Here is a 144,179-nt window from a genome sequence, read left to right as displayed (position 1 = left end):
GTAAAGGGGAGACAGAAAACGCAGAAATGGACCTATGGGAGTGCACATGCAGGGGGTGTTCAAATTCTTGGGGGAGGTATGGTGGTTAGTATGGATGGACAGTGTCCCCTGTTCTTGAATTACACCAATGGCCACCCTACCTTACTTGAATTGAGAACGTACAGGACATAGAATACATCTAACACTTCCCTGGGAGCCTCAGGATATTGGTAGTGGTGGTTAGTATGTTTCAGAGAGAACATAAGAACGGCCCTGCTGAATCACACAAGAGGTCCATCTAGGCCAGCATCCTGTTTCACTCAGTGACCAACCAGTAGCCCTGGAGGGCCAACAAACAGGTTGGGTCACCAATCTCCTGGTAGGGACTGGAGATCTCCTGGAATTACAACTGATCTGCAGACAACATTGATCACTTGTTTATTATTTGTTTATTTAAAACATTCATTCCACTTCTCTTGGAGAAAATGGCTGCTTTGAAAGATGGACTGCATGGCATATACCCTACCAAGGTCACTCGCCTCCCTAAACTCCACTTTCCCAGTCTCCACCCTCAAATCTCCAGGTATTTCCAAACCCAGGACACGGAGACCAAGGTCTTCTTCTCATGCCTCCTCCTAGGACTGGGATTTGCAGGTTGAGTGCCTCTGAATATGGAGGTTCCCTTTAGTCACCATGGCTGGTAGCTATTGGTGAAATTTTCCTCCATGAATCTGTCTAATCCCCCTTTAAAGCTATCTATGCTTATGGCCAGGAGCGAAGGCAGCATGGTACAGCCCGATCTTGTGAGATCTCAGAAGCTAAGCAGGGTCAGTCCTGGGCCATGTCCGCACTGCACGTTTGCAGCTCCGAATTCTGCGGGCTTTCCCTGCATGTTCCCACTTCAACTCACCCGAAGGATTCCGAGGATGTCTCCAGAGTGCAATTTCGCCGCGTTAAGCGCATCCGCTTATACGGCGAATTAAAAAAATAAAGCGTCCTCCACACCCGGCGCCTTTAAGTGGGAACATGCAATGCGTGTTCCATCCACTTCCTGCTGCCAGCCAACCCCCGCACTCCCCCCGCCTCCCTTACTAACGCAGGACCAATCGCCGTCCTTGCTTGGAGCGCCAACTGGGCATGCGTGGAGAGAGTGCCGGTCTGGGCTTATCAAATGCAGCGGAGAAAGGCGGCGCGGTGGGAACAGAAATTTAAACTCGTCTTGGATGCTTTCGTATTGGACGCTTGTAAATTGGGAGGTAAGTTGCTGGTGCGTTCACGGGCTTGGTTAGTTCTTGGGTGGGAGACCACCAAGGAATACCAGGGTTGCTATGCAGAGGAAGGCACTGGCAAACCACCTCTGTTAGTCTCTTGCCATGAAAACCCTTAAGGGGGGTCACCATATGTCAGCTGCGACTTGATGGCACTTTACACACACACACACATGCTCATGGCCATTGCTACATCACTGGCAGTGAATTCTACAATCTAATTACTCATTTAGTAAAGAAGTACTTCCCCTTGTCCATCTTGAATCCATTGTTTATCAATGTCATTTGGGGGCCCCTGAATTATAATATAACTGATGAGGGACAAAACATATCAGTGTGGTCTTTTATGCATGGGAGTTTTACCTGGGGTTCGAAGCTCTCTTGACCCACGCTTTTCTGTTCCAAATCCTAAAAATGCTATGCATGTTGTTGTTTGTCCTGGAGAAAGTCCTGGGGTTTCTGGAGAACTGCAGAATCATCAGCAGAAATCCAGACGCGTCTGAGTCCCCACCCCTTGAAAACGCTGCTTTGTAATTGGCTTTAGTACTTACTGTGAGAAAAGCATCATACACACCCCAGCTCCCCTCTCCTGCACTTTGGCTTATGCATGCAATTTGACCAGGGCTGATCTCAGGGGAGAGCGAAGTATCGCATTACAACAGGATCGGGAAGACCTGGACATTGCACAGACTGGGTGCGAGGTCATCTCTAAGGGACGGAAAACTCATGCATAACCCCAACAAAAAAACGAGTCAGGCCAGCGGAGAAAGTAAGTCAAAATGCCCATGCATAAAAGACCTGTGTCTACTTTCTCCATTACTCATGTTCTCATCAAAAACACCCTGAAAAATGAATTGCTGGGTTCTCCAGAACACAGTTCAAAACCCATGGCTGCAGAGGGTCATTTCCAGACCCTGGATCTTTTCCAGAGATGATCTCTCACCTCACTTCTTTTGAAATTTGGGGCTCGCCGTTCCTGCATGAAGCCTCTCAAACATGATGACTTGGTAAGCTTCTGGGGGCTGTGCTTGATTGTCTGTCTGTGGAAAAGGGTTGAAACACATGAACGTTTTGTTTCTAGGCTATTCCTCAGGGTACACGATGCCCTGAAAAGCTAAGGGGCAGACCCCAGATGAGCTGACACAGCCAAACGGATAACTCCCCACCAGGAGAAGACCTCATGAGAGATCTGTCCATTAACTACGAGGGGCATGATAAATATGGCCAGAAGGCACTCCAGCTTTTCAAAGGTTGAGTAATTGGGGGGTAGGGTGTGTGGCAGTTTTCGACAAGGTGTAGGCTGAAGGCTGAGGGAAGCTTTATAAAATGAAAGCAGATACTCTTCACTATGAGGGACACCAGAGACACCAGGAGGGAGCTTGGGGAGTCCTGGAGGTGAAGTGTAGGGTTTGCTCACTCGATTGCACTGTTGCAGCAGCGGCTGTGGAACGAAGGCTTTTGCTTTAGCACAGGATGACCAAGCCGTTCAAACTTCCATTCCGTCCTCGTATTCCCCCATAAGGACGAAGGAAGCGTCTCATAGTCTGACAGCTCTGGTATCTTCTGTGGGACTTCCCTCCAAGCCAGATCGTGGGTGTCTTCAAGTTTGCTACTGGAAAAACAAGCCTAGTTTCAGTCCTTAGTGTAGACTTGCCAGCTCTAGGTTGGAAAATACCTGGAGATTTTTGGGGCAGAGCCTGAGGAGGGCAGGGTTTGGGGAAGGGAGGGACTTCAATGCCATAGAGTCCAATTGCCAAAGCGGGGCATTTTCTCCAGGTGAACTGATCTCTATCGGCTGGAGATCAGTTGTAATAGCAGAAGATCTCCAGTTAGTACCTGGAGGTTATCAACCTTACCTTAGTGGCAAGTTAGGGTTGCCAGCTCCAGATTAGGAAATATCTGGAGATTTTGGGGGTGGAGTCTGATGAGGGTGGGGTTTGGGGAATTGAGGGACTTCAGTGGGGAAGAGTGCCGTAGAGTCCACCCTCCAAAGCAGCCATTTTCTCCAGGCGAACTAATCTATGTCGCCTGGAGATCCGTTGGCAACCAGCTGGGCCACAGTGTTACACTATAATCACCAAGGTTTGATATTTTGGCAGGGTAGCAATTTAGAAATAAAACAAAACGGAGGCATGTGATGGTTAGGGTAGGGGACAATTTGGAAGCCCTGTACCACCCCCCAACTCCCAAAATCTTCCCCTCCAAGACTTTCTAAACTCTCAGGGGGTTGAGCAGGCTGGTGTCTCCTCCCCTTTCCTCCTTTAACTGACATTCTACTTAGGGTTGCCAACTTCCAGGTGGAGCCTGGAGATCTTTCAAAGATCTGTAAGGCCATTTATGCAGAGTCGATCCTGTTCCTCGCTCAACGCTGATTTTTTAAATCTGACCTTTAAAATGACTATTCACCATCCCGATGCAAGAGGAGACAGACAAACAAATTCACGCCCCACTCGCCTGCTGCTTTGTTTCTTTGTTTGCATAGCCATTAGCAATAGTCATTTGCATCGCTAAGCCGCAGCTGGAATTCTGCATGCTTCCTTCAGTGAATGCTTCAATGTGGGGGTGGAGCAAATACAAAAGGTCGTGTTAAAGGGACTCTTAGGAAATGCGAAGCAGGTATGTGCCAGCTTTGCAGTGACGTCTGGAATGACGGTTCAGAGTGAAGAAATAAAAAAAAATATGCGGGGCACTTCAGCCTGGAACATGCTACTAATTATCAAGCATAAACGGCCTAAGTGATCTCCCAACTACAGAGGTCACTTCCCCTGGAGAAAATGGCAGCTTGAGATGGTGGACTCTATGGCATCCCCTCCTATAGTAGTCTCTCCCCTCCCCAAACCTTCCCCTCCCCAAACTCTGCCCCCAAATCTCCTGAAATTTCCCAGCAAGGATATTATAATCCTAACCACTGACCTTGACATCCCATCTCTTCTGATGTGTATTTAATCCTCATCAAAATATTTTTTGAGGGGTTTCTTCCTTTTCTATTCTGGTCAGTTTACAAAGTAGTACATTCTTCTGCATACCTGGGTGTCCCCTAAATAGGTAGAGACCCAACCTTGTCTCTGGGTGGCCAACACTTCTGTTACCCATACAAGAGCAGCCACTTTACCTTTGCATATAGTGATTAATTTTAAGGGGGAAATTCCCCAGAACCATTTGATACAAATACTAGATGGGATAGGAATCCCCTCTAGGTCAGCAAGCAACTGTGGGGTTAAAGGTCTGGGATTGTGAAAAGACAAGGCGGGAAAACAGAATGAATTTATAAGTGAGCATTTGGCAAGTATTCCAACATGTAGGTAGGGTTGCCAAACTCCAGGTGGTGGCTGGAGGTCTCCCGCTATTACAACTGATCTCCAGGCGACAGTGATCAGTTCCCCTGGAAAAAAAGGCAGCTTTGGGAATTGGACTCTATGGCCATTTATGCTTGGTAATTAGCAGCGCGTTCCAGGCTGAAGTGCCCCGCATATTTTTTTTAGTTTTTCACACTGAACTGTCATTCAGGAAGTGACTGAGAAGCTGCTGCATACCTGCTTCGCATTTCTCAATAGCCCCTTCAACACAATCTTTTGTGTTTGCTCTGCCCCCGCTTCAAAGAATCCCCTCAAGGAAGCATGCAAAATCACAGCCACATGTTAGCTATGCAAACAGCGGTTGCTAATGGAAGGAACAAAGGAGCAGGCGAGTGGGGATGATGGAATTTCTCCTTTTGCGTCGGGACCGTGAATAGGCATTTTAAAGGTCACATTTAAAAAAAGAGCTTTGAGCGAGCATCAAAACTGAGCCTGCATAAATGGCCTATGACATTGAAGTCCCTCCCCTTCCCAATCCCCACCCTCCTCAGGCTCCACCCCCCAAATCTCCAGGTATTTCCCAAACCAGAGCTGGCAACCCTAGTGATGAGTCGTGCCTGCCATAGGGGAATGGATGCCCGGACAGGTCACCCTCTACTGTAAAACTGTTTTCTCTTACGTGTCTGAGCTGAGGAAGCCGAGGTGGGAGGACGTGCTCGGTTCAGGGACAAACAAGCTGGATGCCTCATCCACCGAGTCAGTGCTGGTCTTTTCGCAAGGACCTGAAACAGGAGTCATGGAGTTCTCCCTCTCTTCCCGCGACTGCTGCTCTGATGGCTCCAGGTGTAACTGGATTCCACCCTCGCTCTGATCATCTGGGTCTCGGGATCTGCTGTCTTCATTCTGCTCGGATAGGTCTGTCAGTTTGCTGTCCTCGTCCAGCTCATCACTTAGATCTTGGGGTTTGCTGTCCTCATCCGGCTCATCACTTAGGTCTTGGGGTTTGCTGTCCTCATCCGGCTCATCACTTAGGTCTTGGGGTTTGCTGTCCTCATCCGGCTCATCGAGGCGTGGACGTTGGCTGTGAGAAAATTAAAAATAAGCATATATCATATTGTATACCCTTGACCGAAGAACGGTACACTCCTTCCATCTGGGATGGTTGTCCTCTTGCACCGAGCACGCAGCTTCAGGAGGGACGCACATGGAGCGGTGAGGGAGGTAGGGGACACCCGCCTTAGCCATAGGTTTGCCAACCTCCCGGTGCTAGCTGGAGATCTCTTGCTATTACAACTGATCTCCAGCTGATAGAGATCAGTTCCCTGGGAGAAAATGGTCACTTTGGCAATTGAATTCTATGGCCTTGAAGTCCCTCCCCTCTTCAAACCCCACCCTTCTCAGGAGGTGAAGAGCTGGTGAAGAGGGACCTGGCAACCCTACTTAGCCAGTCAGATCAACCCTGGCGATGAACGGAGTGACAGATGTTGCAGCCAGATTGTCCTCACATCCATAAGTGTACATGACAAGACCAGGGTGAATGCAGGGGTGTTTCTTGGCTATTAGAAGTTTGAGGAAGACTGCCTTCAATGCATAATGGTGTGTGTGGGAGGGAGCTTATGCCCATCAAAGTCACATTTTGAATGGAAATCTGGACTCTTAAAAAAATAAAAGATTCCTATAAAATGCTGCACTTCATTTCTATGCTAGACAGCATATTGCCCCAAGAACTTTTTCTGTTTTTCACGGGCTATGAGGGAATTAGGGCCAGTAAGAATAGAGTTGCCAACCTCCAGGTTTGGCCTGGAGATCTCCTGGAATTACAACGGATCTCCAGACTGCAGAGCTCAGTTACTCTGCAGAAAATGGCTTGCTTTGTAGGGTGGACTCTAGGGTTGCCAGGTTCCCCCTGGCCACCGGCGGCAGATGGGGAGGGGGTAGGGTTGCCAGATCCAAGTTGGGAAACTCCTGGAGATTTGGGGATGGACCCAGGGGAGGACAGGGACCTCAGTGGGGTACAAAGACATAGATTCCACACTCCAAAGCATCTATTTTCTCCAGAGGAACTGTTCTCTGTAGACTGGAGAAAGCTGCAATTCCAGGAGATCCCAAGTCCCACCTGGAAGCTGGCATCCCTCATGGACTCTGTGGCATTCTATCCTGTTGAAGTCCCTCTTTTCCTCTGTAGCCCTGAATCTCAGGCAATGTCCCAACCTATAGCTGAGAAGCCTGTAGCACAATGTCCCAACCTATAGCTGAGAAGCCTGTAGCCTGCTTTCCAGCACCAGAGATCAGCTTAGAATATGCCAAAGCTAACAATAAAAACCAGTAGTAGAAAAGGGCAAGAGTCCAGTAGCACCTTAAAGACTAACAAAAATATTTTCTGGTAGGGTATGAGCTTTCGGGAGCCACAGCTCACTTCTTCAGATACTGGACTCTTGCCCTTTTCTACTACTGCAGACAGACTAACACGGCTACCCACTGTGAATAAAAACCAGAATAGTAATATTAAAGAACAGAGTGTGTCTGACTATGGGCATAGTGCTTTCTCCTATTGAATAAATTTGCTACGCATTCAGAAACTGCTGTAGTAAGAAGAGATACAGTTGGGAGTGGGAATGTGAGAATGAGTATGTTAAATCCACAAGAAGCTAATCCAATTTTTTTTAGTTCTTAAAAAATAGTTCTCGAAATATTTTTAAAAGTGGGAAAATACATTGATGGTTTAAAAGCCACAACGGATGGTATCAGTTCGACACTCAGTAATCAAAATAAGTCCGTACAAACGTGGCTGAGCTTCTGGGGGGCAGGGTCAGAAAAAAAAAACCAATTACCTGTCATCACTGCTGAGCAGACTCTCCATTCTTCTGGGATGGAAAGGGTTTCTCCTTCCACATTAGCCGGGATGTCCAATGTACCCTAAAATAACTCAAGCCACAAGAAAAAGACGAGAAAAGCCTCCAAAGTGTAGCTGCAGGCTGAAAAGGAGTCATTTATTCACTTCGGGGTGAGGTGGAGTACAGTTTGTTAACATAATATTTAAGATTTAATTTACAGTTGTTTAGGGCTTGTCCACATTACAAAACTCCTCCCATCTCATTTTACAAAATCATTCTATAGAATTAGAACTAAAGTCTCATCTCATAGGTTCATTCCCCACCACTACAGATCTAATTATCATTATGAAATCAGATTGGATGCATTTAAATTCAATTATATCTTTTAGGTTAATTTTGCGTTGTTACTTATTCATTTTCAGCTAGCACATTTACCTAGATTTCACACCAACTAATCTTCTGTTATTACTGCCACAACAACCTCACCCTTAACAACAACAACAACAACAGTGTACTATCAAGTTGCAACCGAGTCATGGCAGCTCCAGGACCAGGGCATTTTCAAGTAGGGTTGCCAGCTCCAGGTTGGGTAATTCCTCGAGATTTGGGGGGCGGAGCCTGGGGAGGGCAGGATTTAGGGAGAGGAGGGACTTCAATCGGGTATTGTGCCATAGAGTCCACCTTCCAAAGCGGCCGTTTTCCCCAGGTGAACTGACCTCTATTGCCTGGAGATCGGTTATATCCCAGAAGATCTCTAGCCACCACGTGGAGGTTGGCAATAGGGATGCCAGCCCCGCCCGGTCTCCAGTGAGGGATGGGGGTAGAGTTGCCAGATGCTGATTGGGAAATGCCTGGAGATTTGTGGGTGGAGCCTGGGAAGGACAGGGAACTCAATGGGGTGAAATGTCACACTCTCCAAAGCATCTATTTTCTCCAGCAGAACTGATCTCTGTAGTCTGAAAATGAGCTATAATTCCGAGGGATCTCCAGGTCCCACCTGGAGGCTGGCATCCCTAGTTGGCAACCCTGTTTTCAAGGCAAGTGATTAGCAGAGGTAGTTTGCCATTACTTGCCTCTTCCTTGGTTGTCTAACCGTAATGTTGCCAGCCTCCAGGTGGTAATAAAAAAACGGCTTGCAAGTGCTAAGTAGGGAGCGTGGAAATCAAGAAAGTAGCACAAGACAATTCTTTCTATACTAAGAAGACCAAACTATAGCACATAGGAGTGTACCCTTTCTTTGTATCTTACTTTGCCGTCCAGATACAAGGAAAGGGTACACTCCTATGTGCATTGACTGAATAGTGCACAAAAAGATTGAAGGCTTGAAAAAGACTGCACGAAATGGAATTATACTGGATTTCCATTGCCCTTCATCTTGCTTTTGCGACCTACTGATGCACTTTATGAAATTTCATGCGGACTCTATAAGGACTGAGTATTGTTCCCGTGGTTCACTCATGCACTTTATGAAATTATTTATGTAGACTGAATAAGGATTGAGAATTTGGGCTCATATTTGTATTGTAAAGCCCTTATTGAAAGTTGGGGTCTTAATTACCTATGTGATACTTTTTTGCTCCAGAATTTTGTTCTTTGTATGTTTCCAATACATATTCTTAATAGCACTAATTGCTATAGTTTGGTCTTCTTATTATAGAAAGAATTGTCTTGTGCTACTTTCTTGATTTACAGCCTCCAGGTGGTGGCTGGAGATCTCCCATTATTACAACTGATCTCCAGATGATAGAGATCCATTCGCCTGGAGAAAATGGTTGCTTTGGCAATTAGACTCTAAGGCCTTAAGAACATAAGAAAGGCCATGCTGGATCAGACCAAGGCCCATCAAGTCCCGCAGTCTGCTCACACAGCGACCAATCAGGTGCCTTGAAGTCCCTCCCCAAACCCCGCCCTTCTCAGGCTCTGCCACAAAAATCTCCAGGTATTTCCCAACCCGGAGCTGGCAACCCTAAAGATCAGGCTAGTCAGGGCTATTGAAGCTGCTAGGCCCACAGCCTACTTGATTAAAATAATTTCAGGAAAACACCTCTGTTTCCAACCCTCATCCTCTCCCAACTCACTTGCTAAAGAGCTGAAGGGGTTAGCAACCCAGTTGGTGATGCTGAAGGGCCCAGAATGGAACCAGGGGCGGTGGCCCAGGTAGGACCATAAGCATGAGCAAGGGGAAGTTCTTGAATTACTGATCTTCCAGTAGCACCATCAAAGAGGTCTCCGGTTTGGTGCCAAGAAGGTGATGGGAGGGGCCAAGAGAGGTTGGTGGACAGCCCTCTGGAGATGGTTGTGGAGACCCTCCCCATAACAAGTTCTTCCCGGCCACGTAGATGTCAGGTGACGCATGGGGAGTTCTAGGGTAATGATGTCATAGAGTGGAAGGTGACCCACGCACTATAAAAACACACCCTCGGTGGGCAGGCACGAGAAGACTTTCAGTGTTACCCTGGGGACTGCAACCATCAATGACCTGCCTTCTGAGATTAGGCTGATGGCAACCCCAGAGTGGGCCTTCTCTAAAGTTGCCAGCTCCAGGTTGGGAAATACCTGAAGATTTTTTTTGGGCAGAGCCTGAAGTGGATGGGGTTTGGGGAAGGGAGGGATTTCAATGCCATAGAGTCCTATTTCCAACGCGGCCATTTTCTCCAGGTGAACTGACCTCTATCAGCTGGAGATGAGATGTAATAGCAGGAGATCTCCAGCTAGTACCTGGAGGCTGGCAACCCTAGCCTTCTTGGTCATGGCACCAAAGCTCTGGAACTGTCTTCCCAGGAAGATTTCTCTGTCCCTTTCTTTTGTCATCTTCAGCCAGTGAGTAGAGACTTTGTCATTCTCTCAGTGATCCCTCCTTCCTTCCCAATGTTTTAAATGTTGTTTTTACGTCTTTGTATGCATTTTAGCTCTGTTTTAAATTTGTTTTAATGATGTGTTTGGGAGGGGTGATTTTAAGGGTTCTAAAATTTGATTTTACCATGTATGTTTTCATGTGTTAGCCCCCTTGTAAGGGCAAGAAAGTCAGATGTAGATTTCGCAAATAACTAAATAAATGCCCAGTGGGATTTGTTTCTTTCCTTTCTTTGCTCTGAACAGCAGAATATCACAAGCTATATTTTGGATTCCAGCCAGTGTTTTTTTTTCTAATACACTTCAGCATTGCATGTAAATATGTGATGTACTTTTGTTAGGGTTGCCCACCTCCAGGTACCAGCTGATAGAGTTCAGTTCACCTGGAGAAAATGGCCGCTTTGCCAATTGGAGTCTATGGCATTGGAGTCTAAGTCCCTCCCCTCTCCAAACCCTTAGGCTCCACCCCAAAACCTCCCGCCAGTGGCAACCCTAGAGGACCCTAACTTTTGTGTGTGTGTGTGTGTGTGTGGCATTAAGCCCATGAAAAATGCAATACTGCCACTCCTTTCCTTTTTGCTATGATGTTTTCCCCTTAGCACACATAAGCAAGTGACTGAGTTGATCCATCCTTTGCACACATTTCAAGGCTACTGTGAGGAGGCAGTGGTGGAGCCTGCTTGGGCCGGGGCTGATACACTTGCAGAACTGAAAGAACTTGGGCTTGCATTGATTGACTGGTGTGAGAGACAGATGAATCAGCACGTGTTGGTTAGGGTTGCCAGGTCTCAGGCTTTGGCTCTGGAGGCTCACATTTTGGAGCTTGGTTTCAGGGCTTCAGCGTGATAGGTTGAAATCAGGGCCATCAGCTAGCCTGCATATTTGATGGTATCTTGTAAGAAGGATGCTGGGCTCATCGCTTTCTGTTAAGATTCCTAGAGGTTATATTGAACCAAGCATAACTACTGGAGAAGATAGCCAATGTGTCTGGGAAAAAAAAGGGGGGTTCTACCAGCTTAGCTTGGCAGTTGGCCCCCTACCTTGACTTGATGGATCTGGCCATGTCAATCCATGCCATTGTTACCTCACGGATAGACCACTGTAATGCAGTCTAAATGGGTCTTCCCTTGAAGTCAGCTTAGAAACCCCAATTGGTACAGAACACGACAACCTGATCACTAGCAGGTGCCTGGCAGAACATGCATGTCACATCCATCCTGCAGTTGCTCCATTGATTACTGATCAGTTCCTGTGCTCACTTTAAGGTACTGGTTATCACCTACAAAGCCCTTCATGCCCTAGGGCTCCTAAAACTACGAGACCACCTCCCCTCCCATGCTCTGCCATGCAGCTTTGGTCGACTGAGCTGAACTTTCTGATGATTTCTACCTGATTTCTCCCTGCAAATGAGAAATATTGGCAACTGCCCTCTCATGTGGATTTTTTGTGATGGCTCCCGCTTAGGGTTGCCAACCTCCAGGTACTAGCTGGAGATCTCCTGCTATTACAACTGATCTCCAGCTGATAGAGATCAGGTCACCTAGAGAAAATGTTGGCCTTGGCAATTGGGCTCGATGACACTGAAGTCCCTCCCCAAACCCTGCCCTCCTCAGGCTCTACCCCAAAAACCTCCTGCTGGTGGCGAAGAGGGACCTGGCAACCCTACTCAAGCCTTGTGGAATGGCCTGCCAGATGAGGTCAGGAAGACTCCCACAGTACTATCATTGCAAAATGTGCAAAACAGAAATGTTTCGGAGGACATCCTTATGATAGAATTGGGACTGCATTGGGATAGAAAGGTCCAGAGGGATGGGAGGCTGGTAACTGATAAGTCATGCAGCTTGGTGGTACAAGTGCGGGGACCCAGGGGGGATGCAAAGGAGCTGCTGCCATGAGCACAGCATGGAGGAGCTGTCCATTTCATCCCTGCCAAAATCGTGGCTTTCCAGGGCCGCCCACCTACTGGGCCATCCTGTCCTGTCCCCCCTTTTGCTATTTGCAGGGGGTGAAATGTTCACTCCGAGGCTTTTCCCTGCCTCTAGCCTCTCCCCATGTGGGGATCGAACCAGGATCCCTGGCCGTGTGACCCCTCTGCCTTTCCACTGAGCCATGCCAGTCTGTGCCATGGTCTCTGCCTGGCCCCATGTGGCTGGGGGGGATGTCAGGGCTGCAGAGGAGTGCCTGATGCCCGCTGGCTGGCATGCCTCCGTTGAACATACCCTCTTGGGCCAGTGGTTAGGATGGTTTGTCAGATGTGGAGGCTGTGGGTTCATGTGCGAACAATTTCATATCAACATCCTACTCTTCTTTCAGTTATGGATAAACAAAAAGCACCGCTGTAAGACTCAAGGAAATCTTATTCCAGAAGCCTTGATAGAGGTATTGGATAAATGCAAGACTCCATTGAAAATGTACCAAGCAGTATGTATGCTAATCTTACCAATCATCAATATGGCCATTTTTAATTCAGTTAAGATGTATTAAGTGTAATTATGCAATTTTACACATGAGCGTTCTATCTTATTAATCCTTTCAGAAATCATAGATAAAATAGGACTAATACCATTTATAATACCGTATTTCCTTTCCTTTACCCCTTGGAAGCTCCTTGATCCATTGATCTTGAGCAGCATAATTTTAAATCTAATGTTTGAGGGATATTAGGACTGAAATAAATCTTGCCACTGCCAATGTAGCCTCGGGATCCCTGTCACTTAATAAAAAAGGTGTTATATCAGACACAGAGGCATTCGATTTATATATTAAATGGGGAAAGATATAATGTGATCTAAGCTCCTCATAAAAGCGGCGTTCCAAAAGGGCATGAGCTAGTGAATCAATAGAGCCAGAAGGGCAAGGACAGGTCCTTTCTGGGTATGGTATATACAAAATTCTGCCTTGCATAACCATAGAGGGGTTAGCATTCAGTCTAGCTATTTATAACATTTCAATATATACCAAAGTACCCTTTTGTCCCTACATCATCAGATAACTATATTAAGTCCCTTAAATAACTGGGAATGTATTATATCCAGACTGTCTGGTTGGAAAGGCCTAGGCTTTTTATGCATGGCCGTTTCCCTCGTGGTCACCCTTCCAACAACTTTGGGTCTTTGTTGTGATTATGCATGCCATTTCCAACCAATAGTGGTATACTCGCTGTCCCCCTACATTTCCCTGCGTTTTGCCCATGTTTTCAAATTCGAGATAAAACTGTTCCTGAAAAAGCGGGCAAAGCACGGGGAAATGCAGTGGGAAAGCGAGGCAACCTCTGAGGTGACCGGAAACGGCATGTCTAGTCAAAACAAAGACCTGAAGTCATTGGAGGGGTGACCGCGAGGGAAACAGCCATGCATAAAAGACCCTAATCACCAAAACATCTATGCTTTTAGCAGATACAGATAAAGGAAAATAAGAATGATTACACTGGCTTAAAGATGACAATGATGAGAAATATTTGGGTGCAGACATACATAGATATTAAAAAATCTTCATTAAATATTGGAATAAGAGAAAATACTATTCAGATGATGTATGGGTGCTATTGCACCACACAAAGACTGCCAGAAGTGGTACTGACATTTTTTTTTATTTTTATTTTTTGCTTGCTGGAGATGTAAAAATCATGTTGGTATTTTTATCCCTATTTGGTGTTTTTGGACAAATACTTTGGCATGCAATATGTCAGATTATGACAGAATTTATTCATAGTGAGATCTCATATAATCCATTTAAATTTCTGTTAGGATATCTTAGTAACATTACAAAAAATAAGGAGCTTATCAGGAATAGCAGCTACGATTTTGGTAGCTCAATATTGGAAGCAGGAGAAGCTACCAAGGATGGAGGAATGGCTCTGTAAAACATGGCATTTAATGTACATGAAGAAAACAGTTTTATAGACAAACTTGGGAATTTAAACAATTTGTATGAGACAATTTGTTAAGAAATGATACCATTTTTATTGTACTGGAACAGAATTAAATTGCATAAATGTGTAAGGAAGGAAGAGATTTTGTCTAATATTAAGATACACATGGATATGCTGTACGTTGTATGATTACTCCACCTACAACAATATTGTATTATATTATTGTGATAATAAATTTTAAAAATTCAAAAAAATGCCCCCTAGCTGAGACCCAGCCACTTCCAGTGTCTCCAGCCTATCAGCCCTTTCCTCTGAATCAGGTCCTTCATTGTTGCCGTAGTGACCACCATGCTATAATGCTGGATGTCCTGCTATATGATGTCACAACCAACCAGACACACATATTGCATGCGCACAGTGCTTGCTCTGCAATCTATCAAGGTCTGCTCTGTGGTATGAACCTTGCTGCCACGACTTATGCCCATCTCTTCCTTGGGAGCCTACTGGTGCCCCTTATGGGGCTGGATGGAGCTCGAGGGCCTTGCCTGACCCTTTGCTGCTGCACCTTAGAAATCCTCAATTGCAGCAGCATCACCAACCCTCCCAGATTCCACCAAGTTCCCCTTCCCAAACCAGCTGTTCATCCTCATCCTTTCACGTACTTGGACTTTACTGGGAATGCAATTTCGTCTATTGGAAAAGAAGTGTGGAGTGCCTATCCTTGGGCTGAATACTTAGTCCTCAAGGGCAACCACTTGAGCAGACTTCAGAACTCTTCTCTGGAAGGCTTACTCTCCCTTACCTACCTGGACTTGTCATGCAATAAAATCCAAATTATCGAAAGCAATGCGTTTGAGGCTGTCCCCTTCCTGCAGATTTTAAATCTCAGTGGCAACGTCATTGAGCAGATCACTGAAGGAACGTTCCGGGCCTGGCATGGCATGCAGTTTTTGCTCAAGGTAGATCTCAGCCACAATCCACTGGCAGTCATTCAGGATTCCTCTTTTTACAGTCTGCCATCACTGAAGCTCTTAGACCTCGGTGCCACCAAAGTGACGCCAAAGACACTGGAGGACCTGCTGCAGACCTCCCTGCAGCTGAGAACACTCATCTTGCCTGAAAAGATGTCCTGCTGTCTTTGTCATATTAAGGTTGACGTTGAAGTTTTATGCGAGACTGTCAAGTTGGAGTGCAAAGAGTCCTGTGATATAAATGCAACTCAGTGCGAAAAAGAAGAGCATTTGAACAGGATGCAAGAAGAAGTAAGGAAAGTCTTAGAAATCAGGAAGTGGAATGGCAGCAGCCTGCTTAACATCTTGCCTGAGAGAGCCATGCCCTACAATGACGCACCTGAGAGAGCTGAACCCAACAATGACACGCTGGCACAGGGACTTGGGAAACAGGTCTTGACTACAGAAGAGCTTCTGAACCTGCTGCAACACAGAACTAACCGCTCTGCAGAAGATGGCCAATCAGAAATCACAGATTTGCATCAGGGTGACCTGTTTGAAACTGAGCTGAATAAGAAGTTGACTTCCCTCATCCCAATTGCACCAGTGAGGAAACTCATCTCTTACATAATCTACATCCTGAAAATGGATTGCTTGGCACCCACAATCCACAGAGCGTGCTCTAAACTAGTCTTCAGATCAGGCCTCCTCATGAAACTCTTTAGCGGAAATGTGAACGAGTCCTCCTCCCTATGGAAGTCATATTTCTGGCCCCCTGAGAATGTAACCAATATGACTGAAGCAAACTCAAGGAAACTGGAGATGCCTTCAGACAAGATAGCAAATCATGGGATTCCAGATTACAGGTATGGAAATAAGCTGCTGTTGGTTATTTCGGTGACTGCCATCATAATGATTATCATTGCTTTTATCTGCCTGAGTGAGATGTGGTCTTGCCCTTCTGCAGTTAAAGATAGGACCTTCCTGGGCAGAAAGAAGAAACCCCTACCCGATGAAAAGCTTTCTAGACCACCTTCTCAGTTAATGGGTAATGTGCCTCTTTGGCTCAAAGACATGTATCACATTCAGGATGAAACAGAGATCAACGACATGGTGGACCAATTGTATGACTCTTTGCCCTCAGAGGAAGTGGATAGAGGCCGCTGGGGCATTGCAAGGCTACCCGAACAGGAACCTGCTGTGAAAGAAATTAGTTCAGACCCATCATCTGTACCAACACTGGAACTACTGACTGCCCCCACTGCCACACCATCTCCTCCTCCTCCCCCACCAACTTCTTCTCCAAAGCCCAGCGAGAAAAAGGGTTCAGACCCAGTAGGGGGAACTTCTGAGGCCACCAGTTCAAAAGCAGCGTCTTCTGCAGCAGAGGAAGGAGGAGACGATGAAGATGAAGAGGGCTCTGCTGAGAAATCTGACAGCCCCACTACAGAGGCTACAAGTGAAGCTCTAGCAAGTGGGGAGATGGACGAGGAAGAGACTGAATTATCACTCTAGTATTTATGAATATTTATGTATATAATCTATAGGAAGGTTTTGGTGTTGTTTATGTTAAATATAATGTTATTTAAAACACACCTTTGAAATATAAAAACCAGAACAGAATAGATGCTTTGCTTAAGTTTGACCAAAAATCTGCAATGATGTTTCTATCTGTAGAAGGAGCAGTCATAGTCTTATAAGAATGTTCCTCAGTACTGGGCCTTTCATTGTGAAATGAATGAATATATGGAGTAAGAATATCTTGTTGCCTATTCTTAGGGTTGCCAACCTCCAAGTACTGTTTGGAAAGCAAAACCAGCACACAATTTCAATGCAATACAACTATAATAAAGAGCAAGGTGACAAGTGAATACCTAGCTTACAAAAGAGACAAATATATACAATATTTAAAATGCAAAATGCAAAGTACAAAGGTACAAAAATCAATCCAATTGGTTCTTCTGTTCAGGTAAGCATCCTTAATATTGTATAGTATTGTATATAGGTGTAGCAATGCCACAGGTAAGTGATTGTAGTCCATGCTTAAACAGCTGAAAAGGGGATACAAGGATGTGTCGTCTAGATCGGTATCCACGTTTCGCCGGAGGCTTCATCAGCTGATCAGTTTCATTCAGAGAAATTTCATTCAGTATCAGCTCATACTTGGTGATTTTTGAACTTACCTGGAGCCGCCTTGGCCATTGGAACGTGGTACATATGAGGATGTTATTCCTGTGCAATTATCATTTCTCTAAATGAAATTGATCAGCTGATAAATCAATAGTCTTTGGAGGTAGCTGCAAAATATGACTTAGATGGTTTATCACTGCTCTCTTAAAGCTCCAGTCCAGTCTGCGTCCTCTGAATGGTAATACTATTAAGGCAATTTGACTTAGCTGAAGCACATATTTAGCCACATTGTTAGAGTGGAGTACTGGGCATTCTTGTTCATTTCTAGTTCGAGTCATCTCTTTTTTAACAGTGCTTTCTTTTTTGGAATCCTCTTGGACATGTGAGATAAGCTCGTCTAAATTTTTCCCAATTATTTTAAATTGGTTGAAGAATTGTTGTATTGCATCTGCAATTAAAACACACTGCTCGGCCAGTAATTGGTAGTCTGTTTTGTCGATGTTGTTGAACATTTTTCCATTATCGGTAACTTTCTCCAAAACAATGTCCATCTCCGGCAAAAAACTATTTTCAGTTGAAGAGGGAGCAGGAATATTTGAAACCAGGCTGGCAAATCTGTTGCTTTGTAGCGATTCATCTCTCAGAGGTTGCTCCTTTAACCAGAGATTGAGAGATGTAAGTTCTCTGATATTTGCTTGCTTGTGGGGTGGAGAAATATTTGATTTCTGAGAAGTGCAGCCATGCTTTTTACCCATTGTAAGATGTTAAGTCTACAATATGCAGCTTCTCAAAATCTTGGCAGCAAGGCTCACAATAATTCACAATAGTTTTGGAGTTGCAAACCACCTGCGGCAGCACTATTTAACAGCTCTCCGCTGCTAGTTTCTATTGAGCTCACAGCTCACAGCTCAGAACCTCAAGGTCGCTCAGTTTTCTGAAGACCACTAAATTACGTAGAGTTTTCAAGAGCAGCAGCTACTAGATAACTTCAAATAACTTCAAATGGAGCTCACCAAAAAAAAAAAAAAAAAAAACCCATGTAAGTGCTTGAAGAGAAGCAATTATAGCTGAAAACTTACAGAACGCCGTACTAACAAGCTGGGTTAGCCGCCATGTTTTTTTCCATCTATGGCATTGAAGTCCCTCCCTTCCCCGCCATCCTCAAGCTCCACCACAAAAACCTCCCTCCGATGGCAAAGAGGGACCTGGCAACCCTACCCGTATGTGACATTGTACCCAGTTGTTACAGTCAAGCTAGTACTCAGAAGTAGCATCCAAGTAGGGAATTTCTCATGTGGGAGGCTATAAATGCCTCTGCTTTCTGTTAAGCCTTTATAATACACGATTCATACTTGAAAAATAAAATAAAATAAAATGACAAACAAACGAATGACTAGGCAAAGCTGCAAATACAAACACCTTGGACTGTTGGAATTTATTCAGGTCAGCAGTAGAGTTGGTTACAAAGGGCCCAAATCCACATGAAGATCACCCTATGCCGTGACTTCCTGCAACACGATGTGAGGTACAGGAGGAATCAGCCCCATTCCTTGCATCTTCCATTTTGGAACACTGTTCTGTCTGTAAACGTGGTGGGAGGTGAAAGTAACAAGTAATACAGAGATATCAGCCGTATCAAACAGGTTTGACATCACTTCTATTAAAAAAAACAAAAAACAGACAGGAAACCCAAGTAATTCTATCAGTTAATTCACTAGGATGGAACTGGATTCTCAGTGTTTTGTCTTGGTGGATCCACCTGGGACTTTTCCAGCTCCATGGCACTGTCATCTTTATTTTCCCCCTTTGCATTATTTACAAGGGATTCATGGCTGGAACTTTTCAAGTCAAAGTTGAGGCCCATCTGGGATGTTGTCCCCTCCGTGGTGTCACCATCTTTTGCTTCCTCCTTGGTCATATTTATCGGGAATGCAGAATTGGACTTTCTGAGGTCCACGTTGGATGCCCTGCTCCTCTGCTTGCCCAGATCAACGTCTTCATCTGACTCTGGCACCGTAAAGAGGGAAAGGGGGGATGTGGAAGTGGGTACCTCCTCGTCAAAGCAATCACAGTACTTCCTCCTGCGTCTGCCTTCTGCATCAACGAGATCAGCCACTTCCTGAAAAGGCCTCCTTTTAAAAATGGTGCGTTCGTTCAGGAATGCTGCAGGAAGAAGCAGAATTATTCTGATGCAGGGTTGTCAACTTCCTGGAAATTTGGGGATGGAGGTTGGGAAGACAGAGTTTGGGGAAGGAAAGGAGCTCAGCAGGGATGTAACCACATAAAGCCCACCATCCAGTTAGGGTTGCCAATAGGGTTGCCAGCATTTGGGGGATTTGAATGCTAAAGCGTCCCATCGTGTTGCGGCGTTTCTGGGGTAAACCCGGAAGTGACATAATCACGTCGCACGTGGCTGTGCATGTGGGATCCCCGCCCCAGCCCCGCCCTAAAAACCTCCTGACAATGAAGGGGAGACCTGGCAACACAAGTTGCCATTCTCCAGGTGACACCTGGAAATCACCCCTATTATAGTAGATCTCCAGATGACCAAGATCAGTTCCCCTGGAGAAAATGGCTTCTTTGGAGGGTGAATTCTATAGCATTATACCCTGCTGAGGTTCCTCCCCTCCCCAAACCCTACTCTCCCCAGAGTCCACCTCCAAAATCTCCAGCTAGTGTCCTTCAGGGGCAACCCTACCTCCAGGAGAACTGATCTCTATTGTAGGGTTGCCAACCTCCAGGTGGTGGCTGGAGATCTCCCACTATTACAATTGATCTCCAGGCAACAGAGATCAGTCCCCCTGGAGAAAATGGCCGCTTTGACAATTGGACTCTTTGGCATTGAAGTCCATCCCCTCTCCAAACCCTGCCTTCCCTAGGCTCCACCCCCAAAATCTCCAGGTATTTTCCAACCCAGACCTGGCAACCCTACTCTATTGGTATAGGGTTGTCAGCTCTGGGTTGGGAAATACCTGGAGATTTTGGGGGTGGAGCCTGAGGAGGGTGGGGTTTGGGGAGGGGAGAGACTTCAATGGGGTATAGTGTCATAGAGTCCACATTCCAAAGTGGCCATTTTCTCCAGGTGAACTGCCATCTGGAGATCAGTTGTAGTAGTGGGAGATCTCCAGTCACTACCTGGAGGTTGGCACCCCTACTATTGTCTGGATGTCAGCTGTAATTCCCAGAGAACACCAGCCCCCACCTGGAGGCTGGCAACCATCCTCTGATGCGACCTTCCCCTGTTCAATCCAAGGAAGACCTAATTAATTGAATAGGATGCTATCTCTTGGGGAGGACAGACTTCATGTTTCTGGGAGTTACTTAATTTTTTTCAGGAGACTTCGGAGCTGCCATTGTATCTTTGGGTCTCCAAGGAGAAGAAAAACAGGATAAAAATATGCTGAAGGATAAAATAGTGGGACCCAAGCCAAAGGACCACATCTCTTTGGCAAACCTCACGGTGGAAATGTATGTCCTATTTTTAGGGTTGCCAGTTTCCAGGTGGAGGCTCGAGATCTCCCGCTATAACAGCTGATTTCCAGGTGACAGAGATCACTTCCCCTGTAGTACATGGCTGCTATGGAAGTTGGACCCTGTGGCATTATACTCCATTGAAGTCCCTCCCCTCCCCTAAACGATGCCTTCTTCAGGCTCCATCCCCAAAATCTCCAAGTATTTCCCCACCCGGAGGAACCCATCTGGTGAGTAAAAAGACGCCAACTGTTGTGTCTTCTAGGGACTGTGAAGTTGACTTTGAGATTCTAGAACTCTTTTTCAAGTTGGGAAATTGCCGTAATGAAGTCTCATCCAGCACACAGGAGACGGGGGGGGAGGATTATAATTATGGTTTGTTATAATTGGGGCAGAATTTAGAGAGGCATGTTGGATCTGATGAAGACTGAATTGGGGGCCAATATTGAGCTGAGATTAATACACTCACCTTCTTCTTTTTCTTCGTAGATTCTCAGCAAACCTTTTGCAGCCAAGAGAAAGTCTGAAATGTCAAACTTCCCATTCTCTGAAGGACAAGGAAAGGGAGATAGATTTATAACTTACACGTGAGGTTAAGCAACTTCACTGGCTCCCGGCACAATAACATGAGTAGGTTCTGACCACTTTGATCCTCCTGGTGTTACTGGAAGTCCAAGAACCCCCACAGGCATGATTCAAGGGTCAAAATAGATTGCAGGAAGAAGAGGGGAGGCGGGGAGGTTTGTATCTTTAGGATCCATGGGTAAACATTTTAAGTTTTTTAAAATTTGTTTTTAATTTGAAATTTTGTGGTTTTCGCTGTTCATAGACATAATTATATGTTTTGCCTTGTATTTGGTGTTAGCAACTTTGGTCTCAAAAAAAGCAAGGGAAAAGACTTGGGGAGAGATCCCAAGGGCTGACCCTGAAATGCTAAGGCTGGCAACCAGCCCCTACACTGGTGTAACTCCAAGATAAGCCAGCGTAAAACAAAGATATGCCGGTGCCAAAGCACATTGGTACCTGTGCCAGTGTAGAAACCGACAATAGCTGGATATGACAGTGAAAAGGAGCTGGACAAAGGGCCAACATACATGATACCCCTGACATGCGTCAGGTCATGGGCGCATGACCGGACTCACAGTCAGTACATTGGGGAAACTCACCTTAGAAAGCACTTAAAAGCCCCTTTGTGAGGCCTCTGTCCCTGCCTCTTGCCCAGACCATCAACAAGAACATAAACACATAAGAAAGGCCCTGCTGGATCAGACCAAGGTCCATCAAGTCCAGCAGTCTGTTCACACAGTGGCCAACCAGGTGCCTCCAGGAAGCCCACAAACAAGACCACTGCAGCAGCATTATTGTTGAGGATTCAATGCGAGTTCCATTTCTATCAGGGCAGTTAAAGGGTTAACTTGTTTATATCAACAGTTTAGATAGTCTCAAGATAATGCTGAAATAACAGATGTCAGTATTCTATTGGCTAAGAAATCGCCATTGCAAAGGTGCAGAACGGCACGGAGTCAGAATTGTTTTATTACCCTGTTCCTTTGTTAAAGGTGTGAAAGTTTAGGGCAGGATAGTCAGTTACCTTTTGAATCTCACAGATGCAAGATGCCTGTTTTCAGCTCTCTTGAGCTGGGACACAGACAAAGGGATTTAAGCCATAGTACCTGCTAGAATCTCTCGCAAGTTTTATAGGGAACTAGATAGAAAGATTGTTATTTGTTTTAATCCCATGTAACCTTCCCTGTTTAGGAAAGTAAAGGATTTTTGTTGATTAAGAAAAAGTCTTCGACTCTGTTTTATTGTGTGCTTGACCTGACTCTTTCTAACCACAATCACGATCCATGGGCCATCAATAATCTAACAATTATCCTGCCTGTGTTCCACAGCACCTAATATAATAGGCATGCTCCTCTGATCCTGGAGAGAATAGGTATGCATCATGACTACTATTCATTCTGACTAGTAGCCATGGTCTGGATAGCCCTTTCCCCCATGAACATGTCCACTCCCCTCTCCCTTGATCCCCATTCTGCTCTTAGTTGTTTTGAAGGGCACCCCCCTTAAAAGCGTAAATGTGGTGGGGGAATCCCTAAAACAAGTCTGAAAAACATGCCTGGTCTCCTTGACCATCGTAAATTCTATTGCGGAGGCAGGGTGTCACTGGAATGCATAAAACCTTAACATTCCCCCAGCTCCAATGCATGCCTAATACAGTCATAGCCGGATACTTCATGAAGGCAACAAGAACCATTTCCAGCTATCACTATCCCATATATGGATAGGAGATGAGAAAGGAAAGTCATGGGGAGGAAGATGACTGCTAGACATGGGGTACTAAATAACAGAATCTGGTCTGACTGAGGTGGATTTCCAGCCACCCACAAATCTGATGAAGTAGTACTAGGAACTTTCTCACAGGCTCGGGGGGTGGCTAAATTTCCCCATCGAATGCCCAGACCACTGGGCCATTGGGCAACTTGATCTTTTGGCACGTACTGGAAGAGGTCAACACTCACTGTTCGCTTTTGTGCGTCCCAGGGCTTTATGCACAGTCTCCGGGCTCAGAGTGATCCCCAGGTACTGCAAGATTGGCTCCAGTTCTTTGACAGACACGCTCCCCTTCTTCATCTTCCTGAAAGCATGGAGTGTATTCTGGAAACCTACGGAACGTACAGGGGAGAAGGAGGGCCACTGTTAGTTAAGTCCCAGATGACTATTGTTCTGGAAATGAACACCTGAAGCTGCCCTCTACTGAGTCAGACCTTTGGCCTATCCTTTCAGGAGAAGGGAAGGACTTCATTGCCATAGAGTCCAATTGCCAAAGTGGCCATTTTCTCCAGGGGAACTGATTTCTATTGGCTGGAGATCAGTTGTAATAGTGGGAGATCTTCAGCTACCACCTGGAGGTAAACCTGGAAGTGACATTAATCACCCCCTTCAGCCCCTTCAGCTTCCGCCCGCCAGCCAGCTGAGGGGCAGCAGTCCCCTTAATTGGTGGGCTATTGCCTGCCATTACCTGGTATCTGGCAAGCCTAGCTGTTTGGCCTTTAGCCCAGTGACACAAACTGCAGGGCCCCGGCCCTGGGGCCATTCAACGTTGGGAAAATGGCCTGAGGAGGACTTAACTTTCCCCCTCGCAATCCACAGTCTCATTTGGAATTAACGTGCATCAGACAACTACGTCTAAAAACTGGTGGGTGCTCCAAACATGGAACTCCCAGAGCACATTGGGCCAAAAAGACACAAGCTGTGGAAAGACACGGGTGCCGCCATCTGCCTTCCTCTTACACTCTGTTTCTGCAAAAGGAGAGGTTGTATTCACAGCTTCCAGGAATTCAGAGAAGTTCAGACTTCTGTGTTCTGTAACAGAGGAAGACACAAAAAATGAGTGGGGAGCACAGCATATTGTGCCGGCATCACATTTTATGCCCTTGACATCTGCCATAGGATTTGAATTCAGACTGTCTACCTTCAGATTTCCATGTTTTTTCAAAAAAACTGACATTTTAAAATATGAATTTCAGAACAAAAATCTTAACGCTGCCTATTGGAGCAGTGCTGGAGGCAGGCTATGGTTTGCTGATTCCGGTGTGGTGGGAGCACCTGCATTGAGTATAATGCTCTCGAGTCCACCCTCCAAAGCAGCCATTTTCTCCAGGGGAACTGGCCTCTGTAGTCTGGGGATCAATTGTAATACCAGGATATCTCCAGGTGCCACCCTAGATAGGCAAGCTCTCCCTCCCTCCTTTGGGGGAGTGGGGCCAAGGTGGGCTGGGGTGGAGCCCTTATCCAGGGGTGCTCCCTCTAGGGTTGACCACTGCCCCTCAGCTGGCCAGCGGGGGAAGCAGGCCAGCTGAAGAGGGGCAATTAATGGCACTTCCAGGGTAAACCCAGAAGTGACAGCAGTTCTCTAGCACATTCCTCCAAAAAACCCATGGTTCCAATAGAGGTTTTGGAGGAATGTGCTAGAGCATCTCTGTCACTTCCTGGTTTTCCCTGAAAGTGACGTTATTGCGCCAGTCACCCTCCCCCCAGCCTCACCACAAGGAAGCTCCTGCTGGTGGCGAGGGGGGACCTGGCAATCCTAGTTCTCCCTTCAGTCCACCCCTGGTCAGTCCTGTCTGGTCTGACTGGCAGTGCTGCCTGTGGTCTTCACATCAGCTTCTACCCGACTCTTTTAATCGGACTTCCTGGAGATTGACCCTGGGACCTTCTGCATGCCAAGTTGCGTGTTAAAGGGGGCAGGGAGAGACGTGGCAGGAGCCAAAGTCCCAAAAGTGAGGGTTAAACACTAGGGCTGATAGGCTCTTTGTTGCCACCGATGGGAGATTTTTGGGGTGGAGCCTGAAGAAAAGCTATACGGTACCTTTGATAATAGCTTCCATCTTATTTCTGGTGAGACCTGTTCAGGATTGTATTCCTGGTCTCTAAGAACCTTGTTCAACTTGGACTTTACCTTTGGACTTCCACTGCACTGTCCACAGTATACGTATTTATGCACTTGATATATATTGTGTTATTTCACTTGTGTTATCTATATAATTCTGATTGAATCACATTCTTTGCATACTTACGCTGTATCTTGTTGTTACTGCTGTTTTGCTTAGCTCAACTACATTGGCAACAGGCTAACTTTTTGTTTTACAAGTACCTGGAGGTTGGCAACCCTATTAAACACGCACCATCCACGCTGATGCAATGCAGAATATTATGCATCTCCTCACTGGTCACCAGGACGCCCAGCAAGTGCAGGGCCAGGAGGAGGTCGCTCACGTGAATCCTGCCATGTCTGATGATGCCGAAAACAGAGCTGGCCCTGTAGAGGCCGGAACAGGAGGACAGAGACTCTGCAAAGCAAGGACAACGACGCAGTGAGTGCCGGAAGGTCCACAGAGTAAAGCCACCCAGAAAAAGAATGGCAACAAAAAAGGTGGCTTCATCAGCCCCCTCCCCCCTGAAAAAAACCCTTGCTTTTGGACAGGACAATCCTATACCCACAGAAGGGCATGCCTTTTGCTGGAAGTTGGAGGAGAATTCTCCAGCCCAAATCTGTGCCATGGAATGATTGAATTCTCCAGCCCAAATCTTTGCCATGGAATGATTGACGTGGCTGCACAGACTCCTCCGTGCCCACACTCAAAGTGAACAATTTTTTAAGTGCCCCCATGTATTAAATAAAATCCTAACATGTGAAAAAGAAAGGTTCTAACACAAATGCCTCCAAACAGTCTTGAACACATGAACACATGAAGCTGCCTTATACTGAATCAGACCCTCGGTCCATCAAAGTCAGTATTGTCTACTCAGTCCAGCAGCGGCTCTCCAGGGTCTCAAGCTGAGGTCTTTCACATCACCTACTTGCCTGATCCCTTTAACTGGAGATGCTGGGGACTGAACCTGGGACCTTCTGCATGCCAAGCAGATGCTCTACCACTGAGCCATGGCCCCTCTTTCCTCTCTGCCTGCAAAAGGAACATTCAAACATGTGGCCCATGCCTATGTGGTAGGGTTGGCAGCTTCGGGTTGGGAAATACCTGGCGATTTTGGGGGGCGGAGGCTGAGAGAGGCGAGGTTTGGAGAGGGGAGGGGCTTCAATGTTATAGAGTCCAATGGTCAAAGTGGCCATTTTCTCCAGGGGAACTGGCTTCTGTCACCTGGAGATCAGTTGTAATAGTGGGAGAGCTCCAGCCACCACTTGGAGGTTGGCAGCCCTACTGTGTGGTCTGGAGTCCAATCTATTCCATCCGGACTGTCATCTCATCCCTTCTTTGTTCTGCTGTGAGGGAAGATTCAGCTAACAGCTTGAGTGGCAGAAGCATCATATTTCTACACAGCCCAATCTCTCACCGACAGAGGCAATGTATTGGCTAGACCTTGGGGCACATGCCTAGGGCTCCGAACCAGGGCCGTAACTGGGGGGCAGGGAGAGGGCAGCCGCCTCCCTGGCATGCAGAGTGGGTGGCAGAAACCCCAGGGGGTTGAGCGGTAAAGCATCCCGTCGCATTGAGGCGCTTCCGGGAGTAAACCCTGCAGTGACATAAGCACATCTCGCGTGGATACCCCACCCCAAAAAACCTCCCACTGGTGGAGAGACCTGTCAACCCTATCCCCCCCTCCCCAGCTATGGCCCTGCCCCGAACCAGAGTTGCCAGGACCCCCCTAGCTACTGGCACGGGATGGAAAGGTAGGGTTTCCAGATCCAGGCTGGGAAACTGGTGGTTTGGGGGTGGAGCCTGGGGAGGACAGGGACCTCAGTGAGTAGTTAAGCAGTTAAGGCAGAAAGCCTGCATGTTCCTGCAGTCACACAAGAGCTCTTACATCAGGGCAAAACTCAGCGAGTTACCTTCCCATTGAGTCTGCTGAACACGGCGCAGCCTGGGTCCTTCCCAATTGTCACAGAAGGTTATGCAAAGATTACAAATAATTTTACGCTTCCTGCCAAGACAGACAGAGAAAGCTGGTTATGATTTCCCCCTCCTTTTGACCCAGTCATTGGATATTGATCACAAGACAAAAAAAACTCAAATCCTCCAGAGCTTGGGGCAGAAACCTTAAAATATTCAGGAAACAGAGGGGTTCCTTCAGGACCAGTCTTTGTATTGGAAGTCCAGGGCCTCAGCAGGGTAGTCCCCCCTCCCCACATGCACAAAAGTAGGCTGTAGAGATACATTTGAGCAAGATTGCATTGGGGCTCAGGTAGGGTTACCAACCTCCAGGTACTAGCTGGAGATCTCCTGCTATTACAACTGATCTCCAGCTGATAGATATCAGTTCCCCTGGAGAAAACAGCTGCTTTGGCAATTGGCCTCTATGATATTGGTCCCTCCCCAGGCTCCACCCCAAAAATCTCCAGGTATTTCCCAACCCAGAGATGACAACAGCAGACTCGGGGTCTATTTTAATACCGGCGCCCTTTCTGGGCCATTTCAAGTTGCAAAATGGCCCGGCTATGGGGGGGTAGGAATAGGATTGCCAGGTGAGTGGTTTCGGCAGGCAATTGCCCGCCAATCTACCAGGTTGCTCCGGAGTGGGGAATCACAGGTGCATGCAGCCATACGCGACGCGATTACATCACTTCCGGGTTTACCCCCAGAAGTGCCGCTTCACCACGGCCACTTTAGCACTCAAACCCCTTTTGGGCGACTGCCTTTTGCAAGCCCCGGTGAATCTTGCCCTTTCCTCCTTTTGAAATCACTTACTTTTTGGGGCAATAACTCAGATTCAACCAGTGTTTATTGGACGAACTTGAGGATAATTTCACACGCAGTGGCACACTTTTGCTGCTTTTCACACGCAGTGGCAGGCTTTTGGTGCTTTTCACACGCCGTGGCAGGTTTTTCGAGCTTTTCACACGCCGTGGCAGGCTTTTCAAGCTTTTCACACGCGGCGGCACGCTTTTCGAGCTTTTCACGCGCAGTGGTGGAATATCTGAGGCTGTACGAGGCGGTCTGTGGATCGGTTAGGGATATTCATTCTTAGTCGGAAGACCAGCACAGGGCCCAGTTAGGACTGGAAATAATTTTTATATTACATTTTTGTCCCAGACTTCCTCCAAGGGGCACAAGTCCATGTATGTTACAGGGAAAGTATTCCTATCCGGACATCCCATATCTGATCTGAAAACCAGACCCTTCAAGCCAGCATGCAGGCAGATCCGTACTGCCTGCTTTCAATGTTTCGTCTCACCTAAAAAAATAAAATACAGTGTACATGGCATTGTAGGTGGAGATTGAAAGCCTGCCATTGTTAGTTTCTTTGTTTGTTGTTGCTCTTGTTTAACAGCTGATACAGGTATTCTGGTGAGAGTGTTACGCCTTTGCTTTCTGATGGTTCAATGTACACAAAATTATTAAAAATAATTTAATAATTTAATTATATGTCCTTCAGTGTTACTCCTCTAAAGATGCCTGCCACAGCTGCTGGCGAAACGTCAGGAAAGAAAATACCAAGACCATGGTTACACAGCCCGGATAACCTACAAGAACCTATTAAAAATATTGTTTAAAATTATATTCAGGCTATGTGTATAAAGTGTATGTAAACCCGGAAGTGGTTGATACCTGCACACATAGTATATGAGAGACATATACTAACCAGTATTACAACTAAAACCAATCTGACCAGATGTTTGAGTAATTGGTAATAGATTTTACAACCTATACACATGCCTGGTTGGGTTTGAACAGTTTGTATATGTATTTATTTATTTCTGTAAATGTGTGCAGGCTTAACACGTAAAGCATAAATGAATTTGGGTCCCATCCCCAAGATATCTCATTATGTATATGCGAAATATCCCAAATATTCTAATATGTGGAAAGATCCGAAATATGGACCACTTCTGGTCCCAAGCAGTCCGGATAAGGGATGCTAAACCTGTACTGTCGTCCCCTTCCCATTTTAATCCTCACAGGATCCCTGTGAATTGGGTCAGTATGAGGGACAGTGTGAGGCCCCAGGTCAGCCAGTGAGTTTCATGGCAGAGAGGGGATTCTCTCTTCCTCGTATCCTTACGACAACCTGTTAGGTAGGCCATGCTAAGAGAGCGTGCCCGGCCACCCCAGTTCCAATTCCAGTTCCAGTGCAAAAAGAGCACCTGTATGCAAATGAGCATTTAGGCGTAACTTGATTATAACTTTCGGTGTATCTTCAAGGGGCTGGTAAGTAGTAAGCTACATATAGAGTAACAGCCTTATCATTACCAGACAGCAGATCGATTAAGTGGTAGTCATGAGAACATACAGGAAAGTGTGAAATCAATGGAGTAATCAAAGAAGATCTTACAGAAGAATATAAATCACAACTGAATAAAAAGTGGATAAGTGTTTCTGTCTTTGCCTTTCCACATGAGCAGACTCTCTGTTTGACTGGGGTTTTCAAAAAATATGCCAGTTAATTCACTGAGGGGTAAAACATTACGTCTGGCCAAGAGGAAAAGTCTTTGAAAAGTTGGAATGGTTAAGAATTCACGATAATCTGGGAGCACTGGAAAAGATGGGGTGCTTTGTCCCCAGAAGGAGGGTGCGCATTTCCTTCTGGCATCACCACATAGTTCAAGACAGTCCCTTTGTCTAAGTCCATGAGTGCCTTATTCATTACTAAAGGAAGGTCTGAGGGAAAACTTGTAAACTTGGAAGTCTTTCATCGACTGTCCAAGAGGACACAAAAGGGTCAAGCTCAGTCCATTTTAAAAGATCAGGAAGAAAATCCTGTTCTAATAGCGGGGGGAAAAATCTAAATTTCACCACAGCTTTCCATGCTAAGAGGAGGATGGAACGAAGGCCAGCCTCTAAGTTAGAGTTTGAAATACAGTTAGGCACTTGAAAGATGGCATGTAAAAACCCTGCCAAGGCTACCCAAAGTTCCTTTTTTTAATTTTTTAAATTATTTTCCTTCATTTAATACATATGAATAAAATCAACAGTTAACACTAAAAGTTAAGAAAAGTACTAAAAAATCTATAATAAACATATAATGACTTCCCCTTCACTCTCTTCCATCTACAAATAAAGTGTATATACTTTTGCTGATTAAGCTAATCCCTATATTATTTAATGAATATATATTTACCTTATCTAATTTTATCTAATATTATCCATTCAATACCTTAATATCATCATAATACAAAGTGTATACGAGAGATTAACAAAGAATATCCTTTAAACGGTCCCATTAAAAATGGATTTTCACAATAAATTCTCCACTCCTCCCATTCCCCCCAAAATTGTACATTGTCATTCTGATTTATCAAAGCCGTACGTTTCGCCATCTCCGTCATTTCCAGCATCTTACTTATCCAGTCTTTTCTGGTCGGTATCTCGTCCGTCTTCCACTTAGCTGCATATATCACACGTGCAGCCGTGGTGGCGTATATCAAGGCTACCCAAAGTTTCATGGGTCTTTGAACATGATTCTTTGCCTGACTCTCTCAGCCAGGGGTCTCCAGCCTTTTTGAGACTGTGGGCACCTTTGGGATTCTGACACAGTGTGACGGGCGCGACGGGCGCAGCAACAAACTGCCTGCCACAAGGTGGCTGCCAGCTACAAAATGGGTGCTGCAGCTTCCTTTCAATCATACAGTGAGGATCCTTATGCTGTGGCAGTAGCTGCTGCCAAAACAATGAAATTTCCAGTGGCCAGCCAGAAAGCTTGCTGGGCAAAAGCCCCACTTGGCCCTGCCTGTTTTCTAATAACATTTGGAGGGCATGGGGTTGCCAACCTCCAGGTACTCAAACCCAACGACAGCACACAGGCTCAACTTAATCCAACAGTTTTATTAGCCTATTCTAAAGTATTGAAACTAACGCACACAATATTGCTAATAATAAATTCACCTATACCGTTCTACACCTATCCACTAAATCCTAAACAAATTCCCACTGTTTAGGATTTAGTAGATAGGTGTAGATAGGTATAGGTGAATCTATTATTAACAATATTGTATGCGTTAGTTGCAATACTTTAGACTAGGCTAATAAAATTGTTGGATTAAGCTGAGCCTGTGTGCTGTTTGGAAACATTGTTATTTCAGCATAAGTTACTTTGTTGTTATCAAACCTCCAGGTACTAGCCGGAGATCTCCTGCTATTACAACTGATCTCCAGCCGATAGAGATCAGTTCCCCTGGAGAAAATGGCCGCTTTGGCAATTGGACTCTATGGTATTGAAGTCCCTCCCCTCCTCAAACCCCACCCTCCTCAGGCTCCGCCCCCAAAACCTCCCGCCGGTCGTGAAGAGGGACCTGGCAACCCTAGGTGGGCACCAAGACAGCTATCGGCGGGCACCCTGTTGGGGTCCCTTGCTCTAAGAACTACGGCACTGTGGCTGTCAACGTAGAAGTTGGGATTCCTGAGAAAAACTGACCAGACCACAGGACCAAAATTTAGAGATCAATGTGCAAGGAAGATACTTCTAAATGTGGGAGTCTCCAAGCACTCGAGGCTGGTGTATACATAGATGAATTAAGAGAGTATTAAATAGACTGGCCAACTGAGGGAGTGTCAGGGGCCAAGAGTGTGCAATTGACGGTGTGAAATTAGCGTCACCAGCACCTGTCAAGAGCCTGGGTGTGATCCTTGATGCCTCCTTATCCATGGATTGGGTTGCCAACCTCCAGGTACTAGCTGGAGATCTGCTATTACAATTGATCTCCAGCCGACAGAGATCAGTTCCCCTGGAGAAAATGGCTGCTTTGGCAATTGGACTCTATGGCATTGAAGTCTCTCCCCTCCCCAAACCCCACCCTCCTCAGACTCTGCCCCAAAAACCTCCCACCGGTGGCAAAGAGGGACCTGGCAACCCTATCCATGGAGGCTCAGGTCACAGCCGTGGCCAAGGTGGCCTTTTTCCATCTCCGCTGGGCTGGGCAGCTGGTGCCATACCTCTCCCGCCCCTACCTAGCCACAGTGATCCATGCAATGGTCAACTCCAGGCTAGATTACTGTAACTCACTCTACACAGGGCTGCCCCCGAGACTCATTCAGAAACTCCAGCTGGTACAGAATGCCATGGCGAGGCTCCTCACAGGGACCCTGCTGGGGGAACATATATAGCCAGTCCTCCGCCAACTGCACTGGCTCCAGCTGGAATACCTGATAAGGTTCAAGGTGCTGGTTTTGACCTTTAAGGCCTTACACGGTCTGGGACCCTTGTATCTGCGGGACCGCCTCTCTTTGTATGCCCCTCAGAGAGCTTTGCGTTCCTCAAACAGTAATCTCCTGGTTAACCCTTGCTTGAAGAGGGTCTGGCTGTCCTTTACCAGGGCCAGGGTTTTCTCAGCCCTGGCTCCAGCCTGGTGGAAGTCCCCTTTCCATTGAAACTAGGACCCTGTAGGATCCAAAACAGTTCCACAGGGCCTGCAAGGCAGAGTTATTCCTACGGTTGAAGACACCTATGGTTTTGTCTTCTATGCTGGCCTCCCTACTAGGGTTGCCAGCTCTGGGTTGGGAAACACCTGGAGATATTTGGGGTGGAGCCTGAGGAGGGCAGGGTTTGGGGAGAGGAAAGACTTCAATGTCATAGAGTCCAATTGCCACAGCAGCCATTTTCTCCAAGTGAACTGATCTCTGTCGGCTGGAGATCGGTTGTAATAGCAGAGGATCTCCAGCTAGTACCTGGAGGTTGATGCAAACAAAACTGTTTTATTTGCATCATTACTATTTACAGTAGAGTCAGTTATTGGCATAAGTACCTGGAGGTTGGCAACCCTACTCCCTATCCTTCCTCCCATCCTTCTTCTATGCTGCTGAAATTATGGGGGCCCTGGTTGCTGCAGGCTCTGCTCCTATGCTCATATTTTTCTTTGAGCGCCATCTTGCTTTTAACTGCTTTTTCATAGTTAAATAATTTATTACTGTTATTGTAAGTATCTTGTTGAGATTTTATGGTATTTTTCTTATTTCATTGTATTTTTATATGATGGGAGCTGCCCGGAGCCCAGCCTTTCGGCTGGTGAAGTAAGGGCAGGATATAAAATGCACTAAACAAACAAACAAACAAACAAACAAACACATACATACATACACACATACATACATACATGCATAAAATCATCAGGAATTCTCACCTGTGGTGATGGCTGCTAACAGATTGGCGCACACTGGGCAAGCTCTTTGTCTGTGGCCAGACCTTGCTCATTGCCACAGGACTAGTCCCTTCCTTCTTCTGCTTCTTCTTCGCCAAAAGAGGTGGTCTCTTCAGCAGCTTCTCAAATGAGGGGGAAATCTGGGTGGGTGGAAGAAACAACCACAGTGTTTGCCTCACCAACAGATCCTGACAAGGACAAGGACATTCTGAAAGAGCTGTGCCAGGGGTCGGGCAATGCCTAGTGCACCAGGTGGCATAGGGAGGGCTCAGATGCACTGCAGGGGCGCGGCTCAGTCCTGGCATCAGCAGCCCTGGAGGTAGGGTTGCCAGGTCTCTCTTCGCCACCGGCAGGAGGTTTTTGGGGTGGAGCCTGAGGAGGGCGGGGTTTGGAGAGGAGAGCGACTTCAATGCCATAGAGTCCAATGGCCAAAGCAACCATTTCCTCCCACCTTAACGTGGGCCTGGGCTCTGGTTCAACAAGCAGACTTTTGAAATCACAGCTGCAGCTTGCCAAGGCAGGGGCACATGCAGAGCCAAAGCAGAATGCAAAAGGTGAAGCGGAGCTTTCCAATGGCCAGGACTGCCGGATATTCAACAGGGACGGAGCATTGTAAGAATAAGCTACACCCACGTCAACTTGCTGACGGCACTGCTGGAAACGATTAGTTAACTGAACTTGACCAATGAAGTGATGTATAGACTGTGCGGCTGGCTCATTATGTCTCAGGTGCAAATGCATATATCCCAAAATGTGTAATGGAGAATTGCAGGGGAGGATTTAGGGAGGCAAGGGCCTTTTATGAAGGGACATTTTCCTGTGGTCACCCCCGCCGACTGCTTCGGGGCTTCCTTTGGATTATGCATGCCTTTTCTGCCTGTCAGAGGTCGCCTCCAACTTCCCGCACATTTTTCCTGCACTTTCCAGATGCTGTTTTAGCCAGAATTTGGAAAATGCAGGCAAAATACACAGGGAGAGTGAGGTGACCTCTGACAGGCAGAAAAGGCATGCATAATCCAAAAGGAAGCTCTGAAGCAGTTGGAGGGAGAGACCCTGGGGAAATGTTCCTGCATAAAAGGCCAAGGTGGAGGCAGCTCCTCTGGCAATGGAACAGCAGTTTTAGCATTGGAAGGAATTGGGATGCAGAAACGAAGGCAGAAAGTGCGGGAAGGGAGAGGTCCATGTTCTGGGTTTTTTTGTTTGTGTGTGCAAATAAAAGTGTGTGCTTTGTGTAAATGTGTTTCTGAAGGCCCAATGTGTAAACTGGATATTGGTGCCTCTGTGCCTTGGGAGGTGGTGGACTCTCCTTTAAGCAGAGGCTGGGTGGCCATCTGTTGGGGAAGGCAGTAGTTTAGAGTACTCCTGTAATGGCAGGTGAGGCGAGGTGGCCTCCCATGTACCCCCCAACTAAGGTTCAGCCTCCAGGTGGGCCTGGAGTTAGGGTTGCCAGGCACCAGATGGTGGCTGGAGATCTCCCAGTATTACAACTGGTCTCCGGGTTACAGAGATCAGTTCCGCTGGAGGTCGACTTAGGGCTGCCAGACCTCCACCAGGGGGATCCCCCCATTTGGCCCCCTCCCTCCATCACTGTCCAGCTGGTTGGCGGGGTCTTACCAAGTTTATAATGAGCCCCTGGCCCCAGTAGTGCAATGACATCACCATGTCATTGCTTCTTGAAGTGATGTCATCATGTTGGTGATGTCAAGGGAGATGCTCTGGTATCTGGGCAAAACTCTATGGTAAAAACAGCTTCAAGTCTTTGCCCAAATACCAGAGCGTCTCCCTCAACATTACTGGTGTGATGATATCACTTCCGGAAATGACGTCAGCACACCAGCGCTGGCCTCCCTCCCTCCTACCTCCCATTCCCCACTCTGTGGATCTCCCAACCACAGAGACAACTTCCCCTGGAGAAAATGGCAACTTCAGAGGTAGGGATGCCAGGTCCCTCTTTGGCATTGGTGGGGGATTTTGGAGGCGGAGCCTGAGGAGGGCAGGGTTTGGAGAGGGGAGGGACTTAAATGCCATAGAGTCCAATTGCCAAAGTGGCCCATTTTCTCCAGGTGAAATGATCTCTATCGGCTGAAGATCAGTTATAACAGCAGGAGATATCCACCTAGTACCTGGAGGTTGGCAACCCTATTCAGAGGGCAGACTCTGCCATCACACTGCTGCTGAGCTCCCTCCCCTCTCCAATCTTTGGCCTTCCCAGGCGCCATCCCCAAATCTTCAGGAGTTCCGCAGCCTGGAGTTGGCCAACTGTTTCATAAGACTTGGTGGCCTTCTGCAAGGATGCATAAACTACAGAGCATCTAAATGGGCTCTCATGTTTGAGGTTTTTCTTTTCCCTTCCTCCTAAAACCAACACACATTTTCAGCTAACCTCGAGTGCCTTTGGAAGTATCTATTGGTTATCATTTGAACTGCTTGAATTCTGTAGTCCTTCAGTGATCTCTCTGCATGTGTTCTGGAGAATTGTTGTCTGCCCTCACATGTAATATGCCTTCATACAGTATGAGGACATGTAGGGTGATGTCATGAATCACTATTGTGATGGATTGACCAGTAGGGCCACCAGAAGGCCAGTGGTTTGTGAGGGGCTGCTCCCCTTCCTGGGCTACCCTGGCCCTAAGCAATGGGTGACTCTCACCTTGTGTAAGCCATATGCAAGCCACCATTACAGCAGTCTTGCATTCTGACCGCCACACAGGGCAATGGCCCATGGCTTGAGGATAGGGCTGAGAGCTATGGCTTTGGAAATTCCTGGAGATTTGGAAATAGAGTCAGGGGGTGGTGGGGTTTGGGGAGGGAAGGGACCTTAGGGAGGTACAATGCCACCCTCCAAAGCAGCCATTTTCTCATGGGAAACTGATGTCTGTGATCTGGAGATCAGTTGTAATTCTGTGGGATCGCCTGGCTCTGCATGGAGGCTGACAATCCTACTCAAGTTCTATGGGGGCAGAAGTGTAAAAGTCAATGAAAGCTGGTGTGCCCAATCCCACATGAGGCAGGTGGGAATGTGCTCCTCCTCCCTCCCCACCAGGGATGCCAGCCTCCAGACAGGATCTAGGGATCCCCTGGAATTACAGCTCATCTCCAGACTACAGAGATCAGTTCCCCTGGAGAAAATGAAAGCTTTTGAGGGTGGACTCTATGGCGTTGCACTACACTGAGGTCCCTGTCCTCCCCAGGCTCCATCCCCAAATCTCCAGGAGTTTCCCATCCTGGAACTTGCAACTTTAACCCCCCACCCCCTGCCACTGACTGGGGGGACCTGGCAACCCTACTCCCCACTTCTCTGGGAGGAGCTGGGGCCATGGTGCTTTTCGAAGGCCATTTTTGCCTTCTAGTCTGCCACTGATCACTAGGGATCACCACCCTTCTATGGCACTGGAATGGCAGTACAGACCCATGTGTAGAGGGAATGCTGACTCCTGGAGATGGGGAGCCTCCAGGTTCCCTCCGGTGTTCATGCCTGGATGGAGTGAATGGCATTATGACCAGATTCACACACACAGAGAAAGAGAGAGATCAAGAATTGAACACTTAACAACTATATATTGTACCATGAAGCAAACTAAAAGGAAACAGGCATAACAAATACAACCTAAGAAATACATTAATGCAAATACATAATAATTAAGAACATACGGAAAGCCATGCTGAATCAGACCAAGGTCCATCAAGACCAGCAGTCTGTTCACACAGTGGCCAGCCAGGTGCCTCTAGGAAGCCCCCAAACAAGACGTCTGCAGCAGCAGCATCCTGCCTGTTTTCCGAGCACCTAATATAATAGGCATGCTCCTCTGATCCTGAAGAGAATAAGTAAACATAATGACCAGCATCCATTTTTACTAGTAGCCATGAATAGCCCTCTCCTCCATGAACATGAAAGCCTTCCAAATTGGCAGGCATCACCACATCCTGGGGCAGGGAGTTCCACAATTTAACTATGTGTTGTGTAAATAATAATAAGGTATACATTCTGTTTGCATATCAAGCACAAGCAACCTTTTGCAATTCATAGAAGAGTTAATACATGTCAATCAAGAATATACAGTATCCAGGCATTCCAAGAGGATGTAGCTGGGGGGAGTACACACGTAGGGTTGCCAAGTCCCCCCCTCCATCGGCGGGAGGTTTTGTGGGGCAGGGCTGGAGCGATCATATGGCCACGTGCGACGAGATCACGTTACTTCCAGGTTGACCCTTGGAAGCACCGCATCACCACAGCTGCTTTAGCACTCAACCCCCTCAAATGCTGGTGTTTTGGGGGTTTGAGTGCTAAACTGGCTGCGGTGATGTGGCACTTCCGAGGGTAAACCCGGAAGTGACACGATCACATTGCGCCAGCTGCACAAACGTGCAATCCTTGGTCTTGAGCAGTTGGGTGGATGAGCAGGCAATTGCCTGCTGAAACCATCTGGCAACCCTATACACATGTCACATGAGCATAATGTCTGAGCCCCTTGCCCTATCTCAAAGAACGGCAGGCCCCTGTCAGGTCACCATCAAGGATAATCTCTGCTGTCAGTGTCTCTTGGATGTTTAGGCTTTAAGGATAATACAACTAGGCTCAGGAAGGTCTGGAATAACTTAACCGAAGGGCAACTGCAAAGCATAGCATTCTTGTATCTCGCAGCAGTATATTATGGGAAGGAGAGCCAAAGATGAGAATCCCAAAGAGGATCCATTGAGAGAAAAAGGCCTGGTCTCAAATCTCGCAACACCATGGAACCTCTGTTACAAAAACCGTGCTTCTCACCATAGTTGCTTTATCAGCGGATGGGGGTTTGGGGGGCAGGACTCTCTTCGGTTGTAGTTTTGGAAGCTTCTGCACCCTCCCTGGTAATATCTAAAATAAAAAGAAAATTGGTTTTCCACAAAATATGAGAAGAAAAATGTTGGTGCCTGGACATTGGGGGGCACTGCATCACTCTAAGCGTGTATAAGTGTTATCTCCTTGACTGGGATGTCTCTCTTTGTCTTAACCTGGGAGCTGCCCTGTGACCCCCTCCTCTCTCTCTCTCTGTTCTTTGTTCTTCACATTCTTCACATGGCTTTTCATGGAGTCACACATCTTTTCAAGTCTCTCCTGTAGAAACAATGCCTCATACTTCCATACTCATGATGCTGGATCAGCTGGCCACTTGTGATAGGGAAAGTACTCTTTAGATTAGGCTTCTCTCTTTCCTTTTGACTGAATGTGAACAGAGTCTAACTGAATAAACATATGTGTTACCTTTCGCAATATACTTCTTGAGAGATTTGTTTACTGCACTCAATATCATGCTTCTGTGACTGGGCACAGTCTGCGACAGTATCCAAATATCCCAATAGAAAAAATATATATGAGAAGGCAGTGACCAAGGGACAGATATATAGATGGTTCCTACTAGGGCTGTTGATTCGGTTCGGCCCGAACTGAAAATCAGCCGAATTTCCCCTGATTCGGTGGTTTTTAGTTCGGGAGGAACCGAACTCAAAACTGGCGGGCAACCGGGGGGGGGGCGAATTCAGCGAGTTCGGGAGTTCGCGAATAAATTCGGCAAATTCGGGGCCGTCAGTAAGCAGCATAACCGTCAGTAAGCAGCATTCTCCTCCCCCGGCCAATCGGTGGCCAAGCTGGGTCTTCTTCTGGCCAATCAGTCAGGATTGAGTACTGGAGGAATCAGCTGATGTGCGGCCCGGCCAGGGAGAGAGAGAGAGAGCGCGAAATCCTCGTGTGTGTGTGTGGGGGTGCTTGTGCACATTCGCTCCTTTCTGTGGCTGCAGGGGGCATATTTTTTGGGATACAGACACAAAACTTTCAGTGGTGCTTCAGATGAAGCTTCTTAAGATACCCCCCAAGTTTTGTAAACATTGAGTCAGGGGGTCCCGAGATATGGGCTCCCCCCCTTTTTCTTTCCATGGCTGCAGGGGGTGCATTTTTGGGGGTACAGACCCCAAACTTTGAGCGGAGTTTCAGACCAGTGTTCTTAAGATACCCCCCAAGTTTTGTAAACATTGGGTCAGGGGGTCTCGAGATATGGGCTCTCCCCCTTTTCCCTCCCCCTTTTTCCATTTATGTGGCTGCAGGGGGCGCTTTTTTGGGGATATAGTCCCCAAACTTTTAGCATAGCTTCAGTCAATTATTCTTAAGATACTACCCAAGTTTTGTAAAGATGGGTTCAATGGGGGCAGAAATATCGTCTCCCCCCCTTTTCTCTTTCCATGGCTGCAGGGGGTGCATTTTTGGGGGTGCAGATCCCAAACTTTGAGCGGAGTTTCAGACCAGTGTTCTTAAGATACCCCCCAAGTTTTGTGAACATTGGGTCAGGGGGTCCCGAGATATGGGCTTTCCCCTTTCCCCTTTTCCCTATTGGGATGAATGGATCAGCCGATCCTGTGCATCTTCTCCAGAGCAAAACGTCCCGTGCCTAATTGGAATCATCTTGGATTACAAGTCCTCTTCAGCCCCTCTTGATGGAACAGAAGACAGCCACAGTAAGACCCCTTTGGGGGCTTTAATCTATAATTTTTCTCCTGTGTATGTGTGTGTGTGTGGGGGAAAGCAGAGTCTGTGTGTGTGTGGGGAGGGAGCAGTTTCTGTGGGTGGGGGGGAAGCCAAAGGGGGCTTTCGTCGGTTCTGCCTGGGGTATGTGTTCCCCCTCGAGTCTCTCGCTCCCTGGTTTGAGCGGGGAGGTTTCAGTTGTGTGTTGCAAAGGTGTTGTTTAACAAGGTTGTGTTTGCAGTTGTTTTGCTAATTTCTCCGCTGTTGTCGGGGCTGGGAGCTTTGTGCGTGGGCGGCAAGCTCTGCTGAGAGATGCACATTAAGGGTGGGGGGGACCCCTTTCAGGGCCCATATCTCAGCCCCCCCTGACCCAATCTTTACAAAACTTGGGGAGTCTTTCAATAAACGTCCTTTGAAGCTCTGCAGAAAGTTTGGGACCTCTAACCCCAAAAATGCCCCCCCAGAGCCGCGGAAAGGAGCGATTGTGTTTTTAATGGCTTTATTCGGCCAAATTTTTTTCCAAACTTTGAATTCCCGCCGAATTGAACGGATCCGAAGTGGGGGAGTTCGGACTTCGGCATATCCCGAATCTAAACGGGCTGAATTCGGCCGAATCCGAACTATACTGAATTTTTTTTAATTCAACAGCCCTAGTTCCTACCCAGTGTTTTTAGAAAGTGGGTGGGGCCAGGGAGGGCTTTTGCCCTATAAGCCTTCTGAAAATATTTTTAAACAATATTTTCATTTAAAAAGCCATCCTACTAAACAGAGCATCTGCCCGAAATATTGAAGCATTACTACTAGAGTTATGACCTTTCTCCCTGACATATTGTGATAGGCTCCACGTCCTGCAGCAGCCTTTTTGTATTGCACCTACCACTCTGTCAGAATTCCCAAGTTACCGGCAGGCTCTTTGGGACCCCTGATCCATGTCATCCATTACTATGCAACATCATGCATCTGTGGCTGTGGATTGGCTGTGCAGACCCATGTGACCTTCTTCACAAAAGTCATGAATAAAAGACCCAGTGAAGAGTTTCAAAATAATTGGAAGCTTTATTATTCATAAGTTTCATAAAATGTTGTACAAACAAAATTGAGTATGCTTGGATATAATTTTACTTTAGAGAAAAAGCATTAGGTGTCAATTCAAAAATAAATCTCTCAAGAAGTATATTGCAAAAGGTAACACTTATGTTTATTCAGTTAGACTCTGTTCACATTCAGGTTGCAGTCAAAAGGAAAGAGAGAAGCCTAATCTAAAGAGTTAATGTTAAAATTAGCAGAATATTCAGTGATGTCAAGATTAATAGGGTTGCCAGGTCCCTTTCTGCCCCCGGTGGGAGGTTTTGGGGGTGAAGCCTGAGGAGGGCAGGGTTTGGGGAAGGGACTTCAATGCCATAGAGTCCAATTGCCAAAGCGGCCATTTTCTCCAGGTGAACTGATCTCTATTGGGTGGAGATCAGTTGTAATAGCAGGAGATCTCCACCTAGTACCTGGAGGTTGGCAATCCTAAAGATTAATCTTATTTTAGCGAAGAATGCACTAGATATTAATTCAATTTTTTTAGTGTTAGTGTTAAAAATATTAGCAACATAGAGAAAGCTAGCAAGTAAGAAACTAAGAGGACTATATATTAAGAGGGTAGAAACTTGGCATAATATAGCCTTTAAGTAGGCTAGAAAAATAATTGTCCTCTTGATCAAGCCAACAGGCGAATTTATATAAAAATAATAATTGTATGTATGCGGTAATATTATCAGAAAAAATTATGTCCACCCAGAACTCCCTTTGCATTGTTGTGTATTGGTCCCCCCCACACTTTTCTGTATTTTTCTGTTTTCTATTTCTGTTTTTATTTTATTTTTAAACAAATCAAAATTCTTATATAAAAAGTCATGGTTCTCACCTGAGTTGCTTTATCAGCAGTTTTGGGCTTGGGCTTCGGGCGAAGAACTGCGTTTGCAAGCTGTTCTGGAGTCCATGAAAACATTGGCCTGCAGGAGAAGGGATGAGATAATGGTCTGTAGCTCACTCATCAGCAAATGACTCACTCTGAAAATTGAACTCAGAACAGAGTGGCAATGCTTAACTCCTTACAAAAAGCAATCATCTTTCTTCAGGTCATGCTATAGAGCTCTTTGCAATATCCATTTGTGACCAGTGGCTTCTAGCCAGAAGGAGGTCACTCTCTGCGTCACCCAGACACTAAAAGCAGACAGATCCCAGAGACGTTGCCATGTTAATCTGTTGTAGCAAACACAAGTCTTATGGACCACTTTTTCTGATTAGGGTTGCCAACTTCCAGGTACTATTAAGCAAGGGCGTGTTGCATATAATAGCTGGCTAAATCTCCTGTTATCACACAGTATTTCAACACGCAGCCACAAAAATTCCTTTTGTTATTTTTATAAATATTTTTCTTATGCTCACATAGACAAGTACTTCCAGTTCACAGAATCATCATTATAAACAAAGAAACCTTGTAATATTACAACTAACACAAGCTTATCAAATAACTATAAAGAGACAGGATCAAATTACTGTTCATCAGAGTCACACAAGTCTCTACAGCAACACATTCACTTGCTGCGATCCTCTGTGTTGTATAAGCACTGGGCTCCTCCGTAGTCAGCTGATGGTGGCTGACCAATAATGTCTCTTTCTCTCTTTCTCAAGGCTGTATTGTTGTCCGTGTGCAGCAAGCACCGTGGTAAAAATCACAGCCAGAAATTATGTCAACAATATGACAAGCCACCGGTTTAAGCTTTGTTTCGCTGGTGATTGCTTCATCAGATTAATAATTTCTACATCTAAAACACAACATTACAATTATACAACATCACAGTTATGAAAATATTTCTAAACATTAAAATTTAATTTCATATTATAATTCCTTATTAATCTTACCCGACCACCATTTTGTGGTTCACACATCCAAATCTGTCTGCCATGTAGGCACCTATAACTGCTAACAAACATATACCTTATTATAAGGATTACAGAGTAAGTACCAGGTGCTTACATTTAGTTTTTTCAATATCAGGTAAGTATTCTGAAAAACTTATCACTCTTACTATGTAAGGCTCCTAAACATTTATACAATCCTAGTGTTTTTATGCAATACAGTTAATGTTTGAAAAGTTTTTTTCTCAGATACAGCAATTACTTATAATCTATACCAAATTATAAAACAGGTAAGGTCTAGAGAAGACCTATGACTACTAACAAGCTTATACCTTATTATAAGGATCACAGAGTAAGCATCAAGTGCCTACATTCAGTTTTTCAATATCAGGTAAGTATTCTGAAAAACTTATCTCTCTTACTATAAAGGGCTCCTAATAATTTATACAATCCTAGTGTTCTTGTGCAATACAGCCAATGTTTGGTATCTTTTATTTCAGATACAGCAATAACTCATGATCTATTCCAAATTATAAAAAACAGGTAAGGTCCAGGGAAGAATTTAATCCAAAAGGGTGAACTGAGTTGAACATATGGATAAATCGCGCCTCCTGTTGGCAAAGCACCCTCTCTACATCTGTATAGACATCATTGTGAAATTGCCATATGGCAAAAAACTGCAAATCTGTGTCTTTATGTCCCTTTTCAATGAAATGTGAGACCATGGGCGCCTCTAAATTCTGGTTCCGTATGCGGGAACGATGCTCCCCGATCCTATATTTAAGGGACCTTGATGTCTTTCCTATATAGATTAAATTACATGCACATTTGATAATGTAAACGACCCTTTTTGAAGAACAATTAGTAAAAGACTTCAAGGTGAAATGGAAGCCTGTCTGTTTACAAGTAAACTCCTTCACAGGTAAGGATAGGGAGCAATTAACACAGTGTCCACATGCAAAATGACCAGTAGTAATTGGTTTAGATCTTTGTATGTTCCTAAAATCAGAATGTATAAGTTGGTCTTTCAAAGCTTTGGTTTTTCTTAAGCCAATTTTAGGTAACATTTCACATCCTGGAATAGTGTTAACTAACTGCCAATTTTTGTAAATGATGCTCTTTATGGCTGGGGCCAAATGTGTATATTCCAAAGAGAAACTCAATGCTTTTTGTGATGTTTTAGGTTTATTAATTATAAGTTCCTTCCTTTCAGTATCATTGACCCTTTTTAAAGCCTTGCTGATGACCTTGTGGGGATAGCCTCTATCCTTCAATGATCTTGATAGTTCCTCTGCTGCCTTTTTAAAGTTCTTATCCTCAGTAGAATTTCTTTTTAACCTAACAAATTGGCTGTAAGGCAAACTATTCTTGAGATGTGAGGGGTGGAATGAACCATAGTTTAATAATGAATTTCTGTCAGTACTTTTCTTAAAGGGACGGATTCTTAATTTCTGATCATTGCCAATATACACCTCTGTGTCCAGAAATGGTACTGAAGTGGTAGAGATCTGCCCAGTAAATTTAATGCTGTCATGACAATTATTTAAATGTTCCATAAATTTCATATATGTATCCTGATTTTTGATAATAATAAAAATATCATCGATGAACCTAATGAATTTATGAACACCCTGCTTGTAAATCTCGTTATCAAAAATGAATTGCTTCTCAAAATAAATCATAAATATGTTTGCAATTGACGGGGCACATGAAGAGCCCATAGAGACACCTCGTGTCTGTAAATAAAACTGGGAATCAAAACGAAAATAATTTTTCTCAAAAATCAAATCCAATACATCTAATAGGAAAGTAGTAGGTGGTTGTTGCGTAGTCCGTCCATTTAATAATTCAGCTATAACAAGTCTGGCCTCATCCAATGGAATACAGGTATATAAGGAATTAATATCAATAGAGGCCACCAAAAAACCTTCTGGAACCACCAATCCTTCCACCTTCTGAATAAAATGTTTAGTGTCAAGAACATAAGATTCTGTTAATATTGAAAATTTGTGCAGTATACTCTCCATATATTTAGCTAAGGGTTCTAAAATGGACCCAGACCCAGACACTATGGGTCTACCCTGGGGAGGGAAAATTTTCTTGTGTATTTTTGGCAAGCAATAAAATACTGGTACCCTAGGATGCAGGTTGATAAGAAAATCAGCAAGTTTTTTAGTAATAAAGTCTTGAGCCAATGCACCATGAATAACGGTGCGTATAACCTGCATAATCTCTCCTGTTGGATCTCCTGACAGTCTTTTATAGGAGGCATTGTCCCCTAACAATCGTTCCACCTCACTCACATACATTTCCTGGTCCATTATAACCGTTGCCCCGCCCTTATCAGCCTGTTTGATAATAATACTATCATCATTACTAAGGCTACTAACACTATCCCAATCTATCTTGGAGAAATTTGAAGTGCCACTTGGCCAATTGCTCTTTTTCTTTTCCAATCGTTCTATTTCCCGCAAGGTGACCGTTTGAAAAGTTGAGATCAGATGACTTTGATTAACAGGTGTAAATGTAGATTTAATTCTTAAACTAGGTTCTTCCAAGGTCCCCCTATCATTTCCAAAATATTCCTTTAATTTTAAGAGTCTTACTAATTTAAATATATCGATCCTAGTTTGGAATGATGAGTACCTTGGTTTGGGGATAAAACCCAATCCCAAATTAAGTACTCGTAATTCATTACTACTTAATGCCCTTTTGGAAAGATTTACAACTAGTTGTTCTGATGTTGCCGGGTGCGGCGCGGGGGAAAATATTGAACATTACCCCTACCTCTTTGGTTGCGCGGCCTCAAATCAAAACTGCGGGTCGAGTTCCTTTTCTTCAAAAAGGGTCGTTTACATTATCAAATGTGCATGTAATTTAATCTATATAGGAAAGACATCAAGGTCCCTTAAATATAGGATCGGGGAGCATCGTTCCCGCATACGGAACCAGAATTTAGAGGCGCCCATGGTCTCACATTTCATTGAAAAGGGACATAAAGACACAGATTTATGTGTCCTTACCTGTGAAGGAGTTTACTTGTAAACAGACAGGCTTCCATTTCACCTTGAAGTCTTTTACTAATTGTTCTTCAAAAAGGGTCGTTTACATTATCAAATGTACATGTAATTTAATCTATATAGGAAAGACATCAAGGTCCCTTAAATATAGGATCGGGGAGCATCGTTCCCGCATACGGAACCAGAATTTAGAGGCGCCCATGGTCTCACATTTCATTGAAAAGGGACATAAAGACACAGATTTGCAGTTTTTTGCCATATGGCAATTTCACAATGATGTCTATACAGATGTAGAGAGGGTGCTTTGCCAACAGGAGGCGCGATTTATCCATATGTTCAACTCAGTTCACCCTTTTGGATTAAATTCTTCCCTGGACCTTACCTGTTTTTTATAATTTGGAATAGATCATGAGTTATTGCTGTATCTGAAATAAAAGATACCAAACATTGGCTGTATTGCACAAGAACACTAGGATTGTATAAATTATTAGGAGCCCTTTATAGTAAGAGAGATAAGTTTTTCAGAATACTTACCTGATATTGAAAAACTGAATGTAGGCACTTGATGCTTACTCTGTGATCCTTATAATAAGGTATAAGCTTGTTAGTAGTCATAGGTCTTCTCTAGACCTTACCTGTTTTATAATTTGGTATAGATTATAAGTAATTGCTGTATCTGAGAAAAAAACTTTTCAAACATTAACTGTATTGCATAAAAACACTAGGATTGTATAAATGTTTAGGAGCCTTACATAGTAAGAGTGATAAGTTTTTCAGAATACTTACCTGATATTGAAAAAACTAAATGTAAGCACCTGGTACTTACTCTGTAATCCTTATAATAAGGTATATGTTTGTTAGCAGTTATAGGTGCCTACATGGCAGACAGATTTGGATGTGTGAACCACAAAATGGTGGTCGGGTAAGATTAATAAGGAATTATAATATGAAATTAAATTTTAATGTTTAGAAATATTTTCATAACTGTGATGTTGTATAATTGTAATGTTGTGTTTTAGATGTAGAAATTATTAATCTGATGAAGCAATCACCAGCGAAACAAAGCTTAAACCGGTGGCTTGTCATATTGTTGACATAATTTCTGGCTGTGATTTTTACCACGGTGCTTGCTGCACACGGACAACAATACAGCCTTGAGAAAGAGAGAAAGAGACATTATTGGTCAGCCACCATCAGCTGACTACGGAGGAGCCCAGTGCTTATACAACACAGAGGATCGCAGCAAGTGAATGTGTTGCTGTAGAGACTTGTGTGACTCTGATGAACAGTAATTTGATCCTGTCTCTTTATAGTTATTTGATAAGCTTGTGTTAGTTGTAATATTACAAGGTTTCTTTGTTTATAATGATGATTCTGTGAACTGGAAGTACTTGTCTATGTGAGCATAAGAAAAATATTTATAAAAATAACAAAAGGAATTTTTGTGGCTGCGTGTTGAAATACTGTGTGATAACAGGAGATTTAGCCAACTTCCAGGTACTAGCTGGAGATCTCCTGCTATTACAACTGATCTCCAGCCGATAGAGATTAGTTCACCCGGAGGAAATGGCCACTTTGCCAATTGGTCTCTATGGCATTGAAGTTCTTCCCCTCCCCAAACCCCTCCCTCCTCAGGCTCTGCCCAAAAAACCTCCCACTGGTGGCAAAGAGGGACCTGGCAACCCTATTTTCTGATGTATGCAAGCAGTGGTCTGTTTGTAGAGTTATTTCTCCTCCTTTTTTGTTTGGCTTAGTAACTTTAACATCACATTATTTTTAACTTTTTGAGGGTGGTGGTAAATACAAGTAGCAAGGCTCTCTATATGATACTTTGTAACTTTTCCATGATTGGGGAATTGGGCTTTGTTGGTTGGATATTATTTTAAAGTGTTATGTTCAATATGACATGGAATGTTAAGGGCTTGAGGAGTTCCAGTAAGTATAAAATATTTATTTCTAAGTTGAAAGATCTTAACGGTGATGTGACTTTTTTTTTACAAGAAATTCATATAATAATTATATAAGGATGAGAATTACTTGCATAGGGATTGGATTGGTGCGGTATACTTTATGGATATATCTAATCAATCTAAAAGTGTCTCCAAAGAGTCCAGTCACCAAAGCGGCCATTTTCTCCAGGTGATCTGATCTCTATAGGCTGGAGATCAGTTGTAATAGCAGGAGATCTTCTCCAGCTAGTACTTTGAGGTTGGCAACCCTAGGAGGGAGGGATATCCTGCCATGTTCCAACATGAAGCATGAGCAACCACAAAGGTTTGACAGGTTCCCAACCTCAAGTTGGGACTTGCAGCTCTCTCAGAATCACAACTGATCTCCAAACGACATAGATCAGTTGCCCTGGAGGAAATGGCAGCTTCAGAGGGTGGACTCCATGACATCACATCCCCATGGAGCGACCTTGCTTTTCCAAACTCCACACTCTTCAGGCTCTGCCCCCAAATATCCAGGGGATTCCCAAGCCAGAGTTGGCAACCCTAGCGGGCTGCTCCCACTTACTTGAAAGCGAGTGAGTTGTGGCCACAGAAATGTGAGCACTTCCGGTGTTGACACAAGTTGGGCGCTTCCACCTTCCCTGTTTTTGGAGTTTTCTCCTGTATAGCAGTAAAGAAGATCCGAGGGATGGCCCCCTTCTTTTCCTGAGGGTGTTGCTCTGGTTCCTCCTTCACCACAGTCTCCATCTGAACCTTGATGACTTGGGGTTCGTTGTCTGTTGCCTGCTCTGGTAGGCCTTGATCACTGCTATGCAGGAGGGAGGGAAGAAAGAAGTCATGATGAAAAATTCTGTGGTAAAATTCTCTAACTCTGGATCGAGGGTTGCCAACCTCCAGGTACCACCTGGAGATCTCCAGCTATTACAACTGATCTCCAGCCGATAGAGATCAATTCACCTGGAGAAAATGGCCGCTTTGGCAATTGGACTCTATGGCATTGAAGTCCCTCCCCTTCCCAAACCCTGCCCTCCTCAGGTTCCACCCCAAAAACCTCCCACCAGTAGTGAAGAGGTACCTGGCAACCCTACCTGGATACCGTAGTCTCTCAAGCCAATCCTCAACCTGTTCTTTTTGAAGCTTGCTGCAAGGAAGGGAAATGCTAAAACCACCATAGGTAGGTTTGCCAACTCCAGGTTGGGCAATACCTAGAGATTTTGGAGGTGGAGACTGAAGAGGGAAGGCTTTGGGGAAGGAAGGGACTTCAATGGGATATAATGCCATAGAGTCCACCTTCCAAAGTGGCCATTTTCTCCAGGTGAACTTATCTTTGTTGCCTGGAGATCAGTTGTAATAGTGAGAAATCTCCAGCCACCACCTGGAGGATGGCAACCCCTAACCACAGGCCTTGCTGAGCTGTTTGGGGAATGGGCTAAAATAGGCAATATTCTAGATCAATCTTCCCGTCTCATTCTTACCCCACTTCTACTAGAAGAACTAGTAGATAGATACCATTACATATTATAATGATACATCAACTGCGAATTTTTTAAAAAGCCCTCCAGTTAGGGTTGCCAGCTCCAGCTGGAAAATGCCTGGAGATTTTTGGTGAGTAGCCTGAGGAGGGTGGTGTTTGGGGAGGGGAGGGACTTCAAGTCCTGAGGAGAACTGGGTGATTCAGATGTGCATTGGCAAACTGCAGACGGGCCTGTACATGTGCTGTCTTGAGCAAGGGGACCTTGCGGGCTCTGCAAGATCTCAGTCCTTCACGGCGTAGTGTGTTACCAACTGTTTTCATGGTGACTATGGTCCCAGCTGCCCTGAGATCATTGACAAGTTCCCCCCGTGTAGTTCTGGGCTGCTTCATCACCGTTCTCATGATCATTGCAACTCCATGAGATGAGATCTTGCATGGAGCCCCAGACCAAGGGAGGTTGAGGGTTAGGGTTAGGATCTGGCTGGTTGATGGGGGATCAAATACTTATTTCACTCATTATAATGCACATCAATCTCTGACTTCTGAATCCTGGGTTTCTGGGGGTTATTCTGTCTCTCACAGCTACAAGGAGGTTGAGGGTTAGGGTTAGGGTTAGGGTTAGGATCTGGCTGGTTGATAGGGGATCAAATACTTATTTCCCTCATTATAATGCACATCAATCTCTGACTTTTGTCTTCTGGGTTTCTGGGGGTTTTCCTGTTGTTATTCTGTCTCTCACAGCTACAACAAACCTACCATTAAAATTAAGGACTGGTCATTTCTTCGTCAGAGGGCAAACGGGCAAATTTAGCAGGGGATCAAATACTTTTTTCCCTCACTGTAATTATGGCATTGAAGTGCCTCCCCTCTAGGGTTGCCAGGTCCCGCTTCGCCTCCGGCGAAGAGATTTTTGGGGCAGAGCCTGATGAGGGTGGGGTTTGGGGAGGGGAGGGATTTCAATGCCGTAGAGTCCAGTTGGCAACCCTACTCCCCTCCCCAAACCCCGCCCTCCTCAGGCTTCGCCCCCAGAATCTCCCACCAGTGGCAAAGAGGGACCTGGCAACCCTACCTATGGAGCAGCCATTTTCTCTAAGGGAACTGATCTCTATCGTCTAAAGATCTGTGTAATGTTGGGAGATCTCCAGGCCCCACCTGGATAGGGTTGCCAAGTCCCTCTTCGCCACTGGTGGGAGGTTTTGGGGGCAGAGCCTGAGGAGGGCGGGGTTTGGGGAGGGGAGGGAATTCAATGCCATAGAGTCCAATTGCCACAGTGGCCATTTTCTCCAGGGGAACTGTCATCTATCGGCTGGAGATCAGTTGTAATAGTAGGAGATCTCCAGCTACTATCTGGAGGTTGGCAACCTTACACCTGGATGCTGGCAAGCCTAAAGATCTATTTATGCCCCTACCCATAGGAAAGGGAAGGATGCCCTGATGATTTCAGCTGTGAAGCTCAATTTTCATGTCCCTTTGCCAGTAGGGATGCCAGCCTCCAGGTGGGACCTGGGGATCCCCTGAAATTACAGTTCATCTCCAGACTACAGAGGCTCCTTCCCCTGGAGAAAATGGATGCTTGGGAGGGTGGACTCTATGTCAATATACCCTTGTTGAGGTCTCTCTCCTCCCCAGACTCCACCCCCAAATCTCCAGGAGTTTCTCAACTTGGATCTGGAAACACTACCCCCCATTCCCTGCCGGTTGCCAGGGAACCCTGGCCAGGGAACCCTGGCAACCCTATGTGCCAGACAAGCCACTTACTCATCCAAGCTGGCCTTAGGGGCAGGAATATCATCTTCGGTGGTAGCTTCCTGTCCTTCAGAGCTGGAAGGCAGCGGGGATTCTTCCGTGTCCAGCGACATCTCCTGTGGTGTATCCACCTCTGCCTTGGCTTCATTTTTTAGGTTTGGAGTTGTGCCATCCTGAGCTAACTGATTTAGGTCCAGACTTTTGTTGTCCTCTTCTGTCTCGTTTATGTCTTGGGGTATGTGGTCCTGGGTTGGCTGATCTTGGGGTTCATTGTCCTGGGGCTGTTTGTTTAGGTTTTGTGGTCCGCTTTCTTCAGGTGGCTCGACTATGATTTGTGGTTTGCTGAACTTGACTGGTTCTCCTAGGTCTTCGGGTACGCTGTCCTTGGTCTGTTCCTTTAGTTTTTTGGGTTTGCTTTCTTCAGCTGCCTCAGTTGTGATTTGGGGCTCGTTGAATGTGACTGTCTTGTTTAAGCCTGGGGATGTGCTGTCTGTAGCTGGCTCATTTTGGCCTTGAGGTTGGCTGTGCGGGAAAAAAGCAATACATGCAATCCAAATACACAAGTGAAAAATGGAGGACGATGTAGAGACTGAGTAACCAGATAGCTTCGACTGTTACATTTTAAAAGTACGTTCCAAGTCATCCTCCAGTTCTGGCAGGTTAGAGAAATATATTTATTGAGTTTTAATCTGTTATTAAAATGTAACTTTTATCAATGACTGTTATATGGGTTTTTATCAGTGGCCAGATGCAATAAACTTGAACCTGGGTCACGTACCATCATACCACAAGCAGCCTTTCAGGTGGGCAAGGGACAGGGATCAAACAAACATCAGCAGCAGCTCTTGGCCTGGGTATTATCTGGGGGAAAATAATTTAGAGGGGGAAATCATTCCTGGGCCATTTTTCTTAACACAAATCCACTTTTCAAAAAATTACTGGAATGGTAGCTGTAATGTGTTTATTACATACATTCCAATGGAATAGTCTGTTTCACCTCTGATATTTGTGTTTGTTGGTTTAGTCTAGGGTTGCCAACTTCTGAGTGGTGGCTGGAGATCTCCTGGGATTAAAACTGAGCTCCAGGTGACAGAGATCAGTTCATCTGGAGAAAATGGCCATGTTGGAAGGTTGACTCTAGGGCATTATACCCCATTGAAGTCCCTCCCCTCTCTAAACCCCGCCCTCCCAGCATGGAGCTGACAACCCTCATTTAGTCTCATGGGATGGAGTTCCTGATGTGTTCTGTTTGTTATAGGGTTGCCAACCTCCAGAGGGGACCTGATTAGGGCTGTCGATTCGGTTCGTCCCGATTCGGCTGTTTTTCAGTTCGGGACAAACCGAACTCAAAAAAGGCGGGAAATGGGGGAGCCATTGAAGGTTCAGCGAATAAATTCGGCAGATTAGGGGTTCCCCCCACGCCTTCACGGAGCTTCCATGCAGGCGCGGGGGCGGGGGGCTTTAAACAGTTCTGCGCCTCCCAGGCCTTGCTGAGCTGTTTGGGGAATGGGCTAAAATAGGCAATATTCTAGATCAATCTTCCTGTCTCATTCTTGCCCCACTTCTACTAGAAGAACTAGTAGATAGATACCATTACATATTATAATGACACATCAACTGCGAATTTTTTAAAAAGCCCTCCAGTTAGGGTTGCCAGCTCCAGTTGAAAAATGCCTGGAGATTTTTGGTGAGTAGCCTGAGGGGGGTGGTGTTTGGGGAGGGGAGGGACTTCAAGGCCATAGAATCCAATTGCCAAAGCAGCCATTTTCTCCAGGGGAACTGATCTCTGTCGCCTGGAGATCCGTTGTAGTAGCAGGAGAGCTCCAGCCACCACCTGGAGGTTGGCAACCCTACATGTAGGTCATTAACATACCTACTTCAGAAGCTGGGACAGCCTACCACAGAGTAAATCAATACTTCATGCAGTGGGTAGACAAAAGTCTTTATTTCAGTGGGGAAATGGGGCACTACCAATGTAATGAGTGTTAGTATTTCCAGTTGTCAAATGCTGGATGGTATGATAATACCAAAAACAAAAAAAACCCAGGGGGAATAAGAAGGTACTGAATTTGTTAGCTAGACACACTGTAATCAAATAGTACCTCCTAAAATGAAATTTTGCAACACCATTATGAAATACTGACTCACCATAAAATATACATCAAAATTATTATGCCAATAAAGGTGTCTGAACCTGATCTACATCAAAATTATTTCAACACAACTACCTTTACCTTTAACGTACAGACTTATAAATTGTGGCTATAACATACAATATCTGCTTACATACAGTATATGAAATAGTCTTACAGGTAAATATTCAACAGGTGATTCAATTCAATGTCAATTCAAATTGTTGATTCAGCTGATAGTGTTCACCAGGTACTGTTCCAACAAGTCGTATTAACAGGTCTAAAGGTGTAAATTATGGTGAGTCATAACCTACTTTTGTTGAAATTTAAAAAGATTATATGTTTATATTCTATTAATGTTGCAATAGTTCATTTTAGGAGGTACTATTTGACTACAGTGTGGTATGATAATACAGCAGGTCAACCAAAGTCATGAACGGGGGAATGTTGGGGTTTAATAAATCTCTGAGCTGTCAATTACCCTGTAGGCCCCTATATGGTGGATGGGCATTTGACTTGGCCTGGTACAAGCTGGGTAAGCTTCTTTGTATAGCTAAACGTGAATCTCTTGATCGAAGGCTGGCTATCCATGCTGAGGGGGTGGGGGAGGTAGGTTGCTCTCCAAGAAGCGATTCTGGTGGTGCTCTGGACAGACAATGCCTTACCTGTCAGTTCTGCTGAGAGGATCCTCCATCTTCCAGGATATCTGGTTTTGCTCTTTCCACGTGAGCAGAGATGTCAATCAAATCTGGAGTGGGGGAGGGAAATCAAAAGTCACTAGATAAGTTTAAAGTCTAAGATTCAAGATCTCAGCTGGAGGTGGGAAAATTATTCACTTCTGTTGCAGCCCTTCATCCAGATCTAGCTCAGACATACCCCTGGGGGGCAAAGATAAAATGAACAGGTGCTTAGAACACAAAATGACTCTTATATAATGTATACAGTACAATAGGGTTGCCAACTCCAGGTTGGGAAACACATGGGGATTTGGGGGTGGGGTTTGGTGAGGGGAGGGACTTCAATGGGGGATAATGCCATAGAGTCCACCCTGCAAAGCAGCCATTTTCTCCTGGGGAACTGATCCCTGGAGATAAGTTGTGAGTATAGATTTCCAGCCCCCACCTGGAGGTTTGCAACCACATAGGGTTGCCAGCTCTGGTTGGGAAATACCTGGAGATTTTGGAGGTGGAGACTGAAGAGCGCAGGGTTTGGAGAGGGGAGGGACTTCAATGCCATAGAGTTAGTGTTGCCAAGTCTGTCTTCACCACCGGCAGGAGGTTTTTGGGGCGCAGCCTGAGGAGGGTGGGGTTTGGGGAGGGGAAGGTCTTCAATGCCATAGAGTCCAATTGCCAAAGTGGCCTTTTTCTCCAGCTGAACTGATCTCTATCAGCTGGAGATCAGTTGTAATAGTGGGAGATCTCCAGCTAGTATCTGGAGGCTGGCAACCCTACATAGAGTCCAGTTGCCAAAGCAGCCCTTTTCTCCAGGGGAACTGATTTCTGTCACCTGGAGATCAGTTGTAATAGCGAGAGATCTCCAGCTACCACCTGGAGGGTGGCCACCCTACAACCTTACGACCAAAATTTAACACTTTGTGCAGTTTAAAAAATACAGAGGAGCAGCAGTGAACGTCAGTTTGTAGGTAATTTCTAAATACCACCATCCTACCGTGACTCACTTGCTAAGGCGATCTGTAACCCCCCTGGTGTCATCTGAAGATCCAGAATGAAAAGGACAGGCGAAAGAGGCAGGACAGCTAGGAACCCAGACACGAACCAAGGGCTTTGGCCAGGACCTCCATTGCCCCAAGGACCACAAAGACTGGTTCCCGCAGGGGGAGAGCGCCAAGGATTTGGGCTCAGCTCTTCTTCACGCCAGGCTCTCTTTACTACCACTACCTTGACATTAACAGTTTCTTGAGAGGTTCCGGCCTGATGAGGTCATAGAGCGACCGGTGATCCGGACGGAGATCATATGATATAAAATATCCATCCAAACAAGCGTCGTGTGTGTGGGAGGCGTCTCTCTCAACTTGTTGAGCTTCACCATGGAGAAGTAGCTGTACGGCCAAAATGTATTTATTTACTTTATTTCCTCACTGAGACTCTAATTTGGAGAACTGGGCTGGTTTCCCCACTCCTCCACATGATGAAGCCTGCTGGGTGACCTTGGGCTAGTCACAGTTCTCTCCAAACTCTGTCAGCCCTACCTACCTCGCAAGGTGTCTGTTGTGGGGAGAGGAAGGGAAGGAGATTGTACGCTGGTTTGCTTCTCCTTAAAAAAAAGGTAAAGTCGGCATATAAAAACCAACTCTTCTTCTCCTCCTCCGCCTCCTCCACATGAAGCCTGCTGGGTGACCTTAGGATAGTCACAGTTCTCTCCGAACTCTTTCAGCCCCACCTACCTCACAAGGAGTCTGTTGTGGAGAGAGGAAAAGAAGACGAATGTAAGTTGGTTTGAGTCTCCTTAAAGATAGAGAAAATCAGGTATAAAAACCAACTCTTCTTCTTGTGAGAATAACAGTATTGTACATCCGTACAAGGCTGTTATAGGGATTAAACTACTTGGTGGTTGTGAGAAATGTTTTCTACGCTCAAACATACGTGCCCTACCAAGGTGAATCACTATTAGGGGTTTTAAATAGGGTAGGCTTTTGAAGAAATCTCATAGATGGCCAGTGGATGTCACTGTTGCCCCAAATGCCATGTTAAAAACTTTACCTTGCTGAAGAAACCCAGTCACAAATTAAGGGTACTCCCAAGTAAGAGAAATGTAGGAATGTCAGTCATGCCACAGCTATGCAAGCGATTGTGCAAAATCCTGTTTTGGTCACTACTAGACTACTACCAAACAGAGTGGGTGACAATTGTAAGGAGTGACCCTTGCATGCAACACCAACTCTCTGGATATGCTACTATTCTCCTGTGCTCTCCCCCTGACTATCCCCTCCAAATGATAATTTTAGATCTCCTCATCTGTACCCATCACATTTTTATCCTTCCCTTCCTCCTAGAAGCTAAGGGCAGAGAGCATACTTCTCCTCTCTTCCACATTATCCCCCCAATAACCTTGTGATGTCAGGAAGGGTGAGGGCAAATAAGCCAACTTGTAGGCTTCATGGCTGCACAGAGATTTGAACCAGGGTCTCCCAGTCACATGAACACATGAAGCTGCCTTATACTGAATCAGACCTTTGGTCCATCAAAGTCAGTATTGTCTACTCAAACCGGCAGCGGCTCTCCAGGATCTCAGGCAGAGGTCTTTCACATCACCTACTTGCCTAGTCCCTTTAACTGGAGATACCTGGGACCTTCTGCATGCCAAGCAGATGCTCTACCACTTGAGCCACAGCCCCTCCCCATGAGTCCTAGACTGGCACCCTTATTATTTCTTTATTATTTTCCATTTGTATCCCGCCCTCCTCAGCTGGAGCCAGGCTCAGGGCAGGTAAAAACATTAAAACCATCCTACAGACACAATATATGAGCCCTGTGGCACAGAGAGGTAAGCTGCAGTACTGCAGTCAAAAGCTCTGTTCACAACCTGAGTTCGATCCCGACAGAAGTCGGTTTCAGGTAGCCGGCTCAAGGTTGACTCAGCCTTCCATCCTTCCAAGGTCGGTGAAATGAGTACCCAGCTTGCTGGGGTAAAGTGTAGATGACTGAGGAAGGGAATGGCAAACTACCCATAAACATAGTCTGCCTAGTAAACGTCGGGATGTGACATCACCCTGCGGGTCAATAATGACCTGGTGCTTGCACAGAGGACTACCTTTACCTTTTTTTTACAGGCACAATAATAATACATATTCATTAAACACTAAAATCAATAATAATCATATTAAAACATAGATGTTGCACAAAAAAAACAAAAAAGGTTACCGCTAAAAAGCATTGCAGCCAGACATTCCCTCTATAGGTCATAAGCTTAACTAAAATAAAATGGGGTTGGGGGAGGTAGGGAGGTCAGCACAGATTACATCCATGGCTGTCCTCAGTTGTAGGCCTGGTGGAACAACTCCGTTTTACAAGCCTTGCGGAACTCCTTAAGATCCCGCAGGGCTCTGATGTTGCTCGGGATGGAGTTCCACCATTGCCAGAGCTAGGGCCAAAAACCATTTACAGCTATAGAATATACAGATTTATCTCAGCATATGGATTTTTTCTAGGGTTGCCAACCTCCAGGTAGTAGCTGGAGACCTCCTGCTATTACATCTGATGTCCAGCCGATAGAGATCAGTTCCCCTGGAGAAAATGGCTGCTTTGGCCATTGGACTCTATGGCATTGAAGTCCCTCCCCTCCCCAAACCCCACCCTCCTCAGGCTCTGCCCCAATAACCTCCCGCCAGTGGTGGAGAGGGACCTTGGAACCCTAAATTGTTTCCCTCCCTGAAATATAATGTACATGGACTGGTGCTAAACCTGTCATTGAGCCACAAGAAAGTAAAAAAAGAAAGAAAAACGAATGAATGAAAAGGACAGGATGTTGGTGGGTTGAGACAATTTCATTTTATTTGCTTCTGCTGCAGACTCAACTTCACATGATGGCTACATTGAACTTCCTTGTTGACCAAATTCAGGCAAGATGGCCCTGTTCCCACCCTGCTCCCAGAGGGAGCCACCCTGGCATCTTTCCTTCTAGAAATCGACACCCCTTGGTGACACCTTCAGGAAAGAGAGTGGCACGGCTGGGGCTGAGGCACGTAAGAAATAAAGGAGGAATTCCAAACATAAGCGGATCCTGTATCAACTCTAAGGGGACTCAACCTTTTCTGAACAGGAAACCCACGTTCTGCTTTTCCAAATATACTGTGCTAACTGAAGTAACAGCCTCACCTTCTCAACTCCAGCAGCAGATGTTTGTGACGGACATGTGCAAACTCTTTGTTTGGATTTGGCGTGGAGGATGTTTGGGTGGGTGTTTGGATTTGGCGTGGAGGATGGCATTAGAGCAGTGGAAGCATAACACGGATGTTTGGAAGGACATCACAGGGGAAGGGATTCATGGGCTGTGGCCCCCTTGTCCAGAGATTGCCTCTGGTCTCCAGAGGCTGATCTCTTGTGGAGGTCTTCAAATGATGAGGGTATCCCTCATAAAAAACTGCCAAATGTGAACATTTCTGATTTTGCTGAAGATGCAGGAATCTTTATACCCGTACTATACAGACTGGGCCTCAGAGAAGAGGGGCCAGTTGGCTAGACAGCGTTAATATCTGGGTCCCTCTTCAACTGTAGTCCCAAACCTGAGAATTTTGGAGGGTGCTTTCATCTCACCGAAAGCATGTTAGCATCTTTCTCCTTCTCTAGGCAAATCTCTGGTTCCCTGAATGAACAGCATGAACAGAGCAGAATATTGGGGAGGGGGGGACAACACGGCTGAGGGACACTGTACACTCAGAGAGATCACACATTAACAAGGGGATTTCAGCTTTATTAGGTGCCCAGGAACCTTTGAAGCTGCCTTCTTCAGACTCAGTAAGACCAGTTCACCATCAAAACAACCACTTGGGGTGCCATGGTTGGAAGCTTGGTGGTATGAGAAAAGGGGATATACATGGCTTGTGTTTGTAGCTACCGCCCCAGATCTGCCCTGTCTGCCCGCTGATGCAGTGCAAGCTTCCAAGGTACTGGGGCTCATCCTTTCCCAGCTGGAGGTGGCAGAGAAATAGGCAATGGACCTGCTTGTGCTACTTGATCCAGACCATTCTTCCAGCAAACCCCGACTGGCAGTGGTTCTGAGGTCTCAGAAAGCCAGAAAAATCCTCCCACTCATAAGAAAAGCCCTGCTGGATCAGACCAAGGCCCATCAAGTCCAGCAGTCTATTCACACAGTGGCCAACCAGGTGCCTCTAGGAAGCCCACAAACAAGACGACTGCGGCAGCACCATCCTGCCTGTGTTCCACCACACCCAATATAATAGGCGTGCTCCTCTGATACTAGAGAGAATAGGTATGCAGCATGACTAGCATCCATTCTAATAGCCATGAATACCCCTTTCCTCCATGAATGTGTCCACTCCCCTCTTAAAGCCTTCCAAGTTGGCAGCCATCATCATATCCTGGGGCAGGGAATTCCGCAATTTAACTTTGCGTTGTATTTAGACATACTTCCTTTTATCTGTTTTGAATCTCTCACCCTCCAGCTTCAGCAGATGACCCCACGTTTTAGTATTATGAGAGGAAGAAAAGCTTCTTCCTGTTCTGATTCCCGAGGTCCTTTTACCTGGAGATACAACCTGAAGACTTCAGCAGGCAAACTGTCACTACCATTAATGTATGGTCAGACGCTCAAGGTGAGGGACACTGTGTGAAGAATTATACAAGACTTTGTTTGATCTAGTACTTGGTCTGGAGCATTTATTGTCACAGTGCAAAAAGAAGTGCCTTTGGTTTGGATCCAGCCAAGCTTGCCCTTGTGTGTGTGCCGTCAAGTCACAGCTGACTCTCATGGCGACCCGGCAGGGTTTTCAAGGCAAGAGACGTTCAGAGGTGATGTGTCATTGCCTGCTTGTCCAATACCCCTCCTTATTACAACTACCACAACTACCTAGTTTCTGTCCATCCAGGTCTCGTGATCCCCTGTACAGCCTTTAGGTAGTTTAAGGGGATCACCTTCATTTTTCACCAGTGGAAAAGCTGGTTGGATCCGTGACCATGTGCAGAGTGCTTTTCCTTCCTTCACCAAACTAAGGTAATCAAATGTACACATGAAGCTGCCTTATACTGAATCAGACCCTTGGTCCATTGAAGTCAGTAGTGGCTGTCCAAGGTCTCAGGCTGAGGTCTTTCACATCACCTGCCTGGTCCCTTTAACTGGAGATTCTGCATGCCAAGCAGATGGTCTACCACTGAGCCAGGGCCCCTCCTAAGTACACACCTAGGAATGACAAGCAGGACTAGAGGTTGTAACTGCAAGGCAAGCTTGAACACACAAACCCATGCACAGCAGCACCTCTTTCTTTTCAGAGATTCAACATTGGATACCTGTAATTTCTCACACAGGATGAAGGTATGAGGCTTAAGCTAAAAACAATATAGCAAAAAGTAGACATGGGCTTGCCTCCCCAACTCAGTTTGAAATGGGTTCTGATGAAACAAATTGTTTTCTAACCGGGGAAAAAATTATTTCTCAGCCAATTCTAAAGCTTCACACTGCCGCACTCCCAAAGATGCTGCAAGGAACAAGATGGGACCTCCCAGTCCCACTGAGAGCTCCCCTCTTTCTTTTCCCAGAATTTAACTGTTTTGCCAGTAATGCTGCAGAAAAGGGAAGTCTTGCTGTAGGGCCTGCATTTGACTTTGTATATAACTATGCCAAGAAGCAAGGATCTGTGGGAGATGTAGTTCTTATGAATTCTGTTTCAGAGTGTAGCTATGTTGGTCTGCAGTAGAACAGCTAGATCCGAGTCCAGTAGCATCTTAGACATCAACAAGATTTTTGGGGTACATCATGAGACGACAAGAGTCACTGGAAAAGACCACCATGCTAGGAAAAGTGGAGGGCAGCAGGAAAAGAGGAAGACCCAACAAGAGATGGATGGACTCAATAAAGGAAGCCACAGCCCTCAATTTGCAAGATCTGAGCAAGGCTATTAAAGATAGGACATTTTGGAGGACTTTCATTCATAGGGTCGCCATGAGTCAGAAGCGACTTGATGGCACTTAACACACACACAAGGGACTCTCGAAAGCTTATACCCTGAAAATCTAGTTGGGTCTCCAAGGTGCTACTGGACTTGAATCTTGCTGTTATGGATTCTGATATTCACAGTAGGACATCAGAATCCGTGAGACCTACATCGCCACTGGAGTTTGGCAATCGGATCACTGGTGAGGTTTTCCCAGTCACTTTTTGGCAAGCTGAATAGGGAACAGATAAGGGTCATGTGGTGGTAGAATGGGGATGGTTGGCACCATTACGAACTGGGCCCAATCTGCAGAGAGAGTTCGGGCTGAGCTCATAATGGGCTTAGGCATTCCCAACGGGAGAAGGTTGTTTTTGAATCCAGTGTTTCCAAACTTCATCAGTAAAAACTCTTCTGAGTTAAATAGTGTCCCCGGGTCCCCCCTCTCAACATCCTGCTCCCGAACTTTATTCAGCTAGAGCATCTTGTGGCTAATGGGGGGTTCATACAGCTCTATCCCCATTGAAGAGTAAGTCCTGTTTTCTCCTTCTTCAGTGTATGGGCGCATCGCGCGTGCGAGCTGAGGTAAACAGAGGCTCTTGGAAGGATCATAATGCAGATATCCTCACACGACGGCAGAGCACGCAGAGCAAAGGCCCTTGAGCAAACTGCTGTTAAAATATCACACACACACACACACACACAACATACAAAATGCACAAGCCAACGACACATGTTCTGTAAACATGAGCAAGAAAGGCCCTTCACGGCCTGAGCTCCCCTCACGAATTCCCACGGTATGTGATGTTGGTGAATGTGGAGGTGGCTCCCCTGTATAAAGGGTTGTTGGCCTGGAACAGAAAAAAAAGACAAGACGAATGAGTAGTGATGAACTAGGGGTGTATACTCCTAGTTGAGGAATTCTTGGAGATTTGGGGGTGCAGCCTGGGGAGGGCAGAGTATGTAGGGTTGCCAGTTCCTCCCTGACCACCGGTGGGGGGTAGGGCTGCCAGTTCCAGGTTGGTAGGGTTGCCAGCCTCCAGGTACTAGCTGGAGATCTCCTGCTATTACAACTGATCTCCAAGCGCTAGAGATCAATTTGCCTGGAGAAAATGGCTGCTTTGGCAATTTGACTCCAAGGCACTGAAGTCCCTCCGCTCCCCAAACCCTGCCCTCCTAAGGCTCTGCCCCAAAAGCCTCCCGCCGGTGGTGAAGACAGACTTGGCAACCCTACAGGTTGGGGAACTCCTGGAGATTTGGGGATGGAGCCTGGGGAGGACAGGGACCTCAGTGGGGTGCAATGCCACAGAGCCTGCCCTCCAAAGCAGCCCTTTTCTCCAGAGGAACTGGTCTCTGTAGTCTGGAGATGAGCCATAATTCTGGGGGACTCCCAGGTCCCACCTGGAGGCTGGCACCCCTACCCACCCCAACCCTCTACCATCCACCATCCATAGCCTCCAATGAATTTGTGGCTGCTGTTTCAAGAACTGTTGCTATGGCAGGCAAGTGGGCAGCAGCCTTCTGGTCAGCCAGCTAGCCAACTGGTGAACGACTGCACACATTGGCTGCCTCTTCTTGGCATCCCTCTCCAGAAGGCTGACAAGTCTGGCTTGGGAAATTCCTGGAGATTTTAGGAGCAGAGCCTGAGAAAGGCAGGGTTTGGAGCAGGAAAGGGAGCTCAGTGGGTGCAATGCCACAGAGTCCACCCTCCAAAGTATCCATTTTCTCTAGGGGAACTAGGGTTGCCCAGTTCCCACTGGCCGGAGATTGGGGGTAAGGCGGTAGGGCTGCCAGATCCAGGTTGGGAAGCTCCTGGAGATTTAGGGATGGAGCCTGGGGAGGACAGGGACCTCAGTGGGGTACAACCCCGCAGAGACCACCCTCCAAAGTATCCCTTTTCTTCAGGGGAACTGATCTCTGTAGTCTGGAGATGAGCTGTAATTCCAGGGGATCCCCAAGCCCCACCTGGAGGCTGGTAACTCAAGGAGTTTGGGAAGATAGGAGAATATTTGTGAACCTCCCCTCCCTTGTCTGCCCCATCCCATCACCCTGAGATTTCTCACCGTGTCCCACTTCGCTCGAGCTCTCTCTTCTTCAAACTTGGCAAATTCCCTCCGGTCGTGAATTGTAACGAGCAGTTTCCAGATGAGCAGGGCAGCCAAGCCAATAAGTAAGATGGCTCCCGTCACGGAAAGGAGGACTACCAGGACGTCGGGCCCTTTGGGACAGTCTGGAAGAGAGGCAAGCTGTTACACACAGCTGTGCATTTTCCCCCCATCTGGGGGCGGTTCCAGGTTTCAGAGTGCCCAGGGGAATTTTCCTCTCCACTGCTTGCCACCGGGGGGGGGGGGCTCCTGCACCCCCCTCCCCCACCTGCCTGCCAGACTTCCCACTGTCTGCACCCCTTTCTCAGCAAAGCTGGGTGGAACATGTGGCAAAGGAACGTGGACAGTGGTGCAGTCACCAGCCAGCAGCAAGGGACATGGGCAGTTAACAGAGAGGATGTGCAGGCAGGGAGTTGTCGGCAGTGGGCCCTGCTAGAAACCCCGGGAGGTAGTTGTGAATTTCCTGCATTGTGCAGGGGGCTGGACTAGATGACCCTGGTGGTTCCTTCCAACTCTATGATTCTATTCTATGAATTCAGCCGTTATGCCGAAGGGGCTCCATAAACAGGAGAAGCAACCACTCCTGTGTGTGAAGTGAATGACCTGAAGCATATCCGGAGTAGTAACCCTCTGCAAACCACTTCTCAAGATCAGGACCCACCCTCTACATTGGACAAACACGTCAGTCCCTGCGACAAAGATTAAAGGGACATTAAGTCTGACATCAGAAACCACAACATTCAGAAACCAGTAGGGGAACATTTTAACCTTCCAGGACATTCAGTTACTGCTTTAAGAATGGCAGTTCTCCTATAAAGGGAATTCAAAGGGAGTTTAGAAAGAGAGACTGCTAAATTACAACGAATAATGAAACTCAAGACTATGCATTCTCCTGAACTGAATAGAGATCTGGGATTCCTGTCTCATTACCAATGCTAATTTTCCCACGCCTTCTACCCCTCTGCATATCACACCTAACCCAATCACACCTGCTAATGTTATTTACTTGCTTTTGACATTTACATTGCCATTGTGTGTCTAATTCACTCTTCTCTAAAGGATAGATGGACTCACATTCTAGCTGTATCTGAAGAAGTGAGCCATGGCTCACAAAAGCTCATACCCTTTAAGGTGCTACTGGACTTGTTCTCCCCCCCCCCCACTTCTCAAGACACAGGCTCTCTGCTTCTGGCATGGTGAAATCTGGATTGTGTGGGGGTTGATTGGGGGGGGGTATTGGTCCTGTTTACAGCATGGATGTACAGCAAGGACAGATAGATGGCCTTTGGGTTCAAGCATTGATTCAGGTTCATACATGCAAGTTCAACACCCTTTCATAACTGCAAGTGGTCCTTCTGTGCGATGGCACAGAATGATAAAGGGTTTTTCCACATTCTCATTTTCCTCACTTGTAAGTTCCTCTTTCTCCGGGCGAGGTGTATGTGCATGGTTCTGCTCCATGTGTTTTGCTTCCTCTAGTGGTTGATTCAACACTTCCCCAGTTTATGAATAGCATATCTCACTGCAGATTTAGGGCACTTTCACACATACTGAATAATGCTCTTACAATCCACTTTAACGATCATTTGCAGGTGGATTTCGCTGTTTCACGCAGTAAAATCCAGCTGCAAGGTGCATTGAAAGTGGATTGAAAAAGCATTATTCGGCATGCGTGAAAGCACCCTTAAACTGCAGGTTTAACGTTTATGCTGAACATTAAAAAAAAGGTAAAGGTAGTCCCATGTGCAAGTACCGGATCATTACTGACCCATGGGGTGACGTCACATCCCAACGTTTACTACATGACCTGAATTCGATCCCAATGAAGGTCGGTTTCAGGTAGCCAGCTCAAGGTTAACTCAGCTCAAGGTTAACTCAGCTTTCCATCCTTCTGAGGTCGGTAACATGAGTACCCAGATTGCTGGGGTAAAGTGGGGTAAAGTGTAGGGTAAAGTGTAGATGCTGGACATAAACCAGTGTAATATCGAATTGACCACTAGAGGGAGCACAACACATGTGGAACAGACCCCCCTAACAGGAACTTACAAATGAGAATGCAGAAAAGCCCAAATAAGAGGTTGGATACGATCATCTGGATTGTTCAAGTGTCTGTAACTTCATGTTCATATTTTGCCACGTGTCATTTTGTAATATTTTGTACTTTTTACATGTTTGTAATAAAAACCAACGGATCGAAAATATAACCAGTCAGGCCTACAACGGCTCAGACAGTGCTGAGTCAAAGGTTTGAATTACTTTTTGGTTGCCACCCACAAACGTTTCGATGAGTTGTTTGGTTGCGGTCACAAAATCCTTCCCCATGGTTTATCAAAGAGTGAAATATCCTCTCCCAGCCTCTTCCTTGTCTTTGTTTTTTCCATTCCTATATTGGGTACTCAACAGTCCCTGGCTATGTTGAAGGCAGGACCTGCGGCTTCCCATGGAGCATTAGCTGGTCTGAAATCGCTACCTGCAGAGGTCTGCCCAGGTGCCATTGAAATCCACCCAAGCCTCACCCCTGTGGTGTGTTTCACTGGCCATTTATTCATGGAAGGTTTTGCATTGGATTTGCCACTCTTTAGATGCACTTTTTCCCCATCCATATTCTCAAAACTCAACAAAAAGCCGCCATGCAGAGTTTTGAGAATTCAGATGGGGAAAATGTGCATCTATAGAGTGACAAATCCAATGTAAAACCTTCCATGAATAAATGGCCACTGTGTCACCCCAGAACTGAGATGTAAACTCGGTTTTTTGATGGGAAGTGAGATTTACTAATTATAACTGTGAACACGATTTGGGCAGCCATTCAAAGTTTGGGCTTGAGACCTAATAATTAGGGTTTATTCTATTTCATAGTAAGTCTGGAGCGGTATTGCTGTTTACTTAATGTTAGGGTATTCCCAGATAACTTCAAATGTTACCTTTTAAAGAAACTTCTGTCATTCTCCAGTATTTTGATAAGTTCTGGTGGGCTAGAGAGATTTATTTATTTAGTTTTAATCTGTTACCAAAATGTAACTTTGATGAGTGATTGTTATATGTATTTTTATTAGTTCTTGTAACGACCTTTGGCCAAATGCAATAAACTTGAACCCGAGCCACTGTGTCACCCTCCTACACTCACCGAGGTTGTGTCTGAGACGCCAGCCGCATTATAAAGGTCTATAAAATTATGCATATGGAGAGAGTGGACAGGGAGAAGTTTTTCTCCCTCTCTCATAATACTAGAACACGGGGTCATCTGCTGAAGCTGGAGGGTGAGAGATTCAAAACAGAAAAAAGGAAGTATTTCTTCACGCAACACATAGTTAAATTGTGGAACTCCCTGCCCCAGGATGTGGTGATGGCTGCCACCTTGGAAGGCTTTAAGAGGGGAGTGGGCATGTTCACGGAGGAGAGGGGTATTCATGGCTACTAGTCAAAATGCAAACTAGTCATGCTGCATACCTATTCTCTCTAGTATCAGAGGAGCATGCCTATTGTATTCGGTGCTGTGGAACACAGGCAGGATGCTGCTGCTGCAGTCATCTTGTTTGTGGGCTTCCTAAAGGCACCTGGTTGGCCACGGTGTGAACAGACTGCTGGGCTTGATGGGCCTTGGTCTGATCCAGCAGGGCTTTTCTTATGTTCTTATTTCTACTTCCTGTGGCTAGAGGTGTGTCTGTTAGTTTGCTCTCCTTGAACAATCAAACATGACTTTTTCATCCTGTTTGGGGCACTGGGAAGGCCACAAGGCCATTTTCTGACAGGTCCCATCAAGTGCCTAATGAGCAGGCATTTCTGCAGTGCTGGAGGCTATGCTAAAGACATCCTCCTACTCTCCCCTTTGCTGATCTGTCTATCACCAACCACAGATGGAGCGGATAGAAATGTTGAAATAGACTTAATCAGAAGCCCAGAGAAAGAATGCCGTATGAATCAGAGCTGACCATATTTTGCAACCAATGGAAGTTGGTTAATGTTTCATTAAGAGGTTAAAATCAAGAAAGGCCAGCAAGTAAAAAGCACTTGCATTTCAATTTTTTAAAATCCCATGCAAATTCTGAATTTTTCTTCTGAATTTCTCATTCAAAAATCGGGGTGGCGAATGTGGAAAATTCAGTGCATTTCGGATATTACCAAATATTTGCGCCTGCTTTACTATGCATGTGGAGTTAGAGGGCAGCATATCGTTTCAAAGACAAAGGTGGATGACTTTTTGCCGTTTCTGAGAAGGGATACAAAAACACCACTGATCCAAATGGCATCTGAGGTTTTGGGAGTGGAAGAATAATCTCGGAGGCTTTTGCTGAGAGGCAGCTCCCATCTACCCCCAGTCACCTGTAGCAACACAATACAATACAATACCTTTATTGGCATCTTGAAATAATAAAACACGCCGAGTCACCTGTAGCTACAGGGTGTGTGTAGGGTCAGGCCCTCCTTAGAAATATGCCACACCCTCTCCCTCAATGCCCAGTTTTCATTATTTTAAAAACATCTCCAGCCCTTTTTGCTGTGAAAATTTAACTGGGAAATATGCAAGCAGATTTTGTCCAATTGCCTGGAAGGAATGGGAGAAGGGCAGCTGAAAGAGGGCTGGAGCTGATTTAACCCCTTCCTGACCAACATTGTCTGTCTGTCTGTCTGTCTGTCTATCTAGGCACCAGGAAAAGAGGAAGACCCAACAAGAGATGGATTGACTCTATAAAGGAAGCCATGACCCTCAATTTGCAAGATCTGAGCAAGGCTGTTAAAAGATAGGACATTTTGGAGAATATTGATTCATAGGATCATCATGAGTCAGAAGCGACTTGATGGCACTTAACACACAGCTATCTATATATCATCTATCGGGTTGCCAACTTCCAGGTACTAGCTGGAGATCTCCTGCTATTACAACTGATTTCCAGCCAATAGAGATCATTCTTGTAGGTTCTTGTAGGTTATCCGGGCTGTGTAACCGTGGTCTTGGAATTTTCTTTCCTGACGTTTCGCCAGCAACTGTGGCAGGCATCTTCAGAGTAGTAACACTGAAGGACAGTGTCTCTCAGTGTCAAGGGTGTAGGAAGAGTAATATATAGTCAGAAAGGGGTTGGGTTTGAGCTGAGTATTGTCCTGCAAAAGTAATGTGCTAATCATTGTCCTGTAAGTATCAAGATAATGTGCTAATGAGGGTATGGTATGTTAATATGGAACCATTGTATCCTGAAGTGATCTGTTAATGTGTGTAATCCAAAGCTAATCTGCATGGCTATTGTTGAATGTTGTCTTTGTTAGTCTGGAGGTTTTCAGAACAGGAAGCCAAGCCTTATTCATTCTTAAACTCTCCTCTTTTCTGTTAAAGTTGTGCTGATGTTTATGAATTTCAATGGCTTCTCTGTGCAATCTGACAAAATAGTTGGTAGAATTGTCCAGTCTTTCAGTGTCACTGACACTTCAATAACACAGCGTAGATCCTTGTGTTGTGGTGGAAGCTTGCTGCCAAAGCAACACTTTAAAAAATCTGCATAGCCAGTCAAATCTCCAATACTCAGTCAGAAGGCTTGCTGGGCAAAAGCCCCACCTGGCCCCACCCACTTCCCAAAAACATTTGGCAGGCAGCACAAAAGGTGTCATTGGGCACCATGGCACTCACGGGCAACACGTTGGGGACCCCTGATTTAGCGCTGAGCATGGCTCGTGATTTAACAGCGAATGCATCTGCGACTGAAGAAACTCTGATGTGAAATGGGTTTTACACTGGATGCCCTTCTCGCCATTCGCTATATTTCTGTATAAGCGCTGTTCTGAGAAGTTATTTCGCTATTCACTATATCTCTGTATAAGCGGGGCTCTGTAAAAATAATTATTTTTGTATTGCCAAGCGCAAGTTATTTGTTATTATTGTCTTGTTAAGCACTTGAAATCTCATTGAACATTACTGGGGTTTATTTGCATAAAGAAACTGACATATGCTAAATGTTATAGCTCGTGGATTCTTTCATTTGTAATAATCATTGGATATTGGATCATGCTTTAAGTACTTCATTTAGTCACAGTGCTACAGTTTTGTCAGTACCTGGAGGTTGGCAACCCTAATTAGGGGATTAGTTCCAAGTTCGAGGGAGAGATCTGCAGACAGATGTAACTTAGGGTGAAAATGCATGGGAAGTTTTGCCTTGGATTTGCCACTGTCTAGATGCACATTTTCCCCATCTGAATTCTCAAAAGTCTGCATAGGGGCTTATTTTTGAGTTTTGAGAATTTGGCTGGGGAAAACGTGCAATTAGAGAGCTGCAAATCAAAGGCAAAACCTCCCATGCATTTTCGCCCTTAGACATCTTCCATTTTAGTAATTAATAAAGCACTGATTAAGTGCCATACCCCACCCCCACTTTCCCAACAGAGTTTTGAGTCCTACCCCAGGGCGTTGAGAGAAGGGTGAAAGTACAAATGAGACCAACAAAGGTATTTTACTGCACTCACAAACAAATGCCTTTCCCTAGGAGGATTGATAGCAATGCCATACCATATTGCATATATATCCCTTGGTATTTGCTGTGACATCACAGCATGATTAAATAAATGCTAACGTTTCTTTAGAATATTAAGAAATCACTAGCAAAATGAGCGCCTTGACCTGGATGGCCCAGGCTAGCCTGATCTCGTCAGATCTCAGAAGCTAAGCAGGGTCAGCCCTGGTTAGTATTTGGATGGGGGGCCACCAAGGAATGCCAGGGTTGCTGGGCAGAGGAAGGCACTGGCAAACCACCTCTGTTAGTCTCTTGCCTTGCAAACCCCAAAATGGGGTCGCCATAAGTCGGCTGCGACTTGACGGCACTTTAGACAGAGAGAGCAAAACGAGCAGAAGTGCTGATAAGGCTGTGGTTTTGTGTTTGCATTTCTTTTGTCAAGTAAAGCTGTATCAGGCAACATTGTGAAATATTAGTCAGAAGTCATCCTAAAATTTAGGGCCTAAACGCTTGGGATTAATAAATTAACAGTGCGATCCTAAAGAGAACGACATCCTTCTAAAGCCACTGACTTCAATGGACTCAGATAAAATTCTGTTTAGGACTAATAACCTTAAATAAAAGTAATGGGTTTTCTTATGTTTTTGCTGCTCCAAATTTACTTACGATAACCCCCCTCCCCCACAAGTCCAGATTGCCAAACCTTAGGCCTAAACCCTGAGACTCCAGTTTTGGGGGTCATTCCTTAGGGTGTGAAGTCAGAATCTTAGCTTTTGGGTGACATATTAAAATCTCAGGTTTGGGGCTTATTCTCAAGGGAAGCAAGTTGAATTCTAAGGAGCACATCAGGGGACGGATTAACCTCCACTCCCCTACCCCAAAGTCCTAATTTGAATCTAACAGCAAAGCTAAATTTGCAGTTTTATTTTTTAGCAGATGTCTATTTTGGGGTTCCTGGATCTCCTAGCATTATATTTGGTTTGCCACCCAGCCCAGCCATCCGGCCCTCACCTGGTTCATCGATGACATACAAGATGGACTTGCCGCTGGAGTCCTCATAGTACTGGAAGCGGACCACGCAGTCGTTCTCGTCCTTGTACGTACAGTTCACAGCGTCTTTTCCATGGTCTCCTGCAAGGAGGGCGGGAGAGAACATAAGAACAGCTTGTCACACTAAGGGCCCATTCCGGACGAGCGCTCTGTCCCCAGCAGTGGTCACTTGGATGTCCATGGCAAACTGAGATACGGTATGTGAAGGATGAAACAGTTCTCTCTCATTTGTCTCCTGGTCATAAGGGATGTATAATTTTTGTGCCATCAACTTATAGCAACCCCGTGGGGTTTTCAAGTAGGGTTGCCAAGGTCCCTCTTTGTCACCAGCAGGAGGCTTTTGGGGCAGAGCCCGAGGAGGGTGGGGTTTGGGGAGGGGAGGGACTTCAGTGCCATAGAGTCCAATTGCCAAAGCTCCCATTTTCTCCAGGTGAACTGATCTCTATTGGCTGGAGATCTGTTGAAAAAGCAGGAGATCTCCTGCTACTGCCTGGAGGTTGGCAACCCTATTTTCAAGGCAAGTGATGTTCAGAGGTGGTTTGCCATAGCCTGCCTCTGCATCACGCCCCTAGTATTCCTTGGAAGTCTCCCATCCAAATCTTTGCCAGGGTCGAGGCTGAGAGTGTGTGACTGGCCCAAGGTCCCCCAGCAAGTTTCCATGGCAGAGTGGGGATTCGAACCTGGGTTTCCCAGATCCTAGTCTGACTCTTTAACCACGACACCATGCTGGCTCTCAGAACCTCGAATCAGAACCTAGAGATACTGTTTAGGCATGAAAATCCTCTCCCCTCAGAGAGGAAGACTGGATTGTATATTCTCAAAATGGAAGAGTTGTGTTTTTTTGCTCTGTTCTGTCTCATCTGTCATGGTGGATTGGGATTGGGAACCTTGTTCATGAGAATCTTTGTCTCCATCCAGGGAATCATAGAATCATAGAGTTGGAAGGGACCACCAGGGCCATCAAGTCCAACCCCCTGCACAATGCAGGAAATTCACAACTACCTCCCCCCTCCACACCACTAGTGACCAGAAGAAGAGCCATAGCTCAGTAGCAGAGCATCTGCTTGGCAGGTTCAGTCCCTGGCATCTAGAGGATGGTGCTGAGTTGTTTTCTGTTGCCCCAGAAGGTCGGACCAGAACCAACAGGCTAAAATTAAATCAGAAGAGTTTCCATCTAGACATTAGGAAGAACTTTGTAACAGTTAGAGTGGTTCCTCAGTGGAACAGGCTTCCTCGGGAGGTGGTAATCTCTCCTTCCCTGGAGGTTTTTAAGCAGAGGCTAGATGGCCGTCTGTCAGCAATGCTGATTCTATGAATTTAGGCAGTTCATGAGAGAGAGGGCATCTTGGCCATCTTCTGGGGATTGGGTGTGTGTGTGGAAGGTAGTTGTGAATTTCCTGCATTGTGCAGGGGGTTGGACTAGATGACCCTGGTGGTCCCTTCCAACTCTATGATTCTATGATCTCTAGTTAAAGGGACTTGGCAAGTAGGTGCTGTGAAAGACCTCTGCCTGAGACCCTGGAGAGCTGCTGCCGGTCTGAGTAGACAATACTGACTTTGATGGACCAAGGGTGTGACTCAGTATAAGGCAGCTTCATGTGGATATGCAAACTCTAAATATGGAGGCTGCATTCAGCTAGCATAGCTAACAGCCTGTGATAAGATTTGTCCCCTGTGCATTTCCCTAAATCTGTTATTGTGTTGAGTTTGTTGCAGTGAAGCCTCTGACACTGATTAGCTAAGCTGCTGTGGTGGCACGCAATGCTCAGAGCGTATGGAACAAATCCGTCAGCATGTTTACAGTCAACTTTCTGCGGGAGAAGGAGCAGTCATCAGTTTGGCTGAGACTAAAGTCTCACACAGACCTTAAGGACAGTAGCTTTGGGGAGCAGGGTGAGAACAGGAAAACGCAGAAAGTCTTTTGTGCATGGCTGTTTCACTTGCCGTCACCCCTCCGAAGACTTCAAGTTTTCGTTCGGATTATGAATGCCGTTTCCGACCGTCAGAGTTCGCCTCGCTCTCCCCCTGTGTTTGCCCACATTTTGCCTGCGTTTTCAGAGACCCATTTTATCTCGAATTTGAAAACACTGGCAAAACGCAGGGGGGGAGCGAGGCGACCTCTGACGATCGGAAGCGGCATGCATAATCCAAATAAAGACCCGAAGTCATCGGAGGGGTGACGGCGAGTGAAACAGCCATGCATAAAAGACATGCATTAAAGACTGTAGACTGGGGCCATTTGAAATGGCCCAGGGGCAAGCTGAGTTTCACTTGGCCAGCAGCAAAGACAAGGGGTGCAGGGTCGCCTGTCTCTTCCTCCCATGTCACCACCAGCTGAAGCCAAGCCAGCTGTGCTCAGATCAAGCCAGGGCACAGCAGGAGGCACCCGTGGACACCTGCATTTGCAGCACCATCAGGCAGGTCCAGGCCAACGGGACCCGCAGAGAGCGGGCAAGAGAAGCATCCACTGCCTCCAACACTGGGTGAGGCTTGCTTGACTTCAATCCGAAGCCACACCTCTGGTAGCTGAGTCCAGAAAAAGACTTGCGTCATTGATCTTAGAGACCAGGGAGAGTCAGAAGACAGGAGGAAGGGAGGAAGGCATTGCTAACTCTGTGGTTTTACTCAAGTTTCCTGTTACAAAATAAGATCAAAATCACTGATATAGCTGATAAATTCAGGATCAGTGACCTTGTTTTTCCACCAACCAGCAATGATCCATGATAGTACCTTAATGACTGGCCAATTATGGCTTTTTAAATGTCAGTCAACCTCTATTAGTTGACCAAGAGCGTTGTGTGTATCATAGAAGACGCTGCCATTCCTCCTATTCCAACAGAAAAGCTCAGGTTCCAATTTTTTTTCTCTTATTCTGTAAGGGTTCTTCAGGCCTTTCCTGATTCTCTCCTGTGAAGGATATTGATTCACCTAAAGTTAGAATTGGCTGCGGGCCCAACTCATTTGTTATTTCATCCAATGGACTCTTAGCATCAGCTGTGAGGTCAATTATGTTATCACCCACACTTGCCCCCTTCTCAGGCAGCTGTGGTTTTACCATAGAGTTTCCCCAAATCTCCAGGTATTTCCCAACCTGGAGCTGGCAAACCTACCTGCAACTCTAGCTACTGGCGGCGCAGGCTCCGGAAGGAACGAGTCACCTTGCTTGGGGTGACCAATACCTTGAACTGACCCTGCCCTTTTCTACATCCTTCTGCCAAGATGGGATGGGACAGAAGAGGGGGAGGGGGGTCACCTAGGGTTCCCAGCTCCGGGTTGGGAAATACCTGGAGATTTTTGGGGGCAGAGCTTGAGGAGGGCAGGGTTTGGGGAGGGGAGGGACTTCAATGTCATAGAGTCCTTAGACCAGAGGAAGGATTCAAACTTGAGCCAAAAGGAAAGATAGGGCGTACATATTTTAATAAATGAATGGCAACCCCATTGCAGAGAGGCCTGTGCTTCTTGCCAGGGTGATACAGCAGGTAGAGAGTTGAGCTGGGACTACGGAGACCCAGGTTCAAATCCCTGCCCAGTCAGGAAGTGCACTGGGTGACCTCGGGCCGTTTACTGCCTCTCTGACTAGCCTACCTTGCCAGTTTGAAGAAGAAAAAGAAAGAAGAGTTGGTTTTTACATGCTGACTTTTCTACCACTTAAGGGAGACTCAAACCAGCTTACAATCACCTTCTCTTCCCCTCCCCACAACAGACACCCTGTGAGGTGGGTGGGGCTGAGAGTGTGTGACTAGCCCAAGGTCACCCAGCTGGCTTCGTGTGTAGGAGCGGGGACACAAATCTAGTTCACCAGATTAGCCTCCGCCGCTCATGTGGAGGAGTGGGGAATCCAACCCGGTTCTCCAGATCAGAGTCCATCGCTCCAAACCATCGCTCTTAACCACTACACCACGCCGGACAACACGGAGGAGAGAAGAACCAAGCATGCTGCCCCTCTGAGCTTCTGGGAGGAAGGGTGGGATATAAACAAAAAGTGGCAGATGGCTCACCAAGCTCTTGCACCGACTCGATTTCATCCCGGCAGTTTCGACTGCAGGTATCTTGCTCCATCAGGGTCCCCCGCTCAAACTTCCTGCACTCCACACACTCCCTGCATAAGAGGAAGAAGCAGGTGGTGTGAGAGCCGGGAAGCAGTGGCTGTACCCATCCCGGGCCAGCAGCGGTCGTTTATGCATGGGAGTTTTACCTGGGGCTCGAAGGTCGCTTGTCCCACACTTTTCTGTAGCGAATGCTAAAAAAGCTATGCACCAGCACAATCACCCCATCCTTCAGAGCTCTCCCTTGAGTCTCCGAATGGAGCCAGGCTCTTCCCCAGCCATGCCAGGCTCCTGTGCCTACCAGACACCACTAGGGTCTGCCCCAATACTGCAAAACTCTGCCCCAGATTGGTCATGTGCCCCATTTTAGCTGCTGGGCTCCTACTCCATGAGTAGGGTTGCCAGTTCTGGGTTGGGAAATATCTGGAGATTTTTGGGGCAGGGCCTGAGGAGGGCAGGGTTTGGAGAGGGGAGGGACTTCAATGCCATAGAGTCCAATTGCTAAGGCGGCCATTTTCTCCAGGTGAACTGGTATCTATCGGCTGGAGATCAGTTGTAATAGCAGGAGGTTGGCAACGCTACCCGTGAGTCAAGAAAGCAATCTGGAGGCAGCATAAACTGTGGTCTTAGAGATCAGGCAAAGTCAGAAGATGGGAGGAAGGGAGGGAGGCATTACTAACTCTGCGGTTTTACCGAACCTAGCAACCCTACCTGAAACCCTGGCTACAAGACAGCTTACCCAAGGCGGGAAGAACTGTGATATTAGGGACCGCGCAGGAAACCCCTTGCCAGAGGGCATGACAGTTGCCTGCCACCAGTGGAGGAACAAGCAAAGTGCTCAGCACTTATCCAGCAGGGCCGATGGTGAGAGAAGCCCCCTGTGGGCACCTTGGGGACTCAGGGTGCCCAGCGCACAGCAGTCGTGGCCTGGGGCCGCATCCTCTGAGCCCCACCCTAAAAAGAGGGAGAGGGACACAGATGCTCAAACCCTCAAGACCTGGCAGTAGGGTTGCCAACTCCAGGTTGGGAAATTCCTGGAGATTTGGGAGTGGAGCCTGGGGAGGGCAGGGTTTGGTGAGCTGAGGGACCTCAGTGGAGTCCACCCTCCAAAGCATCCGTTTTCTCCAGGGGAACTGATGTTTGAGGTCTGGAGAGCTGCTGTAATTCCGGGAGATCTCTAGCCCTCCTGTAAGATGGTAACCCTACCTGGCAGTCCTACTCACTGTCAAGGCAAGCGATGGGTTTGGAAGTGGCCCAACCCTTACTTACTTCTTGATGGTGCAGGCGTCAGGGCAGGTCGGACACTTCTCACAGGTGTCTCCGTACGAACCGGGCTGGGTGCAGATGCATTTTCCGCAGGCGCAGTAGCCCCGCCCTTGCCCGCTGCACACCAGCCCATTGCTGGACATGCAGGTGTCGGTCCGGGTGGTGCAATTGCAGTAGGTTCCGGTCCAGTCCGGGTCGCATGCGCAGTCCCCGCAAACGCATTTCCCGTGACCTGCAAGCAAACCGCAGGATGAACGGGAGTTAAGAGCTCAAATTTAACTAGAGGCTTAATTAAAAAGAAACACTCTCAAAAGGCTTTTTAAAAGGGCCTTTTATGCATGCCTGTTTCTCTTGTGGTCACCCTTCTGATGACTTTGGGTCTGTTTCTGACCGTCAGAGGTCGCTTCACTTCCCCCCTGCATTTCCCCGTGTTTTGCCCGCATTTTGAGGGACCTGTTTTATCTCGTATTTGAAAATGCGGGCAAAGAGTGGGGAAACGCAGGGGGAGAACGAGGCGACCTCTGACAGAAGTTGACAGAGGGGTGACTGCAAGGGAAACAGCCATGCATAAAAGGCCAAAGTTAACAATTTTAGCAGTAAAATTAATAACAGATAAAACCCACAGAAACCGAATACTACATGTGGACCAATCGGCCTCAGGAAAGCCTTTTTTAAAAAAAAAAAAAAATCTTCAGACCTTCATTTGCAATACAGGGATCATAATCAGTCTGAGTGTACGTTGCAATTTTGCAAAGCTGCAGGAAAAAAAAGTGCAGCATTTATCTACAAAGCAAGCCCTAAAGACTATTTATAAGGCATCCTGAAACACAATTTACCCATTTTACATGTGGGAAACACTGAGAGCTTCTAGTCGGAAGGAAAGTCAGTGAGCACATGGCAGAGACCTCCAAACCCATGCAAAGCAGACCACATAAGAGCTAATGTGGCCACAAACCACAACTTGTCACAATATGCATCCCTTTATTTTGTTACTTATTCCATTCACTTATAGTCCACCTTTCTTGCTGAAGACTCAAGGAGCATTATGAAAGTAGAAAAACAATGCAATAAAGAAAAAAGTGTAAGACGTACCATAGAGTTATGGAGTTAAACTAGGCTTGCCAACCTCAGTAGGAGATCTCCTGCTATTATAACTGACCTCCAGCTGATAACGATCAGTTCACCTAGAGAAAACGGCCACTTTGGCAATTAGACTCTATGGCATTGAAGTCCCTCCCCTCCCCAAACCCCGCCCTCCTTAGGCTCCACCCCAAAAACCTCCTGCTGGTGGTGAAGAGGGACCTGGCATCCCTAATCAGCTACCACCTGGGTTTGGGGAGGGACTTCAATGCCATAGTGTCCAATTGCCAAAGCTCCCATTTTCTCCAGGGGAAATGATGTCTGTCACCTGGAGATCAGTTGTAATAGCAGGAGATCTCCAGCCACCACCTGGAGGTTAAGCAAAAATCAAGCACAGATACCTTTAGACAAGCTGGATAAAGATAATGGTATCAAGCTCAAAATGGTATGCAAAAGTGATATATTATTTACAAGTGCAGATGTTATACAGAAATACAAAGAATATGTAGCATCAAGCTACTCAAAGAAGGCAAATAATTTTCAAAGGTAAGTACAATGACTTGTAAAATACTTTCAAAGGTAAGTACAATGACTTAATTTTTTCTCTTTACAGAACGAAATAATGCTCTGCTCCATTATTTCGTTCTGCAAAGAGAAAAAAATTAAGTCATTGTACTTACCTTTGAAAGTATTTTACAAGTCATTGTACTTACCTTTGAAAATTATTTGCCTTCTTTGAGTAGCCTTATGCTACATATTCTTTGTATTTCTGTATAACATCTGCACTTGTAAATAATACATCACTTTTGCATACCATTTTGAGCTTGATACCATTATCTTTATCCACCATCTGGAGGTTGGCTAGCCAATTGGCAACCCTAATGCTGTGCGAATAAAACAGGACAGCCAGTGTGCAGACCTTGTCTTTAAACTGGGAAGGGCAAGATACAGAAGGGTGCCCTCTAAACGTTTCCCCTCTGTGCCGCCATATGCCAGGGTCCGTCTCTGCATTTAAATCCCTCATCAGCTAGTTCAGCTAGTAAACGATTGAAGCAGTTGAGCCATTACTATGGGAACATACGTGGTGCAGTCGGAGGGAAAGGTCAGAGGCCCCAAGCACGGCACATGCCCATTGCGTCCGAGGTGCCTGCCTCCGCTTCTGCCCACGCAAGTCCTGGGCAGAGGGCAGCGACAGTCCCCTCTGCAGGGGAAGACTAAATTGCAAGGCTGGTTAATGAGAAACTCCAGCAAATTGCAGAGAGAGGAGGCGGAGGCGAAGGAGCAGCTGCTGGAGAGCGAAATCGCTGCTGATGCCGGGGAGAAAGTACATGCTGGAGAACAGGCCGTGGTTTGTCAAACCCATCAGAAATAATTACTGCAATGGAATGAACCAGGAGACAACAAATTAGTTGATGGGGGCTGGCGGGGGGGAGGAGGAGAAAGAAGAACAGGCAACACAGAAATAGATCTGGAACAGCCACCCCCCTGCAGTTCAGATTTGCACACCAAAATCCACGTATGAGATCAGGTTTGCAAAACTCTCCCCTGGCCCTACTTTTTTTGCACATGGGGTTGCCAGCTCCGGGTTGGGAAATACCGGGAGATTTTTGGGACGGAGCCTGAGGAGGATGGTGTTTAGGGAAAGACTTCAATGCCATAGAGTCCAATTGCCAAAGTGTCCATTTTCTCCAGATGAACTGATCTCTATAGGCTGGAGATCAGCTGTAATAGCAGGACATTTCCAGCTAATACCTGGAGGTTGAGTAAACCTCAGCTCAACAACAGCACATGCCTTACTATTAATACCTGGAGGTTGGAAACCCTACGAGTCCCCCTGGGGTTGCTCTGCTCTGCCCCTCTTCGCCATTGATGGGAGGTTTTGGGAGCAGAACTTGAGGAGGTTTTGGGAGCAGAGCCTGAGGAGGGTACTATCCACCACTGATAGTATACCTGGAGGTTGGCAACTCTGCTTGCAGAGCAACCTGCCACCCCCCCCCCTGGAAATTTAGTGGGTGTCGACTTTTCTATTTTTTTTTTCTACTCCAGGAAAATCATTTTGACTACAGGGTTGAGAGGTCCCCCTGGCCACTGGTAGGGTTGCCAGGTTGCTGGGATTGCCCACCAATCCACTGCGCTCCTTGGAGTGGCGATCGCACACATGCACGGCCATGCATGACTCAATAACATCACTTTCGGGTTTACCCCCAGAAGCGTACGTCACAATGGGACATTTTAGCGCTCAACCCCCAAAACACCAGCAATGGGACTAGGGTTGCCAACCACCAGGTAGTAGCTGGCGATCTCCTGCTATTACAACTGATCTCCAACTAGGCTTACCAGGTCCCTCTTCTTCTTCGGCTGGAGGTTTTTGGAGTGGAGGTGGTGGTGGTGGTGGGGTGTCGCGCGCTTCCAGAGGTGCTTCAGCACTTTCCACTCAAATAGCCCCTTGTGATGCGTTTTACACCCGGAAGTGCCGCATCGCAACAGGCCTTTATCACTCAAACTGGGAGTTTGAGTGGAAACCTGCCCTTTGCAATGCAGCACTTCTGGTGTGAACTGGAAGTGACCTGTCCCTGCCTGAACAGATTGCCCGCCGACCCTCAGCCGGGGTTTGCCCACCACCACCTGGCACTTAGCAACCCTAACTCCAACCAATAGAAATCAGTTCACCTGGAAAAAATGATCGCTTTGGCAATTGGACTCTATGGCATTGAAGTCCCTCCCCTCCCCAAGCCCCGCCCTCCTCAGGTTCTGCCCCCCAAAACCGCTGGTGGCGAAGAAGGACCTGGCAACCCTAAACGGGATGCTTTAGCAACGCTAGCATTTGGGGGAGTGGTTGAGTGCTAAAACCTCCTATTGCGACAAGGCGCTTCCGTGGTAAACCCAAACGTGATGTAATCTTGTTGTGTGTGGCCACGCACAAGTGCAATTGCCACCCCACCCCCAAATCCTCCCGCTGGTGGAGAGAGGGGACCTGGCAACCCTAGGGATAGGGGGTAAGGCTGCCAGCTCTTGGTTGGTAAACTCCTGGAGATTTGGGACTGGAGCCTGGGGAGGACAGGAACCTCAGCGGGGTGTAATGTCATAGGGTCCACTCTCCAAAGCAGCCATTTTCTCCAGAGGAAAGGAGCTCTGTAGTCCGGAGATGAGCTCTGATTCCAAGGGATCCGCAAGTCCCGCTTGGAGGCTGGCCTCCGATTTTTGAACACATGAACACATAAAACTGCCTTATACTGAACCAGATCCTTGGTCCATCAAAGTCACTATTGTCTACTCAGACTGGCAGCAGCTGTCCAGGGTCTCAGGCTGAGGTCATTCACATCACCTACTTGCCTAGACCCTTTAACTGGAGATGCCAGGGACCAAACCTGGGACCTTCTGCATGCCAAGCAGATGCTCTACCACTGAGCCACGGCCCCTCTCCAAACAAAATTCCTAGGTATGCAGGTTGCCACCTGGCTCAGATTGCTCCCAGCTGCCAGGGGCCTTCTAAAGCAGCAACGGCCCCCCTCCCCAGGAACTTTTCTGGAAGCTGAAAGGGCCAGTCTGCCTCTGCTTTAGCCTTCTTGAGATGGACTCATGGGTATTTTCCATAGATTTCCATTTCAGTCCCATGAACTCATGAAACTGCCTTGCACTGAATCAGACCATCTGTCCATCAATTTTGTTATCATCTACTCCAACTAGCAGTGGTTCTCCAGGGTCTCTGACAGATCTTTCACTGTCTACTCAGACTGGCAGTTGCTCTCCAGGGCCTCAGGCATAGGTATTTTACATCACCTACTGCCTGAGGCTTTTTCAGCATGCTGAGCAGATGCTGCCACTGAGCCACGGCCCCTTCTCCTTTGAGGTGCCAGGCTGTGGTAAAAGCCCAGGAGTAGGGACAATTACAAACAAGGGACAATCTTCTTCGGAATTTGAATTTCCAGTTCCGGATTTTGCAATGTTTGATTGGATCCTGCCAGGGATTTTAGGGTTCAGCTAGATGGCAACGTGCCGGGCTGTATAAGAAGGGAAAGGGGGATCCTTCTTTTATCAATGATGGACTTGTAAAAACAGCCAACAATTCTGGAGGTCCATACATAAAACAATTCAAGACATTCTGCAAGTGCACTGCGAACTAAATCCTAAATTCATGTTATTGGGGATTATTCCCCCACAAGTGAGCCTAATCCAAAGAGAACTCTTTCAATATGCAACCGCTGCGGCCAGAATTTTGTACACTTCATATTGGAAAAACTCCAAGATCCCATCAATGAACGAGTGGATTTACAAACTATTTGATTTCGCCTCAATGTCAAAACTAACCTGTTTGATAAAAAGACAACTATTAGATGAGTTCAGGTGCAAATGGCAACCAGTATATGACAAATAGGCCTCTTCAACGAATCTAGCTAATTGAATTTAGTATATTAACCTGATATATAAAATATGCAGTTGATATATTTAGCATTAGCCTTTAATAGAGGATATTCATATTATTGTCAGAGAAGTTATTAATATGTGTTCATGAAATGTTTATAATAATGAAATATACGTTTTACTGTATAGAAACCATAGGGTGTACTTTAAGCTAAAGTGATTTTTGAAATATGTCTTTAGTGTATTGCAAAACTTGGACACAGAAACTTAATCCTCCCCTTGTCCCCTGCTTCCCTTTTTTTATTTCTGTACCCTATAACATTTAATAAAAAATATATTTACAAGAAGGGAAAGGGGGAGGGGGGCTATTGCTCCACCATAGCACAGCAGCCTGGTCACAGTATTCAGAAGAAGAAGAGTTAATATTTATGTGCTGACTTTTTCTGCCACTTAAGGGAGAATCAAACTGGCTTACAATCACCTTCCCTTCCCCTCCCCAAAACAGACACCCTGGGAGGTACGTGGGGCTGAGAGACAGTGACTTGCCCAAGGTCACCCAGCTGGCTTCGTGTGGAGGAGTGGGGAAACAAATCCAGCTCACCAGATTAGCCTCCGCCGCTCATGCGGAGGAGTGGGGAATCAAACCCGTTTCTCCAGATCAGACTCCACCGCTCCAAACCACCGTTCTTAACCACTACACCACGCTGGCTCTCAGTGGTTCATTAAGGGACATTTGGCAGAGATTGGCAGTGCTGTCTTAAGCAGAGTTACAACCTTGACTTAAGTGGACTGAGAAAGGTGTAACTCTGCCTAGGACCTCTCCGTCTTTCATTCGTCCACTGAACGGAATGGAAAAAGTAATCAAGTTCAATGCTTTTCTAAAGAGATCACAATCCCTGAGTGACGCAACCAATGGTCTGCTTGTTTTACAGCTGTGCGGTAAACATTCTGAACACTGCACAATAGTTGTTGTGGATCACAGCACACAAAGGCCAGAATGCTCCAGTTCCGTACGAGGGACAAGGCCAACCCCCACAGCCAACAACACAACAGAGATTGTTCTCTTTATCAATCCCTGAGTCATTCTCCCTCCCATTTGGGATTCTGGAACCTCAAAAGAAACCAAACACAAGCCATTCTTTTCCTCTTGTGCTTTGGCTAAATCAATCTCCGGTTGAGATTAAAATATCAGAACGTCCAATCCGATGGCTGGAAGCTCTACTCAACTGGTGGCCACCCTTTCATGTCAATAGCAAGCTTTCAACATGCACAAACTCTTCTTCACAGAGTTTAAATCCATGTCTCTAATCATGAACCCCTTTTCTGACACTCATAGGGTTGCCAACCTCCAGGGGGTGGCTGGAGAAAGTTCTGGAGATCTGGGGAGCAGAGTCAGGGGAAAGTGCAGTTTGAGAAGGGGAGGGACCACAGTAGAGTATAAGCAGCCATTTATCTAGGGGAATTTTAATTCTAGGAGATCTCCAGACCCCACCTGGAGGCTGGCAGGTGCCACGTTTGGGAACAGTATGAAGAAGGAGAAGAAAAGAAAAAGAAGAAGAGGAGGAGGAGTTGGTTTTTATATGCCGACTTTCTCTCCCACTTAAAGGAGAATCAAACCCACTTACAATCACCTTCCCCTCCTTACAACAGACACCCTGTGAAGTAGGTGGGGCTGAAAGAGTGTGACTAGCCCAAGGTCACCCAGCTGGCTTCATGTGGAGGAGTGGGGAAACCAACCCGGTTCACCAGATTAGAGTCTGCTGCTTTTAACCACTACACCATGCTGGTCAATAGATGGCTTTAAAAGTCCATCAGTTGCTATTAGCCTTGGTGACCACATGGAATCTCCATGATCAGAGCCGGTAAACCTCTGAATTCAGGTTTGGCCTTCATGCTAGGCTTCCTTGGGCAATTGGCTGGCCATTGTACTAAACAGGATGCAGGACTAGACGGACCATTTGTCTGCTTCGGCAAGGCTGCCCTTATGTTCTCAGGAGCATTTATATTTTTGGCCAATGAACCGAGTAACTCGAACTGTAAACAGTTCCATGGGCCCAGTGCCAAAGGCCCCAGACTTTTGCTTAAAAAAAATAGGGTGACTGGCCCGTGCTGATAACATTGCTGTACTAATTATGACTCTTAATAATGTGCTGTATTTCTGCAGTTTTGTGTTAAATATATTCAAGAGGTGGCCCTTAGACTATCAATTCCTGTTTCCCTTCTGTTACTATAAAATGTGACTGGATATACACTGTAGGTTTTGAGCAGGTTGAGAGAGGGAGAGAGGGAGAGGGAGAGAGAGAGAAGAATTGCTTCTCCTAGGGTTGCCTACCTCAGGGAAGGGGGACACATTATACCCCATTGAAGTCTGTCCCCTTCCCAAATCCTGCCCTCCTCAGACTCCACCCCCAAAATCTCCAGGTATTTCCCAACCCAGCACTGGCAACCCTAGCCAGCACTGGGTTGGGAAATACCTGGAGATTTTGGGGGTGGAGCCTGAGGAGGGCAGGATTTTGGAAGGGGACGGACTTCAGTGGGGTATAATGCCATACAGTCTGCCTTCCAAAGTGGCCATTTTCTCCAGGTGAACTGATCTCTGTTGCCTGGAGATCAGTTGTAATCTCAGGAAATCTATGGTCACCATCTGTAGGTTGGCAACTTTGTTTCCCAGAACTGCAGTGGATCTCCAGGCTACAGAGATCAGTCCCCTTGGAGAAAACGGCGGCTTTGTAGGGGGACTCTATGGCATTATAACCCACTCGGGTCCCTGCCCTCCCCCAATCCTGCCCTCCACAGGCTCAACTCCAAAATCTCCAGGAATTTCCCACCCCAAAGTTGGCAACCTTACTTCTCATAGTGTGCACACGTGCTTCTTTTGCACACTTACCTCTCTGATCAAATAGGGGTTTTTCCCTCCTGAAACACGACCAAACAAATGGGAGTGGGAAGCTATATGCTTCATAAGCAATGATTCTTCTTTCCCGCTGCCTCCCCCCTCTTGGAATCCCCTTCCATGCCCGTGGACAGATGCCACTCATCGGAGCACACATATATACAAAAAGTACCACTGATGCACTGGATATACACGTTTATGTGGTTTCAAAAACGTTATTTCCAACAAAAGATTCCAGTTATGCAACAAAACAAATTATACAAGTTGCAACAATCTATGCAGGCTTACAAGGTTTCGCGAATCTTATCCTTGTTTCGCTAATTGCATCAGCTTCATCAGACGTCTGATGCTGCTGTACAGGAAAATCTTGACTTTTTGATTTTGCTCCTGTTGCCAAGCAGAGTAGTTTTATTTATAAAGGCAGGCCGTGCTGTTTTGTGCACGAGCCTCTTTTTCGCTGGTCTGGTGCATCAGTGGTACTTTTTGTGTATACGTGTGTGTTCCAGGTACCACTCCCCTTTCAGTATTGTATACTCACCAGAGCACAGCTCCCCCTTGAAGCGGACGCAGGAGAAGTCGTCACATTCGCAGTACTTGCCAGAGACTTTGCCGAAGTCACTGCTGTAACACACGCACTGGCCACAGATGCATTCGCCCCGCTGGTTGCAGAGCGGCTGCCCCTCCTGGGGGCTGCAGTTGTCCTTCTGGCTGGGGCTGTACTCTTCCTCCGAGCACTCGCAGTGAGAGCCGAGCCGGCCAGGGTTACACCGGCACATGCCGCACTCAAAGGTGCCGTTGCCAAAGGAGCAGAAGGGGCTGTCGGGCTGGGCGTTGCGCTGGCACCCGCAGTCACAGTCGAAGTTTACGACCACTGTCAGGCTGTCCCTGAAGCCCACCGGCTTGATGGTGAAAGACTTCTGCCGCTCCTGGGGGCAACCGCGCACCTTGGCCTCGATGCTGAAGCTTACCTGGGAAGGGGGACACATTCTTATCCCCATGACAAGGAAGCACCCCAAACATTTTCTAATACAGTACTTACAAACCATCTATAGACGCACAACAAACATCCTGCCAACTCCTCTTCCTATGGGTGGAACCCAAAAATTACAAGGTGGACACAGGGGCAGTTTATGCAGGGATGTTTCCCTGCGGTCACCCCTGCCAACTGCTTCGGGACTTCCTTTTGATTATGCATGTCTTTTCTGCCCGTCAGAGGTCGCCTTGCTCTCCCCGAGTGTTTTGCCCGCATTTTCCAGATTCTGGCTAAAACAGCAACAGGAAAACACGGACAAAACATGCAGGGAGCGCGAGGCAACCTCTGACGGTCAGAAAAGGCATACAAAATCAGCACCACTATGGGGCTTACCGCACCAAGTATTCCCAGCAATGTATTAAAAGTTTGAAAATGTTATAAAAAATACTGTTCGCACTTTGTTAGGCCCCTTTAGCTGTGAAGACATTTTCCAACCATTTCTTAGCCATCGCATCCAAAAACCCTTTAAAAGCGATGTATAGGTATTCTCCGTTGTAGTGATGTCCATGAATACCGTGCTGGAGGAGAAGAGTGCGGTAGGGAACCATGAGAAATGATTTATTGTATAACGTTTTCCGACTTTAAAAAATGCCCTAGAAGGCTGAGTGCGGTAATCCCGTGTTAGAAGGAGAATACAATGTAAAACAACACAGGCAGGCCGCCATCCAGCAAACAAAAACAGGAAGAGGAATGTTGTTCCAAAATGAAAGTGATGTTGCTGAAAGCACCCAGTGGAGTTTTTTCATGTTTTTGTGATATATTGGTTGTGATTGGATTGTATGTATTATTGTTATGGTATTGGTGATGCTATGTTTAGTAATTGTTTTCTACTGTGTTTTAACCTTAAGTATATGTTGGGTGTTGTAAATTGATTATTTGGTGCTGTATTATGTATTATTGTTATGGTTAAGCTCAAGACCTTTGGTCAAAGGAGCTAGTAAATAAATGGAATGGAATGGATTGTATGTATTTACGTGTGTTTTGAAACACAATGTTTTGATCTTGTGAATCTTTATTTGGCCTTTTCAGTGTTCACTGTAGTATTCATTATTATTTCAACAATTAGATCGTTCATTCCGATATTGTTAATTATTGGATGGCGGTCTGCCTGTGTTGTTTTACGCTGTGGTCAGAAAGGCATGCATAATCAAAAGGAAGCCCCAAAGCAATCAATGGGGGGTGACCCTGGGGGAACGTCCCTGCATAAAAGGGTAGGGTTTCCAACTGTATGCTTGCCTCATGGTCTCAATGTATGGGAACAGTTTTAGGGGAGAAATGACTGGGGGGGCGGGTTACAATCCTTGCTTGCCTGTTGCATTTTTCCTTCCCTCAAGATGACGTGACTTGTTTATTTCCCCCCAGCTGGGCTCCAAGACTGGAAACAAGTTTGGCTAGGGGAAAAAATAAACTGCAGGGCTGGGAAGTATTTGGCAGGCTGGAAAACTGTGGGGTATATGTAAAGTATGTCCCTGCAGAAACAGGGTTACCATAGATCAGCAACTGGAATTACTATAATCCATCCTGTGATGCGCAGTTGTCAGAACGTATTAGAGGATCTTTCAATTGATTGTTTATGTGAGTGCCCTCCTTGGCCGGGTTCTTCTACCTTTGTGTCCCATCAGCCGACACTGGGGAGAACCCAGAACTCATGCTTGACCGTTACACGGGCTGGGGATCCCTAACCCTACCTGTGTGCTCCGTAATGCATGAATTATTCATGATCTAAATGTAAACATTTTGGGTAGGACAGGTCCCCCCTCAAGTTCCCTGCATTTTGCCCGCATTTTCAAAGACCTGTTTAACCTTAAATTTGAAAATGCGGGTAAGACGCAGGGAAATGCCGGAGGAGAGCGAGGTGACCTCTGAGGGTCGGAAACAGAATGCATAATCGACACAAAGACCCGAAGTTGTAGGAGGCCTGACTGCGAATGAAACAGCCATGCATAAAAGACCTCATATTCCCTTGGAAAGAGACAGGGGGGAAATGGCTACCTTACCCCAAATCCTCTACAACTACTACAGCCTTAGAGCTGCCACTTCTCACATAACTCACCGTGTCTCCGATCTTAAGACCAACGCAAGACTTCACTCCGGGGATCACTTCACCATCTAGGCAGGTGGCGTTAAAGGAGAGGGACAATTCCTCCGGCAAGTTGCGCACCTCAAGCTCCACCTTGGAACGGATTTTCTAGAAAAGAAGGGGAGAAGGTGAGGAAAATATCGAGAGAGATGGCATGAAACGTCACCCCTTCGACAACCTTTCCACACACCACTGCCCCACATACCTCATAAGAATCCAAAATAAGCTGTAAAACGTTGCTAGAATCACCTGACAACGTCCCTACAGTCGTGCCAGGAATCAGCTCACTGTAGTTCTGAAAAAGGAAACAGTGGAGGGTTCTGGTTAGGTAGGCAAAACAGAATCCAAGGAATTTGGGGGGAGATTTTGCCCCTTATGCTCATGGGCATGGCTGCCAACCTCCTGGCAGGACCTGGAATTCTCCTGGAATTACAGCTCATCTCCAGACTACAGAGATCAGTTCCCCTGGAGAAAATGGCAATCTTCAGAGGGTGGACTCTACGGCATCACTGCATTGCTGAACTCCTTCCTATCTCCAAACTCAGTCCTTCCCAGGCTGTGCCCCGAAGTCTCCAGGAATTTTCTAACCGGGAGTTGGCAGCCGACTCACTGAAATTTATTTCAGCTTCGAAAACGTGTTTATTTAACTAATTTATTTGTTAATTTATAATCCGCCCTCCCCAGCCAAGACCGGGCTCAGGGCGACTCACATAGATAAAATTATCATAAAACACAATAAAACAGTTAAAACAATTATTAACACCAGGCCGTATATCAATAAGCAATAATATATTATCCAGCAAGGAGCAACTTAGGGTTGCCAACCTCCAGGTACTAACGGGAGATCTCCTTTTATTACAACTGATCTCCAGCCGATAGAGATCGGTTCACCTGGAGAAAATAGCCGCTTTGGCAATTGGACTCTATGGCATTTAAGTCCCTCCCCTCCCCAAACCCACCCTCCTCAGGATCCACCCAAAAAACCTCCTGCTTACGGCGAAGAGGGGCCTGGCAACCCTAAACTGGTGTGATATATAGGCTACAGCAAAGGCTGCTATCTTCCACATCCCCAAAGATAGAATGATGTGTGTGTGTGTGTGTGCAGGATAGGGAGGCCAGCATTGATGGGTGGAAAAAACGTAACTAGCCTCAACCTGAAGGTGGCAGCCAATGCCACACAGGCTGGCATTGGGTTGGTATTGGGCAGGGTTGTCACCAGTATGCGGATGACGCTCAGTTCAATCTCATGCTTCCAGCTGATCCCAGGGAGGCTACAGAAACCCTGAACCGGTGCCTGAAGGCAGTTTTAGAGTGGATGCAGGCTAATAAATTGAAGCTTAATCCCAACAAGATGGAAGCATTACTGTGGGCCGGCATTTAAGGTGTCACCATAGGTCCATAGTCTGGGGTTGCCCTTGTATTGAGGCCGACTGCTGGATAAGCAGGTGGCAGCTGTGGCCAAGAGGGCCTTTTACCAGCTTCGACTAGTTCACCAGCTGCGGACTTTGCTGGACAGAAAAGATCTGGCCACTGTGGTGTATGCCCTGGCTACATCTAGATTAGAATACTGCAAAGCACTATTCATGGGGCTGTCTTGAAAAGTGTTTGGAAACGTCAGATGATACAGAATGCTGCAGCCAGGATGTTGACTGGGGTGGGTTGTAGGGACCATATCACTCCAGTCTTGGTCCGTCTACACTGGCTCTCAATTTGTTTCCAGGCACAATTCAAGGTGCGGGTCTTGACCTTCAAAACCATAGGTGGTTTGGGACTAACATACCTGAAGGACTACCTAATGCTTTATGAACCTGTCCGGCCATTAAGGACATTTTTGGAGGCCCTGCTTCAGGTGCCCCCACCTACTGAGATTAGGTGAGTGGCAACCCGGAAGAGGACCTTCTTGGTTATGGCCCCAAAGCTCTGGAACTCTCTCCCCAGGGAGATGCATCTGTTACCTTCCGTTGTCATCTTCCACCAGTGGGCGAAGACTTTTGTTTTATTTGGTGTTCCTTCAGTGATCCCTCCTTCCTGACCAATGTTTTAATTGTTGTTGTGATGTCCTTGTATATATTTTAGGTCTGTTTTTAATTGTTTTTAATGATGTGTGTTTTTTGTGGGAGGGTTGGTTTTAAATGGTGTAATAACGTGATTTTATTATGTATAATGTATTAGCCACCTTTCCCTGACCTGGATGGCCCAGGCTAGCCTGATCTCGTCAGATCTCAGAAGCTAATCAGGGTCAGCCCTGGTTAGTGTTTGGATGGGTGACCACCAAGAAATACCAGGGTTGCTGTGCAGAGGAAGGCACTGGCAAACCACCTCTGTTAGTCTCTTGCCATGAAAACCCCAAAAAGGGGTTGCCATAAGTCAACTGCGACTTGACAGCACTTTATACACACACACATTAGCCACCTTAGTGTCCCTTGTAAGGCCAGGAAGGTGGAATAATTTTTTTATAAATAAAATAAACATAATTAATACAGTTGTGACATTTTTATTTTATTGTAAGCTCTGGTATTCAAAATTTTCTGCCTGGAACTTGAAGGCACTTAACACACACAAACTAAATAACCATAATAAAACAGCAGAAGGAGTTCAGGGACTCACCTCCAGAATCTCTTACCTGATACAGCCCCACAATGGCTTTTGTCACAGCAAAAACCAAGTTAATGTTTTTCTGGGAGAGTTTATCAGTCATCAGGCCAAGGGATGGATAATCCTAGGGAGATAGAGTAAGAGGGAGAACCGCGTAAACCACCTCACTCTCTTTGATTGGGGGAAAAGAACAATAGCTAGGTTGCATGTTGGGAAACAGAAACATTTATCACGTTTACTTGACTATCAGTACCTGATTGACTTATAGCCTCACCAGTTTTATCTATGTACCCAAACATAGACATAGAAGCTGTATTCCAACCTTCCACCCCATTCTCGCAGAGCTCTGTTACACTCCATGCAGTGAGCTTCAGCCTTTCCAGATCTGGCACCTACTCAGCATGGGATCCTCTTGTTGTAGGGTTGCCAACCTCCAGGTGGTGGCTGGAGATCTCCCGCTACGGCAACTAATCTCCAGGCAACAGAGATCAGTTCACCTGGAGATAAGGTTGTCAACCTCCAGGTAGAAGAAGAAGAGTTGGTTTTTATATGCCGCCTTTCTCTACCACTTAAGGGAGACTCAAACCGGCTTACAATCACCTTCCCTTCCCCTCCCCACAACAGACATAGGTGAAGCTGAGAGAATGTGACTTGCTCAAGGTCACCCAGCTGGCTTCATGTGTAGGAGTGGGGAAACAAATCCAGTTCACCAGATTAGCCTCCGCCACTTACAGTATGTGGAGGAGTGGGGAATCAAACCCGGTTCTCCAGATCAGACTCCACCACTCCGAACCACTGCTCTTAGCCACTACACCACACTGGCTCTCTACCTGGAGATATCCCGCTGATAGAGATCAGTTCACCCAGAGAAAATGACCACTTTGACAACTGGACTCTGTGGCATTGAAGCCCCTCCCATCCCCAAACCCTGTCCTCTGCAGGCTCCGCCCCAAAACTTTCCAGGTATTTCCCAAGTTGGAGCTGGCAACCCTAAATTGTTGGCATAATGTCTACGCAGCAATCAGTACACTGAACTGATTAAAAGTAACAAAAGCTTTATTTATGGAACTAACAAACTGGACTGGAAACAGAAGAGAGAAACCTCACTGCCTTACTGGCTGAGAGACAGAGGGCGAAAACGCATGGTCGCTTTATCCTTCTTTAATCCTCATTTTAGCCAGGATCGAATGCACATTAGGCGAAACGCACACGTTCGATCCTGGCTGAATCCTGGCTGAAACAGGGATTAAAGGAGGATAAAGTGATTTCTTAAAAGCTAGTGATTTTCCAGCTGTGGGTGGACAAATGGTAAGCCTAGATGCTTACATCCCATCCCAACAGTATCCTTAAGAGAAACTTTGTAGTTTCTTCTATATCAATGAATGGGCACCATTCACTCGTATGGGAAAAAGTGATGCACTTATTTCCCTTCCTGTCTATCCATGACATGTTATGGGCCTTTTCACATCATACAAAAATATGCCGGCATTTTGAGGTCAAAGCAACAGTGGCCATATTGGTCCTACAGGAACAGAGAGACATATTTCTATCCTACGTCCCCTTCCTGCATTAAGACCAACCTAGTGCATTAGGATATGCTTATTAGAATTCAGAATTGTTAGTCAAGCTGTATACCAGGCCTACCAAGCTCAAATACCAAAACTATATTTTGCAAATATAACACAAACTACTGCAGAATGGTCTTTGTAGTGGTTGCTCTCTGGGCCCCGTAGCTAGGAGACTCTGCCCTTACTAGTGTGGTAGAAGCCGCATAGAAGTTGTTGCTGTCGATGTGGCATCGCCCGTCGTTGGGCGTGACGATTCCCGCTAGTCTCCCATCTAAAGCAATGTGTGTCTTTGCATCCGTCGTGAAAACCAACAAGTGAGAGGCTTCCGGTCTCCAGCCAATTTTTTCCTGCAGGAAAATAAAAACACCTGCATGGTTTCCACAGTGGCAAGGCTCAGAACGAGGCCTCCGAGGGCACAGACTCAAAATCAATAGGTATGTATTGGTTATCCTCTGCAGTCTCAAAATCAATAGGTGCAGATTGGTTATCCTCTGCAGTCTCAAAATCGATAGGTGCAAATTGGTTATCCTTTGCAGTCTCAAAATCGATAGGTGCAAATTGGTTATCCTTTGCAGTCTCAAAATCGATAGGTGCAGATTGGTTATCCTCTGCACTCAGGGTGGGGAAGGAGTCTTTTTTTACAATGCTCGAGATATTCAGGAGGCTGTGGGTCAAAAGCAAACTGAGGCCTTTCATACGGACTCATGAACATGGGGTACAATCCATTGGAAAGCTGACTGAGACGGCTGGGAGTTTACGGCTTCCATTGATTTTGACATGAATCCATGTGTTTTGTCATACCTCCCACAATGTTACACTCAGCCTCTGAGTTTAACAAGATAAAAATGGGCACTATGTTATGCTGTGAGGCCAAAATGTTTTTCTGCAACTCTTCTCTTGCTCTTTTTTGCGACTGCTTTCTAGGAAGAGTCAGACGATCCTAGAAATACACTAGTAAACATGTTGATTGTACCTGGACTGTACTTTCTTACCCTATAAAATAGTTAATTTCTTTATTTACTTTGCTATCAAAATCCTGCTTGAGCGCGCGCGCTCAACTGGACCAAAGTCATCCAGCTAACTTCCATGGCAGAGTGGAGATCTGAACCTGGGGCTTCTAGATTTAACTGCTACACCATGTTGGTTATTTTTTCACAGGGCTTTTCCACATTCTCATTTTCCTCCCTCGTACATTCCTTTTTCTTCATGGGGTGGTGGTGGTTTCTGTTCCACACATGTTTTACCGCCTCTAGTGGTTGATTTTATATTGCTTTGCTTTATGCCCAGCATAAAAACCTGCAGTTTAAATCTGCAGGGAGATATGCTGGACAAAAAAAACAATGTAATATCTAATTGACCACTGACGGAAGCAAAATACATGTGGAACAGACCCCCCATCCCTGAAGAAACAGGAACTTACAATAAGCTTGCCATTCGCCCGGTTATGGCAACTGACCGCCAATTAACCTGGCTGCCTGCCGACCCTAAGCTGGTCAGCGGGTGAAAGCAGGCCCCGAGAAGAAAGGGGGCAGCGATCAGTGTCATCTACACAATTGCATCACTTCTGCTTTATGCGGAAGTACCGGCATTGTGTGGGGGTGGGGACGTTCTGGCACTTGCAGAACCATAAGTGCTGTCATTGCGTACATGACACCAATCACTGCCCCCCAACCTCGCCTCCCTAAACCTCCCACCGGTTCCGTGGGGGGACCTGGCAACCCTAACTTACAAGTATGGAAAATGAGAATGCAGAAAAGCCCATGATCTACTTGGGTCTAATTTTGCAATACAGATCCACAGTTGACCCAGCCACCCAAGGTTCTTGGAGATACTGACCAGCAGCACTGACTGCGAATGGGGGAGGAAAGGGGCTCAACACTAGAACATCTGGTCTGCACAGAGAAGGACCCGGTTCAATCCCCAGCATCTCCAGTAAACAGGCTGATGTGAAGGCGTTGTGAAAAGCCAGAATCGGAGACCCTGGAAAGCTGCTCCCATCAAGAGTAGACCACAGTAACACTGACAGGCCAAAGGTCTTATCCAGTAGCTTCACATGGACCAGCACCCTGCTCCTCAACCCACATCACCCCATTGATCCATGACAAAAGGCAGGCTCTTACATCACAGACAATCGCTTGGATGATTGCATCGAACCCTCCTTCAGGTGCGTCACGGTTCCTTGAAACCTGCTGTTTCTTCACCTCCTCATTGAAACGCTTCACCTTATCTGTGAGTGCCAGGACATGCTTATAGCCAAACATCGGTAGGCAGCGGTTATCTGGCGGGGCCAAGCTAGGAAGCAGGGGAAACAACTTAGGATAGGAACAGGGAACTGCTGCTCAGGGACCTCATCTGCCCCCTCAGCATCATCCCAAATCCCTCCCACAACCATTCCTCATGGGCAGATGTCTCCTTCACAACCACCACTCTGTGAACAGAAACAAGGGGTTTGCCAGAGCTGCCTCCTGTCCTGCTGTGTGCAAACCAGACTTTGACAAGCAGAAGTGGGGTTGCCAATCTCTAGACCTCTAAGAATTACAACTGATCTCCAGACTACAGAGATCAGTTGCCCTGGAGAAAATGGCAGCTTTGGAGGGTGGTGTTATACCTCACTGTTGTCCCTCCCCTCCCCAAACCACACCCTTCCCAGGCTCCACTCACAAATCATGGTTTTTACATGCTGATTTTCTCTACCTTTTAAGGAGAACCAAACCGGCTTACGATCTCCTTCCCTTCCTCTCCCCATAACAGACATATTGTGAAGTAGGTGGGTCTGAGAGAGTTCAGAGATAACCGTGACTAGCCCAAGGTCACCCATCTGGCTTCATGTGTAGGAGTGGGGAAACCAACCCAGTTCATCATATTAGAGTCCATCGCTCATATGGAGGAGAGGGGAATCAACCCGGTTCTCCAGATTAGAGTCCACCACTCCTAACAACTATACCACACTTTTGCCCACACCATGGTTGGCATGGGAGAGACTTAATGGATAGGGCATATGTGGCTGTAGAATAATAGAAATAGAGTTGGAAGGGACCACCAGGGTCATCTAGTCCAACCCCCTGCACAATGCAGGAAATTCACAACTACCTCCCCCCCACACACTCCCAGTGATCTCTACTCCATGCCCAGAAGATGCCCAAGATGCCCTCCCTCTCATCATCTGCCTAATGTCATAGAATCAGCATTGCTGACAGAAGGCCATCTAGCCTCTACTTAAAAACCTCCAGGGAAGGAGCACTTACCACCTCCCGAGGAAGCCTGTTCCACTGAGGAACTGCTCTAACTGTTAGAAAGTTCTTCCTAATGTCTAGACGAGAACTCTTTTGATTTAATTTCAACCCATTGGTTTTAGCTAGTGCTCAGATGAAAAATAATAATCAGATAACCCTCATTAAAAAAATGCTGTCAACTTTAGGGCATTGTGACATAAGACTCATATTTGTTACTGCACACTTTGTGCACTGTAGGAGGAAGCTTAGAAGGAGAGAGGAGGCTGAAGAGCTCAGATATTCAGCGGTATATAATGGAGGCTTTACATTCAAGTAGAAGCCTAATTTAAACTCATTTAAGCCTCTTGGGAGAAAATACCCTTAATTAATGCATTTAAAATATCTAGAAGCAAACCTTCCTCCCAGACACCTGGGCTTAAGCAGTATTGGTAACTGGTTTTAGCCTTAAATTGCAGGCTTGTATGTGTGGGAGGAGGAAAGGTTACGTCAGCGCAAGATAAGTAACCGTGCAATCCTTAGGAGAATTACACCAGTCTAGACCCATTCATTTCAATGAAGTATCTCTGCAATGGAGTATCTCTGCATAGGATTGCATGGAAAATGTTGCATATTAGGGGCTGCACCAAGTGTTTGGCAGTTTCCAATTCTAGGCTAAAAATACAGCTTATAGGAGGGGTCAAAATAGTAGCCCCCTAATTTTTCATCTTTGGTGATTCCTTGAGGGAGATTCTTCACGGCAAACACCAAAGATCGCGTTAAATTGGCTCTTTAGTAATGCGAAGAAGGTCTGCGCCGGCTTCGCAGTCACTTTCGGAATGACGGTTCAGCATGCAAAATTCAAAAAAATATATGGGGCAATTCAGCCTGGAAAGCGCTGCTAATTTCTATGCAAAAATGGTCATTGGAAAATGGGGCAACATGCAGGGAAAGGCAGGGGGAGAGCGAGGCGACCTCTGACGGTCGGAAATGACATGCATAATCAACACAAAGACCCGAAGTTGTCAGAGGGGTGACCGCGAGAGAAACAGCCTTGCATAAAAGATCATAGAGCTTCAGCCAATTCCTAGAGAGGCGTGATGTCACGTCTGGGTTTTCCTGGAAGTAATGTTACAGTTTGTCGATAGCTTTTAAAAAAACATTCCTCTGCCACTGTTCAGAGTGGCAGCAGGAAATGCCAGTGGGAGATCCTACACCCCCAACTGGAAGCTGGCAACCCTAGTGGACACCTACTCCTGAGATTTCTTAACCTAGGTTGCACTGCCTGTAAATGAAGAGCGATTTGGCAACCATAAAAGTTTAATCTGAGAGTTGTTTTGGCAAGAAGATGGAAACAAACGGTAATACCTGAAGTTGACGAGTGGAAGGATAAGATGCTAGAATATGCAAACATGGCCAGAATGACCTTCATGATTAGCTCCACAGATAATGAGTTTCTAGCCCAGTTCAATGAGAAATGGCAACCATTCTATACCTATATATCAGCAAACATATAATGCAATTTTTCTGTATCTTTTTTCCCTTTCTATAAAAATTTAGCAAGTTTAAAAATTTAGCAAGTTAAGCAAATGTATTCAAATAATATAACCAGTAACATTAAGAAAAAATAGAATTGAAATGTTTTTGAATTATATAATTGTGACCATAAGAACTTGTACTAGACACAGACTGACTACCCACCCTTTCTCCCTCCTTTTTTTTCATTCCTGTATCCTATATTTACAATAAAAACTTTTAAAAGAAAGATTAATCTGAAAACAGCTTTTCTACCCAGCAACATTTGCTTTGGTCAGAGAACTTACTCATAACATGGATTTTTAATGGCTTCTGGAGGGGAGATGTACATATAAGGGGGCATGGGCTTGTCCACAAAAGCTCCAAAACCGATTCTCAGGTTGCTGGTCACTTCGGCCATTTTCCCAGCTAGCTGGGTACCTAAGTTCTGGATGTTGCGGAGATCATCCTTCATAGAATTAGACAGGTCCATCAGGTAGTAGATGTCCACAGGGTAGTCCTCCACCTGCCGTACTTGAACTGAGAATATTTGCGAGTCATCTAAAATATTAAAAAGTAGGGAAGGAGTGAAGAACTAAGGGTGAAGAACATTTTTCTTCATAAGAACATAAGAAAGGCCATGCTGGATCAGACCAAGGGCCATCCAGTCCAGCAGTCTGTTCACACAGTGGCCAACCAGGTGCCTCGAGGAAGCCCACAAACAAGACGACAGCAGCAGCATCCTGCCTGTGTTCCACAGCACCTAATATAATAGGCATGATCCTCTGATCCTGGAAATAATAATGTATCATGACTAGTATCCATTTTGACTGGTACCCATGGATAGCCCTATCCTCCATGAACATGTCCACTCCCCTCTTAAAGCTTTCCAAGTTGGCAGCCATCACCAAATCATGGGGCAGGGAGTTCCACAATTTAACTCCGAGAGATTCCAAGCCACCCCTTGTCTCTCCAATTGCTTGACGAGCAACATTGCATAATCATAGACCCATACTGACCAACATGTATGCCACCCTCTTTCCCACAGTGGGATCTCTGGTCACATGTAGTCAATATTCAAGATGGCAGGCCTCCTGTGCCCATCTTGAATATAATTAGGCTTACCTGGTATTATAAGAGTTAAAGGTCCTCAGATTGCAGAGTAGATGGCCAGGCAAACATACTATGACACTGCCTTGTGCCTTTTAGCTTGTGTTGTCAGCTCTGATTGACAGCAAATCTCCAAGGTCTCATTCTTTTAAATGGATTACAAGGATGAACTTTCTTTGTTCTGCAGTGTTGGCTGTGTTATACACAGAACTATGCCCTACATATGGCATAGTGTGAGATCTCAAATAAGATCTTGTAAGATATGCACCAACCTGAGCCCTTTGGAGGAAATACAAATATGACTGGGAAGGGGGCTATGGTAGATAAGGTTGCCACTCTCCAGGTGGTGTCTGAACATCTTCTAGAATTACAACTGGTTTCCAGGTTACAGAGATCAGTTCCTCTGGAGAAAATGGCCGGTTTGGGAGGTGGACTCTGTGGCATTATACCCTGCTGAGGTCCCTCCCCTCCACAAACCCTACTGGCAACCCTAAATTGGTAGAGGATCTACTGGGCATGCAGAAGGTCCCAGGTTCAGTCCCAAGCATCTCAACAGGGTCAGGAAAGAGGTGATGTGAAAGACCTCTTCCTGAGACCCTGGCGAGCCAATGGTCTTTTATGCATGGGAGTTTTACCTAGGGTTCGAGGCTCTCTTGACCCAAACTTTTCTGTTCCGAATCCCAAAAATGCTACGCATGTTGTTGTTTGCCCTGGAGAAAGTCCTGGGGTTTCCGGAGTCCTGCAGAATCACCAGCAGAAATCCTGAAAGCGTCTGAGTCCTCACCCCTTGAAAACGCTGCTTTGTAATTGGCTGTAGTGCTTACTGTGAGAAAAACATCAACTGCCCCCCAGCTCCCCTCTCCCGCACTTTGGCTTATGCATGGAAATGGGGATGATTTGACCCCGGCTGATCTCAGGGGACATCGAAGAATCATGGTTCAACAGGATCGGGAAGACCCAGACATTGCGAGGGTTGGGTACGAGGTCATCTATAAGAAACGGAAAACTCATGCATAACCCCAATGAAAAACTGGGTCGGACTGGCAGAGAAAGTAAACCAAAGCGCCCTTGCATAAAAGACCAATGTCCGTCAGAGTAGACAACACTGACCTTGATAGACCAGTGGGATGGTCCTGGTTAAGCCAGCTTCATACATAAGCAATTAAATATTAAATCTGTCCTTACCTGGCCGCAGGTGGAGCTCAATCTTCTGTGGGGACATTTGGGTGATGCTCCCCCCAGAGCCTTTGTCACTGAGGGGCCTGGCTTCCAAGATAGTGGTGGTGCTGGTTGGAAACTCCAAATAATCGGCGCAGCCACTTTGAATAAGATTGACTTTCAGGTCACAGCGAGGGACTCCTGAGGGAAGGTTCTGTTGGGGGTGGTGATGGAAAGCATGTTGTTAAAGAAGAGGAACTATAAACAGATTCAGCCTGTTTGTGCGTATGTGCCTGTTCACAATAATTTCTAAAACATAAGGAGCCCCGGACCTCAGGCCTGCCTAAAAAAACCTCACCTTCTCCCCAGGAAGTCCTGCTACTAACCCCAAATTTGTGGAGGCCAGTGGCTGTGGTTACATAGAGATAAGGGAAATTCAGCCATGGAGCTCATTGGGTGACCTTGGGCCAGTCATTCTCTCAGCCTGAACTACCTGGCAAGTTTGTTGTAAGGATAAAATGGAAGAGCGAACCAAGTACCTGACTACATGCATGCATGGGTTAGGGTTGCGAGCTCCACCTTGGGAAATTCCTGGAGATTTGGGGGCCAAGGCTGGGAAGGGGGAAGCTGGGGGAAGGGAGGAAGCTCAACAGGATGAGATTCCATTGAATTTCTCCTCCAAAGCAGCTAGGGTGGAGCTCTCCTGCTATTACAACTGATCTCAGCTGATAGAGATCAGTTCACCTGGAGAAAATGGCCACTTTGGCAATTGGACTCTATGGCATTGAAGTCCCTCCCCTCCCCAAATCCCACCTCAGCCTCCACCCTAAAAAATTCCCAACCCAGAGCTGGCAGCCATTTTCTCCAGGGAAACTGACCTCTGTAGTCTGGAGGTCAGTTGTAATTCCAGGAGAAGGCCAGGCTCCACATGCAGGATAGCAATGCTAATAAATAGTTCAATACTCTCCCTTTAAATATACCCCTGCACCCAGGGAAAAAAAAAGAACATTAGGGTAATACATGGGATGATCTCTTACACCATGCCAGTTTTTCTAGCTGCAAGGTTTTTGCATTCAAACATTCCACTCCTTTTCTCATACACCCTGAAACGGCAACATTTTTTTTTTAAATACGATTTGATTTTTGCTGACTGTATAAACAGGGTTACTGCCGCAACTCCACTTTTATGTTATGAGAAATAACATGTGTAAAAAGCAACCCCAATGGCTGTATCTGAAGTAAAAGCTGCTACATTTTCTCGAATTGCATTCTCTTGCCATAGCACAGAAGACAGAGGCGTTGGACATTTTGCCATAAATGGTCAGCATCATTTGTCATTTTCAACCGTTTTTTGACCACAGAAAAGGATAAAGAACCACAATTTGGTTTTGTGAAAAGATAGTTCCCTTCCGTTATAGAGTCGGGGGTGGGTGGGTGTCAGTGGCCACGATTCAGAGGATTGTGCATTATTCAGGCTCCCTCTGTTCCCTACGTAGCTACTGCTAACCAATGGGCAAGCCATTCGAAAACTTCAGAAGAACTTTAGGATGGGTCTCTAATACAGAGTGCCAAAATCTGAGCAGAAAATTAAAAAGAGAGGACAAATATCTGGGCCTTTAAAATCCCACGATTGAAGGCAAAATGTGAAGATAGTTTTCTACCTAATTTTCTTTGTTTTATCTAGCCAGAAAGGGATGTGATTGACAGGCACTGGAAGCCCAGTGGAATGATCTGCTTCCTTATGAGCTTCTTCCTGTAGTGGAGGGCCTGCAGCAGCAGTTGGTAGCTCTGTCTGTATTTTCTGCTTCCTTGACTTTAACTACCTTCTTGGAAGCTAAGCAAAGTGGGCCCTGGTTAGTACGGTATTTGGATGGGAGACCTCCAAGGAATACCAGGGTCATGATGTGGAGGCAGGCAATGGTAAACCACTCCCAAATGTCTCTTGCCTTAAAAACCCTATGATGGGGGTCCCCAACCTTTTAAGGCCTGCAGGCACATTTGGAATTCTGACAAGGCATGGTAGGGATTTGTGTGCTAAAGGGGATGGAGTGATGCAGGACTTCCAGGGGCAAACCTGGAAGTGACGTAATCACATCGTGAGTGACCACGCATGTGCAACTGACCCAACCCTACCACCTAAAATCTCCCGCCGAAGGAGAAGGGGGACCTGGCAACCCTACCCCACCCTTTTCCTAAAAACACTTGATGGGCACCCAAAAAGGTGTTAGCGGGCAACCAGGCACCCACAAGCACTACGTTGGTGACCCCTGCCCTATAGGGTCGCCATAAGTCAGCTGTGACTTGACAGCACTTTCCACCGCCACCACCATCAAAAGTAAGTTAGTTTAAGGCACAGCATCTCCTCTCCTGCCTTTTTGTGAATTTTCAAATTATTCCCAAAACAACATTGATTGAATAAAAGTAGTCTTCCTTTTTAAAAAATGTCAAAGTGCAGTGTTTTTCTGTCCCTTCCCCATCTCTATCTGTAAAGCTGAGCAGAGGAGAAAACTAAGGAGGTCTTTGTATTTTTAAAAGAAAAAGTCAAAAGAATCAATTGGGTGGCATTATCTAATGGATGGAGGGTATTTAATTAGTCTAGTTTTTTAGGTGCCTGAGACCATACCCATCCCCCCTATATGCTAAAAGGAAAAATATCCTGCTATAAATGTCAAGGTTAGTTCTCAGTTTGGATACCAGAGGGAAGTCAGAAGACACCAACCCCCAGTCCCCTCCCTTCTAGACCAACCCTAAATGAAAAGAGTTGGTTTTTATATGCTGCCTTTCTTTGCCACTTAAGGAAGACTCAACCTGCTTACAATCACTTTCCCTTCCCCTCCCCACAACAGACACCCTTTGAGGTAGGTGGGGCTGAGAGAGCTCTAAGACAGCTGTGACTAGCCCAAGGTCACCCAGCTGGCTTCATGTGGAGGAGTGGGGAAACCAACCTGGTTCACCAGATTAGCCTCTGCCGCTCATGTGGAGGAGTGGGGAATCAAACCCTGTTCTCCAGGTTAGAGTCCACCGCTCCAAACCACCGCTCTTAACCACTACACCACGCTGGCTCTCACCATGCTGGCATGGGGAGGGGGATAAAAATCTGATGTACACAGATCCTCAGTATTAATACAAATGAAGCTCCCAAAATAAGACCAACCTATAAGACTCATTAGCATAAAGTGGTCCAGTTTTCTGGGAAAGGAAACATTGGAATCACCTGCTATGTTTCCTCTACCCTAACCCCCAATTTTAACTGCCCAGATATTGCCTTTCTTGGGATGGGGGCAGGAAGGGGAAAAAAAAACCTGATTCTGTATGATGCTTCATCATTATTATTCAGCTGGAAACAAAACATCAACCAGCCTCCCAAGACTTATCATTTCCTCCGGTAGGGCAAGGGGAAAAAGAAAGGGTGGTCATGCCCCTGAAGTAGGCAGAAAGAAGGGGGAAAAAGAAGCTGTTCAAAGGCTTCAAGATCATGTGGTGATTCTTCAGAAATACTCCCAGCTTCTCCCCTCTGCCCCCCCCCTTGCAATTTGCACTACATGAGACCAGGGTTGCCACCTTTAGAGCACAATCGTATGCAGAGCTACTCCAGTGTAAACCCAGTGTAGCCTTACACTGGAGGAACTCTGCATAGGATTGCAAAATTAGTATTCACAGGCTCTGGTGGTTCTAGCTGCATAGTTTATTGCATATGTGGAGTACCTTCCCCAGCACTGAACAAAGTTTTTTTAAAGACCCTCTGAGCATGGACAGACTTTTGATGGGAAACAGCCTTTTAACAAAATTTATGCAATGATCATGTGCAGGGTGCTCCCCCTGAAGGATCTAAGGTTGCCGACCTCCAGGTGGGGGCTGGTGATCCCCTGGAATTACAACTGATTTCCAGACTACTTATGTAGTATTTATTTATTTATTCATTTGTTTGTTTGTTTGTTTATTCCTCTTCTCTGGAAGAAAATGGCTGCTTTGGAAGGTGGACTGCATGGTATTATACCCTACTGAGGTCTCTCCCTATATCCCACCCTCCCAGGCTCCACCCTGAAACCTCCAGGCATTTCAGAGTTGGCAACCCTAGCAACCATCTGTATTAAAACACACAAACTTCTTATTGAAAGCGTGGAAAAAGTTAACACACTGGTGACATAACCCCCCACCCCCATCTTTGGCCATTTATGCATGGGAGGTTTTGCCTTGGATTTGCCTCTCTAAATGCACATTTCTCCCAAATGAATTCTCATACTCCCAAATAAGCCCCTAATGCAGAGTTTTGAGAATTCAGATGGGAGGAACATTCATTTAGAGAGCAGCAGATCCAAGGCAAAACCTCCCTTGCACAAATGGCTTTTGTGTTCTGACAATGGCAATTCACTAGAAGAATGACATGCTGGATGGGCCTCTAAAGGGGCAATCCTAAAGTCGTCTACAAACTGCTTAGGATAGCAACTAAGCTCCATGATGCGATTCCAACATAGGGACCAGAAACGGGGCTTGCCAGGGGAGGAAAAGGTTTCACTTGATATCCTAGATCTCTTCAGCCCAAGTCCAACCCCCAGAGCCGGTTTAACATTTCACTGTCGAAAATGCTACCATTAAGACTCCCACTGAAGTCAATGGGAGTGGGGAGGGGGGACCCTGTCTGTCTCCCAACATGCCTACAGAAGGCCTGTTCACATCACAGTGAATGCATAAACACTTTTCATGCACACCATATGTTCGCTTCACTTCACAGCATACTTTCACTTCAGGGTCCGATATTGATATATTTAGCTTTTTATTGCTAAAATTGCACTAGCAAACAAACAAAAAGGTGTGTGGGGCAGGGGCTAGCTGATCAGGACAAGAGTTCCCGCTGATCACCGCCCCCTTGGTCAGTTTCATACATTGTGGATCCAACAGAGTGCGCTAATTGCCCCTCCCCATTGGTCAGTTTCATACATTTGGGGATCCAACTGAGCCACGCTGATCCCCCCCCCTCCCCATTGGTCAGTTTCATACATTTGGGGATCCAACTGAGCCACGCTGATCCCCCCCCTCCCCATTGGTCAGTTTCATACATTTGGGGATCCAACTGAGCTGGGCTGATTTCTCCCCCACCCTGGTCAGTTTTATATATGGGGATCCAACTGAGCTGTGCTGATCCCCCCCCCCCCATTGGTCAGTTTCATACGTTGGGGATCTTGTTAACCCAGCTTGCTGTCTCCAAATTTCTTGCCTCAGGTTTCTGCTCAGCCACTCGTAGAAGTGGATCCCGAAAATAAGTGTGCCCGGTGAGGGGGAAAGGAGAGCACCGTCATCTCCATGCTCTTGTTCAAAAAGAAAAAGTCCAGCTTTTTTTGGCGCACAGTACAATACTGAGTTCAGAATAATATATGCAAACTGAGTATTGTACAGACAAAGAGGGCTGTGTTTTAAAATAAGGCAGGGCAGATGACAGAGGACATGGTGATGGGGGAAATCTAATTTTCTGAATTAAGAGAACATCCTTATATCCCTCCAACACTAAATATATGCTGCTCAAGATCAATTGATCAAGGAGCTTCTAAGGCACTGGTTCCCAACAAGGGGTCCATGGACCCCCAGGGGTCCGCGAGAACTAAATTAAGGTCCGCGAAACAAAGTTATAAACCCATAATAAATTAATATTTTCAATTAAAAGTTCTCTATTATAAAATATATATATTCAAATATTATTCTAAGTTTAATGTTTAACTAACAGTTATGATTAAAGTTCATTTTCAAATTCTCTGAATTTTTATTTTGAACCTTGGGGTCCCTGCACCGAACAAAAAAGTCCTAGTGGTCCCTGGTCAAAAAAAGGTTGGGAACCACTGTTCTAAGGGATAAAAGGAAAGGAATTAAGAGAACAAACTAGGAAGTTGCTCGGCTAACAAGGTTGGACCCGAGGGAGCCCGGCTTTTGGCAGGCAGGAGAGATGCCTCCTTCGCTATTTGTTACAACTTTTCTGTAAACAGAGCCCCACCACCGCCCAACTGGGAAAAGTATTGCCATTTTTGGAAAGGCTTGTCAGAGGCGAGGAAAACAGTTCTGCAGTCATAGCCGCTGTCTAGGAACAAGGAAATCGAAAAAGCTCGAGGGGGTGGGGGAGGAGGGAAATGATGACGTGCCGGCCTGAGCCAGCCAGATTCCTTTTGAAAAGCTTCTCAACCATATTACACGCAAAGCTGGCAAGCATTTCTGGCATGGGGCCGGCTTGTGGTCCGGCCATCACACGCCCACAGATATCTCATGTAATAACTGTCTGATGAGCCATTCTAGACCCAAGCCTCTGAGACACAAACTTGAGGTGAGGCTTTAGATAATTACAACAGAACAAGGTGGGATCCTGGGTTTTCCCCACCGGTGCCTAATCGTCATTGAAACCCACCTCCACCCCAGCTGTAGAAGGTATGCTGGCTCTTGTTTAAAATGTGTTTGCTCATGACACCCAGATAGGATTGCCAACCTCCGGGTACTTGATACCTATGCTGAATGCAAGTCTAGTAACTATGCTGAATGCAAGTCTAGTAACTATATAACCAACAGCACGCGGCTCAGAGATCAGTTCACCTGGAGAAAATGGCTGCTTTGGCCATTGGACTCTATGGCATTCAAGTCCCTCCCCTCTCCAAACCCCGCCCTCCTCAGGCTCTGCCCCAAAAACCTCCTGCTGATGGCGAAGAGGGACCTGGCAACCCTACACCCAAATAGGGTTGCCAGTTCGTCCCTGGCCACTGGTGGTGGAGGGGATGAAGGGAGGGTGACCAGATCCAGGTTGGGAAACTCCTGGAGATCTGGGGAGGAGAGGGACCTCAGTGGGCTACAATGCCATAGATTCCACCTTCCAAAGCATTCATTTTCTCCAGGGGAACTCATCTCCGCAGTCTGGAGATGAGCTGTAATTCTGGCGGATCCTCAGGTCCGACCCGGAGGCTGGCATCCTTACAGAGACCTCACAGGCCTCTTTCATATGTTTGCTCCTAGGGTAAGGTTGCCAACCTCCAGGTGGTAGCTGGAGATCTCCTGCTATTACAACTGATCTCCAGATGACAGAGATCAGTTCCCCTGGAGAAAATGGCCGCCTTGGCAATTGGACTCTATGGCATTGAAGTCCCTCCCCTCCCCAAACCCCACCCTCCTCAGGCTCCACCCCAAAAATCTCCAGGTATTTCCCAACCCGGAGCTGGCAACCCTATCCTAGGGACTCAGAAGAGTTTCTGTTTTCTGGTCCCTGTCCTCCACTGTTAGGTCATCTCTCATTATGATTTTTGGTGTGAGTGGCTAGAACTGTGATTCTTCAGCATTCAGGTGTCTCCAGTTCTAGCACATAAATCTCAGAGCAGAAATGAGGGTTACCAGATCCAGGTTGGGGAACTCCTGGAGATTTGGAGGTAGAGCCTGTGGAGGTCAAGGCTCTCAGTTGGGTACAATGCCATAGAGTCCACCCTCCAAAGCATTCATTTTCTCTAGGGGAGCTGATCTCTGTAGTTGGGAGATTACCTGAAATTCTGGGGGATCCCCAAGTCCCCCCAGGAGGCTGGCATCCCTAGAAGGGGTGCTTGTTTCTAATGCACACGTGCATGTAAATGCTTGTTTGTGAACACTAAGGCATCAAGCAAGGCGCAACCTGCAATTTCAAACAGTGCAGATGCCGAGGTACATTTTGAACAATTGTAGGACAGTTATGTTTTTGTTCGTATGTCTTCAAAAAAAAAACACTGTTTGACTTCTTAAGTTCATGAAAGACTTGGTTACTGCAGAGTAATGCATAGGGTTGCCAGGTCCCTCTTCGCCACCGCTGGGAGATTTTTGGAACGGAGCCTGAGAAGGGCATGGTTTGAGGAAGGGAGGGATTTAAATGCCATAGTCCAATTGGGAAAGCAGCTATTTTCTCCAGGTGAACTGATCTCTATAGGCTGGGAATCCGTTGTAATAGAAGGAGATCTCCAGATATTACCTGGAGGCTGGCAACCCTAGTAATGCAACAAATGAAACAGAATCTTCCAAATGTTATAGTTAGCGGAGGTAACAGGACTCAGGCAAGGATCCTTGATATTATAAGAGAAGTGTTGCAAAAATGTCTTTCTTTTCTTCCGTGCAATGTTGTTGTGAGCGACCCAAATGCAGTCCAAAGTGATAGAGGGGAGGCTCAGGTTTACGGCCCCCATGAGAATTAGGCCTTGTCACGTGAGGCACAGTGCTTAATCTGATTTAGGGCTTGCCAGGGCTTGGCTCTGGTGCCTAGGAGGTTAGACGCAGCGAGGGCTGCCAAAATCACCAGGGGAGAAAACCTATTGCTGGCCTGCTTCTGTGGCTTTAGCAGCAGAATGATGGACAGGAACTGGCCCACAAAGTGTTCCTCAGCAAGGAGGTAGTAAACGGTGTGTGTGTGTAAAGTGCCGTCAAGTCACAGCCGACTTATGTCGACCCCTTTTTGGGGTTTTCGTGGCAAGAGACTAACAGAGGTGGTTTGCCAGGGCCTTCCTCTGCACAGCAACCCTGGACTTCTTTGGTGGTCTCCCATCCAAATACTAACCAGGGCTGACCCTGCTTAGCTTCTGAGATCTGATGAGATCAGGCTATCCAGGTCAGGGCTGTAAACGTTATCAACTGCTAGTGTTTGCACAGTGTAGGGTTGTCACCTTTTTGAGTTCTCCGTTGCCCTGGAGAAAATGACAGCTTCAGAGGACAAACTCTATGGCAGGGGTGTCAAACATAAGGCCTACAGGCCCGATACGGTCCCTTGAGATCTCTTATCCAGCCCATGAGCCAGCCGAGGCAGCCACCCCTCCCACTTTCAATCTGGGCTGGCGAGGCATGGCCTGGCCTGACCAAGTAGCATTTATGTCATATCGAACTGATATGGGGCACGCCATATTCGATCTTGAATCAATCCTTTTCTGTATCAGCTTTTGTATTAATCCATGCTTTGATTACACTCTGCCATACTGGGATGGAATATTGGGGGAAAGGAATGCTGACAGGAAAGTTCCTTGAGAACTCGACATTTCCGGTAGAGACGCTGATCTGAGGGGCTCCCGGGGGACCCAAGAAACGTTCGAATTTGGGGTGCACCCAGCACCCCCCCCCCGATTCCTAAATAGTGGACTGGGAAGCAGGAACACCCCTGCAGCCATGAGGAGCGGTTAGACCCCCATTTTTTCTGAGAGAAGGAAGTCTCTCGGGAACATTGGGTGTGGTCCCGCCGGCATAGGGGAATTACATCGCCACGAACGTTTTCTTGAATTAGGCTCAGATCTCCTCTATCTGTTACCATCTAAGCAACTACATGGAAGCAAGAATACCTACTCTTCTAAAATCTGAGTAAGTTACAAGATCTCTTTCGTTTTACCTGGATTTGGAAGCTCTGAAGGATTGTTGAAAACATCTATTAAATCCACGTCTCCCCACCTAATGTATAAAGAACTCTTTAAAAACAAGAAAATATTTGATAAACCGGCAGGTAGGGCTGTTGAAAAAAAAATTCGGAAAAGTTCGGTTTCGGCAAAATTCGGCCCGTTTAAATTGGATGGGCCGAAGTCCGAACTCCTCTGCTTCGGATCCGCGAACTTCGGCGTGAGATCCGGAGTTCGGGGGAAAATTCAGCCCCCCGCAGGCCGTCATGGGGCTTCCATGAAGGAGCACGGGGGGCTCTTTAAACAGATCTGAGTCTTCCAGCTGGAAGGCGCAGATCTGTTTAAAGGCCCCCCCCCGCGCGCCTTCAGGGAAGCCCCCTGAAGGCACGCGCGGGGGGGGGGGGGGAACAGATCTGTGCCTTCCAGCTGGAAGGTGCAGATCTTTTTAAAGCCCCCCCCGCACGCCTTCAGGGAAGCCCCATGAAGGCGCGCACGGGGGGGGGGGGAACAGATGGCGCAGATCTGTTTAAAGGCCCACCCGCGCGCCTTCAGGGAAGCCCCCTGAAGGCGTGCGGGGGGGGGGACAGATCTGCGCCTTCCAGCTGGGAGGCGCAGATCTGTTGAAAGCACCCCCGCCCGGCTTCAGGGAAGCCCCCTGAAGGCACGCGGCGGGGGGAACAGATCTGTGCCTTCCAGCTGGGAGGCGCAGATCTGTTTAAAGCGCCCCCCGCCCGGCTTCATGGAAGCCCTGTGAAAGCGCACACGGGGGGGGGCAAACCCCAAATCTGCCGAATTTATTCTCCGAACACCCCGAAGTCGGCGAATTCAGCTCCCCCGTTTCCCGCCTTTTTTTTAGTTCAGTTCGTCCCGAACTAAAAACCGCCGAATCGGGGGAAATTCGGCTGTTTTTCAGTTCGGGGCGAACCGAATCGACAGCCTTACCAGCAGGAACCTTATCAATTTGATCGGTGGGTAGACATAACAAACAGGATCTTTTGAAAGACTCTACAACTACCAATCAGATACTGCGACGCAGAAAGGGGAGGGAGGAGGAGATACCCCCCCACCCCAGAGGTGACGTCTTTCCGATTTAAGTAGGTCCTCCAGCCACGTTTTCCCCGGAAATGACTTGAGAACCGGAAGACAGTAAACTTGTTGTTTCTTAAGGTGTTTAATACCATCGTAGCATCATCGATCGTAGGGCCAGAAGTGTGTCTCCCTTGTGCAACTGGCAAATATCTCCCAAGTTCCTGGATATCAAGAGGAGGTAACGGAAGGTCCACAACTCTGAAATTTCCTGTGCACACTCTGTTTCCTGCAACATTTTCGTGCTAGAGTGTCTTCAACTCGATGGTATTTTAATTCTAAAGTACTACCCCCAATGTAAGAATCCTTCCAAATTATCTACAAACTTTTTTTATTTATGAGGTCATCACAGCCCCAACTGACATCGATTAGACTCTCCTCCCAATAGGGTTGCCAGGTCTGGGTTGGAAAATACCTGGAGATTTTTGGATTTTGGGGGTGGATCCTGAAGAGGGTGGGACTTCAATAGTGTACAATGCCATAGAGTCCACCTTTCAAAGTGGCCATTTTCTCCAGGTGAACTGATCTCTGTCGCCTGGAGAGCACTTGTAATCCCAGGAGATCTCCAGCCACACCTGGAAGATGGCATCCCTACCTCCCAAGTTACACTCCAGCCGATAGAGATCCATTCCCCTGGAGAAAATGGCTGCTTCGGCAATTGGACTCTATGGCATTGAAGTCCCTTCCCTCCCCAAAACCTTCCCTCCTCAGGCTCTGCCCCAAAAATCTCCAGGTATTTCCCAACCTGGAGCTGGTAACCCCACAGATAACCCATGTGGAAGCCATCTTTGTGGGGAATGTGTGTGTGTCTTTGAAGCTGCCTGCACTAATATGAATCCTCTCAATTGTTGAGTTACAATGTCTGGCTGCAAAGTCAGGCAATATACATTATACTCTTGCTCTCTATACACACACACTACTAGCCAGTCCTTCTGAGAGTAACAAAAAGGGTAGCTCCATACAGGCCTGTGACCCATGATCTACCCAAGGGTCCCAAAACATGGGTTAAAGAACACTGGCCTAGGGTTGCCAACTTCCAGGTGAGGGCTGGAGGTCTCCAGGAATTACGACTGTTCTCCCAAGGACAGTGATCAGTTCCCCTGGAGAAAATGGCTGCTTTGGAGGGTGGACTCTATGGCATTGTACCCCATTGAGGTCCCTCCTCTTCCCAAGCCCTGCCCTCCCCAGGCTCCACCCCCAAATCTCCAGGCATTTCCCAAACCAGAATTGGAAACCTTACCTATAAGGCATCCTGAGGTTCACAGAGGTTTGCCCGCCCTTATGGTACCTCTTAATGATTAGAAGTCACAAGGAGCTTCCAATGAGTTTTCAGGGACCTGTTTTATCTCGAATTTGAAAAAGCGGGCAAAATGCAGGGAAAGGCAGGGAGACAGCGAGGCGACCTCTGATGGTCAGAAACGGCATGCATAATCCAAACAGAGACCCGAAGTCGTCGGAGGGGTGACGGTGAGGGAAACAGCCATGCATATAAGACCAAGAATAACACCCAAACGGCCTTTGGAACGGAATGGAGACTTTCCTTCCAAAACTCACGCATTCCCAGGCATGAATCCACACATGCCAATGACGGCCCTTGATGCCATGTCATTCTTTTTTTAGCAATGTGCTGGACCAACACGGCATCCTTCACCAACTCTGGAGGAAAGCACAGATGGAGCTGGTTAAACGGAAAGGTTTTTAGCTTCTCTGGCAAGATAGCAGTTTGCAGGAAGGAAACCATGCAGAAAAGCGTCGGGTGTCACCCTTCTCGCTGACAGCCCATTGCAGCTCCCAGGCACCAATTAATAAAAAAACCATCGGGGTGGGGGGTATTCAGAAGGATCTAAAGAAGCAGGGGAAGGGTGGGGGCGCTTCTGCTTCTCTTCTAACTGAACCCTCCCTCCTTTCCCGGCAGTCTGGAGCCGGCGGGTCTCCTTGTTTGGGGTTTAACAGCCACTAAAAACATTCTTCAAATACTTTAAGAGGATTCTACTTTTAATTAGGATTTTACTGTTTAAAAGAAACACATCCCTCAACTCCAGTTGCCACGACACCTCCTTTTCTCTGCACCTTCCTCCCAGAATTTCCTGGTCATCAGAATTTCCTGGTCATATTACCTGCGCTTAAGGAAAGAGAAGTGTTTCCTCTTGTACCTCCCCTACATATTAGGGGTGTTCTCTATAGATGCAAGTTTCCTCTCCTATTCCCAGTGTATTAAAGGTAAAGGTGCAGATTTAAACTATTATGAGACCAACATAACCAGTTTGCAGTTATAAATAGTGGCTAATTTTAAACAGAAAATTCCCGAGACTTGAACTTTTCTGGAAAGACCCTTAATCTGAAACCCTATTATTATTTGGCTCCTCTGAGGACTCAGTTTTGAAACGGCAAACAGGCTCCGGGATTCAACCCAGTTTAAAGCTTTGTATTTTTGCTAGGCACAGCGCTTGCTTTGGGGGCCCATTTTAATGTAAGGTTCCTGTGATTGGGAGCTTTCCCCTGCTGTCCTTCAACCCTCACTATCTTGCTACAACTTCTATCCCTTTTAGGGGTTACCAACCTCCAGGTACTAGCTGGAGTTCTCCTGCTATTACTGATCTCCAGCCAATAGAGAAAACGGCCGCATTGGCAATTGGACTCTATGGTTTTGAAGTCCCTCCCCTCTCCAACCCCCCTCCTCAGGCTCCGCCCCAAAAACCTCCCGCCAGTGGCGAAGAGGGACCTGGTAACCCTAATCCCCCTTTTCTGCCAAGAGCACAGAGTCTCTTCTTTTTCCCAGGCCCTATAAAGGTTTCATCCACCAGGTGAAATATCTGTTATCTCACATAAACTGCAGGCTGCCAGCATCTAGAATATGAACATCCTGTGACCTCTCATCTGCTCTGGAGAACTCCAAGCACAACTCAGTTAGTAGGGTTGCCAGCTCTGGACTGGGAAATACCTGGAGACTTTGGGGGTGGAGCCTGAGGAGGGAGGAGTTTGGAGAGGGGCAGGACTTCTATGCCGTAGGAGTATAACTGCCAAAGCGGCCATTTTTTTCCAGGTGAACCAATCACTGTCACCCGGAGATATCTCCAGGTACCACCTGGAGGTTGGCAACCCTAGTTGCCCCAGGTCCTGGCGCAACGCGCTAAGCCACTGCACCACTTTGGCTCAAAATGACACAAGGAAAAGGAAAAGAAAGCAAGTCCCAAGAGGGAACTTGCCCTGGGTTTGGCCTCACCTCGTGGAAGCACCAAGCGCAAAGTGGGCTTACAGCCAAGCACTGTTGACATGAGTTGACCCCTCGCGTGGTACAGATATTACCACCTGAAACAGAAAAGCAAAACCAAGCAGGGATTAGACTGCAGCTTCCAGTTGACGAAACCCGTCCCTCCCCTGCCTGTTTAGTAGAGTTCTTTCAAATCAGGTGGCCATTCAGTGGCAGGTTGTGTTACCGAGGACATGACCACTCGCTCAGTGAGCCCTCCCCCAGTAACCACCTTGGGTTGCCAATAGGGTTGCCTACCTCCAGGTACTAGCTGGAGAGCTCTCGCTATTACAACTGATCTCCAGCCGATACAGGTCAGTTCGTCTGGAGAAAATGGCCGCTTTGGCAATTGGACTCTATTAGCATTGCAGCCCCTCCCCAAACCCCGCCCTCCTCAGGCGCCAACCCAAAACCATCCCGCCGGACCTGGCAACCCTAGTTGCTAATTCCAGCTGGGCAAATTCTTGGAGATTTGGGGATGGAACCTGAAGAGGGAACTCAGTAGGGTACAATGCCATAGAGTCCACCCTCCAATGTGCTATTTCCTCCAGGGGAACTAGGGTTGCCAGCTCCAGGTTGGGAAATACCTGGAGATTTTGGGGTAAAGAGGAGGGTGGGGTTTGGAGAGGGGAGGGGCTTCAATGCCATAGTGTCTAATTGCCAAAGTGACCATTTTCTCCAGGGGAACTGATCTCTGTCAGCTGGAGAACAGTTGTAACAGCAGGCGATCTCCATCCACCACCTGGAGGTTGGCATCCCTAAGGGAAACTGACCTCTGTTGTCTGGAGATAAGTTGTATTTCCAGGAGAACTCCCGGATCCATTCCCTCATTGGCCACCCTAACCATGACATAGCAACCACAATGACAATGACCTTCTTCCCTGGTCTGGTCCTGAAATAGATTCTCCAATTGCCAGTTGCTGGCAATTCTACAAAAACCTCTTAAACATTTAACAAACAAACAAAAAAAAAAGAACATCTGCCACACTCAAGCAGGAAATATGCAAAGATGGCACAAGATTTGGTTTGGTATTAACCCATCAATAGACCCCATCCTAATGCGACAACCAGTTAAAGCTGCAAGCAGGATCTAAAACTTAATAGGGAAGCAGAGGCTGTCTTCTTCAGATAAAAGAGGTTATGCTATTGAGAAGAGGAAAGTTTAATAACTGCATCCCAAGTTTTGAACTGTGGTGTGTAAAGTGTCATGAAGTCACAGCTGACATGGTGATAGGGTTGCCAACCTCCAGGTGGTGGCTGGAGATCTCCCGCTATTACAACTACTCTCCAGCTGGTAGAGATCAGTTCACCTGGAGAAAATGGCTGCTTTGGCCATTGGACTCTATTGCATTGAAGTCCCTCCCCTCCCCAAAGCCCGCCCTCCTCAGGCTGTGCCCCCCAAATCTCCCACTGGTGGCAAAGAAGGACCTGGCAACCCTATATGGCAACCCGGTAGGGTTTTACTTTTCAAGGCAAGATATGTTCAGAGGTGATTTGCCATTCCCTGTTTCCATGTCACAGGGGTGTCCCATTCAAAATTTAACCTTGAGAGCTTATACCCTGGAAATCTTGTGGATGGAAAAAAAGGAGGCATACTGTGCCCTCCCCCAGCTGATCTTCAGGACACCAGTCCTTTAAACTTTAACAGGCCATTATTTTCTACAAGCAGAAAACCTTGCCTCCAGCGTCCACACATAGAAAATAATGGCCATTTAAAGAGTAAAGGCCAGTGTGCCCACAGACCTGGGCCTTTTATGCAGGGATGATTCCCCGCGGTCACCCCCGCCGACTGCTTCGGGGCTTCTTTTTGATTATGAATATCTTTTCCAACTGTCAGAAGTCGTCTCGCTCTTCCCATGCATTTTCCAGATTCTGGCTAAAACAACATCTGGAAAACATGGGCAAAACGTGCAGGGAGAGCAAGATGACCTCTGACAGTTGGAAAATGCATGCATAATCCCGAAGCAGTTGGAGGGGGTGACCACGGGGGGAAATCCCTGCATAAAAGGCCCTCTGCATAAAAGGCCCAGCTCTCTGTCTCCCTCCCTGCTAACTGCTGCTTCCCCAACATAATTCCCAATTGTAAGATATACCGGTATATAAAAAACTGATTAGTGCTGATCTGATCCGATACTAGAAATATTGGTAGAAAAGAGCAAGAGTCCAGGAGCACCTTAAAGACTAACAAAATTTCTGGCAGGGTATGAGATTTCGTGAGCCACAGCTCACTTCTTCAGATACCCGTGGCTCACAAACGTTCACACCCTGCCAGAAATTTTGTTAGTCTTTAACGTGCTATTGGAGTCTTGCTCTTTTCTACTGCTACAGACAGACGAACACAGCTACCCATCGTGATCTATCGGCACAGAAATATTGGGTTGGCAACCTCCGATTGCATACCCCAACTCTGAACCAATTTCCGAGTTTGGAAACTGGTTTAACTTCTGGAATATAAAATAGAGCAGAGAGTTTTTTTCATGTTGCAAATTGGTGAGCAAGCTTTATTTGTTCCCCAGGATTATTCATCAGACCTGATGTTTGGAACAAATATATATATATATAGGAAAGGAGGAAGAGAAAGAAGGATGCTTAAAGGCATGCACTGAAGTGTCTTTTTCTTCGCACGCACCCCCAGCCTTTCCCAATGGGATGTGTGTGTTGATTCAGCTTCTTATAAGCTTGGTGCTTCAGCCCCTAAAAACGTACGATAAATATGACATTCCTTGTTTCACAAAGATCAGCATCCACCAAAGGAATACACTTGCCTAACATCTTGAGTTTTTCTCCCAGATAATAAAGATGATTTGGTAATAATTGAGTGGGTCAAACTGCCAGCAGAAATGTTCGCCTTGTCTAATCTAAATTTCCATTAATAAAAATTTAGTACTCATATCTACTGTGTTTTTTTGGGCTTGTGGATGAGGATTAATTAATTTTGATCGCTGTTGAGTATAGAATGGACAGTGCAAGAGGATGTGATAGACTCCTTCCACCAGTGGCGAACCTACATTTTTTGGGCCCTGAAGCTTGAACTGTTATGGGGGGCCCTTTGCAACCAGCAACAACAGGGCAACATCCAACAAAGTCCAAAGGGCCTTGCTGCCCTTGCAAGGACCTTGAGGCTGAAATGCTGGAGAACAGGGTGGTAGGGTGGAGTCCTTGAAAATGGGCCATACAGTGACGAAATAAAACTACAGAACTATTAAACCGTGCACCAACGAAGGATTTGAGGATCCAGCTGCCAAAATGTAGGTTGGGAATAGATTCTGGCCAGTTCAGTGAGCCCTTACAGCTGGGGGTTCGAGCGCTGCAAGCCCCTGAGAAAATTTTGAAATTTGACCAGTTACAGGGACATTTTCAAGCCATATGAAATGGGTATTAGAACATATTCTAAAGTCAATGTTAAATACTTCAACCCATTGGCTTATGATTCTATCACTAAAAAACTCCATCAGTTTTGTTGAGAAATTCACTCATTTAAAAAAGTTGCTTCAGGGGGGCCCTCTGGGATTAGGGCCCCTGAAGTTTAAGCTTCATTAGTTTCACAGTAGATCTGCCTCTGCCTTCCACACCCACTCCCATGTGCCATATAATACAAGACCAATCTGGAAGCATGCCAAGGGGTTCAGTCTTCAAGTGAAAGTGTGGGATGCTGGTTGCTGAGGGAAATCCCTCTTATAAGAAGGATTTCCACAGACCTGGGCCCTCGGCATTTCTTAGGGAATTATCTTCAGGAGGCCGCCAGCAGTGCAGGCAGAGAGTAATGGATTAACATACCTCCCATATCTGAAACACCCCCTTCAGCTGAAAAGAGGTTTGTTTCAAACTACTCCATGCATTAACCAGCAGCAAACTTGTGTGGGGAGAAAGGTGGCCAACCCCATTTCTCTGTTGAGCATACTTGTATAATTATTTGCATTCAGAAGTATGTTTTTGTCATGCTCACGATATGACATTGGTATGCAGAGAGATTTTTAAACATTGCAGGTAGGCACAAAAACATAAATGTGTAAAGTAGCTGTAGAACTGTGAGCCTAGAAGGTTGTCAGCTGCTAGGATTGCCAGGTCCCCCCGGCCACCAGTGGGGGTAGGGTTGCCAGCTCCAGGTTGGAAAACTCCTGGAGATTCAGGGATGGAGCCTGGAGAGGACAGGGACCTCAGTGAAGTGCAGTGCCATAGAGTCCCCCCTCCAAAACATCAATTTTCTCCAGGGGAACTGATCTCTGCAGTCTGGAGATCAGCTGTAATTCCGGGAGATCTCCAGGCCCCACCTGGAGGCTGGCATCCCTATCAAGTGTTCAGTGCAGTCTTTGCTGGATTCACTAAGTAAGAGCTTGGAAGGGCATTAGAGAGTGATCAAGTGACCAGGGTATGGTAAGGGGCAAACTAGATGATACATCTGCTACAAGTCGGGTTGGGATTTAGGGTTGCCAACCTCCAGGTACTAGCTGGCGATCTCCTGCTATTACAATTGATCTCCAGCCGAGAGAGATCAGTTCACCTGTAGAAAATGGCCGCTTTGGCAATTGGGCTCTATGGCACTGAAGTCCCTCCCCTCCCCAAACCTTGCCCTCCTCAGGCTCCCCCCCAAAAACCTCCCGCCGGTTGCAAAGAGGGACCTGGCAACCCTACCAAAGAGAGGTAGCTTAGGCGGAGAGTGTGTGACTGGCCCGAGGTCACCCAGCAGGCTTCCATGGTAGAGTGGGGATTCGAACCTGGGTCTCCCAGATCCTGGTCTGACACTCTAACCACTACCTGTCTATCCTACCTCCAGTGATTAGCGCACCTCCAGTGATTTGACCAGCCCTACTCTAAAGAAGAACGGCTATCAGGGGAGACTGCTTTTCCTCCCTATAATTTCTCTCCTCTCTCGTGCCACTGCGTTCCCCTCCCTCCCCCGTCTAATAAGCATGTCCATCTGCTGACTCACAGGCTGCGGTTTCTGCAGCTCCCACAAGCCAAGGGTTATGCAGCTCTGAGAAACTGTTGATTAAACGGCTGTGGGTTAGTATTAACCCTGCGCTGCCTCCTCCGTAGGAACCTGCTCCCCCCTCCCCGAATCCTCAGCGAGACATTTCCTTCTTTTTATGGGCTTTGCTGAAAGGTTGCTCACCGGTTTCTGCACAGACCTGTTTTCTTCCCTTCCTCCTTGCTCACAGTGTGGGAAGTGGAAGTGATAACTGTGTGTGCACATATGCATCTTCCCCCCACCCCGATAAGGCAATAACACAGGGGAGTCATGACACATTTGGTAGAGGGAACGATTAAGGGATAAGCGAGGGCCAATGGGTACATACAAATGGGGCAGTAAAATTGGAGGTCATGAGGAAGCCGGGGAGCCCAGCCAGGGACCCATGCGGAACACCTTCGTCTCTTGATTCTTTTGCAAAACCTGTTTTTATAGTGTGAACGTCTGCAAATGGGAAAGCTACAAATACAAGGGCATAAAGCACATCCCATTGCAGTCAAGGGCACAAATATCCCATTTATTTTAAGGGTGTTTGGTTCGACTTGCACCAGGCAGAGGTAGAGAAGCTCCATTCTCCCAGGAACATGCTGAAGTTTCCAAAGCAGCATCACAAGATCTAGAAAACTTGTGGAGGAGGAAAACAATCATAGAATCATAGAGTTGGAAGGGGCCATACAGGCCATCTAGTCCAACCCCCTAGAGCAGTGGTTCTCAACCTGGGGCCATATGGCTACCTTTCCACCAGTAGGACAGGGGGCCACAGGAAGTAAACAAGGTCGGAAGGGGGCCACGGTCGGAAAAAGGTTGAGAACCACTGCCCTAGAGCATCTCTGACAAGTGTTCGACCAGCCTCTGCTTAAAAACTGCCAGTGAAGGGGAGCTCGCCACCTCCCTAGGTAGCTGATTCCACTGTCGAACAACTCTTACTGTAAATCCCCCCCCCTAATATCCAGCCAATACCTCTCCGCCCTCAATTTAAACCCATTATTGTGAGTCCTATCCTCTGCTGCCAAAAGAACAGCTCCCTGCCCTCCTCTTACAGTCTTTGAAATACTTAAAGAGAGCAACCTCCTCTTCTCCAGACTAAACATTCCCAACTCCCTTAGCCTTTCCTCATAGGGCTTGGTCTCCAGGCCCCTGATCAGCCCTATCGCTCTCTTCTGCACCCGCTTGATTCTGTCCACATCTTTTTTGAATTGAGGACCAGCTGCTGTGGTCCCCAGAACTATGGATCAAAAAGCAGCATGGAATTTAGGGTTGCCAGCCTCCAGGTGGTTGTGACAATTATAGTACTTGGCTCAGAGAATAAACAATCAAAGTATGCAAACAACTATATTGTGAGAACTTAAATAACATCAGAGTTACAACAGTGTAGACACATATGTGGTAACATTGACACTACAAAACACACAAGAAAATTCACTAAATCACTATGAGAGTGAGTCCTAATGGAAAACAGGAATTCTTATTTCTGTTTCTTCATAGAGTCCTGGACAAGGAAGACTAATGATGAAGATGGAAAGGTAAACAGTAACGCCGTCCGGATGTTCTGGAGCGTTTTCACTGCTGACAGGCAGCTTCATCAGCTGACATCTTCATATATATCAAAATATTTTTCTTCAAAAATGCAATAATAGCAATCTAATGTAAGTCTGAAAATTATTTTTTCTGTGCCCAATGGCGCCCACAGCCATTTGGAGCAGCCAGTGGGTGCAGAAAAAAATAATTTTCAGACTTACATTAGATTGCTATTATTGCATTTTTGAAGAAAAATATTTTGATATATATGAAGATGTCAGCTGATGAAGCTGCTTGTCAGCAGTGAAAACGCTCCAGAACATCCGGACGGCGTTACTGTTTACCTTTCCATCTTCATCATTAGTCTTCCTTGTCCAGGACTCTATGAAGAAACAGAGATAAGAATTCCTGTTTTCCATTAGGACTCACTCTCATAGTGATTTAGCGAATTTTCTTGTGTGTTTTGTAGTGTCAGTGTTACCACATATGTGTCTACACTGTTGTAACTCTGATGTTATTTAAGTTCTCACAATATAGTTGTTTGCATACTTTGATTGTTTATTCTTTGAGCCAAGTACTATAATTGTCACAACTATCCAGTTAGTACATGTGCATATATTTTCCTCAGCCTCCAGGTGGTGGCAGGGGAGCTCCCACTGATACAACTGATCTCCAGGTGATAGAGATCAGTTCCCCTGGAGAAAATGGCTGCTTTGGCAATTGGACTCTATGGCATTGAAGTCCCTCCCCTCTCCAAACCCTGCCCTCCTCATCTCCACCCCCAAAATTTCCCAACCTGGAGCTGGCAAACCTAGCGGAATTCCCACATGCTCTAATTATTGCTGCAGTTTGAATTTCAAGAGTAGGTGGTAGGGGTAAAGATCTTTGACTGGGAAGGGCGACTTCAGGCTCCCTGTCATTTTTTTTTTTTAAATCTCCATTCAAACTATGGGTAGGGATGTAGATAAAATCCCAGCTGTATTACATACCCCACCTCCACTCCACTGAGGCAACATTTTCCAGTCACCTGGTGATGGAAACCCTCAGGAATCATGGTCTTCTGAGTCCTTTGCTCCACAGGCCAACCCACACGTGGAAATTATAACCAAAGAAGGTTTCTAAACTAAGGTTGGCTCATGATGTGCTGAATCACTTTGCAAGGCTGTGTGACTATCAAGCTGTCTGGAGTCACCATCTCCTCTATCCTTACTCCATGCTGCGTCTTTCCTTGCTTTGCAATAAAATGTAACATGCCCCCCTTTGCAGATATTTGGCACTTGAAAAGGTGTTGGGGGGGAGGTGGGTTAGGTGGTAGCTAGGGTTGCCACGTCCTACCTCTCCTCCGGCGGGAGACTTTTAAGGCACATCTTGGGATCGCGCGGCAATGCGTCGACGCACTGACACTCCTGTTTACAACCACAAGTCCCGCCTCGTGAGAGGCCTTATGCCACTCAAACTCTTAGTGTACACACTGGTCAACGGACAAAGGGGCAATTGCCCAGGGTTTGCCCGCCACCACTGGTAGCTGGAGATCTCCTGCTATTACAACTGATCTCCAGCTGATAGAGTTCCCCGGAGAAAATGGCCGCTTTGGCAATTGGACTCTATGGCATTTAAGTCCCTCCCTTCACCAAACCCCACCCTCCTCAGGCTCTGCCCCAGAAATCTTTAGGTATTTCCTGACTCAGAGCTGGCAACCCTAAGTGGGATCCTTTTCAGAGCAGGGGAGAAGGTCCCAAGGTCAGAGAAAGGAGCACTGAAAGCCCAACTGAACGTAATGGCAAACTTGCGGCCACTATGAGTTTGCCATTGCCATTTGACAGTGACTTTAAAATGCCGCAAGCCCTAACCCAGCATGGGCCTATGGTAGGGTTGCTAGCTCCCCGTTGGGAAATACATGTAGATTTTGAGGGCGGAGCCTGAGGAAGGCAAGGTTTGGAGAGGGGAGGGACTTCAATGCCATAGAGTTAGGGATGCCAACTTCCAGGTACTAGCTGGAGATCTGCTATTACAACTCCAGCCGATAGAGATCAGTTCCCCTGGAGAAAATGGCTGCTTTGGCAGTTGGACCCTATAGCGTCGAAGTCCCTGCCCTCTCCAAACCCCGCCCTCCTCAGCCTCCAACCCCAAAATCTCCAGGCATTTCCCAATCCGGAGTTGGCAACCGTACATAAGAACATAAGAAAGTAAAATCCAGCTGCAAAATGCGATGAAAGTGGATTGAAAGGGCATTATTTGGCATGTGGAAAAGCACCCTTATTAGTGTGTTTCCGCTAGCTGCTCAAAGGGGTGTACATCAGTGTAGACTCCTGGAGCCTGACATCTGGACCACTGGAAAACATGTTTGGCTGGAATTAATCATTACTGTCTTTTTGCATTGTCAGGGGTTCCCAGCCTTGTTGGGACTGCAGACATTTTTTTTTGTTTTTTTTTTTTTGCGGGGGGAACAGATACCATCACAACGTGGCTGTTTTCCAGGGCCTCAACTTCCCTCAAACAAATCTTCTAAATAAAGTTTCAATCATTTAACAGTTCAAGGGGGAGTGCATGAGAGATTTTATTTTTTTGGAGTGGCCCCAGAAAAGTTTCAGCTCGCCGTAAAATTGGGCTTACTAATATTTAATTAAAAGAAATTATGACGGATGGCCTTAAGAACATAAGAAAGGCCCTTCCGGATCAGACCAAGGCCCATCAAGCCCAGCAGTCCGTTCACACAGTGGCCAACCAGGTGCCTTAGTTTCCATCTTTGCAGGATCAAGGGACTGTAAGGAGGAATCGATACCAATATTGGAGAGTCCATGAGCATAGTGAAATGGAGTTTATTTGGAGAGGGAAAGAGAGAGAAAAAGGTATTCCGGATGTGGTAGGTCTAGGAGGTAGGGTGGGTTTCTGTGGTGTTGGTGCTGGAAAGTGGTGGAAAGTGCCGTCAAATCACAGCTGACTTATGGTGACCCCGCAGGAGGAGGTTTGCCATTGCCTTCCTCTGCGTGGGCTGAGAGGGTTCTGAGAGAACTGCGATTAGACCAAGGTCACCCAGCAGGCTTCATGTGGAGGAGTGGGGAATCGAACCCGGTTTTCCAGATTAGTGTCCACTGCTCTTAACTACTACACATCACTGGCTGTCCTGGCTAAGACTGGGGGAATGTAAATCCTCGCTTCTCCTCTGCTTTCCCCAGATGTACCATCACTTCTCCTAGAGAGGGCCCCTGTGGCCCTTTCTTTCTGCCACTCATGAAAGGAAACAGAGCTATACTGGCATCTTCCATTGCCTTCATTAAATTTCCCGGGGAGGGGTGAGAGACTTAAGAGAGAAAGGAAAAGAATAGAGTTGTCAGGTCCCCTCTCTCAATCAGCCGGAGGTTTTAGGGGGCGAGGCTGGGGTGATCACATGTGTGTGCAGCTGCGCGCATGTGATTATGTCACTTCTGGGTGTACCCCCGGAAGCGCCGCATCACTGTGGCTGCTTTAGCACTCAAACCCCCAAATTTTAAAGTGTATTTGTTATGGATTGTGTTTGCACATACGCAGGTAAGCGGCAATACAAAAAATAATAATTGTGAGAACCCTTCCAAAACTAGGCTTGCAGGAACCATGCAACACATCCCAGATGCTAGCCACTTCTTTTTTTGGCCATCAAGTCATAGCTGACTTATGGCTAGGGTTGCCAGGTCCCTCTTTGCCATTGGCGGGAGGTTTTTGGGGTGGAGCCTGAGGAGGGCGGGGTTTGGGGAGGGGAGGGACTTCAATGCCATAGAGTCCAATTGCCAAAGTGGCCATTTTCTCCAGGTGAACTGATCTCTATCAGCTGGAGATCAGTTGTAATAGCAGGAGGTCTCCAGCTAGTACCTGACTTATGGTGACCCCATGACTTATGGTGACCCCATGACTTATGGTGACCCCATGACTCCATAGGATTTTCAAGGCAAGAGATGTTCAGAGGTGGTTTGCTGTTGCCTGCCTCTGCACAACAACCCTGGTATTCCTTGGGAGGTCTCCCATCCAAATATTAGCCAGGGTCAGGGCTGACAGTGTGTGACTGACCAAAGGTCACCCAGCAAGCTTCCATGGCGTGAGTGGGGATTTGAACCTGGGTTTCCCAGGTCCTGGACCGACACCTTAACCGCTACACCAAGCTGTCTGCTAGGCACCTTCAATAGCCATTTGCGCTAGTCATGCTTTGGAGGGAAAGTTTTAGCTTTTCCAGGGTACCACGCAAAGTGTAACAAATGTGATTTCAAATCATAGCAGCACAGGAAAAACCAAACGTGTTCTACCGTGGAGAATAACAATTCTACAATATCACCTCCAAGTCTTTGAAAAGTTAGCATCCATACACAGCTATAGAAACGCTACAGCATGCTCTCAGGCTTTTGGAAAGAGGGAGAAATCCGAGTAATAAAACAGATACATATTGAAAGCACATTTATTAAATACAGTCATTGACCAGCGTAACAACAACAGTAATAAAAAAAACCAAACACAGTAGTACACACACATGAACACATGAAGCTGCCTTATACTGAATCAGACCCTCGGTCCATCAAAGTCAGTATTGTCTACTCAGACTGGCAGCGGCTCTCCAGGGTCTCAGGCAGAGACAGGTAGGTCTCACATCACCTACTTGCCTGGTTCCTTTTTAACTGGAGATGCCGGGGATTGAACCTGGGACCTTCTGCATGCCAAGCAGAAGCTCTACCACTGAGCCACAGCCCCTCCCCACAGTACACAATTAGCGAGCTGTTTCACATGACACCGGCGATCTCTGTATTCTGATATTAATATAACAGAACTTCGCCAGATGTTTTCATGGGAACAGAATGAAGAAGAAGCTCCCTGGAAGAGGTGGACAGGGATAACATCTGTACACCTCTTGCAGAAGGGGGGAACCAGGTTGTGGGGGTGGGGAAGAGCACCAATGTACTGCAACTCAAAAAGGTTGCAAAATTCGGCGGGCTTCTTTGCAATCCAGAATCTAAGCTAGACTCATGGATTCTCTGGGCCCCGCAGACAGCTGCAGAAAAGTGTCAGCAAAACAGCTCCTCCACGCCTCAGACTGCATAAAACGTACGACGAGGAATGCGAAGGCTGTTTGTTACCCCTTGCCCAGGCGTTCCCTCCAAATGCATGTCGCTTTGCCGTAGATTCAACACCCCTCCAAGGACCCACTGTTTTAAAAATGGCTTTCTTCCAAGTGCTAAACACAGCCCCTGAGTCGATCCCCCACATTCTCTCACCGCAGAAAAAAAAGGGTGTCGTTTTCCAAAGTTTTGCCAAAAGCTCCCTTCCTGCCTAGCAAGCAAAAATAAATACCTTAACAACCAAAGCTAAACCACCCAGTATCTTGGAACAGGGGAGGGGGGAAAACAAAGGCCAAATCCGTCCGTCCAAGAGGAGGAGAACCTCCTGTGTGCCTCACTTACCATAGGCTCCGGAGGCAAACAAAATCAGCCGAAACATCTGGAGAGCGAAGGAAAGTTTGCTCATGTTCTCAGAGCACCAGGGAAATGCGCAGCGGTGTGGCCAGTTTTCGGAGCATCCGAGGAGGATTGGATGAGTTGTATCTGTGACAGACCTGTAGTATATGATTTGCATGGGGTGGGGGGGAGCTGGAAAAGGAAACAGCTGCCAGGCCAGGGAGTCATGCAGTGCCCCCGCCTGCAGATCTTTGGTTGGAGCTTTCCGTAGTGCTCTCCTCCCTTCCCAGGAAGAGGCTTAGGAGCGTCACTCTGGGGAGGGGACGGTCATTATGACCCCTGTGACTTATTTCCAGCTGCCTACAGTCGTCCCTCTTTTTCTCTGCCAAAGCTTTTCTTCCACTTTCCAAACTCTAGTATTATTTTGTTTAAAAAAGGCAAAACTGCAAAACAAACTCCAACTTTCTTTCTTTCTTTCTTTCTTTCTTTCTTTCTTTCTTTCTTTCTTTCTTTCTTTCTTTCTTTCTTTCTTTCTTTCTTTCTTTCTTTCTTTCTTTCTTTCTTTCTTTCTTTCTTTCTTTCTTTCTTTCTATTGGAAACATGGAGGCAGTGAGACAGCCTTCACATTGTGGACCAGGAAACCATGTTTCACCAAATTCTTCAGCTTAAGGGAAAAAACTGCAACCCCGTTTAAATGTCTTCAGTTCTCACTAACCCTTCCTGGCCCCCCCTCCCAAATGTAGTGCTGAGAAATACAGAGCTGGGCTCAGTGAATGGAAGGGCAGGGGTCAGAATCCCAGCTCAGTTATGCTTTTGCTTTGGGAACTCACTAGGTGCCAGGTTCTTCCCTCTGTAAAATTGGGATAATAGTGACAAACCTCACACTGTTGTTTGGGGGCGAAGGAGACAAAGAAGGCAGAATAGTTTTGTCTGATCTGTATGTGGAAAGTGTTTATTTTTTACTCTCGGGTCCTTACTTCGTAAAGCCTACCACATTGGAAAAAGAGGAAGAAATGGCATCTGTAACCTCCAAAGACCTACTAAAAGTTTCATGTAGCTACCCTGAGCACATCACCAGACACTACTTTTCTGCTACAAAGTCTAGTCCAGCTTTCCATAGGTTTTCTTCTCTTGACTATTGGCTGTTAAGAGTGCTCACTGCGTCTAGTTAAATGTTTTTTATTTACATCATTCACACCCTAGTTTTCCTCCAATGAGGACCCAAAGTGCCTTAAAATATACTTCTCTCCATCATTTTATCCTCGCAACAACACTGCGAGTAGGGTTGCCAACCTCCAGGTACTAGTTGGAGATCTCCTGCTATTACAACTAATCTCCAGCCAATAGAGATCAGTTCACCTGGAGAAAATGGCGGCTTTAGCCATTGGATTCTATGGCATTGAAGTCTTTCCCCTCCCCAAACCCTGCCCTCCTCAGGCTATACTCCCAAAACCTCCTGCCGGTTGTGAAGAGGGACCTGGCAACCATACCTGTGAGGTAGGGTATGCTAAGAGTATGTCACTGGCCCAGGGTCACCCAGCGATAGGGTTGCCAGCTCTGGGTTGGTAAATACCTGGACACTTTGGGGGTGGAGCCTGAGGAGGGCAGAGTTTGGAGAAGGGAGGGACTTCAATGCCATAGAATCCAATTGCCGAAGGGGCCATTTTCTCTAGGTGAACTGATCTCTATAGCAGATCTCCAGCTAGTACCAGGAGGTTGGCAACCCTACCCAGCGAGCTTCCATGGCAAGAGTAGGGATTCACACCTGGGTCTCCCAGATCCTAGTCTGACCCTGGATTAGGGTTGCCAGCTCTGAGTTGGGAAATACCTGGAGATTCTGGGAAGGAAGGGGTTTGGGGAGGAGAGGGACCTTATCAGGGTACAACACCATACAGCCCACCCTCCAAAGCAGTCGTTTCCCGAGGGGAACTGATCTCTATTGTCTGGAGATCAGTTGTAAAAGCCAGAGACTTCCAGGCTCCACCGGGAGGCTGGCAACCCGCCCTGGAACCACTACACAACACTGGTACGATCAATGAATGAAATCCAAGCTGGGGCTATGCAGATCGAGCAGAGTGTGCCATTTGCAGTTATTCTTTTTGAGCTTCATTGGGACAAATACCCCGGCTGTCATTGGGAAGAGTGATTTTCATTGATTTATTTGGATCGTTGTTTTTGCGCTACCTCAGTCCGTTGCATAGGCAGGCCAGGATTTAAACTGCTATAAAAGGCTTTAGGGTTGCCAGCCCTGGGAGGATTTGGAGTAGGAACGATGGGAGTTGGTGTGAGAAAGCATAGCATCAATTTTCTGCCGCTGCTCCTCTGACTAGCGGCAGGTCGTACGGCTTCCAGCTCCGGGCTGGGAAATTCCTGGAGAGTTGGGGGTGGAGCCAGGGGGATTTGGGGAGGGGCTTCAGCATGGTATAATGCCACAGAGTCCACTCTCCAAAGCAGAACCTATTTCTCTGGTCTGGAGATCAGATGTCGTTCTGGGAGATCTTAAGGCCCTGTTTGGAGGCTGGCAATTCCAAATGGGAGTCTGGGGCACTATGGTGGGCAACCTGGCACCCCTAGTTCTCCTAAAGAAACTCAGGTTTACACAGTTTATATTGTAAACTCAGGAAACTGTTCCATAAAAGCAGAATAGCCACTAAGGTGAGTGTATGTATATGGGATCTCCCCCATTTTATCTTCACAACAATTCTAGTGAGTGACCTAGGGTCATTCCCTCAGTTTCTTGGCAAATGAGGATTTGAACCTGAGTCTTTGTGGACACTATACCAGACTGGTTCTGATTATAGGTCAAATTAGACCATTTGATTAAAATGTCCAGTGCAGAAGTCAGACGGCTCTGCAGCCTAAACAGAAACAGACACACACAGAGAAATATGTCACCTTGTTCTGCAGAAGGCACCTTGTTTCTTTCTTTTTTCCCCCAAGCAAGGACAGTAAGGAAGCTTAATTGGGTTTTTGATACTTAGGCGATTAGAAAGCCAGTGTAGCATAGCAGTTAAGGGAGGTGGTTTGGAGCGGTGGACTCTGATCTGGAGAACCGGGTTTGATTCCCCACTCCTCCACATGAGTGCCGGACTCTAATCTGGTGAACAAGATTGGTTTCCCCACTCCTCCGCATGAAGCCAGCTCGGTGCCCCTGGGCTAGTCACAGCTGTCTTCGAGCTCTCTCAGCCCCACCTACCTCACAGGGTGTCTGTTGTGGGGAGGGGAAGAGAAGGTGATTGTAAGCCAGTTTGATTTTTCCTTAAGTAGTAGAGAAAGTTGGCATATAAAAGCCAACTCTTCTTCTTCTTCTTCTTCTTCTTCTTCTTCTTCTTCTTCTTCTTCTTCTTCTTCTTCTTCTTCTTCTTCTTCTTCTTCTTCTTCTTCTTCTTCTTCTTCTGCGAAGATAGTTAGATGTGGATCATCAACAGGACACAACAGAAATCAAATGGACTCTTGAAGTGTTCTAAGTAGGAAACATCTTTTAAAAAATGTATCCCCCTCAAAACTGCAAAGCAGACACAATAATGTACAATGGATTTTTATTTGTATTTTAATTTGGGGGGAATATATCGAAAGAACAAACCCGGCTCTCACAAATTGCACAAGACCTTCCTTACTGTTCCTTTACTGCCCTCTTGTGCCCAAAAGTGCATAGTTCACAAGAGACGTGACACAAACCCGACTTTCCCCTGAAATTGGGGGTAGGTGGGTTAAATGTGGGTTGAATGTCTCTGTTCAGTCACGTCCTGCTCTGAATCTGATAGCTATTCCAAAATTCAATTTTTCGGACACTGCTTATTCGTTACCTTCACAACACCCAAATTCTTAATACGCCTTAATCATTTCCAAAAAGCATCTGAACTTGTTCTATTTTAAACCTTTTTTTGCACCAGTCTTTTCTCACGAACCAATCCTACTTTGAGAGAATGCCTGCATATACAACTTCAGGAGCACCCAACCATACAGCACAAACTCAAGCGAAATGTCTTAAGACTGTTTTAAGGAATTACAACTCAAAACAGAACTGGGCAGAATTCAAATAGATATGCAAAAACGGAATGGAATGGCAACTGTGAGCTCCAGAAATGTAGACTAGGTACATCTCATGGACATTATTTATGGAAATTTTGGTCCCATATTCCAGCAGTGCTTAAAGAACCCAGAATTTTTTTTTAAAAAAACGTTTTCATTCAACACAATTCATCCTCACAAGACACAAAGCCACTGTGCATTGCATCCCACCCCCCGCCGCCCTCTGCTAGCTGCAGGTAAGACTCTGGGATCCCCCTCAAAACAGAGGCACTAGTTGGAGGGAAAGTCATATAAAGCCTCTCTCTTGACAGAGTTATCTGAGAGAGCCTAAAGAAGAAGAGTTGGTTTTTATAGGCTGATTTTTTCTACCTTTTAAGGAGAGTCAACCCGTTTTAAAATCTCCTTTCCTTCCTCTCCCCGCAACCGACACTTTGTGAGGTAGGTGAGTGGGGAATCAAGCCCGGCTCTCCAAATTAAGAGTCCACCGCTCCAAACCACCACTCTTAACCACTATACGGGTTCCAAAACTGCTTAGCTTGGGTTGATTTCAATGTCAATTTTAATTTCGTATACCGCTTCCCATTTAGCAAGCACTGCATCCTAACAGTTCCACTGAAATATTTCGAGCTTTGCTTCCACCTCTTAGCTGAAGCACAGACGTCCTCCTGAAATCTGTTCTTTGTGCTAAAGCTCAGGTGTGAATTAACAATAATGAACAGAGTGCCTCTAAGCATACGCAGAGTGCCTCACTAATGCAGAGTGAGAACTAGCCTCCACTGATGTGGGATTAGAAAGACTTGGGTCCCACCACCTCTCCTGTTAGAAGAAGAAGTGTTGGTTTTTATATGCCCATTTTCTCTACCTTTTAAGGAGAATAAAACCTGTTTAAAATCTCCTTCCCTTCCTCTCCCCACAACAGACACCTTGTGAGGTAGGTGAGGCTGAGAAAGTTGAGAGAGAACTGTGACTGGCCCAAGGTCACCCAGCTGGACTCATGTGTAGGAGAGGGGAAACCAACCCAGTTCACCAGATTAGAGTCTGCCGCTCATGTGGAGGAGTGGGGAATCGAACCCGGTTCTCCAGATTAGACTCCACCACTCTTAACCATTACACCACGCTAGGTGCAGGGGCCTTTGAACTGCTTCCCTGCTAACTTTTTCAAAAACCCATAAGGGACTATGACAACAAACATTTTGGAGCACATCTGTCAGCGTTTTCTACACGGCATTTGGGAGTGGACTAGATGACCTTCCAACTCGGAGAAAAGGACACATGCCGCTTCTGGTCAGAACTGTAACGAGGGAAACTTATTTTAAAACCTCAAAAGGGAAAATCAAGAGGCCATTATGCTGTGCAGGCAAATCACCACCAAATGAGAGGTGAACATGGATGAATGGAAGAATGAATACGTCCGCATTGCTAGCCACAGGATCCGGGCAGTCGAGGTGTGAGGTAGTTTATCCCTCCAGTTCAGGAGACACTTTAGACAGAAATCAGTCCTTCTGCTTTTTTTTGACGATGCCTGTGCATCTTTTAACTGACTATGGTCATCTGTTTTAGGAGAAGGGGAGGGAGTACGAGCAGACAGCTCACTCCGACTGTAAGGTGGGAGGGATGAAGGCAGTTCTCAGAATCAGCTGTGGTGGGGTTTCTTTTTTTGCAAGAGTTGATTTTTGTCATGCTGCTTAGAGATTTCACAGTGCAACGTGCATCTCCAGAGTTTCCAGCCTGCCTGTCTGTCCACTTTCTCTGCCGTGCCTGGAAATCTGGCGTCTGGGATTGCCTTGTTTTCGGTAAAGGGTTGGTGGAAGACTGACGAGGAAGAGCTTTTATTTCCATCTTTGGACTCTCCAGCGCTTACAAAATGTTTTGGCAGAAAAGAAACAAGGAGTGAACCATACCGGCTACTGGCAGGGAAGACCTTGTCCCTTTGAGATCACCTTTGGGCTCAGTCTTCTGTTTTTAAATTACTACTAAGACAATTTGTCTAGAAAAAGTCTGGTGGATCCAAATATAAAATGAATGGGACCTTATTTAACCAGACACTAGCAGAACAAGGTGTGTATGTCAACCGATCCCAAGACCTCAGCACACTGATTGGCTGCTGCAATGGGACGGGGATCGTGGTGGCCAGTGACGGGGGTGCATCGGTCCTGCTCCCGGACGAAAGGAGCCTCTTTATCAACCGTGTGGTCCAGATTGCAGTTCTCTGCGTGCTCTCGTTGACTGTGGTCTTTGGCGTCTTCTTTTTGGGATGTAATCTGCTCATTAAATCCGAGAGCATGATCAACTTCTTGGTCAAAGACCGGCGGCCGTCCAAAGATGTTGGCATCGCAATCATGGGTCTGTATTGAGAAGCGAGGCTGGGGCGCTTCTCTTTGGGTGACAGACATCAACGAAATTTTGCCGCAAGTACGGAATTCTGTTTTGAGGTTGGAAGAACGGATGCCCGGTGGCTTCAGAGTGCTAGACAGTGCCCCGCAAGAGAGACAGAGAAAGCAAGAGAGGAAAAGGGAAAGATTCATTCTGTGTGCTGCAAATGATAAAGTCCTTGCCTGTAAAAAAAAATTAAAAAGTGAAAAAAGAAAAATTAATGTAGCCAGTTCTATGCGAAGTTAAATTTCTGCTTGCATGTAGGAATGTTGTATGTTTTGCACGAATGCTCCATCTGGGGGAGGGGGGAAGGGAAGATGTTCAAGAATTTTGTGCTGTCTCCCTTGGATACCAGTGGCTGGCCACCAAGCATTTCTTCAGGAGCCAGATGTTTGCATCCAGGTGCTTAAGGCAAAACGCCTTCAGTCATATGTGAGAGAAAGATGCCTCAAAGTCATGCATGCTAAATAACGCAATGCTGTGTTATCCCATCAGACCTCAGGCACAGAGCCTTTTTTTGGGGTGGGGGCAAAAACTTCTGTAAAGTGGCAAGGGTGCCTTTGTATTCTGTCCTCCTCCCAATAAAATGAAATTTCATGCTTTGAATGAGGCTGGACTTGATTTCCTAACTGTAAAGGCCCCCCAAACAACCCCAATTAAAGCATGTTTTTAAACTGTATACAGTGAACTTTTAAAAATGCGATGTGATGTTCTCTTGGAGATGTTATTTTGAAAAACTGCAGGGGGGGGGTAGTAAAAAGTTCTGTTTGAAAATGTTGCCTCTCTTCTTGTTTTGTATCTCTTCCCTGAGAGTATGAACCATTTGTTGCTTCACTGACAGGTTCAAAAGATTGAGGTCTTTTATGCATGGCTGTTTCCCTCGCCGTCACCCCTCCGACGACTTCGAGTCTTTGGTTGATCATACATGCCTTTTCCGACCGTCAGAGTGCGCCTCGCTCTCCCCCTGCGTTTCCCGCGTTTTTGCCTGCATTTTCAGGGACCTGTTTTATCTCAAATTTGAAAACCCGGGCAAAACGTGGGGAGATGCGGGGGGAGAGCGAGGCAACCTCTGATGGTCAGAAACAGCATGCATAACACAAAGACCCGAAGTCGTCGGAGGGGTGACGGCGAGTGAAACAGCCATGCATAAAAGGCCTAAAGAACAAATAGCTTGGAGTTTATTCTTAGGGTGAAAAAGTCTACTTGAAACTAAAGTCAGAGCCAGTGAGTGGGAGGCGGCGCTACTAAACTGCTAACAGCCAGAATTTCATAAAAGAATCTGAAAAGTCATCTCAGACAAAACGCGCCTTTTCTTGACCCAATAAACTGCAAGTCACCTGTTCTGTTAACCTTATTTGGTTTACAAGATACAAAGCATTTGAGCTGAAGAAAACCGATTCAAGGACAAGTGATTTGGCCTCCCTTCTCCAGTGCTGTTGGCCATTTATGCATGGCTGTTTGCCTCACCATCACCCGTCTGATGACTTCATGTCTTTGTTGTAATTATGCATGGTGTTTCCGAAATGTCAGAGGTCTCCTCGCTCTCCCCCTGTGTTTCCCTGTGTTTTGCTGGTGTTTTCAAATTTGAGATAAAACAGGTCCCTCGAAACACAGGCAAAAGGTGGGGAAAAGCAGGGGGAGAGCGAGGCAACCTCTGACGGTCAGAAACGGCAGTCATGATCAACACAAAGACCCAAAGTTGCCAGAGGGGTGACCGCGAGGGAAACAGCCATGCATCAAAGGTCATTGTTGCCAGGCTGGTGAGTGTAGGATCCATTCTTGCTGCTTCCACGTTCCACCAGAAATGTTGCATCGAGAAATGAAGGAAGAAAAAGGCAGGGTCCAGAATCAGATTCAACTAATCTTTTGCCCAGCAACAACACGGTGTTGTGGAGCTGTGCAGTCCTGCCTAAGTGATTACAAAGTATAAATTCACTGAGGGAAGAAGGATGCAAACTGCAAGAAAAAAGAGACTTCCGTTGATTTGTATGGAGCTGGGTGGTTCCATGGCCTGACCAGGATGATCCAGGCTATCCTGATCTCATCCGATCTCAGAAGCTAAGCAAGGTCGGCCCTGGTTAGTAGTTGGATGGGAGACAGGGTTATCAGTCTCCAGGTGGTGGCTGCAGATCTCTCACTATTACAACTGATCTCCTGGCGATAGAGATTAGCTCACCTGGAGGAAATGGCTGCTTTGGAAGGTGGACTCTATGGCATTATACCCTGCTGAGGTCCCTCCCCTCCCAAAACCCTGCCCTCCTCAGGCTACACCTCCAAAATCTCCAGGTATTTCCCAACCTGGACTTGGCAACCCTAATGGGAGATCATCAAGGATTACGAGGGTCATGACATGGAGGCAGGCAATGGCAAATCACCTCTGTTAGTCTCTTGCCTTGAAAACCCTACTGGGTTGATGGTTCCAAATTCTGAAAATATGTTTACTTGGCTTTTGTATCCCTGCCTTGAGAGATTGAAGGCAGCATGGTATAGCCCGATCTGTTAAGGTCTTGGAAGTGAAACAGAGTTGGTACTTGGAAGAGAGACCACCAGGGAAGACTCTTCGGAGGGAAGACAAACCTCCTCTGCTTTTCACTTGCCTTGAAAGCCTTTTGCTGCGGTCCTCGTAAGTCGGCTGTGACTTGGCGGCACTTGACACAAACACATCCTTAAATACCTGGAGGCAGGATGATATTTACACTTTAGTTCCCCCCCCCCATCCAACACATCCTTCAAGGACCTTAGAACAGTATCTATTTTATCTTCACAACACCCCTTTGATGGTCACAAAGAAAAACGTGTTCATTAAAAACAGTTCCCCCAGTGCTCTTCCTTTTTGCCCTGATCTGGATAGCCCAGGCTAGCCTGATTTTGTCTAGATCTGGGGAGCTAAGCAGGGTCAGCCCTGGTTAGTATTTGGCTGGGAGACCACCAAGGAAATCCAGGGTCACTATACAGAGGCAGGTAATGGCAAACCACTTCTGAATGTCTCTGGCCTTGAAAACCCTAAAGGGTTGCCATAAGTTGTTTGCAACTTGATGGCAAAGAGAGAGGGAGGGAGGGAAGGAGAAGGGAAGGAAGGAAAGAGGGAGAGATTTTGCTGTTTATTCTGCCTCTGCTCACCATGCTCATTCCTGGCCCCCTGCCCCTATCAGCCTCTAGACCTTGAAGCATGAAGCTTCTCCTTAGCTTCCAGGCTCCACATCCTCCCCCCACCCTGAATCTAAGAGACTGAGCCTCAGGGTACCTTGCAACTAGGGTTGCCAACTTCCAGGTGGTGGCTGGAGATATCTTGCTATGACAACTGATCTCCGGGCAACAGATCAGTTCCCCTGGAGAAAATAGCTGCTTTGGAAAGTGGATTCTATGGCATTGAAGTCCCTCCCCAAACCATGTCCTCCTCAGTCCCCACTCCCAATATCTCTAGGTATTTCCCAAGCTGGAGCTGGCAACCCTACTTGCAACCCTGTCTGTGCTACCTGACTTCCAGGGTGAAATTTACAGCCAGTCTTCAAATCCAAGTAATGCAAATATTCAATCCCGATTTTTTCCCTTCCATTCCTGGGAGTGTAGGGTTGCTAACCTCCAGGTGGTGGTTGGAGCTCTCCTGCTATTACAACTGATGTCCAGCTGATAGAGAACAGTTCACCTGGAGAAAACAGCTGCTTTGGCAATTGGACTCTGTGGCATTCCCTCCCCTCCCCAAACTCTGCCCTCCTCAGGCTCTGCCCCCCCCCCACAAATCTCCAGGTATTTCCCAACCCGGAGCTGTCAGCCCTACGGGTGGGCAACATAGACCAAGTTCACTCAGTCTTGCAGGTACAAACCCTGCTTCCTTCAGTACTATTTCCTCTGTGGATGGGAGTTGTTTGTGGCTGACCCCATGCTAAACTAGCATATCTAGACTCAGGGAAAGAAGGCGAGAGAAAAACAGGTTTAGGAACAGTCTGGAAGTGATTAATTTCTAGAATCAGAGAGGCGGGCGGTTGCCCATGCCTGCCAAGAAGCTGTTTCCATCAAAACCTTTAAAAAATACTACTAGTCATGGCTGGACTGGAGATGTTGGATGACAGGGTAATAAATGTGAAAGGACGTCTGTAATTCTTCGGTTAGGCAACAGCGCTGATGGGAAATTCAGGCTGTCAAGTTGCATTTCTAGCAGGGGGAGGAGAGGTTTTAGGGTTGCCAGGTCCCCCGCTCCTCCAGTGGGAGGTTTTTTGGGCAGAGCTGGGGCATTGATCATGCATGCGTGGCTGTGCCGACATGATTACGTCACTTCCAGTTTACTTCTGGAAGCGCCACATTGCAAGGGGCCACTTTACAACTCAAAATCCCAAATGCTAGCGTTTTTGGGGGGGCTGAGTGGTAAAGCGGCCCATTGCGATGCGGCGCTTCTGGATGTAAACTGGAAATGAAATAATCACATTGTGCGTGGCCAGGTGCGCCCGCAATCCCCGCTCCTGAGCTGGCTGATGGATTGGTGGGCAATTGCCTGCCAACCCAAGTGACCTGGCAACCCTAGTAGGGTTGCCCGCTCCAGACTGGGAAATTCCTGGAGATTCAGGGGGTGGAGCCTGGGGAGGATGTAGGAGTTTGGGGCATGGAGGGACTTCAATGCCATAGAATCCGCCCTCCAAAGCAGCCATTTTCTTCAGGTGAACGGATGTATATCATCTGGAGGCCAGTTGTAATCCCAGGAAATCACCTGGGCAACCCTAGGGGAGTGCCGTCACAACAGACACAACAGCAGAATTTAGAACCTCCTTTGCAAGAGACTTCCATTAAATAAATGACATTTACACATCCATTCAGATTTCTTTCTTTCTAGAGCAACGCACACCATAAAGCAAAAGAAGGCTTCATTGAAGAGATTCGAGCAAAGATATTAAAAACAGAGGATACAGTTCAGTGGCAGTGAAATGCACAAAATAATAAAACTGGCTAGCTGTCTTACTTTCTGGAGTCGTAATGCAGCGCAATTGGTTCTTAAGAGTTTCCAGAGCATAATACAAATTTCTTGGCAGCAAGGGAGGTGTAGGGAGAAAAGGGTAAAGGGATAAGGATTCCTTTCTCTAACTACACCGATAGAAAATTGCTGGCCATAACCTTCTGACCTTCTGACCTCCTCAACCAATCACTGGACAGTATCCATGGAACTTTCTAGGCTGAGAGTGGGCTCCTCCTCCCATACCCAATTCACAGCTAAATTGTATGAGCTAATTAACAAGCCCAAGAAGATGGCCATGACGAATAACCACCTGTGTGGGAGTGGCTAACACCTGCAGAGAGTCAGGCAACAGTGAACTAAGCTGGGAAATTCCTTTAAGATGGCTTCTCTCTTGACAACACTGTTATGAGGCCAAGACGGAGGACAAGAGAACAATGGAAGCTGCTTTTGGTCCCATGGGGAAAAGGGCTGGATACAAATGAAGTATTTTTTAAATAAAGTACATGCATTTGGGATAGGGTTGCCAATCTCCAGGTACTAGCTTGAGATCTCCTGCTATTCCAACTGATCTCCAGCTAGTACCTAGTCTCCAGCTAGATATCCGTTCACCTGGAGAAAATGGCTGCTTTGGGAACTTCCGGGTTGGAGAGAAACGGCGGCGGTAAGCGTGAGAATCGCACTCCGGTGAAGGGCTGCAGGGGGAAGAGGCAAAAGATCATCTCCCCCCCCGGGCAAAGCAGCACCCCTCGGTGAAAGAGGGTGTGTGGAGAAGGCGGGAGCTAGCGCGCCGTCCTAGAAGCGATCCCTACCGAGAAATCGGCGGGGATCGCTTGGACGTGCAGCAGCTCAGAAGCGGACACCATTACTTCCCTTGCTGACATCCGGGACAAGCTGCGGGGATTCTCCAATCTTAATTCCAATGCAAGTACTTTCACTTCTATTTATATCAGAAATCACAACTGAGGTGTCTGACAGGATTCGTTTAGAAAAAAACTTTTTATAATATCTGCTACAACTCCAGTAACAGGACCTGAGCTGAACCTGGCTTTTTGCCGGCTGGATTGCGCAGCTTAAATTCCAGCTGTGCCAACTACAGAAACCTAACAGATCAGTGAGGGGGAAAACGACTGGAAAGAGATGAAGGTTTAATAAATGCTGCAATCCAGTAACTGATTCTTCTCTAAGGTCTGGACATTATATCAAATTGGAGGTTCCATTTAATACTGAAAAGACACTTATGCTGACTAACTAGTGTGCAGAGCCCATCACCCCCCCTCTTTTTTTGGATTATAAGTATAACAGCTCAGATCTAATGGGAGATAAAAAAAGAAAAACATCCTAAAGAGCTTTTGAAACAACAACAACTGCAGCAGGCTTCACACCAAACAAGGAGAGCTTCTGTTTCTAACATAAATTTGGTGTCAACAGTTTCATCTCCTCCAACAACAGCCTCTGGGATGGCTAAGATGGCACCTAAACCGAAACTGCCTGAAGACACTTTCAACTCACTTCATGAGATGATGACTAAATCTTTACAAGAGAGTGCGGCTATAAAAGAAGCAGTCAACCAAAATGCAGTTGCTATTTCTGCTTTAAAGGACTCAATCACCTCTTTAACCCTAAGACAAGACAAAGTGGAAACCAAACTGCAGAAATGTGTTCAGGACAGCAAAGAAGTCAAAAAGAAGGTGGACACTCTGGAACTTTCAGTGGAATCTATGCAGGAGAGAGAAGAGAAAAGGGAAGACCAAATTGCTATGTTAGAACTTAAGGTCAAAGAAAATTTTATTCGGATACGTGGGCTGAAAAAGTCATCTGAAGGAATGGATTTAAAAGGTTTTTTAAAACTACACCTGGCAGAATTTCTACAAGAAGACCAAGATGTCATTGACGGTATGATTGTGATAGCTTACAGAGTTAACTCAGCTTATGCTAGAAATAATAAGGTCCCAAGAGACTGCCTTATTCAGCTTTTTTCTAGAAGTCATTGGGATCTTATTCTGAATCAACATTATAAAAGCTCATTCACAATAGATGGTGTTTCTTTGAGAATTATGAAGGAGATCCCTACCAGGCTACTCAGAAACAGAAAAGATTTTGGGGAAATTGTGGAAAGACTGAAGCTTAATGGTATTCAACATAGATGGGAGTATCCTCAAGGCATTTCTTTTCTTTTTTTCAAAGCAAGAAGATACAAGATTATTGACACTCTTAAGGCTGAGCAATTCTTGAGAAGATATGACAAAACCTCCCAAAATCTTCAAAACAACCTGTTCCAAGAGACATACCAGAAGAAGACAAATCTGAACAAGCATCTGGAGGTGTCAACCCACCAGAAATACCAGAAGAGGAGTCTCCTTCAGAAGAGAATGATGGCTGAGCTGTTTTCTTTTTAAAGACTACAAGGGGGGAGGGAGGGTGGGGTCTAAATAGATATAAATTGGGGGAAAGTAGGGATGGGAAGAATTGTAAACTGATATGTTAAAAATATTGTCGTGGAACATTAATGGTTTGAATTCTCCCAACAAGAGGAGAAAGGTATTCTACCATTTACAAAAATCAAAGGCCAGTATTTTTTGTTTACAGGAAACACATATGTTACCTAAGGATGTAATAAGATTGGAGAATCTGAAATTAGGGAAACTATTTACATCCTGTAATGAAAAAAGAAAAGTCAATGGAGTGGCTATGTATGTTCCTTTGACATTGGAATCAAAGTTAATTTATAAGGATAAGGAAGATAGAATCTTGATAATAGAAATTATAACTGGATATCAGAAAATATTATTGGTTGGTATTTATGCTCCTAATATGAAACATTTTTTTAAATGATTTAGCTTTGTTATTGGCTGAGTATGGTACTGAGAAAATGATTTGGATGGGGGATTTTAATGGGGTAATAGAACCAAAACTGGATAGATATGTAAAGAAAAAGAAACTGAAATGTGATGGTAGGTTGCCTGGTATTTTTACTAATATGACGAACCAATGGGAAATGTTTGATATCTGGAGACCTCTAAATGGAGAAAAAAAGGATTATACATATTTTTCACACAGACACCTTACCTATTCGAGAACAGATATGATATGGCTTTCTAAAACCTTAATGAATATTTCAGAAAGCCCGGAGATATTACCAAGGGTATTATCGGATCGTAATGCCATTATGATAAAAATTAAGATAGGTGATAAGAAATACAGACCATGGTCAGTAAACAATTATTTATTAAAAAATAGAAAGATTGTAGAAAAAATAAAAAAATAGATATTCAAAACTATTTTATTGAAAATGTTGATAAGGGGGTTATAGATACGACGGTATGGGATGCTGGTAAAGCAGTAATTAGAGGGCTTTTGATTCAACAAAACACAAGGTGGTTTAAGATGAAAGAAAAACAAAAGAAAATTATATTAAAGAAAATTAAGCTAGAAGAAATACAAATAAAGAAAGCTCAAGATAAATTAGTTAAGCAAGAAAAGGTTAACAACCTGAAAAGGTTACAACAACAATATGAGTTATTGATAACAACGGAAATGGAAAATAAAATTATGTTTAATAGGCAAAGATTTTTTGAACACGCTAATAAACCTGGTAAGTTGTTAGCCTGGCAGCTTAAACAAAGGGAGAAAAAGGTGCCAATAGTAAGAATAAGGAAAGAAGGTAAAACAATAATTGATAAACAGAAAATAATGGAGACGTTTGTAGAATATTATACAAATTTATACAGAGAGAAACCAGCCTCAGATAAAGAAATGGAGATCTATTTGAAACAATTTTATTGGAAAGGTATATCGCAGGAACAGAAGGATTTGTTAGATTTACCTATAAACCCTGAGGAATTAAAGAAAGCAATTGGTAAAAGTAAGTTAAATAAATCTCCAGGTTCAGATGGATTTACGGCATTTTATTATAAAACTTTTGAAGAACAGATATCTCCACATTTATTGAAGGTTATGAATTTATGCTTACAGAATGGTTCTATTCCACAAACTTGGAAACAAGCAAATATAGCATTAATACCAAAATTGGATACAGATTTGTTGGAAGTTAAGAATTATAGGCCTATTTCGTTATTAAATAATGACTATAAACTATTTGTTGACATTTTAGCTACGAGATTAAAAAAAGGTATTAAATGATTATATACATGAAGATCAAACTGGTTTTCTACCTGGTAGAATGATCAGTCAAAATGTTAGAACAGTGATAGACTTATTAGAATATTCAGAGTATATTCCAACCCCAATGGCTATGATTTTTTTAGATGCAGAGAAAGCTTTTGATAATGTTAATTGGAATTTTATGAAAAAAATATTGGAACATATGGGTTTGGGTATTGGTTTTAAAACAGCAATTGGGAGTATATACACTCAACAAACAGCCAGACTTATGGTTAATGGAGTACTATCACCACAATTAGAAATCCAAAAGGGCACCAGACAAGGTTGCCCTCTCTCACCTTTATTGTTTATATTAGTTTTAGAAGTTTTATTGAATAAGTTAAGACAAGATGATAATATTAAAGATATAAGAATTGGGAGAAATCATTACAAGGTTAAAGCATATGCGGATGATTTAGTGTGTATTTTGACCAATCCTAATTGTCAAATGGAAAAATGGAACAACATTGTAGAGGTCTATGGAAAGCTTGCAGGATTTAAAATAAACAGGAGCAAAACGAAAATTTTGGTAAAGAATATGACTCTACCACAACAAGCAGACCTATTAGTAAAATAGGGTTTATTATTGATTCTAAAGTTAGGTATCTAGGAATATGATTAACTTCAAATAATCTTAATTTATTTCAGAATAATTATGTAAAAATTTGGCAACAAATTGTTAAAGATCTTAAGCAATGGGAGAAGATACCGTTATCATTATGGGGACGGATTTCAGTAATTAAAATGGTGGTATTAAAACTATGTGGTCAAAAGCCTTCGCATACTGGGATAAGCTGGCAAAAATGAATTTTATTAATATAGTGAACGAGTTGTAGATTCAATTTTTGATAATTCAGATTAATGCTAAAATAATGTATTAATAAACTGTTTAGACACTTCTCCGGAAATTCAACACGGCGGTGGGAGGGATTAAGGGCACACTGGTGGAGGGTGAGGGGAATAAAATGGGTAAGATAAATATAATAAGAATGTAATGATTGTATTTTGGTTTTTTAAATTTTTTATATATATATATATCATTCTTATTATGTAGTTTTCTAAATTGTTATACTTTTTGTTGATTGTTTTATTTTGTTTGAAAATATAATGAAAATATAAATTAAAAAAAGAGAAAATGGCTGCTTTGGCAATTGGACTATATGGCATTGAAGTCCCTCCCCTCCCCAAACCCCACCCTCCTCAGGCTCCGCTCCAAAAACCTCCGCTGGTGGTGAAGAGGGACCTGGCAACCCTAATTTGGGATGGCAGAACAATTAGGCAGCTATTCATACCACATGCTTGCTATTATAGGTCTCCATTGGGGAGAAAGATAGGGTATAAACACAAATAAAACCCAAGCCGGAAGTACAATTTACATTTCATAAGGAGGGGTATCCCTAGAAGACAACCCCGCTCCCCTTTTGTGCCACGTCCCTCTCTCTGTGGGATCTGTCTGTTCCCAAGCCTGCACTTCCCGTCTTCCCTATGCCTAGGGCTTTTCTTGCAATACTGACGCCCATCTTCTAATGAAATACATTCACTTGGGGAATAGAGAGCAAGCCACTTGATTCAAATAAATGGTTAAAGGAGAATATCAGCCACCTTTTACCTCTGTAGGGGGGAAAAAACAGCTCAGACTATGGTTGCCAGATCCAGGTTGGGAAACTCCTGGAGATCTGGGGATGGAGCCTGGGGAGGACAGGGAACTCAGTGGGGTGCAATGCCTCCAAAGCATCCCTTTTCTCCATGGGAACTGATCTCTGTAGTCTGGAGATGAGAGGTGATTCCAGGGGGACCCTAGGTCCCACCTGGAGGCTGGCATCCCTAGCTCGGAGAGACTGAATTTGAACAGAGGAAAGGCAGCAGGAGGAGACCGGGTTGAATCTCCGCCCCACCCCACTCTTCAGAAACCTTTTCAGTTTTGTTTCGTTCACTGCTGCATGGCCCCGAGAGAAGGGAAGAAGCAGCAAGTCTTCAAATGCCGTGAGACATGGTGGCGCACGAATGGATGCTGGTGAGGGAAAGACGGGGCTGGACATAAAGTTCCCCGAAGGAGGGAGGCCAGTGAATGAGAGAAGGCAGCTGATTTGGGATGCCCTAGTGCCAAACACCCCGCAGGCAGCGAAGCAAGACCCGAACTAAGCAGGACTAAAGAATCAGCTTCTCTCTTCTGTTTGCAAGCGGGGGTGGATTATTATAATTGGGTCCTTTCCCCCCACCAAATCCTCACGATGGAAAGACAGAGGTCAGCGGGGGCACAGGGAAGCGAATGTGCGACAGTAACAATGGGGCCTTAATGAAGAGCTTTTATTCAGGACGGATTGTAGTTTCAGTTCAATAATGGGACTAGCATTGCTTCGGCAGATCGAGATTTATTTCTTTACCTTTTTGAGGGAAAACTCAAAACGGATCAGGAGTGCACAGTACAAATTCAATGCTTGTTCGCACTTTTTGCTAACCTCACAGCCGCGGCGAAGGAAGGCAGGGCTCTTCGGTGACTGGCAAACGGTCCCAGCTCGCTTCAGAACCGGACTTGGCAAACCAAACTATTTTTCAAAAGAACTGGGAAATCGGCCCACTGTGCTGTGAGAACCCTCTCAGAAAATCTCACAAATCTTTTCACTAGTTTCCCCCCAGAAAAGGGGGCTTTGAGGCAGATACGGTCTCTTCCTCGAGTTTGCCTGCTTTATCACCAAAAAGAGGTTCGGAGACTTCCAAAATCTCTTGAGGTAGGTTCTCTCCCAAATAATACTCTGGAAATGCAAACCCTATTTCTAAATATTGTCAAAGGCTTTCACGGTCAGAGTTCATTGGTTCTTGTGGGTTATCCGGGCTGCGTGACCGTGGTCTTGGCATTTTCTTTCCTGACGTCTCGCCAGCAGCTGTGGCCGGCATCTTCAGAGGAGCAACACTGAAGGACAGTGTCTCTCAGTGTCAAGTGTGTAGGAAGAGTAATATATAGTCAGAAAGGGGTTGGGTTGAGCTGAATCATTGTCCTGCAAAAAGTAACAAAGGTAATGTGCTGACCATTGTCCTGTAAGTATCAAGATAATGTGCTAATGAGGGTGTGGTATGTTAATATGGAACCATTGTATCCTGAAGTGATCTGTTAATGTGTGAAATCCAAAGCTAAGTTTAAGAATGAATAAGAATAAAGAATGAATAAAGAGAGTTTAAGAACGAATAAGGCTTGGCTTCCTGTCCTGAAAACCTCCAGACTAACAAAGACTACAGTCCACAATAGCCATGCAGATTAGCTTTGGATTTCACACATTAACAGATCCCTTCAGGATACAATGGTTCCATATTAACATACCACACCCTCATTAGCACATTATCTTGATACTTACAGGACAATGGTCAGCCCATTACCTTTGATACTTTTTGCAGGACAATGATTCAGCTCAAACCCAACCCCTTTCTGACTATATATTACTCTTCCTACACCCTTGACACTGAGAGACCCTGTCCTTCAGTGTGACTCCTCTGAAGATGCCTGCCACAGCTGCTGGCGAAACGTCAGGAAAGAAAATACCAAGACCACGGTCACACAGCCCGGATAACCTACAAGAACCTATTTCTAAACATTGACTGGTTTCGCTTGCTTACATACAAGCAGGGCCGGATTTAGGTTTGATGAGGCCCTAAGCTATTGAAGGTAATGGGGCCCTTTGTATGTCCAGCTGTCCTTTGTCAACAACAAATTGTCGCTGTTTTTTGTGTTGAATATATGCTATATGGTAATTTATGGACCTAATAGGTATCTAAAGCCATTTACTGTATGCAGGTTTTATTTTGTGTTTTTATCTTATATTTTGGAAATGTACATCCAGTTTTTTTCCTTTAATTTTTGGGGCCCCCCAAGAGAGTGGGGCCCTAAGCTATAGCTTGTTTAGCTTATACGTAAATCCGGCACTGCATACAAGACAAACTCTGAGACGGGATTCCTCCAGTCTCTCTTTCTCTGAAGGTTCTAAACAAGACTAAGGGGAATTGGTGTTTTTCAGAAAAGGGCAGGACCTTTGCTCATCTGCCACCCCCAAGTCCAGTTCCAAGGTTTGGATCACATTGTGCCAGTTTATCTCCTTCCTCGTTCACCAGTGGCAATCAGGTAGACAATTGATTTGCAGGCTGCTTGGCTGCTCACAATCTGTGTGTCTTTTCACAGGCACAGGCTACATGGCAGCTGTCAGAAACCAACTCCCAGCTAATGAGAGCCACTCAAAGAGGCAATTATTAGTCCGCGACTTAGACCATCCCTACAGAAAAATGATGTGGTCCTTTCTGGTCAAAGTGATTGGGGCCTTTTATGCAGAGATGTTTCCTTGTGGCCATCCCCACTGACTGCTTTGGGGCTTTCTTTTGATTATGCATATGCCTTTTCTGCTCGTCAGAGTGTTTTCCAGCCAGAAAACATGGGCAAAACAAGTGGGGAGAGTGAGGCGACCTCTGACGGGGGGGGGGGGGGGGGAGAAAGGCATGCATAATCAAAAGGAAGCCCCAAAGCAGTCGGTGGGGGTGACTGCAGGGAAACGTCCCTGCATAAAAGGCCGGAGAGAGCAGTAACAAACTAATTCCAAGTCTTCTTGGATAACTCATCTGCTCTAGACCCTTTGCAGTCTGGCTTCAGGCCAGGCTATGAAACAGAGACAGCTCTTCTAGCTTTAGTTGATGACCTCCGTCTGAGTGTAGACAAAGGCGAAACCTCTCTGTCGCTCTTATAAGATTTATCTGCAGTCATTGATACAGTAGCTCATGCCATCTTGTTGAGATGCCTGGAGGCAGAAGTGGGTACCAGGGGATGTGCATTGAACTGGTTCAAATCATTCCTCACAGATTGGACTCAAAGGGTTGCTATTGGAAACCAGTTGTTATTCGTGTAGGGACTATCTTGTGGGGTTCCACAGGGTGCAGTTCTATCCCCAACGCTTTTTAAACTCTACATAAAGCCCTTAGGATTATTCATTCATAGTTTC

At 46.1% G+C, this 144,179-nt stretch overlaps 2 protein-coding genes across 2 annotated transcripts; one reads left to right on the top strand and one right to left on the bottom strand.

Annotated features, from left to right (window-relative positions):
- Positions 1-61,327: 61,327 nt before the first annotated feature.
- ITGB3 (integrin subunit beta 3) lies at positions 61,328-123,777 on the bottom strand. The gene is made up of 15 exons (XM_056863044.1): positions 123,699-123,777; positions 111,765-111,850; positions 98,127-98,313; positions 96,140-96,392; positions 93,228-93,399; positions 91,293-91,454; positions 89,568-89,663; positions 87,150-87,239; positions 86,918-87,052; positions 84,370-84,799; positions 75,500-75,728; positions 74,183-74,283; positions 70,146-70,265; positions 62,656-62,822; positions 61,328-61,443 (listed from the first exon to the last, which is right to left on the bottom strand). The coding sequence occupies exons 1-15, from the start codon at positions 123,760-123,762 to the stop codon at positions 61,375-61,377; spliced, it is 2,361 nt and encodes a 786-aa protein (XP_056719022.1). The 5' UTR covers positions 123,763-123,777; the 3' UTR covers positions 61,328-61,374.
- A 5,965-nt stretch (positions 123,778-129,742) lies between these two features.
- On the top strand, positions 129,743-130,085 carry LOC130489346 (reprimo-like protein). The gene has a single exon (XM_056863043.1). It carries the CDS (start codon positions 129,743-129,745, stop codon positions 130,076-130,078), a length of 336 nt encoding a protein of 111 aa, XP_056719021.1. The 3' UTR covers positions 130,079-130,085.
- The last annotated feature ends 14,094 nt before the right edge of the window (positions 130,086-144,179 follow it).

This window comes from Euleptes europaea, chromosome 18 (assembly GCF_029931775.1).
Source record: "Euleptes europaea isolate rEulEur1 chromosome 18, rEulEur1.hap1, whole genome shotgun sequence".
In the NCBI taxonomy this organism is placed as follows: domain Eukaryota; kingdom Metazoa; phylum Chordata; class Lepidosauria; order Squamata; family Sphaerodactylidae; genus Euleptes; species Euleptes europaea.
Note: the sequence above shows the minus strand (reverse complement) of the source record. Positions and strands in the feature narration are given on the sequence as shown.

What these genes read in the sequence shown, in the direction of transcription:
- ITGB3 (XM_056863044.1), bottom strand. Translation starts at nt 123,762, where the DNA reads ATGAGCAAACTTTCCTTCGCTCTCCAGATGTTTCGGCTGATTTTGTTT. An exon ending in ATTAAAAATCCATGTTATGA is followed by an intron (nt 93,400 to 96,139) that starts GTAAGTTCTCTG and finishes CCTGCTTCCTAG; the next exon opens with CTTGGCCCCGCCAGATAACC. An exon ending in GACGCCTGCACCATCAAGAA is followed by an intron (nt 74,284 to 75,499) that starts GTAAGTAAGGGT and finishes CCTCTTATGCAG; the next exon opens with GGAGTGTGTGGAGTGCAGGA.
- LOC130489346 (XM_056863043.1), top strand. Translation starts at nt 129,743, where the DNA reads ATGAATGGGACCTTATTTAACCAGACACTAGCAGAACAAGGTGTGTAT.